A 107,799-nucleotide genomic window follows, 5' to 3' on the forward strand; every position below is an offset into this window, starting at 1 on the left:
GCGGAATGCCGATAAAAACTAAATTTGAACCCAGTTTGCACGTACGCTAATGAAAGAGTACACCTCCATATCCGAGAATGACTGGGCCAGATACGTTCAAATCTGGCACACCCCAAGATAGCCGTAAGTAGGGTGCCGCACACAAGTCAGTCAGTTGGAGGATACAGCCCATCGCTAAAGTAATGTGTGGTTTTACCAACCCCAAAGGATGGCTTTAACCGACGATTTTTAAATGCGGACTGATTGAAAAGAAGACGTCAATAGATAAAGTTGTAGCTGCAAGGGTGAAGATACATGTAAGCTACATTTAGTCTCGTTGCAGTCTGGCTAATCGTTCCTAGGCTTCAGAAACAGAACATACCCATGACTGAAACCACACAGTACTTCTGCTGTGGACTGTACCCACTCACACTAGCACCCTTGCATGGGTCACACTCGCGCTCGCCTTTATCGCCCCAAAAGGCGTCTTGCTGTTCTTACAAACTTCCTGACTTGGCAAAGGTATCATCAACATCACTTCCAAAAACGTCATATACCACGGTAAGTTTATTTTTGAAACCAGCATGTAAGGTCACAAGTAGCTATTGATTTACCCTTTTCAAAGCCACTGACGATGACCGTACATTATTCCCAATCCCGTGCTGAGAACATTCTGAACAGTGTCACTCGACTTAGTCTTGCACAAACGACGCACCATAAGCATGGACTATGGCGTACAAACAGAACTGATTCGCTGCCTAAATATACGTTCGAAGCATTTTAATATCAAGCAGCGTCACTAGACGGCGGTGCGTGCCCCCTTTTCAGCCAACCACCAATGGATACATACACAGAAACTCGATCTAGCAAGCTATTCGAAAATCAAGCCCCTATGGTCATACGAGAAATGCCAATGCTTTCGCAGCTATGATTTGACGTCCGCTACCGCGGTCCGCGCCGCCTTACGGCACAGGCCGTAAGCATACAGTACGGGCCGTATGTTCCGCTTGGGCCGTCAGAGCTGTGCTACGGGCCGTAGACGACGTGCAGAGATCGATGTGAGTTTTCTAAGCAGCGGGAGTCAGCTCGTACTCCTGAAAACATGGGAGACATGTCAACTCTGAGTTTTGGGCAAGTAAAGGTAACACTGACACTGGTATGATAGCACAGATGTATGATTTATTACATTTGTTGTGATACCTACTGTTAATGTGTTAACATACTCATGTTTGCTTTGTAGCATTTAACCTCATATAAAATCGTCAATTCTTTTACGCATATCTTTTGACGTGTTTCTAGAGAGGGTACTTTATAACACAATGTAGGTTAGATATATAAAAAACTATTTCATCTCATATTATCATCGTATCTACAGCTATATCTACAGCTTACACCAACTAAACAGGCTACCAGGGTCACGCTACCCAATCTGGTAGAAAAGCTCTGTAACTCCCAGCGTGCTCACCTGAATGTTCCTCTCCTCGGGACGGTAGAAGTCGTGCACCTTCACAATGGACGGTTTCAGTTGCTCAACTTCGTTCTCCTGAATAATGCGGAACTCCAGACAGGTCTTATCTTCGGCCACTCCTTGCAGTGTGAAGATCACTTTACCTTCCTTGATCTCATAGCTGCGAACAGCTGTAAAAGACAGGCAACAGGAAATTCAAAAGGTTTCGTAATAATGCCAACCCACTGATCGTTTCGATTCAGTACAATTACATTACAATTACATGATATACATCCCACAAATTTTTAGATGTTTATTTTACCAAACGAAGACACCTAAAACTATAAGGAAAGCAATATAGACACAAGCCAATGAAATTCAGAAACTTCAACAGATATGTGTAACCTATGTCGGCATGTCCTGTTCTGACATCGCTTGAAATGCATTCCGACTTTTTCGTACTGTCTCCTACAGAGTGACCATTTCTTGAACCCCCGTGTCTATTAAGTGTCCTATGAAAGCCCACCTGAGCCTCTGCGCAGGTCCCTCAGGGTGCTGTCCACAGCAACATAGCCGGAGGGCAGTTCCGTTTCCAGAATGGCGCGGTCCACGGCGCCAGAGTTTCGGAGGAAGCTGGTGCATACTTCCAGCTCGTAGCCAGTACGGCCTCGCTTCTTGGCAGCCACACCGAGAGAGAAGGCAGGGTCGGGCACCTGGGAAACCATGAGAGTGGTGTCGTGAAACAGTACATCAGCGCCATACCATCATCAACATCATCATCATCATCATCACCAAGTTTATTAAACAAAAAATACGGGCTGAACTTGTACAAAATATAAGACAGACGCAAAAGCAAAAGCTTAACTCAAAGCGCCTAGTCTGAATGTCATACATAAACAAATGTAAACACGGCTGCGGCCGCCGCCACGGCACAGCTCATCAGCAGTTGAAGTCGCCGCTTGCCCGCCGTTCCTCAACGGCGGGCAAGCATCAACAAACACAGGCAGTGGTACCAGCAGGAATGGCTCTGAGAGAAGAACAAACTCTGTACCTCGAGAGTGCTGCTGAACCGGAAAATACTCTGGTAGACCACGCAGCCAGGCGGACTGACATCGAAGTTCATGGTGCCAGGCAGCTGGAACACAAAGGCACACACGACTTAGCAGCCGGTCGAACACACAGGTCGGTCACATTTTTAGAAGAAGAAGAAGGTCACACTTTTGACTGACTTTGCGACGTTAAGACAGTCAAACAACGTTTGAGAGAAGCCGAAAAATGATCGAATTTCCCTAAGCAATACCTAGTTTCCCTTTCGCAAAGAGTCGAATTTCATATCTTTTGAAATGCCAAGTTGATCCTTATCCTATATCAGACAATTTATAACGGGGCTGCCTCACGGAAAATTCTGGAATGGTGGAGAGGCAAATAACCTGAGATACGCGCCATTATCATGGCGCGTCTTGTATTCCCTTCAAGATATTGTGAGAGTAGACATGACACCTTGGACTGCTGCAACAGCAGTCAGTTCCGTCCGCGCAGTTTGCACTCACCGTCAGGTCTGGCACCTTGGACTCCTGATACAGCAGTCTGTTGTCTCCATCCACCATCCGCTGAACAGTCTCTCCTCCAGCAGTTACAGACACACTCGTGGCCAGATCAGAGGCGAACGTGCGAGACGCGAACTCTGACAGGGCTTCCACAGCAACAATGGTGTCCTGCAAGCGCAGAAAGAGGCGGGACGTGAACGATGGCACTGGCAGGTAGGCCAGGATTGTAAAGCAGTGGGAGAATGCAATTTTTTCTAGGGCGCATTCTCCCGCTGCCTGAGGCATGCCGTCAGAGGTGGCAGCTCAGCAGGAAAATGTCAACATTGGTAGTTTCATGTCGGAATCCCTGCGATCCAGTCAGATATACAGGTCCTCGTGTTTGAGGAAAAGATCCTGACATCTCAAGTCGTGATATAACCAGATAACATACTCAAAGAAAGTTATGCATTCGAAGACGTTCCATTTCACCGAGTTTTATTTGGCATTTGCAGTTGGATCATTTTACATTTGCGAAGTACTACTCGAAAGAAATAATCCACAAACACCTGAAAATGGCACCAAATGTGAATAATGCACATATCCTGAGCCTGAGCCATCACTAACCTGAGTGGATTTGAAACCCCCGTTGCTGTTCCTCTGGGTGTTGATCCAGCGAATGGCGCGCGCTGCCTCCTCCATATTACCCTTTCCGGAGATGTGCATCAGCGAGAGAGCCATGTAGGCAGTCATCTCGACGTCCACGGCTCGGCTTCCACCAACTACAGACGTAAAACGGTGTCAGTGTTGACTGTTGGTTGAGCATCAGTCTCGAGGTCGGGTAGCGCGAAACACAAAGCCAAAGACAAACGATGGGTGTGTCTGCTTATCGTGGAAACCAAAAAGGACGTAAGAAACTGACTTTGCTAAAGAAATGACTTTGCTGGACTAGATTAGCTAAGTTTACGTAGTTATTTGGCATGAACGTGTACAAACGCGTGGCGCTTCCACAGTTTCACATGGTGCTGTTGTGTATGCTCGATAAGCAAGTTGTAGCTGATTCTCAACACCGTTCGTAGCATTCATCACTGCGTGTCATTATACTTTCCACATAATGAGACAAACGGCCGAAATGCTTCAGAAGCAACCAGACAGGACTCTCGCCATCCATGATTTTACTGATTCCAGATTAACTCACAGAGAGAATCGCGGTCGCCCTCCCAGTAGAGGATGTCATCTCCTTCGCGTTTGGCCTTCGACATCAGCTTGTTCACCAGCCTCTCTCCCTTGACATCTTGGCCCATATTCAGGTATGTGTAAGCCAAAAGAATCTGAAAAAGCAGCGGAGATATTGCGTAAGGGTTCCTTTGGATTATCATGCTGGAAAGATATATCGAGTTATGAGAAAAAGAAATAAACAAAAGGTGTTTGTGTTTCAATCACATGTAGTCCCTAAATTTAAGGCTTCGCTCCCCAAGCGTCGCCGTAATGCAACCATTTTCAACAGTTCTCTATTTATCTGTATGATAATGCCCACTATAAGAATCAATAAAATCTTTGTGCCACTTTATTCAATTGGATCCCACAAAGTGCGCTGCTCGCTGACGGCGTTGAACACTCACCTCCGAGTACAGGGTCTTGTTGGGGAGCAGAAGGCCGTCCTCTAGGCAGGCGAAGCCGTTGGCCAGCTCAGTAGTGGTTGCGATGTCCTTCAGAGCCAGCATGACGAAGGCCGTGAGGGCCGCTTCACCACCTCGCTCGGTGCCACCCTAAGTGCGACAACTTGATGATCAACTCTGACACATTCAAAGGAACATTCTTATTACAACTTTCGAACTTAAATTTCATAGACATGATGTAAGAAAGTGAAAATCAATTTCCAAGCAAAACGTAATGATGAACTCAAACGGTAACTAAGAAGAGAAAAGAACTTTACCTTCAGCTCCTTGTGAATAAGCTCGCCGAACCTCGGGAAACAGCCAGTAGTGTTCTGTTTCTTCAGAATCCAGTCCTTAGCCTTGTTAATAATAGTCTCATCTAGAAACAAGATAGAAAAATAGTGTTTGAAAAAAAAAATTGATTCTACTGCAAATATCTAATAATGAATTTTAACACTAGTTAGCTGGTCCAACAAGCTTTGTTACCGCAACATAACAGTTCGACGCTACCGCAAGGTACTACCTTACCTTGATCTTATTTCAGTCTTAGTAAGCATCCATTACGAAAAAAGTGCCATCCCAAATCATTGCGTGCAAGCACCGCAAACTTCATGACATTTTCTTGCACACATTTCAAGAACTGACCGATTTCGATGTACTCGGACGCCTCTCGGAAGGCCTTGACAACAAAGGCGGTGAGCCACATGGAGCCCTGAGGGTCCTCATTTCCGTACGACGAGAACGAGCCATCGTACCGCCTGAAGCGCAACTGGCGCTGGTAGCCTGTAACAGAGGAGTGATGGGACTGTAAATGGACCGCTAAACCAGCAATGACCATCGCAGCATTGCGGGCACTCGCTAACAACAATACGGACCTGTCGGTGCGACGAATTAGATCACGTCGCTCCAAAATTTCCCGAACAGGCTTTCATTATCCGACTCACTGCAGTTATTATTATTATTATCCGACTCACATTTATTAAAGCATGGATCGTCCTAGCCGATTCAAGAGTTTAATCCTTCTTCCAACACGTCATTAGGAGAGTATCCCATCCAGTGCCTTTACTTCTTTAAACCCTCGCCCGCACATGGGGGGGTGGGGTGGTTGCCACCCCCCCCCCCCAGGTACTCTTTCTGTTCTGCACTCAACATTTTTAAAGCTAGAAGGCTGATTTTTCGTATAGCTGCTCCTCTATCCTTTCTTGATGTCCACTGAAAATTTCAAGTTTCTGTGATTTTTGGTTTCGGAGATATGACCTTGTTTTTCAGGTCATGTCATGACCCGAATGGCCAATTCTCAACATCTTGGGCTTGCCATGGGCCTTGTGAGCTTTTGACACCCTTATTTCAGATTTTTTGCCAGTCTTACCTCCCACCTATCATGGAACATGTTGTTCGACGATGTACAGGGGTCAAGGTCAGGGTCAAGGTCAACCTAGGTCATCTAAGATAATTGCGTTTTAGGCAAGCTGAATTTACTTTTTTGTGAAGTTTTTTGACTGCATTTTTGGTAAAAGCTTCTCAGATCATGATTTCATGTAATATGGACCCAAAAACAATCGGTGCACACATCAGTATACACACAGACACACACAGACATACAAACACATATAATTGACCTTGACCTAACTTGACCTGAAATGACCTCAGCAGCAAAATTCTGGTCGGGTAGTGTGACAAAGAGGTTCTAGTTGGCTTGGCACCAGAAATCAGCATCGTCATCGGTATTTGATAAGCAGCGCACTTGATATCCAACGGTGACCCAAAACAGCAACATTTTTTAGTTTGACCTGACCTGGAAGGTCAATGACTGACCTGAGAAGGTAAAACTGGGTATCATTGGATTTGTCTCTTCCCAAAGAATCTTTTTGGTCTTTACTGCTAAGCTCTATCTCCAACAGGAACGAAATGGCGCGGGGGGTGGCAACCTCCCCCCCCCCCATGTGCGTTCTAGGATGGGAAAATGGCATGTGCGGGCGAGGGTTTAAGATTCCTTTAACGTGCTCACTCCTCCCCCATCTCCCGAACCCGGTGTCCTCACATCCTCCAATTAAGACCTCCTTCCTCGCTCTTATGTCCCTTCACTTCACAGATATAAGATCTCATCTTCCTTTCTCACCGCTCTTCATGTTGTGCTCTAGCTGTCGTCTCTGACGCTCGTTGAGCTGACCAGTTGTCTCCAGGTAGCGACGGATGTAGATATTGGGCACCAGAGTGATCATGTTGGGCTCACCGGCGCCGGTAGGCGACTTAATGAGACCTCCCTCCAGACCCTGGGGGTAGTTAAAGACAGAGGTTAATGCAACAGTCCGAGGAAGAGGTATACGATGACGCAGCTTCATGGAATGCTATGGTACGGAGGGTGATCATTTGGGTCCCTGCGTTCCTATTTCTTTGAAAGAAATGGCGATGAAGTTACTTTGTTGGAGTGATTTGTCATGCAAATAAACTGCGCCGATTGACAATTCTCACGGACAGGTTCAGAAAATGCAAAAAGGTGGAAGGAAAAACCTATGTCCGTGAGGCAAAAGGACAGCGGCTGCAGGAAATTGAACTTAGTCAAAGTGAAAGGACCCTGGTAATCCTAGACATCCATGATGGTAATCCCCACACTCCACAGCCTTGTTTACGAACTACCACAGCCCTGTTAACGGATTACTACAACATTGTAAACAACTTAACTACCCAGCCAACATAGCTCGTGTACCTCGTGTGCCGCCCTACCTGGAAGGTCTGTCCCAAAAGATCTCCGATGACGGAGAAGTAGGCGCGCTGAGAGTCGGGCACCAGGCCTTCCGGCACCGGCAGGTTCACCGTCTCCGTGTGGTGGTCGTCATCTGCGTACAAAAACATGACTGAATCAGCAAGTGGCAACAGAGAGAGAGAGAGTGCGAGATTATGTGGGAGCTGTATGTATATGGTAAGCGGCAATGGACTTGATTCCGTGTTTAGTGCGTAAAGTGCATGTTGACGACTTGAGGTCCATAACTGGTGCTTGGCCCTGCGACACCAGCAAGGCATGACCACACTACCGCATCTGCCAGATTCAGTCAGATAAGCCCAACTTGTTCCGAATATCCGGGCATTACTAACTTCTACACTCTACGCTTTCACCTTTACTCTTCGTCAACAATATTTCCCAACATATTAAGCTCCCTAAAATAATACACGAGTGATTGTAAGAATAAAGAGAGTATGAGAGTATAAAGAGAGCAAAAAGAGAGTATAGAGTAAGTGCACTCAGAAGCCTTACCCTTGTCGAGACAGATGAAGCGAGAGTGGGTCACTTCTTGAGGGAATCCCTCTGGTTTGACGACGATTGGTCGGATGACGGTGTCACTGCGGTACAGAAAATGCGTCAGAAGCGAGCGTGATGACAGATAATCTTTTCATTCTTCGCTGTTAGACCATAAATAATTTTCATTGTTATTCCTTTAATTCTCATGTAATTCCAAAAGATGTAAGAATCTTGTCCAGTAAAAGAGGCAATAGGGAACCGAGTAACCCAGTGGTCAGTATCAACAGGCTACGTATTTCACGCCACATGACTAAGTACTGACAATAACGGCTGCGGGCTGACTGCCAACCGGCCCTTCCTAACGCCTATGAACTACATCCGTTGATGGCCCGCCCAACATAGAGCCACCAGGAGCTAAAGTAGCTGTAGCCAATAGCTGACCTGCCCGGCGCGATGGTGTTGCCTTCGTCGCAGTATCCGTCCTGTGCCCTGGCCGTGACTGTGATGTTGACCTCGCCCAGACCCAGGAAGTTGACCGGGAACGACCTGACCTCAGTGCGACCGGCGGCAATGCAGAGACCCATGGCGACCTCTCCGCTAATCTCATACTGGTCAGAGGCACCAACTTCGAGGTAAACCTGGAAAGAGCGGACATGAAGTGAGCGGAACTCTTCATCTGCAGATACGAAAGTACCGAACGAACACCCGGATAATGAAGCACTGTCACAGAGATGGACCGCAAGCTAAGAGGTGAAAGAATATCTTCAGGTAAGGGACAAACAAATGTGCATTGAATGCCATAACCGCTCAGAACGTACATCGCGAGATACGAGACTTAGAGCCACAGGTAGTAGATTATACAGCATACACATGCATCTTCCGAGGGGGTACAAAGCAACAGTCGAAGGTTAGAGACTTTCATCGCTAAGTTTATATGTGAGAAGGGACATAAAGCTTAGACCCAGCTGATTGCCCCACTTAATCAGTTTCCCAAGTGAGATCTAGCCCGTCGCACATTTGCATATCAATCAGGAGGGCCAAATTGACGCAAGCTTACCGAGAGACTGGAGTCGAGGAAGTTGAAGACGCTGACAGACATGCTCAGGATCTCACCACGCTTCATCGAGTACGGCAGAGACACTTCGGTGAAGAACGGCTTGAAGGTGGTGATGCTGGTCTTGTTAGAGATGCCGAATCCGTCCTGCGAGTCATCCAAGGTGAAGTCAAAACTTCCCATCATTGGCAAAAAGAAGTTATTCATAACTTGGTGCACTAGTGTACTGGGCGCAGCGCTACCCCTCAACGTAAGCGTCTTATCAGTTAAGATCCCGAGAATGAGTAAAATAAAACAAGCACACTCGTGTTTAGCTTTGTTGTAATGAACCCTATTAATTATTTGGCAAACCAGGATGACTCATAGAATCGATCTTTATTCTGTGCTTCCTGAGCCACCACTTGGAGGTTGAGCCGGACTAACAGTTCACGTTAACAAGCCTTCACGTAACTATGCCATCCACCTGTCACTGACCTTGCTGTTGGTGCAGATGGCTGATCCATCCACCTGTCACTGACCTTGCTGTTGGTGCAGATGGCTGATCCGACCACCTGTCACTGACCTTGCTGTTGGTGCAGATGGCTGATCCGACCACCTGTCACTGACCTTGCTGTTGGTGCAGATGGCTGATCCGACCACCTGTCACTGACCTTGCTGTTGGTGCAGATGGCTGATCCGACCCAGGAGGTGATGGTGTCTGGCATCTCGGACGTGACAGTCTTCACACCCTCCGCACTGGCAGCGTAGACACGGGGGAGGGCTACTCATACCGCGACGTTACAGGGTAGGTGAAGGACGCCCATATCAGGGCAAGGCACAAGAGAGGATCACACATATATTGACAAGGAGGGCAGACACTGGAGGCAAATTTGTAGAACACATGGTGGAAACATCCACACTAGGAAAAAAGAAGAGCAACACTCATGCCAAAAGAAGATGAGGAAAAATCATAAGAAATCAAGTTAACAATCACTCATACGGACAAAGGTGAGGAACGCTGGTTTGAGACATAGATATGGGAGACATGGAACGGCATTTGAGAACACTAGAAGAAAAGGGTGATGGGCACACATATTACAAACAACACAAACTCAGGTGTAAAGGCACACTGTTACTACGTTGCTGAACATGAACGCGTTCATAGACTGATGCCCATTCGGCATGATAACCCGCGCCCGGCTGGGGGTCCTGGATTTCCACGCCCTGCTGGGGGGGGGGGGGGGTGTTTGAACACCCCCCCTTCTAACTCGGCTCCTGGGCCACGTAGCGATACGCGGAAGGCGGCGTTCGAAAGAGCGTAAAAAATAATGAGGAAATCACTTCGGTCAATTTTTTGGTCAGGTCAAAGGTCAGGTCACCAGAGGTCATTGAAGGCAAAATTTCGCCGATTTCCAGGTCGAATGTCGACAATTTCCAAGAAGCCAACGCATAACTCGGGAACCAATAGAGCTACAGCGCCGCGGAAAAGCGCATTCGATAGCCCTATTAACGCCCTTTCTGAGTAATTTTCTCAGATTTGACCTAACGTCAACGGTTTTGCCTGCAGGGGGCAAAAACTGCAAAAATAGCCGATTTTTTCGGAAACAGTTTTTCTGCAATAACTTTTGACCCAAGCCTTGTACGAGCTTACTTTTACCGGCATCGTGTTCCCCTCGTCAAGACGCATCGAATGAACTATAACTTGACCTTGAAAGGTCAACTTGAAAATTTGACCTCAGGTCAAGGTCATGACCTGACCGGAAAGGGTCATGTTGCATATCAGTCGATCCGTATCGTCGAGCTGAACACATCTAAGGCGTTTTCATCGCTCTAGCATGCCTCTATCAAAAGTTATTTGCGAAAAACTGTTAGATACCATTCGTGACCTAAGATGACCTCAGGGCATAAACAGGGGTCACGGACACCATTTTCATGTTCAGTGTGTCTAAACCACTTGTAATTCAGTGTTTGGGAGTGTTTATAATGTCGTTCGTCCAAAACAGGCGCATTTCAATTTTCTCCCATTGACTTATAATGGGGAGGTCGCAAAATTGACCTGACCTTAGGTCATCGATATCAAAATTCTGAGATATACATTTTGTACATGTTATTGCTCTTAGCAATCGCTGAAAGTTTCAAAGCGATCGGTCACTCGGTGTAGCTATGACAGACATTGAAACTTTTTATGAGGTGAGGTCACTTCAAGTGACCTGGTGACCTGACCTTGAATGACCTTGGTCTGAAATTTTCACAACATGTGTAGAATTGATGTATGATAAGGTGTACCAAAAACGGCGGCGCTCCGCGCCGCCGTTTTTGAGATATTCGCGAAAAACCACAAGGGGGGGTGTTCAAACACCCCCCCCCAGCAGGGCGCGGGATAAGAAACACAAAATTCATCGGAACAAAGTCAGCACTGAGACAAAACAAATAGCAGCGGCTGTCCTAAAGAGGAACAGAGCCTATGGGAAGGCTAGGTGACGACTCTTGGGAGACAACTCTTAGTCGCCCAGAGGTTGGCGCAGCGTTGGTCTTACATCCAGTACACCATGTCGTAACACCTAAGCTGATAAACTCTGTCCCTACATAGTGCATACAGGGTGTTTCACTAAAAGTGTCAAAAAGTAAAAGGTCATAATGCTCATAAGAACAATGTTTTCTAAGGAAATTTGCATATCATTTCATCCGCAATTGTTGGACATTTGAATATATAACAGCGATATCACCGTCACTCAAACCTATTCCACATATCCGCCCCTTCTTTTGATGCACCGTTTCGGCACGTGTCCGGAGGTGCCTCACAGCCCGTTTTCATATTCAGCGTCCAGACTGTCGGCAAAGCCTTGAATTGTGCTCTTCAGCTCCCGAAGTGATGCGACTTGAGTCTTCCTCAGCTCTGCGAGAGCTACTGAGTCAATGACCAAAACCAGAAGTCTAGCGGTGACAGATCGGGGCTTCGCGCTGGCCATGGGGGCGGGCGGTGAGGCAGCTGATTATCTGACCCAGGAACTTCTGGTCCAGCCAGTTCCTGGTGGCTACAGCTGTCACAGTGGTTGTTTTTGATAACTTGTAAGGCCTTGGCTATTTCTGATGTTGAAATTAGCTTCAAAGGCCCTCAAAAAGACCCTGACCTTTTTAACGGTTTCCGCCGAGAGGTGGGGGCGACCCCGCCTTTTTTGGACTGGAACTGGCATCGAAGGAGGCCTTTTAAACCTCTTAAGAAGCCCTTTTAAACTTTTATAATCTGGAACGTAGCGAGGTGAGAGAGTAAAACGTTTCCTGAAAAGTCGGCATACGGTTTCAATGTTTCTGATGGCACCAAATTTAAGTGTAATTCACCCCTCCTGTGGAGATGTAAATAACCTGTTCTTGATCTGTATAGGGAAAAAACGACTAGTACCTAACTTTGGCCTCCTGCCCTCGCTCCGTATGGGTGTAAAATACATCTTAAATGGACAAAGCATAAATGTCCCAAAATTTGGAACAAAGCCACGTGCGCAACCACGTGATTTGCATATTTTATATATCTTTAATAAGCATTTACTTTTTGACACTTTTAGTGAAACACCCTGTAGATCGTACATTTATGAGCTTATGTTCCTGACGATTCTCGGAATATAATTTCTTCCGTGCATCCCTGCCTGCCCTCCATTATGAAACATCGTTTTTAGTGTCGTCATCGTCTTCGACAGGTCCACCACTCACTCTAGCGTCTCGATGCTGAACAGGAAGGCCTCTGGGAAGAAGTCGCGCACCTGATCCTCTTGAGGCGGCGCTCCGCCCCCAGCGGCAGACGCCACATCGGCCGGACTAGCGGCCAAGAACGCCTGCTCTGGTGCGGGCGGAGCAGCGGCAAACGCCACAGATTGCTGCCAAACGTGTGCGCGCGCAACATCAGCGAGGACCGGAGAACACGAACGACTCAACGCCGCGGCTCGGTGGACGACCACGAGGCGATGCGTCAACGAGAGGTCCGGCTAAGCCGGTCGCGCGGAGCCGACAGCCAGAATTGGAATCCTCTCGTATGGCCACAGAGATGACAGCAAGGCCAATGAAGGCAGTGCGAAAGGAGCAACAATTAGGCGCAGTTGCCATTCCGAATTATTTACAAATGTGCAACACTGCTGAATGGAGACTATCTATTTTACATTGAAGAAGAAGACTCATATAAAAGATCCCAGGAATGACAGAGACTTGGCACTTTGCACATTATCAACAAACAATTGCTCTTAAGAAATTTAACAACAAAATTAAACACTACACAACGCCGCAATTTGGACAACAAAGCAGCTCCCACTGGCCCAGAATGGAAGACGACGTGGCTGCGATTGTGGTAAGGTTCGGATGGCGTACAGGAAACTGAACTGGACGTGAAGGTCATCATCAGACGCCGGCGAAAAGAGGGCCGCCAGAGCGGGCAATGAGTAAGTGACAGCGTGCACCCACCACCTTCGGTAGCACGAAGACGAAAAGGGACAAGCTCACGGTATAGTCGGTCAGCGAACGTTGAGCAAGATATTGGAATATGAACTCGCCAGTCTTGCTGTCACGGTTAAAGTTAGAGTTAAGACGGGGTTTAGTATGCAATCATCTATTTACAAAGCAGTATTTCCATACAACCTATAAGCTTGTACTCGGAGAGCTGGACAGACGAGCAACGCCTACACATTGCGAATGTTTACTGAACAGCCGTTCATGAAAATGTCCTGGACAGTTCCTCCGGCGAAACCATGATCCACTGGTGCTGCAAAGTTGCCGACTCCATCATAAAGCTCGGTCTGAGCACGCTGAAGGTAAGGCCTTGTCAGCAATATCAACTCCACGTGGATTGACGTTGATGTGCGCGTAAAACGCCGAATCGCTCGGCGAAACAGGGCAAGCGCGAACGCCCCGTTTCTGTTATAAAGCATCAAGGAGAAGATTGATGTTTATTTTGGTATCAAATTCTGGATGCTCTCAAGTTTCCTGTTCCAAGCCTCAAATCGGTATGATGAAGAGCTATAACTGGCTAGGACCAACGCAAGGGAAATCCTGTAAGACTGGGTGGGCAATAGCAGGTGCATATAATTAGAGCGGTACTGCCGTCACTATTTCAGTCTTTATCGTCAGTCTTCACTTACTCGGAATCTTGAACCAAAAAGAAACTTTTCACGGTATGTCATACATACCTCCGTAACCAACCGACAAAATGTTCAGAGGACATTCTAAGAGCACACACAGCATTCATAAATCAGCGGTACCAAGAAAGTCTTCTGAACCGAACCTTGCCAGACCTAGTGAAATGCATTGCCTGAAGCAATCGACATCTTCTTGAAACCGTATTCGGAACTGTACTTACTAAGGGCCCTTCTGCGCGTATTTTTATTGTCTGTGCTTGTGCTGTGATCTCCTGTCACCTTACCAATTGTTTTTCGTCGGAAATTCTGTATTCAGCTATTTACCTAAAGGTTGCTCTGGCTTTGTGCAGAGGCTGGCGTGTCTCTACACGTTATATTGTTACGGGATCCCATAGACTAGACTATCCTAAAAATTGTGGGTGCTAACGCATTCGAAACACTCTCACTCTCGTCCCAATGTCCCATACAAATTTGCGATTGGATAACCAGAGGACGACCCTTCAATACTTGCGCGGGAGCTTTTTTAGGTTAAGTCCCACTGTGCAAGTCTATGTAATTACATTGCTTGTTGAACTCTTCACTGTGCTACACCATGTTTCGGGATTCACACGAATCGTTCACCATGTCCACCACTCACTCTAGTGTCTCGATGCTGAAGAGGAAGGCCTCTGGGAAGAAGTCGCGCACCTGATCCTCTTGAGGCGGCGCTGCTCCACCCCCACCTGAGACACCACCCTCTGCGGCGAACCGTGACGCGTCCGCTGACTCTTTGGAGAAAGCCAACGCCGGTACCGGCGAATCCAGGTCGTCGAGAAGCTCTTCTTCGCCGTCCCTAGACGCCTGGACGTGGATAGATTTTTCAGCAAAGGGCGTCAAGCCTTCTTGAGCAGTGGAGGGACGGATGGTCTCTCTGAGCTCACGACAGTCGAGCGGTGCAGACAAAGTGCACGGTGTTGCAAGCCGAGGCCGGTGTGAAGGTGCCAAGCAGGTGTGCCAAATGCGAAAGCAAACGAAAAGATGTGGAAAAAGACGGAAACTGACTAAACAGCAACTGCAGTACGATACTTGAGCAGCAACGGCAATGAAAAAGCTACAGCTATATTTTGATTTTGAACGATGGCCATGCCAAAGTTGACAAAAAAAGCATCTTCATCCCAACATGTAACTTCATGGATGGCTGTTAACAAAAAGAACTGAATCGCTTTCACGGCAATAATTAAGCGCCTTTAAACTATTCACAACTATCTGACTGGCAATCTCTTCGGAGTAGCTAATCAACACGGAGTCTGGCCTATCGGATACAAACAGATTCTTACAGGTATGTGTAGGGACTGAAACCAAAAGTAACCGAACCGAAACATGCAGATGAGAAAGCGAAGCAGCTGGTATGTGGAAGGATATCTGCTCTTAGAACCAAAGAACCAAACCATTCATAGAAGAATCGAGAGGCATAGGTGGCGAAGAAGACCCACATAAGCCGCTTTGGTAAGAGGCGAAGAAAACTAGCTACTTAAGTCAGATGAAACTAAGCGAAGCTTAGACCCTGCGTCAGGGCTGGTAAAAAAGCAAATTGCGTCCCCGACCAAAAAATGAGAGCGAAAAATGACCCCGACCTTTTTACGAATCATGTATGCAGGCTGCATGCAACTACGATGCGCGTTTCATTAGGTTTCATTTCTATATTATTTTTTTTACGAGCAGTCATATGTACTAAATTGCTTATCAGACTCGCGCTTCGAAATCTCCAGTTTGTTAATTAAATGTCACGGCATCACTCGGTCACCGGGTAGCGAACAGACGAAGAACCCGGAAAGGGTAGGGGGCGCTACGATCGTCGAATAGATGCAATAGGTGTCGCTATTGTATCGGTAGCTCACAACGACGACGGCTAGAAACTATCGACCCCGCATGTTATACCCCAGTTCCGAATCTAGTCGTTTGTCTAGTCGTATAGCTGGCTACAACTGGTCGTCAATCAACCCCGCTTGAAATAGCACAGCCGACAGCGGGGTCGGTGTCTAAGCGTCTGTTAGTATGTGTTTGATCATCTAGTTTGATCTAGTTTTCGTTAGCAACTGTCGACGGTAGTTTTGCTGTTAAGGAAGTGAGTTGTGGCTACTATAATTGTTCATAACCACGTTGTAGGTATGTATTAGGTATAGGGGCTTTTTATGTCCTTGTTAAAGGGGATATACGTTGTGGATTCAATGATATCTTTTACTTGCGTTTAGTTTCTGCTTTATTTGAAAGTTATTTATTACTGTAAAAGTTTACTAAATGTGGTAATTTTGACCCCGGGTACTTGAACTTTTACTGGTACTGTGTCCCCGACGACGTCAATAGGACATAACACTTTACCAGCCCTGCCCTGCGTATCCTTCCTTCCACCAACTGAGTTGGAATAAAAAATCACAAAATCAGTCGACATATTAGACATCGCAAAAACGGAAGCCTTCCCAGAGGCCCCTCCGTTACAGCTTCTTGCAAAGCAAATAAAATACAGTTTATGCGAAATATCAGTTAAAATCATGTTTAGTCAGCGTAAAATCTGTTTCCCCATTAAACTTGACGCTTTTAGATAGGTACCCAAGGTGTGCTGAACCCAGCGATGGGTAAATGGAAAACGTTGTTGGTACCTAGCCGCAGACAAAAATTTCAATTCTTTACTAAATAAACAGTTAATGGTGACGGGCTAACAATAAGTCCTAAAACACAGACAGATTCTTCTATTTTATCCGTGCTTAAAGTATATAAGTAGCTTTATTGACATACAACCGGCTACTAGTTGACTTTTTCAATAGAAATACAGGGTGGAAAGAAAAATATGTTCTGATTTTAACAGCCCGTCACATCAAATCGAGTAGTAATATCTCAAAATGAATTAGTGCATTTGAATCACCTTTTCTGGAAGTTTTATACCTGGTGTCATTCACACTCTTTCTCGCTCCTGGGCGTCCCCCACAGCACGTGTTCTGAGTAACCTCTTTTTCGCAGAATTTAGAGATATGTGTACCGCGCAACCTCCGAGATGAATTCAGCGCACAAATCGGGTGGATTCTACGTGCGACCTTCCAAATCGTCTTCATCACGTTCGGGAGACTGGGCTCATGGCTGGCACCTGTGATTTCATTAAACCCCACAGATAAAAACCAGGGGCGTCGGGCCTGAGAAGAGGGCTGGCCATGAAATTTCGGCTTTTTTGACTGGTCACGTGCCCTCTAAAGTGTTCCTCCGGCCAGGAGAGGCCCGCTCTTTACGTGCTGGGTGGAGCCCCGTCTTTTTTGGAAACAATTTACTCAGTTAAAACCTTCAGGGCTGCCACTATTTAACGCTAGAGCCTCTCCAGCACCCGAGCGTAGCGTTCCTTATTGACGGTGGCCGTGGTGCCTTTCGATGTTTCGAGGGAAACGGTCCGAATGAGCGGTAAAATCAATCCAGAACTGTCAAGTTTGGGCTTCATTCCCTCTGGGCACAACGTTATAGAGCCTTCTGCACAGTCTCACATTGACGTAATGATGTGTTATGTCCACCGCCTGTCTCATCGGACCGTTTTCCCTCGAAACATCGAAAGGCACCACGGTCACCGTCAACAAGGAACGCTACGCTCGGGTGCTGAGAAGGCTCGGGCGTTAGATAGTGACAGCTCTGGAGGGTGTAACTGAGTACACTGTTTCCCAAAAAGACGGGGCTCCATCTAGCACATAAAGAGCGAGCCTCTCCTGGCCGGAGGAACACTTTAGAGGGCACGTGACCAGTCAAAAAAGCCGAAATTTCATGGCCAGCCCTCTTCTCAGGCCCGACGCCCCTGGTTTTTATCTGTGGGGTTTAATGAAATCACAGGTGCCAGCCATGAGCCCAGAGAGTCTCCCGAACGTGATGAAGACGATTTGGAAGGTCGCACGTAGAATCCACCCGATTTGTGCGCTGAATTCATCTCGGAGGTTGCGCGGTACACATATCTCTAAATTCTGCGAAAAAGGGGTTACTCAGAACACGTGCTGTGGGGGACGCCCAGGAGCGAGAAAGAGTGTGAATGACACCAGGTATAAAACTTCCAGAAAAGGTGATTCAAATGCACTAATTCATTTTGAGCTATTACTACTCGCTTTGATGTCACGGGCTGTTAAAATCAAAACATATTTTTCTTTCCACCCTGTATTCATTCCGAATGCGCATAGAAAGGCCCGCGGTCACATACAGCGGGTACAAAAAAAAAATCATTTGATAGATTTGCAATTAATTCGATGAATCAATCGCCCTATATTTATAACTTGCAACGTGTAGAACCAAATGGATGATTAACTTTGAATATTGGGCTGAAACAGATCCTTCCCGCAGTCAGGAAATAGCATGCGAGAGCCTATTCAAATACACCTACTTCTGCCCGCATCAATCGCATGCGAGAGGTGCTTACGATCAACGCGAGCGTGACATAATGTATTTGAATAGGCTCTTGTATGCGTTTCCCTGACTGCGAAAAGAGTCTGTTTCAGCCTTTAGACCACTGCGCAGCTGCCAGTCTAATCAACAACTTCAGCCTGACCAACAGCATGAATTCAACTTTTTATTCCTGATTACTCACTCAAGAGTTTCAATGCTGAAGAGGAACGCCTCCGGAAAGAAGTCGCGGACCTGATCTTTTTCAGTTTCTCCGGCAAAAACACCGTCATCATCTTCATCATAAGCCATCTCACTGTCCATTTCCACGCCGGCGACGGCCATCACAGGAGCTGGCAGTCTGGCAGCGCCACCGCGGTAATTGTGCTTCTTGCTGAAACTCTGAACCATTGGGATCGATTGGATTTCGTTATACATAAAATCTCTGATTAGCAGGTTGAGTCAAAGGGAGGAGTTACGCGACTTCGCGCAGGGAAAATTTGTGTAGGATGCAAAAGTAGTTCAGAAAAACTTGGACAGTATTTTGAGTTGAGTTGCTGGCAAATATGCGGGCCAGTGGATTTTTGGTGGGGTAAGTGTGACATGACCTCTGATGGTCTAAACTTTTTAGTATTTTCATGCTTCGCCCCCGTTGATGCCGATTGACGATTTTAATCTTGGGGCAAATCATAGCTTATTTGATGACTGAACTTTATGTGAATCATTGATTTCTTCTTCCAAGCACAATGCAGCTTATGGTGAACAAAGTAGATTAATGGTATGCATATTGCATACCTAGTACGGAGTACCTACGACACATTCAGAGCTCAGGGCTAGGCACTAGCAAAGTGTAGACCTCCACCTAGGCTAGAACTAGACAGTAGATACCAAACCAACGTAGTGCACCATGTTTGATAGCGTCAGACGTATGCTTCAATCCTATTTTCAACTGACCACTTACTAAAAAGGCATACCAAGTTCTCCAAGTATCTCTGGGTTTGAGTTCCGTCGGGTCTCGCGAAGCATTGGCGAGTGTCGCCCATTTCTGTTAACACCGACCGACCAAATCTTGCTTAGTTTCGGCAAGGTTGGCATATCCCGGCCCTTCCGGCATCCTCGATGCAGATACACAACTTGACAATGTGTTCTTTTACAATCTTTTGAAAAAGCTAATGCGGAATGAAGAGTGCCTTAAATTGCAGAACTAACGACTAGTTAACCATATTGGGAACAGGCCGCCGCGATTGCTCCCAAAGGTCTTCCGATCAACAGTCGAGCTGGGAGAGACTGATGACATAAACGCTGAAACGATGATATGTTGATAATCCGTTCAAGGACCATCCAAATAAGTCCTTGGGGATATCTCAGGATCAACGTGCACGCAACCAGCTGAAAACGTTAGTGTTGTAAATTTCACACTGCAATAGAAGGTGAACAAAGTTTTTGATTGCCCACAGGGGGTAATAAAATTTCAATTAGCACTTACTCCAGGGTTTCGATGCTGAAAAGGAACGCCTCTGGGAAGAAGTCTCGGACCTGCTCAGCCGCTGGGTCCGCCACTCCAGGTGACCCTGCGACCTCCACGTCTTGCGCGAATTCCAAGTCCTCTACGATGTCCTGACCACCGACTAAAAAGGCTATTCCTTCCTGATCAGCATCAATCATATGTATCTGTCCAGTGAAAACCAGCTGTCAGGGATGTGAAAAGGAAACACTTAAACATATCTGACACATAGGTTTAAACAAGTTTAGCTTTTATAAGAACTTGGCAATGATTTCTTGGAATATCATCGCAGCAATCAATAAGAAAAGACAGTCTCGTCACGTTAACTATTCGGCTGACGGTGTGAGACCGGGCTGACAGAGGACAACGCAACCTCCGCAAGAACTTTCAAAACGACTGTGGCAAGGACTCGTGCAATATGCAGACAAGAGGCACCTGCACCTTGAAGAGCTATCTATCTCGCTACGTGGCCCAAAGGGCTAGCTTGTAGAGATGGGCTGGCAAAGAGCAAAGCGACTTCGTCCGGTAGATCCTCAGGATCCCATGATAGTGCGCAAGAACTGCGAATCTCTCCGATATCCAACTTACTAAGGAACCTTCAACACAAACTATCCCCCGCTGCTATATGAATGTCTCAGTGCTGACTTGGTGTTATAAACAATGTTACATAGATATCTCTGGCGCTGCTTACGGACTTCTGTCCGTTGACTTATAAAAATCACAAAAATCAGTGGAGCACCCCTATCACAGTCCGCTCCGCATCGATCAGTTACCCTCCTAGCTGAGTTAGCATGGTGCTAGTCGAGACTGCCAGACTCACTCCAGAGTTTCCAGGCTGAACAGGAAAGCCTCCGGGAAGAAGTCGCGAAGCTGATCTTCCTGGGAAGGTGCTGCAGCTACGCTAGCAAGCGCGACCGGCGGCGGCGGCGGCGGCGGCAGCCCTGCCTGACCCGGAGGGCCGAAACCGGGGCTCGGTGGGCGGTGAAAAGCCACCGGCATGTCACGATGACTTCCTGAGTAGCTCACGCGCGTAGACTTTTGAGAAAAAAGGTATAGTAAGGAATCAGTCAACGCAGCCCCGTTTTTAGGCGACCAGCAACTGCATGCTGACAGCATTATCAGTAAAATCAAATAAGCATACAAATCGCATCGCTAGCATTCATAACGATTCTGTGAAGGAAAAAATCCTTATGCCCAAGCCTTTAACGTAGTTTTACTGTAATGCGCCAATTTACTGTGAACAGACAGAAAGTTTATTGGTATTTTCAAGTTCTTTGAGTCAAACATTTATCAACCATACAAAAAAAAAGTTTTTTCATAGTAACTTAGCAGCACCGTTAAAGATAATGCAAAAACAAAATGTTCTTTTCTTTTCAGCTTGTATTCCAAAAGCATTTTCCCTCATTTATCGCAAAAGCCCCTCAGCTATCGAGATAATTCGCAGCACTTGCGCACGCCATCATCCTCAAACCACGCTAGGTGAGTACCAAGCCCATTTCAAACTGGAGCCTCGTGACAACATTACGTCCAACGGTGGCAAAGACGCTACTCCCTAGCGCGCCTCTTAGCAGTCTCAAGCCGGGCGTGCCTGATCTCCAGTTAGTAGGTACCAGGCGCTCTGGTGGGGGCCTATGCGGCAACCCTCAGTTCGGCTCTTCGCCGGAAAGCTGCGAGAGGAGATACCCGACTCTGCTAGTCCCAGTCCAAGAGAACTGGGCAGCCAACGTTTCGCGAAATTTCAGGACTTCTCCTATTCCAACCCCAAAAGCATGTCAAGCAGCTAGGCTGAAGATACCAGCAATTTCCTCTTGCTGTTGAGGCCACGAAAATGGATTAGAAGCATACGTCTGGCGTTGCCGCGTTAAAGTCGAGCACTTAGTTGCTCGGTTGGTGTCATGCATGCTGATAGCTAGCGTTGCACCACAAACGTGCATGGTTACAACACAAACCTGCATTATCGGGAGACAGCTGACGGGCGCCAAGACGTTGACGGCGACGATGATGCTGGTGACGGGGGAGAAATACCAAGCTGGGAATATGTGGCCATGGCAGAAGCGGAATGGGCGGGGACCTCAAGGAACACTCTGGAATTTCAGGTGAGGTTTTCCCAGCGGCAGCCCCGACAGTAACCTACCGTGAAGAAAGCAGGGGTGGTCGATGTTACGCGGCTTGCCTGGATTTTATCCTCGGTGAGCTCCGGCAGTTCCTTGGCCTGAACTCTCTTGTAGCAGGGCCGAGTCTCCAGGGCCAGGTTGGAGAGAACGAGGAAACCGGCTTCCTGCGAAGGAGACAAAGCTTTGAGAGTGAAAAGTTCACCAGCATTGCCAAAACCCAAAACGAAAATACTATGTTCGAAAAAGCGTTCTAAGCAATGTTTAGCTGTTGAGAGGGGATCGATATCACAAATATGGTGCGATATCTATGCACATTGCACAGTACTGACCACTGTGCCAACTATTCAAGAACTAAAACAATCCGCAGTGATATTCTGGTCTTCCTAGCCATATTAAAATCTCTGACCACCCGGTTGTAGTTTCCAATGTCGGTTCACTTACATCGAAAGGCTTGATGGCGTCTTCGCGATCCGTGCGGAATCGCTGAGACCGTGTCGGTGGAGGGATGAAGAGCGACGAATGGGCAGCTCCGCTGGTTTCAGACTCTGGCGTGCCCTCCGGGGTGGACTGACCAGTAAGCTCGGCCACCGTGGCGCCACCGCTGTGGGGATTGGAAGGTGTTAGATACCGTCGCTCTGGTCAGTCTGGTGGTAGTAAGACGCGGATCCTCGGGGTCACGGATATCAGGATATCACGGCAAGACCCTCGTAAGGAGGTAGACATCAACTTAACAGTCAGCCAGCTGAGCTGACCGAGGACGCCATCCCTTTCTGACAAAAGGCGTTAGAAGTGCCAAAGTGCACGATTTATCCCGGTCACGGATATAGGCAATGGTTGTGAAGTTTATAGGAACACGCTCCAATAATGATTTAGGAACAAATGCTCAACGTTGGCACACTATTAGACACTTTGCTCGTGAACAAGTGTCTATCTTTATCATTTGATGACAACTTAAGTCCATTATTTTGTGTATCGTCTTCTTTTTCACTGTAGGCGTCCACCAGACATTTACGAACCATAACATGTAACAGTTCACCGATGGCCCGAACTCACCTTCGCAGAGTGTCTACCAGTGAAAGCTGCAGCTCCCTGCAGTAATCGCCATCGCTGCGGACCTGGGAAGGCCAAAATAGGAGCTGTAGATAAACGCTTGGTTTTCGTAGTTTTTAAATGCCAGAAAGGTTTCTCATAACGGTGTTCTACATTATATTTGGTGCATCGGTGGGGATGTTATCAAAATAGTCTTATCGACAGCCATATATATATATATATATATATATATATATATATATGTCTATTGTCTGGTGTGTAGACATCCAAGAACATCTTAGGGCTAATAAAATGCACTTCTTTAAGATGAAAGCAACCGCTTACTAGTGAGAAGTCGTCCACCAAACATTCAGGCGACCCATCGTTCATCTTTATCACGCGAATCAACTGGCATAGAGCTCTGTTGGTCAGGACAACTTCCTCATAAAACTCCATATCGTTTGACTTCTTACCTGGTTGGGGCTCTCGAAGCTATTAATGATGAACTGCTGCAGCTTGCTGAACACGGTATCCAGTGTGATCTGGTTGGACGTGCCCAGAAGTTCGGTGCTCTTGTCCACAGCGCCTGCGAACAATCACAGACGTTACGTAAAAGATATCGAAGACACCAAGAATTGACGGTGTATATGAATTCAGCACCGTCGTGCTGACGGTGAATTGACGGTGAATTGCTGAATTGACGGTGCGTATGAATTCAGCACCGTCGTGCTCGTCTGGTGCATGGTGAAAGGTCCAAGGGCTAATGAAATAACGAAAAGGAATATCTGCGCTATACTTTGTCGATCAAAAGACATGGAAATAGTTAGTTAATAGTTTGATTTAAAATGATTTTTATCTCGATAACTGTTGTAATGGCAATAAAAATAAATATATTTGTTTGGCAAAAAATCGAACAACAGTTCATTATCAAGCCACTTTAGATAAGCTACTTTCTTCGCCAAATCACATTCATCACTGTTCCCCACCGCAGACTAATATTTACTTAAAATGCCCCATAACTGGTATTTTTAACGTATCATTTACAAGATGCATTGGAATCCGCATCAGACTATAAATGGCCCTAAAGCATGGCTTTTGCAACCTTTACGAGTTCCCCGCATTTATTTATGAGTTTCAACATTATACTCACTGATTCCACAGACGGAGTTGGGAGAGGCACGAACGGTGAACGAAGCAGAGTCTCCCGGCTTGACCGTCTTCTGATCCCAGCTGACCTGAACCTGAAGTCAGCAAAACAAAAGAATGTCAACTGTCACATCGCAGTTCAGAAAATGGATGTGATTCACAGCTACGTACCTGCTAAAGTTGATTCTATAAAACATTAAAACCTTAGGCCTGGGTAACAAGCAGGGGTAAAGAAAAACATGAACGTTTACGACGGATGCTCAACATGTTTGCTAGCAATTTTTACCCAATCAAATTTGGGGAACTTGGTTGAAATCGTGAAATGGTTGGATCATCGCGATCATCCTGCATGATGTGTTTAAATTCGTCCTATCATTAGAGCTCAATGATATACATACACCAATATTGAATTATGGAAAGTTTGGGATTTGCAGTGGAAATCAAGAAAAAAAGACAACCCAAAAAATAACAGAACTGCGAGTTTTACCCAAAACAAACGAACTAAGCTACACATGTCACCGAACTTTCTACTCCTACATCACTGTGACATAACTTACAGTGTTGGGGAAGCACTTGTCGACCTTGAAGACCCTGGAGTCGCTGACCACTTCGCCACTCTCCTTGATGTAGTAGACAAGCAGCTTGAACTCGGGGCCCATCTTGGGCAGCACCGGGAACGTCAGCGTGTTAGTGTTCATGTTGCCCGCCTTGATGATCTTGCCTCGGGACAGAATCTGTTGAAAGGAAGACATTACCATGGTGAGCTAGAGGATAAAACGACGAACACCATCACAGCTACTGCGTAGCGTAATTCAAACTAAATCTGATAGAGCAAGTAAAGGACGCGTATAAGCATAAAATGGATCAAGCATAACACAGTTTGAGTGAGGATCGTGGCTAAGGCAAACCTTTGCCAGTCTGTAAATTACTTTAAGATTGCGATTGTTCACGACTCACGAGTGAACTTATTTGCATATGCACTCCATCAACCACTGAATACGTGTTACCTATTGTGCTGCGGAATTGAATTCCCTCCCCGATTACTAGAAGCCTTTGCATTATAAAATATGGGTGCATGATGCTGTTCTTGTAGACCATAGAGAGGAGGTATCCTGGGTGTTGAGGACAGCAGACCATGTTGCCTACTTTGAAAACATAGCGCGGACGATTCAGGTCTAAAAAGCAGCTTCCTTCAGCTAACTAACAGAAGTCTGCCAGTAGTTACTTTGGCAGCCAACTTAGCTGTCAGTTGTCTGCAGTGTGGCCTCCTGCTACCTACCTTGTAAACCATGGCTGGCACCGGTCCCTCCTCAGTTGAGAGCAGTTTCACAGTGACATCTCCGGAGCAGGGCAGCTGTTCGGGAAGTTCGTGCGCGTCGATGCTCAGGTACGAGTGGGAAGGCGAGAAGAACGCCGTCAACGTGGAGTGCGAGCTGTCAGAATCGCCACCGACGCTGGTAGAAGTCTGTGGGCACAAGAACACGACGAGACGATGTTAGATCAACGTCCGGTGACGTTTACTTTATGCAATTACTGGTTCATGTATGGGATTTGGATATTTTGGTGGAAGGAAGGCCTAGTAAACATCGACAGCATACAAACCTTCGGTTATCCACACACCTGTCCAGCCTCGAAGCTATGACCGCGAAAATTCGGAACACGACAGGCGAAAGCAAAACACATTTTGTGGTGAAACGAAATAAGTCAAAGTAAAACATTAACATAAAGCAATTGACAGTCCAAAACACATCCCCCCGAGGTCAATCATCCGTTTCGAATCCATACTTCCCGCCATGGGCCATGGGCCTGGGCCCATCCCACTCTCTCTCTCTCTCTCTCTCTCTCTCTCTCTCTCTCTCTCTCTCTCTCTCTCTCTCTCTCTCTCTCTCTCTCTCTCTCTCTCTCTCTCTCTCTCTCTCTCTCTCTCTCTCTCTCTCTCTCTCTCTCTCTCTCTCTCTCTCTCTCTCTCTCTCTCTCTCTCCTCTCTCTCTCTCTCTCTCTCTCTCTCTCTCTCTCTCTCTCTCTCTCTCTCTCTCTCTCTCTCTCTCTCTCTCTCTCTCTCTCTCTCTCTCTCTCTCTCTCTCTCTCTCTCTCTCTCTCTCTCTCTCTCTCTCTCTCTCTCTCTCTCTCTCTCTCTCTCTCTCTCTCTCTCTCTCTCTCTCTCTCTCTCTCTCTCTCTCTCTCTCTCTCTCTCTCTCTCTCTCTCTCTCTCTCTCTCTCTTTCCCTGTTGATTTTTCCTCACGTCACCCCTTATTCCCCACATCCTTCCTCTCTTCACACTCGTCCTTCCCTCGCATGCATCATCAGTGAGTAGTCCCCTCACTTACCCCTCTTACCCCAGCCCACTTACCGAGATGTCAATGGAGTCGATGTCCTCAGCCTGTGGTGGGATATAGTAGACGATGCGACCGTTTTCGTCTGTTTTATACTCGCGACATTCGCCACCGGTGGTGCGACGATTGGGCTCCGAAGTCTCCCAGAAGAACGGCGTGTAGCCGAACTCGATCTGCACGTGCGACTCGTACTGCGGAAGGTATACAAAATAAGATAGAATTTGTGATAAAAAAGCAAAACCAAACGTTTGCGCCTTGGCTTATGCTATGTATCCACAATATTACACGAAGACCAGCATGAGCGAAATAAGACAATTTATGGTTGTTGAAAACAGGTTCTAAAGCTGACTAACAAACGTGTAGCTGATCAAAAAAATAAATAAATAAATAAATAAATAAATAAATAAATAAAAGAGCACGGTCATTAGACCCGAGTAGTTACGGAGCAAACGAAAACCTTGTCTTACCTTCTTGTGTGTGCTATAAACGGGGTCATCGGGAGTTGGCTTCTTCTCGTCACTGCAAACAGATTGATGAAAAAAAATGTTAGTCCCAGACAAAGATACGATAGCGTTGATCCACTGGACGAGGTTCATGGGAGTTGAACCGGACATTGAACAATCATGCAGAATTCTAGCCCTCTGACCTATGAAAAAGTCTTGATAGACTTTAGTTTCTTTTAATTAATTGAAATAAAAATAGAAAAAAACACATAAGACGGTGTGATTTGATCAACTATAGCATATCGAGCAAGGCCATATATAGAAGGTACAGTCACTCCCCCGCCGACCAATCAGAGACAGATCCTGAGTGACGTCATCCCTGATGCTCGCAAGGGGTACTCCATTCCTTAACAACGTAAAAATGACAAACTTCATTTGAAGATTATTGATGGTACTTTTCACATATTGCTCAACCGTTGATGTCACTGGAAAGCCCAACTAATTTTCTAGCGACAAAAAAAGGAGCAATATGCTAAGAAATGCCGGTTTTGAAGATAAACGCGATTTAAAACCCCTCTGCAGTAGCAGAAAAGCAAAGTAAAAACGCATCGAGCTTATATTTTTACTATAAGTAAATCATTTTTCAGTATGTTTCTAGATAACATATTGATGTGAATAATCATTTTATTACAATATTTTTATTATTTGTAACTTTATTTCAAAATAATATTTTCAAAAATGGCAACTGTTGGCAAGAAGCTTGGAAGCGATTGTGGCGCACCACGCCATTATTGTCTTGAGGTCCCCTTATGATGTCATCAAAAGTGGAGTGACATGGGCCTGATATCGAGACACCGGAACATTCCAAGGCAAAAAGAGCAAGCATGGCAGATGGCTTCAATCTTAACCCGCGAGTTGCTGGGGGGGGGGCGTTAAACGCCCCCACTTTTTTCGCTGGGCCATAGCATAAACACGGCGCGCCGCAGGCGCGCCAAATTTTGGGTACCTGTAGGGAATTGATTGAAGTTTATTGTGACAAAGTTTCAAAAAAATCGGTCGGAAAATTTTTGAGATATCGAGGTTTTAGTGACGTCATGATTTCTGAGTTTTCGACCAAAAACGGCATATGTTCAAAAAACCATATAAAATCACAGAATAAACATACAGACATGCCGTAAACGCCATTAGACTGCCAATACCATGATCAATCAAATGGCTATCTTCGATTATTGATTATCGTTCCGCATTTTCCATAATCTTGAACTGAATCTTGGCAATTTTTCGTGACTACTTCACGACCATGATACATGAATTTCTTAAATTGAACTTTTTGAGCCAAACACGTACACATATGATAAAATGAATGTCACCATCGTGTTCTACGCCCCAAATTACCTATAAAACATGTGTCACAGGCTGCGAATATCAGTTTTGATTTTCGGGGATATGTGCCTACTCGGTTGACCTGACCTTGACCCTGACCTATGCTTGACTGACCCCTACATGGAGCTGACACTCTTGTAGGCCTTATAAGATGGATTGTGCACCGTTGTGACAGAGTTTATGGCGAGAGGCGCCCATTGCGAAGTCCTGAAGTCCATGCTACTGAAAGCCCGATTTCAGGTGTTTGACCTGACCTTGACCCGACCTGTGACCTCAAAATTCAACTTTAAAGTACTCATCTGAAGCGTCTCGTCGCGCTCTTTCGTTTGCCGCCTCGTGCGTTTCGCTGCGCCTATTGGTTCTCGAGTTATCGGCTGGGGGCGTTTAACGCCCCCCCCCCCCCCCCCCAGCAAACGGTGGGTGGCGAAATACCCCAGCAACTGCCGGGTTAATACGCTTGTTCGCGGTCCCGACACACAAAGCTTCAAAATAACGTACCTGATGACCCTCTCCTTGTACTTGGCTGTGTAGCAGACCTTGACGATTTCATTCTTCGCAGCTTTACCATCTCTCATACTCAGCGTATACTGAAAAGAAAGAAGAAAAAACGGATGTGGTCATAATGTTAATTTCTCTTAGACATCCATGGATGTTTTATATTGATCAGCTCAATAATATGTTTTTTTTTGTGACTGTTTTATGATCATTTTATTTTACTGATATTGAAATGAACACTAAGTGTGCAGGCCTTGGTTACCATTTAACCCGCGACCTGGTGGGGGGGGGGGGGGCTATTTTTTGCCCCCCCCTCCAGACTTTTCGATATATCTCCAGAACCGCTGCGCCGATCGTCACCAAACTTTCAGTACCCTTCCGGACATCGATTTTACACATTGCATGGTGTGTCAAAAGTGGAAATAGCCGCCCGGCTTTAGTTCGCCAGCCTTGTCAATAGATGGCAGTACCACAATATGGGCAGCGGATCGTGCAATTGACGTCAAATTTACGTTATCTGCTAAGAATTGAATGGCGGATCTTTTCATACAAGAATCAAGTAAAACGGTCCACAACTTTTCTAGCAACAGAGATGTGAAGTCAAACACCCTGCCAGAGCGGCGGCGCGGCGGCCGTCACGCGCCGCCTGGGAGACTGGCGGCGCTGAACGGTTCCGACTTGGCACTGCACTAAAACCTGTTAACTGCTTGGAATAGTTATTATAGCAAAATTTTCATTCAAATGAGGAATAACCAAGGGCAGGAAGTATGTACTATGTATGCTTGTGAACGTACAGTGTAAGCCAAGAAACTGCATGAGCAGATACTCGCTAATATTAGATCCAGCCAAGTCCAAACGCATTCCAGGGGATGTGTTCCTGATGGGTCAACAATATTTATCGTTCGAGGGCGGATACAGTTTTACCAATACAAAAATATTTTTGCACAGCTCTATTCCTTGAATAATTCTCTTCAACGCCTCATTCCTAGTTAAGCGAATTAGCCCACCCTGGTTGAATAAATAAGGCGATTTCGCCACAAGGTCGCGGAAAACCGACCGAAAACGGCCGCGCTCAACGTTAATTTGGGCATGCAGACTCTTAAAAACTCTCATTGGGCGGGTAGGGTTTCCAAGGTATTGGCTCCAAAACACAGTACTGGGCTCCCGAATACGTCCAAGTGACCCGCCTCGTTCCTAGTTAAGCTCTAATTAGATCAAGTGACTCATAAGGAGCGAAAAAAGCGACAAAAAGCATGAATTTCCCTATGGCGGCGGGCTGCCGGGTTGCCAGACGGCGCACCGGCTATTTCCACTTTTGACACACCATGTGACCAAATTTTTTTTTTCCAAATGCTATGATAGGTTGGCCGGAAATGACGTCAGAGTGACGTCATGTTCTGCCGTTTTCGACCCAAAAAAGGGTTTCGCGGGAAGAGCTGTCAGGCCTATAGCTTTGCGAATACAGAAAAATGATAAAGACATAAAAGCTGTAGATTGGACAGGGCTACAAAACTTTTATCTCGGATTTTTGAAACTTTTGGATTTTGACCCCCAAAAATCAAAAAATAGATTTTTTGAATATAATAATCGAAAAATCCAAAAAGTTTTTTTGAATTTCGCAAAAACCGAAATATATGTGATAGTCCTTACCGCCTTCAATCCACATACCAAATTTGAGATTGATACCTCATTTTTTGGCGAAGTTATAGCGAAAAAACTGTTAAAAATTGATGACGTCAAATTTTCAAACTCAATTTTTAGAAGTTCTAGACCCCGTAGCGCAAAACAAAGACCACCATTCGACTCCCCGTGACGAGCTGCATCGAATCAATACCCATTTTATGCAAAACTATCAACTTTAAAATTTGACCTTTTTGGCCTGACCTTGACCTGAACTTCACCAGAAAGTGACCTAAGCCGTACCTGATAGTCTTGTAACCAACACCATTGAGTTGGAAATGAAAAATTGGCCATAAAACATGTATCACACAACCTTAGTAGGGCTCATGTGACCTGACCTGTGACCCTTGGTGACCTGACCTGCGACCTGACCTGGTATTGCCAGTGACCTCTAATAGCAACATATCTACTAGGCAACTGACGCCCTACCGCTGATTCTCGACAAAATGCGTTTTCCTCGGTGTTATAGCGCATTCCCTAGAAGACCCGTGAACGGTGAAACATTTCATCTTTGACCTGACCTCTGACGTCATCGGTGACCCCGAGGTAAATGAAATTTGGTTTCCCTTGACAAATTTGACAGGCCTTTCGAACGCCGTTTGAATTTTGCGGATCCGTCCAGTAGTTTCGGAGATACGAGGGGGGGGGCAAAAAATAGCCCCCCCCCCACCAGGTCGCGTTACAAACAGACCCCACCAGGGCGCGGGTTAACGAAAAATAGAGTGATGAAACGGATGGTGAATCCACAATATTTATTCACAACCGAACGAAAAAGTCGCTAAAATAGTCCCGATATCATATTGTTTAGCCTGTATTACAGTTGGGTTACTGGGTTTCATCAGCGTGCACATTGCACAAGGCACAAGTCGAACCCTTGAGGTCAATCAGCGTCAAGCACCTTACTTCTGACCAAACGCTCACATGTCATTTATGCTCTCGCCCCTCCCTCAACCCTAAGGTCAGGTTTGCGCAAGCTCACCTCTCCGTAGAAGGGCAGCTTCGGCTTCAGGAACTTCTGCGCGTTGTCGCTCTGCCTGAGGTTGATGAAGGAATACGCTTGACTGACCTCCTTGACCTCAACCTGCCGGAGTCCTGTACCCTGCTCTTCCACATCGATGGTGATGATGACCTGAAGAAATCAGCGAGGAGATATTGGCCAACGTCAGCAAAAATCAGCGCACGTCAGCAATCTGAGGCCTCTTGCACCAAAATCCTTTTGCACCAATGCTCGGATTATTTTGCATCGTATACCCAGTCCAAGTCTCAAATGTAACAATTTGCGTGCAAAATTTAGCAAGCACATGTAGGATTATGTATTGGGCTATTGCAAACAAATTTACCACCGTTAGATTAGCTTATTCTGAAACCGGTTTTTCGATTTTACCTAGCTAGGTAGTTTGGTGCAAGAGGCCTCAGCGCAGTAAAAGCAATGTTCGTCAGTCACATGCTACACGACGGGTGTCAGCGCAGAAGCAGACATCAGCAGTCAGCACAAGGCAGCACTAGCAACATATTTACACAATCGAGATCTATGGATGGAACACATCAGTCATCACCTATAATGAAAGTATTGCACATAGACCAAGCATCATGCAAACTTTGACCATAACCATTTTTGACAAGCCAGGACGTATTCAAATCTCAGTAGGAAATTATGGATATATTTACTAACTATCCATAGCAGGTAATGTTTCGGACCTCCGGGAAACCGCCATGGCCAGGTCACCGTCACAGTCCAACACTTCGTTACCTAGCGATCATCCACCCACCGTATTTCCGCCTCCAATATTACGATGACCGATGCCGATCTTGCTGACCACCAGGTCAAAGATGGCACATCCCTGCTCGTCGCTGAACTGATAGTCGGAAATATTCCTCAGCAGATCCTTATTATTGTTGTATTGCCAGCTTCCAATGCCTCTGGCTGTGGCATTGATGCTTACGTTGGCAGCAATAAGCGGCTTTCCGAAAGTGTACCTGTGAAGAGCGGATAAGACTGTAGTTAGATTCATGAGTCGGTGGTTACTGGTTGGTACTTGGTAACCGTCCTCATAGCAACAAAAGCTGAATGGAACACATTAGGGATTGATTATCCGGGGACTGAGATAGGGAAATTGGACAGATCGGTGGCCCGCAAGAAAGGGACCATTAGGGATAAGCGACTGTAAAAAAAAATGTGCAGCAATCTTATAATGTCATCCTCCTATAAACAAATTACCAACATCGTCGCATACTGCTTATGCACGTATCTTTTGTGATATGACCCCAAGTATGTACAGCCATGAGGGCGTATTTTATCCTATAAATGATCAGTTGTAGCATCAGGGCTGCTAAGAATACCTATCTTGAACACCAGTATAGCGCCTTTTGGGGCGACTAACGGAGCGAGCGAGGGGGTGAGTCTTGCACGTGCAAAATTTCGAGGGGGTACCTCCAACTGACTTGTGCACGGCACCCTACTGACCGGTTTCTAGCGATGTGCCAAATTTGAGCACAATCGGCCCAGCCGTTCTCGAGATCTGGGAGCGGCACCCTGCACGTGCGCACGTGCAAAATGGGTCCCAACTGACTTGTGCACGGCACCCTACTAACTGGTCCCTAACCGTGTACCAAATTTGAGCGCCATCGGTCCAGCCGTTCTCGAGATCTGGAAACGACCCCTGCACGTGCGCACGTGCAGCAGCACCCCAACTCTGGCACATGGATATGCAGTGCCTAGTGGGTGCCTACCTACATGCCAACTTTCAGCGCAATCGGCCAAGTAGTTACCGAGATATTGCAACAATTACAAAACTGACACCTCTCCGTTTTGCACGTGGCACGTGCATAAGGGGTCACCCACATGCATCGGGAATAGTACAATACTTGGTAGAAGAAATGAAGCTACCCTACAAAAATTACCGCGTGTAAATCGGTCAAGTGGTTGCTGAGATATAAGCCTCGCAAAAGCGTCCGCACGGCCGGCCGGCCGGCCGGCCGGCCGCTCATACTCAGAAATTTCCGTTAATCTAAGGAAAGACTACGCTCGCTTCGCTCGCTCCGTAATAAAAAATAGTTCATTCGTTGGAAGCACGTCCGTCGAATCGACAAATGGCTGAACACTTTATCGCTGGTCTATATCGACTCTCGTTATACGGACTTCCAGGCCCATGTTTCATCATCAGATGGGGCTGGAGGGGCAGGTACTTACAGCGGTCGAGCTCAAGGTTAACTGGGGGGGGGGGGGGGCAATAACAACGTCAACGCTTAGGGTTGTTGTCTGCCTAATTGGTCTCTCATACATTGTCACTCGGGACATTGATCGCTTGGCTCTGCGCATTGTCGCTCGCGAATTCCGATGACAATCTTTGAGCTGCATGCTAGGAAGGGTTCAACATCGGGTATTGCAAGTTCAAAACCGGGGCCTCAACCGGTCAGAAAGCGTGGAACTGAATCAACGACAGAGATTACGTGCGCAGTAGTCCGATCCACCGATGACGTCACCTGTGACAAATGGTCGCCGCACTGGTGGCAAATATAAAATTTGCAATTATTAACTATGAAATGCCCTCGCGATCTCATAGTGAGCCCTAAGTATTGAGCGTTTTATAACTCATCTTCATATAAATTCTAACCTTGCAATTCACGATCTTATGTCGGCTTCTCATGAATTCAGCAATGGCATGACAGTTTATTCGTTACAGCAAACGTCTCTCGCAAATATTCAATCACCTGAACAAACTCGCATTTCATTGGCATCGTCCTTGAGCGAATCGTTGCTGCGCCATTAACCGATGGCTGCTCAATCCCTTGTGTGCCTCTCTAAAACTGGTTAAATATTCAAACCATATGAGTGAACTGACCATGGGTAGCGTTACGTGCCGGGCCTGACAATGCTCCTCTGACATTCTCAGGAATTTCACTGAATTCGCAATTAATCTGTGTAGCCCCTAATACGGCGAATCGCTTGTTGAAACAATGGGATTCGTTTTTACAGCAAACATTTATCGTTTGATCCCACGCAGGCAGCTGAATGTTAAAAATCATTGCTATTAATGGTGCTGCTATCATGGTCTGACGTTGCAAATGTACTTGCTTTCGTGCAGGCTTTCAAAAGCGCAATAAGCGTGGGCTTTTTTAGAGAGAAATAAGTGTCAGGTGCATGGTTGATATGTGTTTTTTTAGGCAATTTTAGGCTTTTAGGCAATATGAAGATTCATGAATTCTGTAATATGGCTATACCTACGTGATCAAAAAGCTGAGGCGAAGGCACTATACACTGTTGTGTCGGAAACGATTTTGTATAAAATACCGCTAATTAGGCTTCCTTTTGTAAGTATTGCATTTGAATTTATTTCATTTTATCGCAGAAAGAAATAAAACCAAACCCCTCTTAAAGACTGAAATGCTAAATGAAGATCGGTGTTCGATGATACACAAAAATAGTAGCTAAAAACAAGTTTTTACGTCAGGCGTCACGGGACTTTCCCCGCCAGTCCCGTCCCATTCCGTGACTCTTGTGTGACGCTCCGAGCGAACCGTAACGTCCCGTGACACATCGTTACTCAGCAAGGACAGTGGAGTGCGCACTGGTGCCCGGGTCGCACTGTCAGCGTCCGCTGTCACCACCCCTGATCCCAGTGTGCCAGCCACCCGGTACCGGATATACTGCACCGGAACAATAGCGCACCCCTGGGGCAGCCCAGCTACATTTAGATTTTCCAGCGACACTGAACGCACCCGCCTCGGGTACACAGAGTGTGGGCATAGTCATTAGTTTGGGATGAACAGATGATGCCTACAATCAGCAATTTGTGCATGGAGGAAAACGAGAAATTAGGAATTTCGCATTATAAGCAGCACAGCAGATATAAATATCCATTGGCATATGTTTTTACTTTTTGTTTATCGGTGACATTAAATTATGTTCCAATATTATCAACCTCCGGTCGCAATGCATCTAAAATAAACATAAGCATTAAATCCAAAGTTGTCTTGGCGATGTCCTCAGTAAAGCATGATCACATAAATCTGGGTGTGCTTGCTGATAAACATTGAGAAACATCTCACTAGGTATAAAGCTTAAAAAATTAACGATGAATAATTATCCATAGAAGTTTCCATTGTATGGTTGTTTATATATATATATATATATATATATATATATATATATATATATATATATATATATATATATATATATATATATATATATATATTGTGTGTGTGTATAAGATTTTCATTCCAAATATTGGCTCAGCTGTTTGATTCGTTGACACACAAGGCTGTTCCCTTGCACCTCCGACATTTTGACAACACGTGACTTGTTTTATACTCACTTTGCGCAAACTTTAACGGTGACAGTCTTCTCGTTGCTCTCAAGAGACTCGGGTGCCTCGATCTCCAGCTCAAATGTTGGCAGAACATACTCCTCCACCGTAAATCGCTTGGTGTAGGTGTCCTGGGTAGTCCGCACGTGAATTGTCCACGAGCCCTGTGAAAGGCAAACATGAGCTGAACATGAGCACCACTGGTCACCACGGGCCAGTCCAAACATTGATCGCCACACAGACTAAACAACCTCACCAGCAAGCACACCATCGGTTGCTGGCTTCTGCTTTGAAAACCCTGCCTGCCCTATGGATGACATTTAGAGTGTTAACCTCGGTAGGTATGTGTTTAAATAAGGACATGATGTATACATGTTCGGTCCCATCCCCCGCCCCCAGCAAACTATCGGTTGCTGGCTTTTGTTCTAAGAAATAAAAGGGCAAACGCAAGCCCCATGGATGACATTTAGAGTGTTTATAATGTCGGTATATGTTTGAACATAGACACCATGTGCATGTTCTGGGTTCCATTGTTTTTCTAAATGCAACATTTCATCTAGAGCCGATAAATGCACACGCAAGAGCACAGAGAACCGTCACGCAAAACCAAGTGGGGGTCGCAAATTTTCACAAATGTATGCATTTGCTGACTGCGCAGTAACGCCGGGAAGCGTATTGACGCTAATGGATTGCCAGCAGGCCCACCATTAGACTCTGCAAGCGTTTCGCGCTTTCTGTAGCTGCGCAGCACTTTTCCAGTAGCCTTGTCTTGTTTTGTTGCCGCGCAGCGCGCTTCTATTGTGACCTGTGCAGAGCTGAGGGCGCAGCAGACAACACGAACCGACGCTAACCGGTTCAAAGACCAAGGTCAGCACAGCCCGCCAAACGAGTCACCTTCGGATGAGAGCCGCTGGTGAATAGGCGAGGTCGTTGGCCCCGATGCACGCACATCGAGAACCGAGGTTATTCCCGGGATTCCAAATCATTAGATGGAAAACCCACACAATCTCAGATCTCAAACGATCTTTTAGTCTTATTCGGGAATTCCCTTCTGCCCATCAAGTTAGTAAAAGCAGACTAAACTCTAAATTTGCGAATCGCACACCCTTTATCACCGTCAGGTAGGAAGGAGAGATCGCCTGTTCTGATAGTCCGCAAACAAACATGTGATAATACCGCCGGCTTCTTGCAATGTGCGGATGGAAGGGAGATACGGTCGCCGCATTCCGAGTCGCCAATCGGCTCCGTCGGGGCCTCAGGTTCAAGGTTGTACCCTTCAGGGCCTGGACCGATCGGCATAACAGAGCTGGACGTTGGCATGGCAACAGTCCACGCCGGCTGGAGTGGGGGCCGGGACTATAAACAGCGGGAGGCCAGCGCCGGACGAAACCAATCGCTGGAGAAACCGTCCACTCGATATCGGGACACTACATTCATGAAGTTATTGGCATCGTGGTACTTTTGCGCGGTAAAAAAAGTGAGAGTCAATGAGCAGTGTCAAAAACCAAACCTGACCTGACATCTAAAGGTTATTTGAACGTTTCGGGGGCCCGCCACTATAGCAATGCATCAAAATAAGTGAGACGATGAATCATAAAGTAGCAAAATGCAACTGAATGATATTTTTCGGCACAAGCCCAAGAAAATATGAAGATCAAACTAAGAGCTGCTGGCTCCAGTTATCTAGCTGAATAAATATTTGTGTAGTGGTTGGTGATCTGATTGAACAGTGACAACTGAAGAATGTTCAGATGACGTTCAGCTGTTTATGTAGCATTCATTTTTCTAGTACATCTGTTTTACATCCAATGTAATATGTTGTCCAACTTATTGTTCAGTTGGTATAGAGCACTGGACTCCCGTTGGCCTAGCGTGAGCCGTTAACTCGTTCATTCAAACATTCGAGCCAAATCTACATATGCATATATGTATGGTATATCTTTGCGCTCCCTTACTAACCAGAGGTGGCTCCTCGGTCAGCTGCAGTTCCAGCTGCACCATGCCAGTGTTGGTTTTCACGTTCTTCCACTGGGCCACGCGGATGTTGTCCGGAGTGGTCACCCACACCTCATTCAGCTGAAAGACACAGCGACCGAGCGTCAGGTCACAGGTGAAACGCGATCGAAAACGGACACATCGCTATAATCGCGCATAGTTATTTGTTCGCGTATTGTTTGCCCATCGTTTCCATTACGGACCGTTTTAGCACAATTCTTCTGCAGCATGCCGATTGAACTTGAGAGGGCAGGTCTATGGAAGTGAACACTTTCAGTGTAAAACAAATCTTCTTACTCAAAACTGACAATAAAAATGAAAAAGTAAGTGAGATGGTAAATAGCTCGTCATGCAGCTCTATTTGTACATGATTGAATACACCAATTTTTTTTTAAATCAGGGCATCGTTGTGAAGCATCAAACCCCATCTCCATAGGATATGCTCTCGCTGCGGGACACTCACGTCATTGTTGAGAGCGGTCAGGTCGTGGCTGAGTGTAACCACTCGGAAGAGCACCTTCTGACCAGGCTGGTACTTGGACTTGTCTGTCTGAACCAGCGTCAGAAACGTCTCCGATTTCAGAGTCACCTGCAGGACAGTCGGCACGAGCAGAAGGTTAAAGTTACAGAGCTTGCAAGCGGAAGCCACACGGAAGCAAGTCCCTAACGCAAGAACGATGATAAAAATATAAAAAACTAACTGAGTTGGCCAATCCTGCCCAGACAAATAAAGAATATATCAATGAATATCACACTACTGACCAAGTCTCTTCCTAAACTGAGGCACGCCCGCCGTGGCGAAGTAGCACCGTCATCGGACTAAGCCGGGGAGGAGGCGGGGGTGGGGAGGTGGTCTGGTCGCGGCGGGTCGATGCGCCGTGGATTCAAGGTCGGTCAAACTCTACACTCTCCCAGCCATTTATGGACTGAGCGAGGTCAGTTGGAATCGGTCAGCGACCGTGACGTCTGGCCACGACTCTCGTCTCTCACGCCGGTAGATGGGCATGATGGGCAGAGAATGAGCAGGAGCAGGATAAACAGCCGGAGGCGACAGATGACTAGAGGTAAATAAAGTGGCCCGGAGCCCGCAGAGGGAGAGAATTGATACGGGGAATCTACCTCGCTTCGTAATTGCAGAAGTGGAGAATATTTTACGGATAATTATTGAACCAAGAAACTGAAAAAAGAATTAAATGAAAATGTAATCCTGCCAGCTTGGTGGCATATTATGACCAAGTAAGACCTCAAAATGTGATAAACTATGCAACGTTTGTTTGTGCGTCACCCGGATCTGGTTTGGGCCACCTTGTTTCACCATGGGTCCTAGCACCGACCCTAGGTGAACACCCGCGAGAGTTCACTCACCACAGACTCCTCCTTCCAGACGCCTTCGCCAGCGGTCAGCTCCATGTGCATGTCAGCACTGCGGGCCACCACCTTGGATGGAATGGTGATATCGAAGCAGTACTCTCCATTCTCTGACGAAACAACGACGTACTCGTATGACGTATCAGCCGTGAGGCGGGCTTAGGAGGAGGACGAGAAATAGCCAAAGAATTGATGCATTTGAAGACAAAAATTAGTGGGTAGTTAGAAAATTAATTATAGTAAACTAGTTATTGGTGCCTAGAAAGCGGCAAAAGCAAAAGATCCCTTCCCTATAGGCTGCCTTATATGAAATTCTGCAAGTACCTAGTGTGCATAAGTGAAATAACTTGATGGCTTTCTATTTATATGTAGCTAAGGGAATTCGCATCTCAAGTCGAGTAGGTATAAATCAAACACGCTGCCAGCCAGACCCGTACATTTACCTACCTTCAGTAAATATAATTCAAGGTAACTATATACTCAGCCCAGATTGAGAGATAAATAGAAAGCCTATTGTAAACAGTCTATTAATCCAAACAGCCCTTGACAAACAGCCAATTATATATTCACCCCAAGGAAAAAAAATCCGTTAAAACCAACCTGCTACGCTGTCCGGCACTGCAGTGTTTGTCTCAAACAACAGGAAATCGCTCTTATCTAGCGTGGTCGACAGACTGCTTGGAACGTCGCGCTCGTAGAACTTCAGGTTGAGAGCGCGATTCGGCCCGGGTAGGTTGAACAGACTGAGGCAGGCGCGTTCATCTGTGCCAGCCTGAAGTACTTTGGGTGCCGTGAACAGGTACCCGCTGAAAGAGAGAATGACGAATGTTAGAACACAGCATATGTAGCGCATGTATCTGCCGAAACAGGGAACGGTGAACGCTAGGAGACATCACATGCGGTACAGCCCACCGCTAAAGTAATGTAGGGTTTTACCAATCTCAACGGTTGGCTTTGACTGGCGATTGTTTAATGCGGAGTGATCGAAAAGAAGATGTCAATAGCTAAATAGCTAAAGTTGCAGCTGCAAGGGTGATGATACATATAAGCTACATTCAAAGTTTCATTGTAGTCTGGTTAATCGTTCCTAAGCTTCATAAGCAGAACATACCCATGACTGAAACCCCACATTACTTCTGCTGTGGACTGTACCTGCTGGAATAGAGAAGAGTCCCCGCTCTTTTAGAGTACGCCGTCTAAAGCAGGAAGTGTACGTTGAAACGCGATGACTGCCAGAGTTCGGTAATTTTTAATGTATCGGCAGTATAAACGGTACCTTTGTTTTGCCGTCCAAAGGAGTTTTTTTCTTTTCTTTTTTTTTTGGAAGAGTAATTTGTCATTTATAAAACTCATTTACATCACGCCGTTAAGTGTAACCATCTTTGAAATCAACAGTAATTGGAAAGGAAGTGTGTTCCTTGCCGTTCCCAATATCAAAGCTGGTGACTTTTAAAGATAATTTAGACCGGTCACAGTGTGTAATTTCTACAGCAAGCAAAAACCACTCGCAAAAACCAAAAACGCTTCATCCTATGTGATACATACGCAATTCAGATTGAGTATCATAACTATACAACCAAACGGTCATCATATCTGTATAATGTATATGTTACAGAGAGTTTGAGAAATCCGTGAGTTAGTTGCAAACTCCCTAGGAAGTTTGCAAACTCCCTTCCCCGTCAGTGAGTTTGCAAACCCACTAGGGGGTTTACAAAATCACTAGGAAGTTTGCAAACCACTGACCGGTCAGGGAGTTTGCAAACTTCCTAGGGATTTTACAAAAACGAATTTTTCAAACTCCCTGTAACATATATAAAGTTCACTTTCTAACGAAGAGGGCCTCTTTACCAGGAGCCACCCGCTTTCATCGCCAACCACCCTTGTGGAGGCCCCTCTGGTCTGTGATTAGCCAATGCAGACCACCGATATATTTGTAAACACTTCAAACAGTCTGCCTGCTCGGTGACAGTATCCAGACAGTTACTGCCCAACATCACATCTTTACGGGGCGAGAGCTAGAGATGTAAATCGGACGCCAAGTTTTTGTTATGAAGACCTACAACTGCTCGCTTTTAGAGTAAAGTATAATTGTAAGACAATCCCAAATAAATTACAAATTCAGATAATCACAACTGCTAACGAAACTATCGCCATCATTCGACGAACAGACACTGACAACGAGTCTGTCATTGCCAGCTTGTGGCCGAGCGTTGCATTGTGTTGTTTGCAAACGCTGCTTTTCGCTATCAACCCCAGGCGACCCTTGGAAAGCTCCGACCGCACCAGCCTAGCAATCGATTCGTGAACCGCCTGCGGCATGATGGGTCCATTTAATATTCATCATGTCACGAACCACCACCTTTCTGCACCCAGCTAACGTCAAGGTCGTTCGGGCAAAACACTTTAATAGATGAACTGAAGCAATGAGGAACATTCATTTCGCCGTAACAACATGACAATTAGGGAGGTTCTGTTGCATGCGAGTTGAGGCTTGTAATATTATTGTCGGGAAGACGGCAGGCTTAGGTGGAGTTCACACGTTGTTTTGAATGTCAAACACCTGGTGTACTCGACATCGACTAACAACATGAATGCCCTTAGCAATGTCAAAGGGGCACCGGTATGTTTTTGTTTTGCATTGCAGTCTCCAGGAATCATTGTTGTAAGAAGTCTGAGACCGCCACTTTACGTATATATTTTGTTTCCCTGACATTGACACTTGAGAGCATGTCGTTATCGAAGGCTTTGTTATCTTGTCAGTACATAACTAAAAGTTGAGTATATAACACATTCAAAAATCAGCACCGACCGGCGTCGACCGCTATTTTTGGTATCTATACTTCTAAAGCATTACGTTACGTCTTTTTTGCAAGGCATCCGCTGAAAAAACTCAAACCTTTTGGCCTCATCATTATCCAATAAAAGACACAAATAACTGGTCATGCTACCTCTGCTGCGTCCGATCATTTATGCTGATCATGCAGCTAATAAATAAACTTCTTTGGCCCGCTGAGGGCACTCCGTACAATATCATGCGCAAATCACGCAGCTATCACGCCAGCGCACGCCACGATTGTAAGGGAGGTCGGTTCTGCCCCCCCGCACCCCTCGCCACCCTACCCCCCCCCCCTCCCTCCCAACCCCGCAAAAGTGCCAGCCCGACTGTGACATGTTCAATCACTAAACATATACGAGTATAACCTTTCATTACGTGTAAACACTCCGTTGGCAGCACGTATCGGTGGGGTAAACCTTGTTTAACTTGAGACCAGATTTATCACGGGCGGGTGGTATGTGTATATGTCGAATATTTTTTCGCGCCTTGCACAAGTTCATTTATAGATGATTGTTGCCAAGTCAAGGATGACATTTATGTCTGGGCTGCCAAAGATGGCGCTCCGTGAAGTGGATCTTGGTTGAATCCTGTACAAATATTTAGGAGCCCGAAGGTAAATAATTCATTGATTCGTTTTAATATTTAGATAAATAGATAGTTTCACATGAACTTTACCAACTTTAAAATATCATTTTTAGATTGTGTTTTCAAGAAGACCCTTCACAGGAATACAGCATTGGAAATTCCTGTTACTGAAACTCTTATTCAACAAAAAGCCGGCGTAAGAAGATCGTTTACAATAAAATAAATGACAAATTACTGAATAATGTGCAGCTGCAATGGGTTACAAAATAAAACTTCTCACGCTCCGACTACGTTAATGTGTTCGGAGGGTGTTGATATGAGCCCCTGACCCCTATGCTCCCTGACCGGTTGCTTTAGCCAGTGAGTGACCAGCGGGTGTTGTTTGGTACACCCAGATAAAGGCACGACCACCTTGACCAACCGCTCTTTGTCTAGTGGCACCTTTTTAATCGGTGTTGTCCACTTGCCGTTCGTGTCTCCTGTCACCAGCGTGTTGTTTCACTAAGAGCGAAAGCAGGATTGGCTGTTTTTGCGCCATTTCACTCTGTTCATTCGTTTTTGTATGCAGTGGATTACTGTCGGATTAATGTTACACAGAAGACGGCAGCAAGGACAAGTGTCTCTTCGAGAAGAGCAAAACCACTGGTGGTTCGAAAACATAGCTCTTTGCCTGCTCAGCCGTTCTGTTTTCCCTTTCCAGACGTCAGTCATTGCCCTGTCCTTGTCTACGAATGCTTTACTCTCGCTTCCCAACTCTTCCCAAAGACGTCCCTTCAAACTATCGGTCTATGTTAGCCGCTAAGCTACCTCCACCCCAACCCGCCCTCAGAAGTCAAAGCTAGTCTCAAGTCTACACCGGCTGCTACCCCTCCCCTTTGGCCACCCCCTCCCCCGCCTCCCCCATCCCTCCCTTGAGCCGTCTCGCGCCGCACTGGCTTCTGCAGCCAAGCGCCCGAGGGCAGGATGGATGGTTCCACCGCCAGCTCCCCAAGGTCAACTGGTCAGCTGACTGAGAGTTCGGGGCCCTCCAGCAGCCCGCAAGCCTGCTGAATACTAAATCAGACGCGGGCGGAGGGGGTGGGGGGGGGGAGGGGGAGGGGAGGGTCTACGGTGCGCGCTTGGCAAACACCACTCGCGTCGCTCCATACCAGGAAACCAGCATGGAATAGCCAACCTGGGCAGGTGGAATTGCCCGACTTTGTAAACACGGTGGCATGTCGTGCGGTTTATGACAGGCGCTGTCGCGAGGCCTCTGGTTCAAGTCGCCAAACAGGTGGTATTTGCCGGCATTGGGGCGCCACTTCGCGGAATTTCAGTTGATTATATGTTATGTCTTGCATTGCTGAATGAATAGCACATGCAAGGGGGATATGTGATGACAATGCATGGAAAAATGAGCTGTTGAGGTACAATGGAATGAATATAGAATGCGTAGTATGATAACCAGTCTTATCAGTTACTACAAATTATCACCACCAGGGCTGCGGAGTCGGAGTCGGAGTTGGAGTCGGTCGGAGTCGATAGAGTTCTGCCAGGAGTCGGAGTCGGAGTTAACGCTGCATGGCTCAACGCAATGCACTACACCTGTTTGATTGACGATACTGCGCTCGCCATTAGATTTTGTCAAAAAAGGTCATTTTGCTGTTTTGGACGAAAGTTTTCAGCGAAAGAAGCAGACGACGGTGAATGCCCCAGAACCTGGTTTTTAATTTTGCATGTTATTTTTAATGCATATTTGCAACGCAAAGTTTTGGAAGGTGCATAAGCTCATTTCAGGCAAGATAAAAACAACTCCATTATGAACTTTAATATCATGATATGCATTGGATCATGGTGGATAGATCAATATCATAATAGAACCGTGCGGAATCGGAGTCGGAGTCGATTTTTGAAGCCGGAGTTGGAGTCAGAGTCGAAATCACCCTAAAATACACCACTCTGATCACCACTAAGTGCGGCTAGGCACCTAACTATTGTCTTGCTTATTTTTGCAAGCAAAGTCATGTGATCATTGACTTCAAAAACAATATCGTATATCTAAATCACCGCAGAAAGCCAAGTAGGTATGTCATATGTATGAAGCCTAGTAGTGTAACGAATATCTACTACCGAAGCTACCACGGGCGTAGGAACGTCATGAAAAGTGGGTGGGCCACCCTGTCAAGGGGCCTCCTTTTCCAGGGGGCCTCCTATTTTCAGGGGCCTCCAACTTTTGCCTCGTCCTGCTGGCTGCTTTCAAGTAGGTATGACCTCCAAATCTAGCTTCTGAGATCGGGCAGATGAACCCAGGGGCGTAACCGCTTAAGCGAACAGAGCGGAAAGTCCGCACCATTTTTAAAACTTATTCCCCCTCCGATTTTTTTTTTAGAAACTATATGCCGCAAACGGCGCATGACCCCTGAAAACCCTTACACAAATGTCTTCCTCGTTTCCCAGGTGCCCCCATTAGCTTCATAGGCGCCCTCTTTGGCATATAAGCGCCCTATGTATAGTCATCAGAGACATCCCTATATGTCCCACAGTCGCATACAATGTGCGCTTATCATAGGCGTCTCTCTTTTATGGACACTTGAAGCCTGAAGGCGCCTCTCTTTGCCATGCCGGCGCCCCTGTTTGTTATGAATGCACCCCCATGGCATTGATCAATTGCATTGCAGACCCCTATTGCATGTGGACGCCCATATATGTAGGCCTCACAGGCGCCCCTCTTTCGCATTTAGGCGCCCCTATGGGCATCATAGGCGCCCCTCTATTGCACGTAGGTGCCCTACTGTCTCAGAACCGCTCCCTTTTGGCATGCGGACGCCCATCTTTCGTACGGAGGAGCCGCTGTGATTCTTAGAGACGGCATGGTGCTCCCAGACGCAGATGGGGCTCTCGGAGTCTACAGTGTGGGACCTTCAGTCGCTGATGGGTGCCCGCCAGATGTGGACCCTCGGAGACGCCGGTATGGGGCCCTCAGAGATGCCGGTATGTAGCCCTTAGAGACACCGGTGTGGAACCCTCAGATGCTTCAGTGTGAAGCCCTTACAATTGCTGGTGTGGAGCTATGAATGCGCTGGCTTAAATCCCTCAGAGGCCGGTACATGGACATCAGCGCTAAGTGAGAGCTTGTGTGGTGCCTTCAGTGGCCTTGTGGGGAGCCGTAAAACATCAACATGGTGCTCTCAGGAGCCGATGAGTCCTCAGAGTCACCGGTGTGGGGCCTTCAGAGCTCGGAGATACTGGTGTGGGGCCCTCAGAGGTGTCGGTGTAGGTCCCTCAGATGTAAGTACCTATAGAGCCTTGAGATGCACAGGTGTGGTGGCCCACAGAGGCGCCGGTGTGGGGCCCCCAGAGCCACCGATATATGGCCCTAAGAGACACTAGTATGACCCTCAAAGGCGCCGCTGTGTGGCACTCATAAACACTGGTGTGGAGCCATCACAGGCGGGTGGAGCCGTTGGAGGCCGGAAAGGGCCCTTAGATGCCTACAAGGAGCCTTCAGAAGCCGGCGTGGCACCCTTATGGGGATAAGCGTGTCTACTTAGGAGCCTTTGAGGTGCTCTCATGAGCTCTGTGGGGCCCTACCGATCCGAAATATGGCCACGGCCAGTTGCCGCCGCATGGCTCTTCGGACTATCATTCTCAGGGGCCTCATCTGCCTAGTTTGAATAGAAGGGCCTCTCAGACCATCAGTCTCATGGGCCTCCTCTGGCTAGTATAAATAGAAGGGCCTGTTAGACCATCAATCCTAGGGGCCTCCTCTGGTTAGTATAAATAGAAGAGCCTCTCAGACCATTAATCTCAGGGGGCTCCTGTGGACAGTATAAATAAAAGGGCCTCTCAGACCATCAGTCTCGGGGGCCTCCCTAGAAAAGTGCAAATGTGGATAGAGGGCCCCCTCAGATTCATTAGGAGTGGACCTCTCTGACTATCAGTCTCAGGGGCCTCTTGTGGCCAGTATGAATATAAGAGCCTCTCAGACCAGCGGTCTCAGGGGCCTCTTCTGACTAGTGTGGATAGAGGGCCCTCCCAGACCACCGGTTTCAGGGGCCTCCAGTGGCCAGTTATATGCACAGAAGGGCCTCACAGCCATCAGCCTCGGGGCCTCTTCTGACTGGTGTGAATATGAGGGCCTCTCATACCATCAGTCTCAGGGGCCTCCTCTGCCTAGTGTGAATATAAAGGCTTCCCAGGCCATCAGTCTCAGGGGACTCTTCTGACTGGTGCCGGATTGAGGGACCTCCCAGACCGAAAGTTTTGGGGGTCTCCTGTGGCCAGTATGAATAGAAGGGCCTTTCAGTCTATCAGTCTCATGGGCCTCTTCTGTCTGGTGTGATTGTAAAGGTCATCAGTCTGAGGGGCCTCTGACTACAGCGTAGATGGATAGGCCTCCCAGACCATCAGTCACAGGGGCCTCTTCTGACTATTGAGGATAGAGGGGGCCTCCTCTGACTAGTGAGGGTAGGGGGCCTCCCAGACCACCAGTCTCAGACCTCTGACTAGTGTGGATACAGGGGCCTCCCAGACCGCCAGTGTCAGGGGCCTCCCCAGACCAGTGTGGATATTGGGGCCTCCTCAGATCCACTAGGGCCTCTCAGGCCATCAGTCTCAGGGGCTTCGACTGACAAGTATGAACAGAGGGCCTCCTTGGATCCATCACGGCCCCTTGGAGTCCGTGCATGGGGATTCGTGGAACTTATTTTTACCGAGTTTGTTTATTCTGGAAGGTGACGACGTCCTCTCAAATCGAGACGAGGGGCCTCGAGTAAAAAGTGGGTGGGCCAAAACACATGGTTGGCCCCCCCACCTCGAAAAGTGGGTGGGCACTTGCCCACCTGGCCCCCCCTGTTCCTACGCCTATGGAAGCTACTGATTTTAGCGCCCGGCGGTAGCCTTATCAAATTCTTACCAAAGCTCAATCTTTTAGCTCCGAAGCTGCGTCAATGTCAACCTTGAACAACTCGTTGTTACGCCAGACTTCTAAGCACATATGACCAATGACCATTGAACGAAACGTCACTACTGAGACGAACTACGCTTCTTCGGTGTGCAGAATGACGACATAACACCCGTGAAAAGTGAAAGTTAGCATTGACTTGTCTACTGCTCGGGGTCTGTGTGCCTCTGCGGCAGTAATGTATGCATTACGTAGGGTCAGGGTAGGAGAACACAAACAAATGGTCGCGTCGGGGGGACGGGAGTCAAACGTCCGCCAATCGTCACTTTGAATACAAAACAATATGCGAGATGTTGGCACTTGGCTTTTGCCAGTGATAGATGCCCTTTTTCCGCTTAAATAATATGGGTGCAATGTGCATTCGAGCAGCATCACAAGTCTGTTGCAACTGCGGCAATAGGCACTAGGCAGGTTAAAACGAGACTAAAAATGTTATGGTTTCAATGACATCATCTGTTGCCGTAACAAACTTCAACTAACTTAGTTTCTTTGGTAGCGGCCCAGTCACACTGGAAAAGTCTTGCAACAGCGTTTGCATCTCTATTACTGGAATCAAAATCGTCTACCTCTTTTCAGTCTGCGCGATCGACAGATTTTCCATATTAGCAACCGCCTAGTGCTTAACGTCGACACGGCTGTGTTGGTAAATAATGAAATGAAATGTCGCAATACCACTGAGGCTTATCATATACCACTACATTTCTAATCTTAGCAATGCGAGTTTTAGGAATCGTGGGATAGTCTCTCAAATCTTGCAGCTAGTATGCCGTAAATTGGCCGTTCGCTGACGATAATGAGCTACAGTTGACGACAGCTTCAAGGCCATCATTAATCTTAACATGCCATTCCAAAATTAAATTATTGCAACATCGAACAGGACAGCTGAAAGAAACAGCAGACAGGTTTGAAGACGACGCTTCAGGAAGATATTTTATGCATCAGCATCAATCAAACTCGGCGTCTTGCGATCAGCGACGTCAGTATCTGTCCTTGGTTCAAAACCTGTACGCAAATTTGGAAATGTGGCACTATCTGAATTAAATATTTAAATCCTTCATATGCTGCGAGCATTTGAAAACCATGGAGATATTATCAATTACCATTTATGCAATGAAACCTAAAAATGTAGGATTTTTCTGCGTTTTTTTATATGAATTTTATGCCGTTTTTTATCGAAGTTACCAAAAAACGAACCCGTGCCTTGGTCCTCTTGACCTGACCTCAGAGGTCAACGATTGACCTGAAACCTTAAAATCGGGTACCAATCTCTGAGTCTCGTAACGGCGCATACGCTCGTTTTTTCTGAGAAGCTCTAGCTCCATCAGGGCCGAAACGGTGAGGGGGTCAAAGCAACCCCTCGTCTGGCGCATTATGTAGAAAACCAATAGGACTGCGGCGAGGGTTAAACCATGCGTCTTCAGTTATTGCTAGGAAGCATATAACTTTAAGAACACTTTTATGCGTTGACGAAAGCCCGATATCAGCCACCGTCCATGAATGCATAAATCGAATTGTTGTAAAATCTCCTTAGGGAAGGTGACTAAAATAAATAGAAAAATGAATATTACTGGGATATTGCAAAAAAGGAACATCAAATTAGAAACGAGATAGAGTTAAAACAATTCTAGCTACTGAAACAAGTTCCGCTGATATCCAGTTATTTCCGCTGGCCGCAATTCACACCGGTGACCTGCACGAGCCAGACTGATCAAGTGACTTCAGCTGATGATCCAAATCGGCCAAAACAAGTTGGGGCCAAAATCATTTTTTATCCAAGGTACGAACGTCTACAACCTGCACAACTAGCGACGACTGATTTTTTATAATTCACTGAAAAATAGTTTTTGACGGCTCAGACCAAGGCCCTAAAACAGCTGACTTATTAACCCGGCAGTTGCTGGGGTATTTCGCCACCCACCGTTTGCTGGGGGGGGGGGGGGGGCGTTAAACGCCCCCAGCCGATAACTCGAGAACCAATAGGCGCAGCGAAACGCACGAGGCGGCAAACGAAAGAACGCGACAAGACGCTTCAGATGAGTACTTTAAAGTTGAATTTTGAGGTCACAGGTCGGGTCAAGGTCAGGTCAAACACCTGAAATCGGGCTTTCAGTAGCATGGACTTCAGGACTTCGCAATGGGCGCCTCTCGCCATAAACTCTGTCAAAACGGTGCACAATCCATCTTATAAGGCCTACAAGAGTGTCAGCTCCATGTAGGGGTCAGTCAAGCATAGGTCAAGGTCAAGGTCAGGTCAACCGGGTAGGCACATATCCCCGAAAATCAAAACTGATATTCGCAGCCTGTGACACATGTTTTATAGGTAATTTGGGGCGTAGAACACGATGGTGACATTCATTTTATCATATGTGTACGTGTTTGGCTCAAAAAGTTCAATTTAAGAAATTCATGTATCATGGTCGTGAAGTAGTCACGAAAAATTGCCAAGATTCAGTTCAAGATTATGGAAAATGCGGAACGATAATCAATAATCGAAGATACCCATTTGATTGACCATGGTATTGGCAGTCTAATGGCGTTTACGGCATGTCTGTATGCCTATTCTGTGATTTTATATGATTTTTTGAACATATGCCGTTTTTGGTCGAAAACTCAGAAATCATGACGTCACTAAAACCTCGATATCTCAAAAATTTTCCGACCGATTTTTTTGAAACTTTGTCACAATAAACTTCAATCAATTCTCTACAGGTACCCAAAATTTGGCGCGCCTGCGGCGCGCCGTTTTTATGCTATGGCCCGGCGAAAAAAGTGGGGGCGTTTAACGCCCCCCCCCCAGCAACTCGCGGGCTAATATTTCCGAGATTAGCTCAGGTCAAACAATGTGACCATCACTAGGCAGGCTGATAAAAAGTTGTCGCCATCAACCAAGAACAACCAAGCGACATACCAACTGATCAACTGATCATAATAGGTACATACAATTGCCAAAATTGACTAGTTTTCATAACTAGACATGAGCGTAACGACCAACTCTGACCAAAATAGCAACCAACCACAACAATTACCCAAAATTACTACCCTTAACCCAGACTGACCTTTCGGGGACCTTGACGGCGCTTGCCGTCGCCAAAGCAACCAGTAGAACGACGACGGGCCGATCCATGTCCTCTTCCAGTGCCCCGTGTAGAGCAACTGCGAGCCGCCGCCCGGCAAACAGCACATTTGTAGCTGCAGCGCCGACCCCCGGCGGCCAGTGCTGCCATATGATATGGCAGCACGCCGGCCCGCGAGGGGTTCCAGGTAGTTCGGGAAATCCTGGTCAGGTGAGCCATCACACTACGCATGAGCTGCGCAGCGGCACCGAATGATCATGGGGAGGGGTGGGGTGTCTTCCTGTAGGTAGATGGTTGCAGCGAACGAAACCGGCTACGCACCGGGTCGCCCGATTGAACATCATGAGACACTGCTTTGTATGGGTGTGGGAAGGTCAAATGTGATATGCTGTTAACCGCAGGTCTCTCTCTCTCTCTCTCTCTCTCTCTCTCTCTCTCTCTCTCTCTCTCTCTCTCTCTCTCTCTCTCTCTCTCTCTCTCTCCCTCTCTCTCTCTCTCTCTCTCTCTCTCTCTCTCTCTCTCTCTCTCTCTCTCTCTCTCGTCCTATCTTTCTCTTCATTTATCTCTCTATGCTTTACCTCTCATTTACGAGTATACCGTCCTCTTGCCCAATTGTCGTGCATTTGGGTACTTTACCTGCTAAAGTCTATACTACGTCATAATCCAAAAACCAAACACCTAAATCTAGCATGGAACCTAGCAATCCTCCTAGATTATCTTCCTAAGCAACACCAATGAACTTTCATCTCTTTGCTGTATGTATTTATTTATTGGCATGCTTGTCTGCTTGTTTTATACGTACATAAAACACGAGCAAATCACTCACAAAAAAGGTTATTGATATTTGCAGTATACGCCCTTTGGTTTAACCCGCGCCCAGATGGGGTCTGCCGAGCAACGCCGTCTGATGGGGGGGGGGGCATTTTGCCCCCCCCTCAGATCTCGAGAACCACGCAACATAGCGACAAGCGGTAAACGGTGTTGGATAGCCCCAACGGGGAAATACCTTGTGACCCAATTTCATTGACCTCGGTCAAACCGATGACGTAACAGGTCAGGTCAAAGGTCGAATTTTCACCGTTTACAGGCATTTCAAGAAATGCGTTGTAAAATCGAGTAAAATGCATTTCATTGAAAATCATCGATGGGGAAATGTTCTTCAAACACATATTTTGCTATTTGAGGTCACTGATACCAGGTCAGGTCACAGAGGTCAGGTCACTGGGGGGGGGTCACAATATGAAAGTGTCGTGTGATACATGTTTTAGGGTCCATTTTACATGACAAATGCGATTATGTGGGTCAGACAGACTTAAGGGCCAGCTTAGGTCACGTTTTGGTCAAGGTCAGGTCAAGGTCAGGTCAAGGTCAGGTCAAATTAGGTCAAATTTCAAAGTTGATATTTTTGCATAAAATGGGTATCGATTCGATGCAGCTTGTCACGGGGAGTTTAATGGTGGTCTCCGTTTTGCGCTACGAGGTCTATAATTGCTAAAAATTGAGTTCAAAAATTTGACGTCATCAATTTTTAACAGTTTTTTCGCTATAACTTGGCCAAAAAAAGAGGTATCGATCTAAAATTTGGTATGTATATCGAAGAGCGCAGGGACTATCACATATGTTCCGGCTTTTCGAAATTCGAATTTTTTTGGGAAATTTTTTGAGTTTTTTTTAAATCAATTTTTTTAATTTTTGGGGGTCAAAATCCCAAAATATCGAAAATCCGAGATAGCAGTTTTGTAGCGGCGTCTTTTCTCTACACAACCACCTAAAGAACTTTAAAATTGCTTGTTAACTGTAGAATTGGTGAGCGTTTCAAGATGTCATGTTTTTTGCTCATTTTTACTCGAACATGACCTCAGTTTGAACTCAATAACTCCTGACCTGAGGTGACCTGTGACTTGAAATTTTTTGTGAAGGTGTCAAATTGATGCCCGGTAAGGTGCCCAAAATTTGGCGGCGCTGCGCGCCGCCGTTTTCTCGCTATTTAAGAAAAACCACAGGGGGGGCCAAAATGGCCCCCCCAATCAGGGCGCGGGGTAAACCTTTTCAGATTCCAACGCACTGGCATTGAACTGTAGCTGGCCAGCGATTACTGCACGCTGAAGGTTGAAGCCCTTTCAGATTCCAGAAATATACGTCCCAGGACCAGCGCTGCCAGACATTATAGCGGCTACCCTGGTGAATGCTCGGGAGTTCCCCCAGTTCGTAAAGAGCATAGCCGCCACTCAGTACCCGGGAAGTATGGAGCAAAAGGGAGGGCGATTCATGGAAGGACGGGAGGATTCAGAGGAATGAAACTGGATTTTCCAGGCTGCGAACAAGCGGTGCGCACTTAGCACTCAATAACCCGTAATGGCGGGGACGAAGTGTCAGCAGCTGTCTTCCTCACATCGGTATCTCCGAACGTAAAAATGCATCGTTACCATATAAACTCAGCGCCTGTTACTCAAATTTGATGTCTCAGGTTAACTAGTGACCTCTGAGGTCAGGTCAAGTGCCTCAAGGAAGGGGTTCGGTTTTTGGTGAATGACCTTGCCAGAAATAGTTGCACAGCCACGATTTTAGCACCATCATGTTTGCCACGATCAGGCGCGTCGAATGATGAAACTTTGTTTAGGACATCAACTATTAACTAAGGTGTTGACCTAAGGTCAAGATATTAGATAAGGCCACATTATTCCAGGTCACGGAGCTGGTCCCATGAGGTCATATTGCATATCATTCGAGTTGGCATGTCTTCCTGAGTCCATTGCAGGCTTTCCCGACCCTCCCTATCTCAAGGTGATTGAGAGTTAACAATACAAACTTTGATGACCATATTGACGACATATATGACGTTACAGAGGTCAACAATGCAAAATTAGGCATCGGACCTTCCAAGAGAAGGAGTTTGTGTAATAGGGATTCTATGTAGGTACTTTATGATGGTCTAGGTCTTCAATCATTTTTATTTTTTGACGTCAAATAACAGATTCTATAGTCACCCATTGACTTCTGTTTTTCAACTAACAGACAAAACAAAAACGTAAGGTATATTTCTGCCTCATAAAATTCACATCTTGTGTCAAAAAGGAAAGTTGCATATCTTTCGTAGGTTTATTAACTCGCGCCCCACTGGGGGGGGGGCTATTCATAGCCCCCCCTCCTGTTTTCGGCCATAACTTCCAAACCGCTTGACGTATCGACGCCAAACTTTCAGTACCTTCGGCTGCATCAATTTGACACCTTGTGTCAAAATATGAGCTTCGTAGCTACCATAGGTCGGCCGGAAATGACGTCAGAGTGACGTCATGTTCGGCCGATTTCGACGCAAAACATTGAACCACGTCAATCGCTCCCAAGAGCTCAGTTTTTAAGCTAGATCCAATTTCTTTGCATGAGAGGACTCAGAATAGACTGAGTTATTAAAATGCTATCTCGGATTTTCAAAATGTTGAAAATTTCGAAAACTTTATATAAAAAAATTCAAAATTTATATTTTTACATTTTTTTCAAAACGTTTTTTACTTTTAGAACAAAACGGAATATATGTGATAGAACGCATTATTATGACCAACTCTAGCAAGTTTTATCTAAATATCCTCAAAAATAACCAAGTTATACGCATTATTGCAAAAAAATTCACAATTATTAATTTTTCAAATCAATTTTTTAGCACGTATTTGACATCGTACGCCAATATAAATGGCACCATCGTGTTCCTGAGCTCAAACTGCATCAAATAGACACATTTTTTGTTGAAAAATTTTAACTTTAAAATTCGACCTTTTTTGACCTGAAAGTGACCTGACCTAAGCTAAATTCGACTCAAAATGACCTCGAATGACACAGACGACATCAAATTTGAAATCTTTGGCCTAAATGGACCATAAAAGATGTGTCACGTGACCGACACATGATATAATATTTTCGTGACCTGTGATGACCTGACCTTGACCTGAAAATCAAAATACAAGTTTGGTACCCTCAGGGTATCTAGAGCATCTGTTCACGAGTGTGTGAACCAAAAATGAGCCTGATCTGACTTGTAAGACGGCTGCCAGAGCCCAAAACGTGAACAAGCCAAAATGCTAATAATTTTAACTTTGACCTGACCTGTGACGTCATCGGTGACCTTGAGGTCAATGAAATTAGGTTTCGCTCGACAGTTTCTCCGGGGCTATCAGACGCCGTTTGAATTTTGACGATCAGCCGAGTAGGTTCGGAGTTAGGACTGGAGGGGGGCTATGGAGGCCCCCCCCAGTAGGGCGTGTTATACGCAGACCCCAGTGGGGCGCGGGTTAATAGAAACTAAGATACTTACGGTGACAGGACGCTCGATCATTTTGATGCTAAAAGACGTTCTACAGCAAACGAGCTCAATTATGAAGCTAATACTGATTTATTGATGGACAAGCCACCCAAGTTCACAAACGGTCATCAAATCCTGCAAAAGCATGCTCCGATGGGACTTACTCGAGTCGTTTCAAGGGTCTCGCGCAGCCGTAACAGGAGTTCTGAGGTTTTTTGAGAAGGATTTGCGTGTCTAGGATTGGTCAGAGGGATTGGAGCTTCCCATCAATGCGCGCTTTTGTTTTCTTTGGTTCGGTTAGGATCTTTTGGTCATTTGTAACCATTGTAGAGCCGGAAGGATGATAGCAATTAGGGGGAGACTTTGGTCTGGGTGGGCACCCTAGTGAGTCACCTGGCCTGAGCCCATCCGATTGTACAGCCCACCCAGCGCCCTGAGAGTCACCGACTCACCGCACCCGGCTACGGGCGCCATGCTCCTATGGGAGCTTGCCGCATGGGATAAATTTGCCCATCCAGCCCGGAGCAGGGGGTTGAGGTGTGGAGGGGAAGGATTTGTCTGTCCTGAGGATGGAAACGACGGAACGGATGATCAATACACGTTTCGCATGGAAACGTTATAGGTATGCCATATTCCAACAAACGTTCGGGAGTAAGAGTCGTGGAGCCTTGACTTGATTGACTCTGACTCCGATCTCTGTGTCGTTGCCACCACTCCATGCAATTCCAACTCTGACTCCGAACTCCATGTTCCCCCCCAAAAAAAACACACACACACACACAAGCCGGCTAATCGGTATTTATAATCGGTAGTGACTAGGATAACCGTGTCTCATCGGCCGTCGGCCGTCGTTTGATCACTAGCGTCATCTGTCAGTCGGCTTGTAGCGCCACCTGCAGCAGGATTCGCTCAGAGCGGTGACCGGTCGATGGATAGCGAAAGTGCATACCGTAAGGTGAGGCTATTTGAAACAGTGGGGCTATTTGAGACAGTATTTAAAATTGCTCTAAAATAAAAACCGTTTGAAATTTATGCTTAATTTTTGCTCAGGCGATTTACTGCTCGATTCCACACCTTCCTGAGCAAAAAATATCACATAAAAACAAACGCTCTTCATTTTATAGCGATTTTAAATACTGTCTCAATTCAAATAGCCCTACTGTCTCAAATATCCCCACTTTACGGTACCTACTGCAGGCTCTGTTGTTATTCGTGGGCATTTTGTTACTTCTCTCTTTAATAGACAACAAAATAATGGCTTTGAACAACTTATATGAATCAATAGGGCTTTTGCCTAGGTCAATTAGTGGAGCAATAGTTTTGAGCAAAAGTTTCGGTGTGCGACTAGGCAACTGCGCTTGCATAATGCATTCATCTGAAATAAGCCCGGATGTTCCACTATCATTGTATTTCCGGCCCCGACCGTGGCCAACGGTCATTGCACTCTTATCTGCATTGTCAGGCCTGGTCAGCGGTCAACACTCAACAGCGGTCAAAAGTGTTTAACTATTGACAACAAACCTTCGGTTACAAACACGACGGTATGTTTAACCCGCGCATGACTGGGGTATTTTCCATAACGCGAGTGACTGGGGGGGGGGGGCTCTCCAGAGCCCCCCCCCCTCCTATCTCCGAAACTACTGGGCCGATCGTAAAAATTCAAACGGCGTCTGATAGCCCTGGAACAACTGTCGAGCGAAACCTATTTTCATTGACCTCGAGGTCACCGATGACGTCACAGGTCTGGTCAAAGTAAAAATTATCAACATTTTTGCTAGTTCACAATTTAGGCTCTGACCGCCGGACCGCCGGTCCGATCCGGCTCATTGTTGGTTTACGCACTCCTTGACGGATGCCTTAGATACCCTGAGGGTACCGAACTTTTACTTCGAATTTTTAACCCGCGCACCGACGGGGGTCTGCGCCAACTTCGCACCGACGGGGGGGGGGGCGGATTGTAGGGATCATCTATGCGATTTGTCATTTCATGTTGTCATTTTCATTTATATTGTCACCGCTTTATTAATCAATCTGTTACCTGTTGCCAATTGCGCGTCAAGTTTGTTTGTTATTTGTAAACCGGCCTGCCGCTGGCCTCAACCTTTCTAGTAACCGCTGTGCCATACGCTATAGAACGTGTCGCGCAAAGGTCACGGCGGCACCCCTGAGGCGGCCGCTGCCCGTACGTTTACGAACCCATTGTCGTGACGTCATGACTGTGAACAAAGGTCGCGGTAGGGGCTCTCCCGGCAGCCAGACGGTGACTCATACGTTAAGCTTGTCTCTCGCCGCGCCTGCGGGCATATTGGTAGTACTAGGGACGGCCAGCATGTGACCGCGGTTTTCGGCGACATTGTCAATTCGTTTCTCGACTCTGCTGTTCGCTACAAGACAAATACACATAGAAAACGGCTCGGGCATTTGGAGAAGAGCGGCTACTCTGAGGCGAGGGAAGAACACGGAGATTCACACAAACGACCTGACTAGGTTGCACCGGCCACAGTCGACCGAGGTGGGCTTCTGCGCCCTTAAAGACGCCTCTGACTGGCCATTGCGCTGACACCCTGGTCGGACCACGGTCATTGATCGGACCCTGCCACTGGTTCGTGCTCAGGCTGCCTTAGCGGGTAGACCTGCTCGACCAGACGCCCACTGGTGGGCGAGTGCTCGGTTCCGACTTTCACCGCCGGTCCAACAGCGTTCTGCTGGTTCCCGCCGATCCGGTTACGACACCGCAAGTGCCGTACCGACTCGGGCGTCCCCAGGTGGGCGTAACGGTTACCACACCAGTTCGTGACCCCCAGGCTCTGTCAGCCGTCGTACGGCTCTCGGACGGACACTCTAATAGATCAGCCACAGATCAATAGATTGTCACAGACCGTCCGTCCAGCCACGCGCTACCCACAGCGCAGTACGACAAGTACTGTAGGGATCATCTATGCGATTTGTCATTTCATGTTGTCATTTTCATTTATATTGTCACTGCTTTATTAATCAATCTGTTACCTGTTGCCAATTGCGCGTCAAGTTTGTTTGTTATTTGTAAACCGGCCTGCCGCTGGCCTCAACCTTTCTAGTAACCGCTGTGCCATACGCTATAGAACGTGTCGCGCAAAGGTCACGGCGGCACCCCTGAGGCGGCCGCTGCCCGTACGTTTACGAACCCATTGTCGTGACGTCATGACTGTGAACAAAGGTCGCGGTAGGGGCTCTCCCGGCAGCCAGACGGTGACTCATACGTTAAGCTTGTCTCTCGCCGCGCCTGCGGGCATATTGGTAGTACTAGGGACGGCCAGCATGTGACCGCGGTTTTCGGCGACATTGTCAATTCGTTTCTCGACTCTGCTGTTCGCTACAAGACAATACACATAGAAAACGGCTCGGGCATTTGGAGAAGAGCGGCTACTCTGAGGCGAGGGAAGAACACGGAAATTCACACAAACGACCTGACTAGGTTGCACCGGCCACAGTCGACCGAGGTGGGCTTCTGCGCCCTTAAAGACGCCTCTGACTGGCCATTGCGCTGACACCCTGGTCGGACCACGGTCATTGATCGGACCCTGCCACTGGTTCGTGCTCAGGCTGCCTTAGCGGGTAGACCTGCTCGACCAGACGCCCACTTGTGGGCGAGTGCTCGGTTCCGACTTTCACCTCCGGTCCAAAAGCGTTCTGCTGGTTCCCGCCGATCCGGTTACGACACCGCAAGTGCCGTACCGACTCGGGCGCCCCAGGTGGGCGTAACGGTTACCACACCAGTTCGCGGCCCCAGGCTCTGTCAGCCGTCGTACGGCTCTCGGACGGACACTCTAATAGATCAGCCACAGATCAATAGATTGTCACAGACCGTCCGTCCAGCCACGCGCTACCCACGGCGCAGTACGACAGGATGACCGCCCCCCCCCCTGAGATCTCGAGAACGAAGCAAGATAGCGACAAGCGGTAAACGGCATCAGATACGCACGGTCAAGATCTACAATTTTTACTAAGGTCATTTTCAGGTCAGGTCAAAGATGACGTCACAGGGGTCGAAAAAGTCAAAATGGCGGCGCTAGATATTGAGAGTTTTCTCGAATAACTTTCGAACTAGTCAAGATAGGAACAAACTAAGGGCATCATCGTGATCCTCTCGTCAATCCGCATCGAATGATATATATGTTGACCTCGAAAGGTCAAGGTCAAAGGTTGACCTCAGGTCACGTGACCTCGAGGTCATCATGTATATCATTCGATGCGTCTTGACGAGCTGAACACAATGAGACCATCCACGCGGCTGTATCTTGTTCCTGTACGGAGTTATTGGCCAAAACCCTTTGGTGACCTTTGATGACGTCAAAGGTAAAAAAAAAACATGCGTCACGTGACCGATACATGATGTACAATTTTCGTGACCTAGGATGACCTGGCCTTGACCTTAACCCGCGCACCGACGGGGGGGGCGGATATCCCCCCCCCCTGAGGTTTTTCGCGAATAGCGGGAAAACCGCGGCGCGTAGCGCCGCGAAATTTGGTGTGACTATTCCCTCATCAATTTTACACATGGTGTGCAAGTTTGAACCTCCTACCTTTTAAGGTCAGGTCACCAGGTCACTTTGAATGACCCAACCTCAAGTCACTTTTTTGCAACTTTGTCACCGTGCCAGAGCTACAGTAGATGTCGGAGACCTTTGAAAGTCGCAGGATGTTATTAGGTCATTAGTAGCTACAATTTGTATATCTCGGAATTTTGATATCGGTGACCTGAGGTCAGGTCAATTTCGCGACCTCCCCATTATAAGTCAATGGGGGAAAAATCAACTCCCTATTTTTACCACTAAAACGGGTCGGAATGGCCCCATATACCATACATGACTTTATATACGATCAACCTTCACTACCTTGAGGTCTGTTTTGCTGTTTTGAGGTTTGTACGACGTCAAAAACGTACTGAAAAATGGATTTGAAAAAACATAAAATTGTAAAATTTTTGACAATAATGCGAATAACTTGGCTATTTTTGAAGATATTGGGCTAAAACTTGCAAAGGTAATTCATCAGTATGTGTTCTATCACATATATTCTGGTTTTTGCGAAAAGTCAAAAACTTTTTGAAAAAAATCAAAAAATATATTTTTTGTAATTGTTAATACATATTTTTCAAAATTTTCAGAATTTCGAAAATTCGAGATAGCAGTTTGATAGCTACGTGTATTTGCAGTCCACTCATGCAAAGAAAATGGATCTAGCTTTAAAACTGAGCTCTTGAGAGCGTTTGCCGTAATTCAGTATTTTGCATGAAAATCGGCCGACATGACGTCACTCTGACGTCATTTCCGACCAAACTATGGTAGATAGAAAGTTGAAATTTTAACACAAGGTGTCAAATTGATGCCTCTGAAAGTACCGCAAGTTTCGTGTCAATCCGTGCAACGGTTTAGAAAATATTGCTGAAAAACGGGAGGGGGAGGGCTCTGTAGAGCCTCCCCCAGTCATGCGCGGGTTAAAACCATAAACGTCGACTGTCGAGGTTAGGTTACATGGATTGACTAATAACACGTTCTGAAACATAAATTCATGTGATAGGCTGATGACAACATTTTAGTGAAAAATTAGCTTCTTCATATTTAATTCCTGCGCTGTCTGTAGCACACAGCACTCATAGCACTATCAACACCAATCTGTTAAAGAGCCACTCTCTCCATGGAGCGACAGGTGCACCCGTCAAATTCAGCTCCGATATGACCCGACCCGTGACTAGGTGTGGCACGGGTTATACCTACATTTATCTCGAGTGTCTGTCGATTGGGACACTCGAGTTGAGTCGCACCTGATGAGCGGTATCGCCTGATGTGTCTGAGCCCGTCCGACTTCACTTGCTGGCGTCATCATAAGACGGGATAGGGCTTAGGATAAGGTATCAGTGCGAGTCGGGCGAGCATTAAAGTCGCAAGTGCCTCAGGAAATGCCAATGATCAAGACATTTACCAGGCCAGCATATGGCTAGTGAATAAAAAAATATGATAAAGGAAGGTTTTCAGTGGGAAGGTTTTCTTTGCACAATGTATCTCTCAAGTCTCAGTTGTTCTTAAAATCATATTGTTGGTTATGCGAGGAATCTTCACGTCCTTATTCCACCCCTGTCGTCATCCTAAAGACATCCTTGCCTATTTCGCTTTGAGGGTTTCCACGTCCCTTCAAAAACCCACACTCATGCCTCTCCCCTTCGGCTTTCCTTGCATTTCTCCTGACTCCTGCTGTCTCTACCGTTTTCATGAAGCCCTCAGTGTGCAATGTGCATACTCCATATCAGCTCGTAATCGTCCGCTATCCACCTTGCGCCTCTTGCTTCTCTACTTTTCTGCAGTCCTCGGTCCGTCTCTGTGCATTTTGCTCCCCGCTGCAGCTCTCCTAGATCCGCCTCTGTGTATCCCTCTCCCCTCTGCAGCTCCCCTGGATCCGCCCCTGTGCCTTCTGATCCCCTCTGTAGTCCTAGATCCGCCCCTGCGCCTCTTGATCCCCTGTTCCGTCGCTAGATTGCGGTACGATCATCTCACAAAATCAAATTAGGCAGGCGAGCGTTGATTATGAAAGCGACGGCCCTCCAGAGAGTTACCCCCGCTCTGTGTTCATCCCCTGCTCTCTCCCCTCTCTCCCCTCCCCCTCTGCTCTCTCCAGCTCGTCACAGTCCCGGATGGCGCGGTCGGCGCCGCTCGGCGCGACACACTTCATATCACTGTCTGAGAGTGGCTTCTGCTTCCGCGAATTAACACTTCCTGAACAAAGGAAGGAACGGGGAAAACGGGTGTGTGTGGGGAAAGTACTGGGATAGGAGAGAAGAAGGGAATTGAGCGGGAATTTACAGCTGGGATGAATAATAATCAGGGGTATTATATGAGACATAGGGCGAAGAATATTAACTTTTTTATCATTAACTTTTTATCATGTGTAGTGCGTACAGAGGCCCACCCCATGCCCCCTGCCTTTACCAGTTAAATGCATGGATATTCGCAGTTTTCAACTTACAGCAAACGTTGCTAAGAAACTTGAAAAGGTATAAGTACATTTGTCACAAATTCACTGATTACGGAGCGAGCGAAGCGAGCGTAGTCTTTCCTTAGATTAACGGAAATTTCTGAGTATGAGCGGCCGGCCGGCCGTGGTCACGCTTTTGCGAGGCTTATATCTCAGCAACCACTTGACCGATTTACACGCGGTAATTTTTGTAGGGTAGCTTCATTCCTTCTACCAAGTATTGGACTATTCCTGATGCATGTGGGTGACCCCTTATGCACGTGCCACGTGCAAAACGAAGAGGTGTCCGTTTTGTAATTGTTGCAATATCTCGATAACTACTTGGCCGATTGCGCTGAAAGTTGGCATGTAGGTAGGCACCCACTAGGCACTGCATATCCATGTGCCAGAGTTGGGGTGCTGCTGCACGTGCGCACGTGCAGGGGTCGTTTCCAGATCTCGAGAACGGCTGGGCCGATGGCGCTCAAATTTGGTACACGGTTAGGGACCAGTTAGTAGGGTGCCGTGCACAAGTCAGTTGGAACCAATTTTGCACGTGCGCACGTGCAGGGTGCCGCTTCCAGATCTCGAGAACGGCTGGGCCGATTGTGCCCAAATGTGGCACATCGCTAGAGACCGGTTAGTAGGGTGCCATGCACAAGTCAGTTGGAGGTACCCCTCGCAATTTCGCACGTGCAAGGCCCACCCTCTCGCTCGCTCCGTTAGTCGCCCCAAAAGGCGTTATACTGGTTGAACAACTCTGAAAAAAAAACTGAAAAAATGGAAGTACCGAACACGTATATAAATGAATGCGTCCGATAAGAAATGAAAATATGTACGTCTACGGTATTTAAACGTGATTTGAACGATCATCGTTTGGCTTGCCAGTGCTTAAAGCATCAATTTTTGTTCGGCTTTCTCGTTCCGAATACCGAAACCAAGCAGTTCTCGCGGGCGCGGCCTTATACACCGTTTGTACAACAATAACCTGCATCATTCATGTAGCGGAAGCCCAGTGGAAAGTCTGCCACTTCAACGCCTCCTGCCTGGCCTTTTGCCAGTTCTTCACTCTGCTTCCTGCCGTTTTTCATCTCATATTTTTCAGATCCAATCAAAACTCGGCCCGCAAAGTACCCGGGCATCACTTGGGCACACCAGACAGCTTTATCACAGACTGGTTGCCACGGCAACCGACACGCCGCTGCGGTTTCAATTTCGCTACGTCGCCAAGGCGTTAATTTGATTCTATTCTATTACAGACGACGTCCGTCGAGAGCCCGATGGCCGGAGTGTCAAATTAAAGTTAGCTCCGTGAAATGAGCTTTCAGCTCCCGCCGGACGAGCTGCGATGAGCTGCTCGGCTCTCTGGACGGAGTGCCCGCCGGGTCGAGCGCTGCCGGGTCCCGGACGCCATAGCTGTGCTACAGCTGTGCTGGTCCATCCCTGCAGACCTACACGCTGGAACGCCACATGTTTTTCTTTAAAATTTAGTCCTAATCTTTCGAATGGAAGGAATCTCAAGGACCGCTAAGCGAAGCTTGTTGCGTTGACCCTGCCCTATACCCTTCGATTGCTTAATTCCGGTTCTAACTTCTAACTATGGCAGAAAGTCCAAAGTTTAACGTGCGCACATAGCCGCGCACGGTCGGTCCCTCGCTGACTTTGCCTGGCTGCAGCCTGCCACCAACCGCACCAGTCGGAGCTTCATAGACGTCATGAGCGCCTGTCGCGCTTCGAACCCGGACTGTTATAACCGGGAACGCGTGCTCTCACCACGCGGAGTCCAACGCTCTACCGACTGAGCTCCGGGACCGAATTCCAGAGGTGATGAGAAAAAGAAAACGATGCAAGGCACCGCATTGATACACGTGCAGGTTATATTGCTTGCCAGGCTGCTTAACTTTACTTTACGGAACTTCTTCGTCGCAATTTTTCTTATCACTAGGCCTCTCCGCTGACTGAGTTCGAGATGTCCGCAGTGATCATGCTGATCATATGATGAACAGATGATGATTACGCGATCGTCTGATCTTGTGTTCGTTAAGAGAGCTCCACTGAAAACGCTGACAGGGTTAAATCAGTGTGACCTTAAGTGTTCCATCCCCTATACCACCGTTGGCAGCTCTGGGTCTAGAACAATCTTCTCATGTACCTTATTACACTTCGAGGTTCGAGTCTTAGCAATATCACCGATAACTGTTACTCATAAACTCATCCGTTATTCTGTCGTTCTCTTTACCACTGCACCATCTCTCCGGCTCCCTCCGTTGTCCGCAGATTAGTCGAGCCACCACTGCTAAAGCCGCCCACCAGTCTCTAATGTCGCCATCTCTCCCCTTCCCGGAGCGTGAAATTCGTATTTGCAGACGGTGCGGTCCATGTAATTGGTGATTTATTAGTGCTTCTGGTGATTGATCACGGTCTCATCTCGTGGTCGCAGATGATGAGATGGATTTATTCAAGAATTAACCCCGGGCTGAACCGGTAGTTGGTATCGTTGCTGGATAGATTGTGTTATCCGAGGTCATCAGGGGACTAACTGAAGCTATGGTATCCAAACATAGTGACCAAGGGTTGATGAAATGGAAGAGGTTAAAATGAACTTCTTTACGTTTTTTACTCAGCATTAAATGTTGCCAGAATATGCAGGAAGCATCTCTGCGAAAACCACACAAAATTGATTGGTTGATACTGTCGAAAATTGATTGGCTGTATAGGCAAAGGAGGTGCTAATTATTATTTAGACATCGTGCAGCTCTACGTTGACACTCAATTCCATGTGTTGTACTTACATATGAAAACGCCGAACACCACTTTGCATTTATTTGCATTTTGCCATACAAAGCACTGTCATTGATACCTAATAGATGCGTATGCAGATGTCGGTTTCAAGCATATACAATAAACTCACCTAAAAAATAATTATATTATCACTGACCCATGAGTAATGAGTATGCGACGCCGAATCATCTTCCATCCAGGAATGAATCCTCGGAAAAAAAATTATCGCAAATATTTATGAGTTTGTCATGCTTCACACAATCATTCGTTTCTCCACACACAACTTCTCTTCTCTTCCCTATGTTTACAGCGCCGACAGCACATTACACACCAAAGATTTATAAGATATCATTAGACGACATGAAATAACATTGGATAACATAAGGTAACACTATGTAGAACACACAGGATGCCTCTCCGTAATACAGGCCCGCAATTAATCCTACCGAATCAAAAACGATGGATTTTGGAATCTAAATTAGTGCTAAAACAATCTGAAGCAATCGCCCGTTTTCAAACAAAGTCAACAAGTCTTTCAGCTGATATTACTTGTAACCTCTAGTGGAAAATCATTGAGTTAAAATAGTTTGCAACAGCGACGATATCATGTAACCCAGGAATATGCTCAGCGTAATCCTGACCTTCAGCAGCTCGCTACTCTACAGCAGCTCGCTCAAGCCCTCCTGATCATACCTACCAGGGCACCGAGTTTGCATCGACCACATGTATGTTGTGCGGATAACACTGCGGTTCCGAGACCGAAGAGTTGGCGGCCCCGTTGTTTTGTCCGCTACATAGCACGAGGATCCGTTGACTGGATATTTGCCGCTTCAGCGTTCCTGCGATGGAATTGAGAACATCCGCTGATACATCCAGCCACAGCACTTCGAGGGACTTGCACTCGAGTGCCAGCTTCCTGATTCCCTTCTGAGAAGGGCTCACATCCCCTTCTCCAGTGCTGCCAAGCCTCAGCTTGGTAAGATGGCAGTTCTTCAGCTTGGCGAGAACCGCTTCAGTGACATCACTGACTCCGCTCAGGTCCAGCGCATCAAGGTGCCGAAGCTTCGGTAGGTAGCTCAGAAGACCATCCTCTTTCACCGAGCGGCATCCTTGCATACTCAGTGAGCGAAGCTTTGGAAACAGGCGGGGTAGACGTCGCAGTGAGTTGTTGGTCAGCCCGCTTTGGTTCACATTCAGAGAGACGAGGTTCGGAAGCCCGGTCGGTGGCACCAGCTGTTCCACCGGCGGCTCCAGCTCGGCCACGAAGAGTTGTTCCAGCAGTGGACAGCCGCTCAGCCCCAGCGCAAGCTCAGAGGCACTGATGTTGGTGACTCTGGACAGGTCCAGATGTCGCAACGTCGTACACCGGGCCAACTGACGCAGACTGGCTGATTCTGTGAAGTGGCATCCAGCGAGATGAAGCTTCTCCAGCTTCCGGCAGCCCGAAACGAGAGCAGACAGGTAAATCGGGTGAATCTGGCGGCTCAGATACACACTGAGCTGATTCATTGCTTTCTCGTCCTCTTGAGAGTTGGCGGGCGGCTGACTGCCACCGAACATAAAGATACCAGTGGGACAGCTTTCGAAAGCAGAATCACCAAATGACGCTGCTCCAGCTGTAGGCATGAACACTCTTTGCGTTTGGATGCCTGGTTTCGTTGAGCTATCGTTTGCACATCCTTCCGCTGGCTTCACATCTGCTACTTGCTGAGCTTGTTTAAGCTCCGATTGCTTTTTTAGAGTTGTTCCCCCAGGCTGCACCTTCCTCATTGCGCTTCCCAAGGAAGACACAGGCGATGCAGTCTTTGTGTTCGGCGTTTCCCCGGGTCTTCCACTCTGCATGCCTGCTTGGGTCGCTTCATTGCGCCGGCTATGTTCGTCGCGGTCATGACTGGATCCGGTTTGCTGCAACGATCCTGATCTCGAAACATCGAGTTCCCGGAGCTCTGTACATTTGCTCAGCTGGGTAAAGGCGACAGTCAGGTCCATTTTGTCCAGTCGGGCTGCGAGAAACCGTTCCAGGCTCGGGGTTCGAGCCAGAATCGCGGATAAATGCACTGAACTCAGTCCGCGAACATCTGTGACGTCCAGCTCCCGCAGATGCAGGGGACTCAGACTCGGAAACGGCATGAATGCCGAACCCTGAATGTCGCACCCCGCCAAAGAAAGCCGCTCCAGTCGTGGGATGGTCATGACGGCCACTAGGTCAGAGACCTGTAGAACTCCCAGATGTGAGACATCTAGATCGCGAAGGGATCCGCACAGCGCCAGTTGCAGGAGGCAGGCCGACTGAAGACCCTCACATCGGGACAGAGAGAGGCACTCCAGGCGAGGGAACAGCCGAAGAATCTCGATGAGGTCAGCACCAGTAACGCTTGTGAGCGAAAGGTCCAGTTCACGAACATCCCAGCAGTTGGGCTGCTTCGAGCAGTCGTCATGTGAGCAGTGAGCTTGGCGAAGGTCTTTGATTCTTAGCTGGTTACAGCTTGCCAGGGAAATCTTCCTCAAAGACTGATGGAACTGCTTGAGGAACTGCCCTGTCACCTGGGTTGAGGCCAAGTCAAGTGATCGCAGATGAGGCAGCTTTTGCAGAAGGACGTTCACATGTGAATCGTCACACTTCCTAGGTAGCTTGACTACCTCCAGCTCTGGGCAAGCGATACACAGCTGCTCAAGGGACCAGGTATCAAGGCGGAACCTGGTCAAATCAATCTCCGTCAGGTTCCTACAGTGCTGACTGACGATGTCGACGTCAAGTTTTCTGCCGTCAGGACGCCATTCGATGCGGAGACGTTGCAGGGCAGGCATTACTTTCAACAGCCTCTCCAGTGTGTCATCCTCGAGAACAGCCGGAAAGTCAAACTTACCGATGACAAGCTCGGTATGTTGAGCCAACGAGGCACTCACAGAATCTTTCCAAGATTTCGACACTCGTTGCGTGCCCAGCATTTCTTCCCATGTCAGGAACGATAGGACGCGTTGAATGACGCTCTGATCAACGTCCTGGCCAGCACCCGACTCAGATGACTCACCTGACTCCGAGATCGCACCTGACACAGCTGGTTGCGTCCCTCCATCATTCGGCATGGCCCCGGCGGCAGAAGTTTCCTGGTCAACAACACTTGCACACGCTGAGCCCATAGCCTGACTACCGCCGTTTGAAGTATGCTGCTGCTGTTGTTGTCCACTAGCTGGTTCTTGTTTGTCTGTGTTTTGCGTAGGTACAGGATCATCAAATTGGCCATGCTCTGGTGTAGCTAGCTGCTGCGTACTACGCTCTTTCCGCTGTGATGTCTCGGGCCTGCCTGATAGGCGACCCAATCGACCTCGAGCGCGATTGCCAACGTCTCCCGGGTAGCTGCCTTGAGAGTCTTGCGAAAGATCTGCAGACCTCGATTTGTCATGCGTTTTAGGCTGTGAAGTGATATGAGCACGTTGCTCGTGCTTGTCACTCACCTTCACCTGAGTTGCTTTGTCAGATGTTCTTTCTTTGACCGCTGTTGAGCCTGCGTCAGTCCTTTCATCAGAGGCGGCAGCAGGCTTACCGCAGTTATGGTTTCTGTCTTTTTCGTCCGAAGCGCTACCTTGTTTGGATTTTCCTGTTGAGCTGGAGCCCATGTCTTCGGGCGTGGACGAGGGATCTGCCTCTCCCTTAGTGTTAGCAGAATCATGCCGTTTAGCGTCTTCATTGCATGGTGTGCTTGTCACCAACTGTTTGGGTGGCGGAGCTGGTCTTGCGAAAATCTGAGAGCTTTGTAGATGTCGTCCGCGGCCACGTCCACGATAGCTCCTAGTTTCAGTGCTTTGGGAGTACAAATCCTTTGCTTCTGTGGCTGCATGGCTCATCTCAGCGGCCACGGATGCGCCTTGGATGACATGACTTTTATCCACTTCTCCTGGGTGATGTCCCTTGCTTCGATTGGCGGAAGCCATCCGCTGGCCCTCGCTGTCGTGGGACTTCCAGGTGGATCACTGGTTACCTTCACTGGCAGAGCGGTGTTGACGATCAAAGACTGCTTGCTCGTCTTCTGAAGCGGAGTTGAAGAGTGACGAGCGCTTCTCTGCTCAGCACACACTCGACTGCTCGACAAGTTTCAAGTGTGCAGCTTGTCGGCACCCTCTCACAAGGCCCTGCTATCTTCAACAACGAAACTCTCCGGCGGGGGGCGATGTAGCTTGGTGTCGGCATTTCCTGTCTGGCAAGATAAGCGAACATGCACGTGGTCCGAGCCTGGTGAAGTACCGCTCTGCAGCGGGTGTAGCGGCTGACTCTGATTCATCTTTATGATCGCGTCATGTTTTATCTACATGGGGTCAGCCTCAAGGCATGAAATCTGCACGCTTCCTATATATTCCATCCATCAATCAACTACCAACATACTTTTCGAATATATTGTATCGGCTATTTGTGCACTTTCATTTATCAAAATACTAGTACACAGAATGCAGTACGGCACATAGCAATGTTAGAATGAAGGACGATAGTGCACGATCAATATATTCACAGCTGATAAAACAGTTTGTTGTAACGGACCGGAATGCAATCCTCATCAATAAATAGGTAATCGTTTTCTAAATCGAAGTGTAAATGTAGCTGACTTACACACTCTCCGATGCAATAATAAATGCTTCAGGAAAAGTCGTTTCCCTTTTTGTCTTTACAGGTCGAGGGTGGCTGACCCCCCCCCCCCCCGTGTGAGGTCACGAATAAGTGAAACGAACTAGGTATGTAGGTACAGGTCTCGCGAGATTAAAGGGAGATAATGAGCTTTCTTTTTTCTTAAATAAAAATTACTCGACATCTATACTATTTCTACTGTAGTTTCTATAAAATATGAAAATTTCCTAGCACATTTTCGTATGTGAAAAAGGTTTTTATTTTTGCAAAAAAGAAGCAGTACTTGCAGTACTTGTAACACCCACCGAAATGCGTTGTCCTTCTCTATAAAAAGTCGCAGTATATGGCGTTTTTGTTTCAAACAGCGACGCTTGGGTTTTTGTTTATGTTATCGCCTTGTCGTTGCTTGGTTGTAAGGATTCTAATTTGAATTAGAGTTAATTCGGTTTAGAATTAATTAGATTCTAATTCGGGGGTACATAGTGCCTACTCTTCTTTGTTTCGGCATGCGGCATGCGGCACAAATGAACGGCATGCGCCAGAAACGCAGCCAAATCTTGCGATTGCGACTACGAAATTCATTATTTTGGCGTCAGAGCCTGAAGCGAAAAATACAAGCATATTTATTTCAAAAAGACTTCAGGTTTGTCGAACGGTGTTATGAGAATTTTGATAACAGTACTGCATAAGTTTTTCAGTGATGCCGCAAAAGTGTTGTATCTATCTTCTTTTATTGTGCAGTCGGCGGGACCGATTCAAAATTGAGTCGTTGCTACTAAAATAGCAGCATATGGCGTCAGATGATGAACAGGAAAAATAGTTGCGTAAATTTAGACATAAACCACCCCCAAACCATGAATATCTTTTGAAGGCACTATAGACGACCATTAACTATAACTAGATGTGATGAAGATCAAATGTAAGGAATACGCTCATTTTACAAAATTACATGCAAGTACCAAAAAGTGATGTAAGTACTTATTCAACGGTCATTTTCAGCGCTCCCCGCTAACGTGACTTCAAGTTGAGATATTTGCGGCAAGGTACCGAATTGAGCAAAATGGTTTTAATTTACATTATAACTTGTTGTGTTTTGTCAGAAAATGGTCCTAACTCAGATTTTGTGGAAAAAGGTCATTATCTCCCTTTAAGCGGTAGGTTTTGCACTTTTACATTTCCGGTTATAGCTCAGAAACTAATCGATCTACGATGAAGCCATTTTACACGATCATGGCCGGCTTGTTACCCAACAAGTCGATCGCATCTTCAACACTTAAAAGCTTAAGACGACGAAGATATAGCCTGAAGTACACTAAATATTCTAGGTGCAAACCTACCTACCGCTAAAACCCGCGAGACCTGTACTACAAATCTATAGGTAGGGGAGAGCGGGGAGAGTTGTATCATGTCCAAGTTGTATCAGGGCGAATTGTGCCTAACTTATCCAATAGATGGCGCTCGTGACACGACCAGCCGACGAGGTTTTCCGAGCGCCATCTTTCCCTGTTCTGTCGTGTGACTGGGTGGACGCGTCTCGAGGTGAGAGCCGATTTTATGTTTTTTAATGTCATTCTAAAAAAATAAGTTGCAAGAAAATGTGTGTTTTGGGCATTTAGATGTGCACGAATTTGAAAGATCTCCGTAGCGGTGGTGAGGGTAGGTTCTAAGGCTGCGTGAGTGAAAATGGATTTCTCCAGCTGTCCGCTGTTTTTGAGCACGAGGATGTTTTTTTCCAAGATGGCGGCGAGGTACATGTTGTATCAGAGCCGGGTGGGGTATGTTGTAACATGTATGTATGTATGCATGTATGTATGGGTATGTTGCTTTTGATCGCGAAAGCTAAGCTCTGGCTCGCGTTTGTAGGTAGCTAGTCAATACTCGTTCCATTTCGGCACAATGTGTTGGCTTCTTTGCTCTTAACGGGCCACTTTTGCGTCTATAGTCACTGGCGGATCCAGGCTTGCGTTTTGGGGGGGGGGGCAACTCATGCAGGAGCCAAACCTAGGGTACCCCCAAATCCTGTTTTCTCATCGGATTTAGGCCACTTATTTTTCGTCACAGCCCTGACACTATGAATTTTTTTTTAACTAAAAAGAAAAATATATAAATGGTAGCCCACCCGACCCATGCCTTTATATTACTTTGTAAACACTTACCATTGTTTTTATCGACCAGTTAAAGGGACCCTCCCACCTTAACATTAGATTTGAGCTGAGATAGCCAAAATGGGGTCCCTGGCTCACAATTACCTACCGGTTTCGGCACGCACTCACAACATCGAGAAATGCCTTAAATCGGAAATATTGAATTTCAAAATTGCAGCATTTTGATTCAGAGGGGCTAATGCTTTTGGATACCCCTCTGAATGTGTGACGTCAGCGGAGATCTAATGATTTTTTAATATTTTACAAAAACGTTTGGTAGCATGCGGTGGTATAGGCTGCTTTGCGCGCAACAAATGCCGCACTTTCAAATAAAGTCGCTAGGAACAGCAGCGGATATCCCAAAAAGTAAACAAAAATAAAAGTCTAATCTCTTGAAAACCGGTGAATATTTTTCGATAAAATTTGGTAGATATTCGTTTTCGCCCTTTCTGAACCTAGCGACATCACTTTCATGCCAATTCATTAACTTTTTTGAAGGTGGGAGGGTCTCTTTAACCCGCTTCGAGTCAGTGCTTGGGTCCCTTTGCGGGCCGGGAGGTGGTAAAACAGCCCTGTCTAACTCGGCTCCTGGGCCACGCCCTGATTGAACTATGTTTCATTATCGTTTGGGGGAGGGGGAAAACGGGCCACTTTAGGCCTCTGGGAAGGGGGCATGGCCCTAAATGCCCCCTCCCTGGATCCGCCAGTGTAAGAAGAGACCATTGGAGCTGCAGTTGGGTACCTCAGACATCAGGGTACGCCCTCAGATGTATGTATAGGACTCGCATGGAGACCTCTTATGCTATAGTGTACTGAAAGGACCCAAAGGAGCCTGTCTATATGGGCTCCCGGAGATAGACGTGGGCCCTCAGGAGCCCGCCAGAGCCCCAATGAGGGATAAGTGAGGGATACCAAGTGCCTGCAATTGCATATTGCATAAGCCATAACGCCTTTACAAATCAATATATTATGCATCAGTGGCAGATCCAAGGGGGGCCACATGGGTCATGACCCCCTTGGTGCCCGGGGGCACCACAGGCCTGTCAGGGGCACCACCGGCCTAGTAGGGGCACCACCAGCCCGCCAGGGGCACCACAGGCCTAGCAAGGGCACCACGGGCCTGTGAGGGGCCCCACAGGCTTGTCAGGAGCACCTCAGGTCTGTCAGGGACACCAGAGACCTGCCAGGGGCGCCGCCGGCCTCGCAGGGGCACCATGGGCCTGTCAGGGACACCAGAGGCCTAGCAGGGGTACCACAGGCCTTACAGGGGCACCACCGGCCTTGCAGGGGCACCTTGGGCCTGTCAGGGGCACCACAGTCCTGTCAGGGCCCAGGGGCACCAGCGGCCTAGCAGGGGCACCACAGGCCTGCCAGGGGCACCACCGGTCTAGCAGGGGCACCATGGGCCTGTCAGGGGCCCCACCGGCCTCGCAGGGGGCACCACCGGCCTCGCAGGCATCACGGCATCACGCAGGGGCACCTTGGGCCTGTCGGGGGCATCACGGGCCTGTTGGGGGCACTTTAGGCTTGTCAAGGGCACCACAGTCCTGTCAGGTCCCAGGGGCATCAGCAGCCTAGCAGGGGCACCCTAGGCCCGCCAGAGGTACAGCCCACCGCTAAAGTAATGTAGGGTTTTACCAAACTCAACAGTCAACGGTTGGCTTTGACTGGCGATTGTTTAATGCGAAGTGATTGAAAAGAAGATGTCAATAGCTAAAGTTGCAGCTGCAAGGGTGACGATACATATAAGCTACATTCAAAGTTTCATTGTAGTCTGGCTAATCGTTCCTAAGCTTCAGAAGCAGAACATACCCATGACTGAAACCCCACATTACTTCTGCTGTGGACTGTACCACAGGCCTGCCAGGGTCCAGGGGCACCACAGGCCTAGCAAGGGCACCACGGGCCTGTCAGGGGCACCTCAGGCTCCCGTGCCCCCCCCCCCCCCTCCCCCCCAGATCCGCCAGTGATGCCACACCACGCGAAACACCGCCAACTACCAGCTGCCGCGCCATAAACACGTGCCAACAACAGTCTTTTTTTTAGGTCGACTCCGCTCGCGCAACTTTTGACTGACCCTCACTGCTACTATTGTTGCTTCCATATTATGCTGTGGAAAGATTTACTTCACCAAGTGGCTAAAAACCTCGATCAAGGTATATTTTCTTAGCAATTTTTCTGGCGTTTTGGGGGGGGGGCAAACAGGCCACTTTAGGCCTTTGGGGGGGGCCATGGCCCCCGTGCCCCCCCCCCCCCGGGATCCGCCAGTGTCTATAGTCTGTTGATGTTTCGTTCGTTTCGATGTTTCGTTCGGATTGCATTGACCTAAGTTTGGTCTAATAAAAGTGAAGCCTTTGAGCATATACATTGTATTAACCCCATTTAATGTTGTTCTTTATATGTTCAAAACCAGTAGCAAGCACACTCCCTGAAACGTGAAATACCTAGTGATACAAATTACCCCACCATGTGATACAACTCACCCAAGCCATGGGGCAAGTTGTATCAAAAACATTGTTCTATTCGGCAGACCGCAGAAGAAAAACTGGTAGAGGTAGCGGAAAAGTTACTTTGCACAAAAAAAGCAGAAGAATCAAGGAAGGAGATAGTATGGAAATAATGAGTTTATCACGGATAGTTACGAGGTTATGGGTCTCGGAGTAAAAACTGATACAACCCACCCCACTCTCCCCTACCTATAAGGCAAATGCTCACTTTAGAAGCGTTCCAAATTTGTGGTGGAATATAACTAGTAATCCCACATATGCAACGATATCTAGAGAGAGAAAAAAAAACGTAAGCTCGTGTCTGGTTATCGTCGGGAATCAAAAACTATCATCGCCGTTTGCATCGATGGCAAAAGAGAATCACTCGTTGACTACAGATAGTGTTACCTAGTGGATAGCTGTTTAAGCTCTAGTATAGCCTAGCTGCCGCCAGCTGTCGCTGTTATCGCCACCGGCTCTCCATCATGTATCACTAAAGCGGAACGGTAGGCAGGCGCACTAAAATCCGATGAGACCCGAATCACAGTTCATTTGTCCTTTATATTCACAGGACTAACACTCTTCACTCTCGATCAAACTTCCCTGTGAGGACTAGACGGCCCAACCCGCTGAGAAAGGTGGCTGGTAGCTCCTTCGGGAGCACACTTCTCTCAATATAATATAGACTGTATTTAGAGCCTTGGCAAAGACGAAGAGGCAATGGATCCTTGCAATAGAAAGTGAGGAAACATGTATCCATTTACAAAGACGAGGGTGACACGCGTTACTTTACCGAGACGACTGCAGCACGCATGCAATGCATGAGGCCGATGACTGACTGCACTCAGACCGCCAACAGATGGTGTTCGGTGCCACAGACCCGTTCAGTTATCTCGGCTCCGTCTCTTCACGGCTCATCTCCCCGGTCCCCCCGACCCCCCCCCCCCCCGTCAGCACCCTCTGTCGCAGATGGGCCTCGGCGCGTCACCGCCAAACAACGCGCACGCGGCCACCACAAAAGCGCGCCAGGCAGGCAACAAAAGCGCGCCAGCGGGCGACAAAAGCGCGCCACCCGGCTACAAAGAATCACTTGCTCATTTGCCGCTCTGCTGATGCTGCACGTTCACGGCTCATATGCCTTCAACTAAGCTTTGTTTAAATGCAAACTTCGCTTATTACCTAGTGATAAGGGAGCCACCGATCTGGAAAATGTCTTGTTATCAAGCCGTTTTAGTGTGTGGACGAGTGTTAGTCCACCAGACCAGGGCTCTCTGAAAACAATCTAGCTATCACGATGCCTGATCTAGCTGAGCTGCTTGAGAGTGGTTATCTGTAAAGTTTGTCGGTTTCTTTTCATTTGTCCGTATTCCAATATTTATTGAACCGCATTGCAAAAAGGACAGCGCTTCCTCGCAAGCCAACGCTGAGTGTTTTGTGTCTTACGACGCGGTTTTCGCTTTCTTTCCGTTTCTGCGATCTTTTGGGATGTTCGAATAAATGAATGTTCGATGTTTAGAAATTGACAAGGGTTACATGTTTGACCAATTGGCTATGGGTACCATGCCAGTATTGACCATCAATTTGTCTGAAAAATCCTTACGCAAAACGTTCCATTCAAAAGATATCCCGATGGAATAAATATATATAAGCCAGCAACACTACGAGGATCATTTCATTCCCTATTCTCCCCCTCTCCCACCCCCCTATTTCATCGCAAATGAAGTCAGCTAGAGAAGAATACCGTCCATTTTCAATAAAGCCAGGTAATTGGTGTCTCAGGCGACTCCGGCAAGTTCCACTTCTACCCACCCTCAGAGGTGTCACAAACGGAATATACGGCGCAGAGTTAGGCGACGGTGAGACTGCCGGCCGCTTGCTACAAGTTGTTCTCATTAGTGGGCGCACGGAGCGAAAGTTGGCCTGAAAACGGTGTCAGATTGGACGGGACTTAATCGGAACTGAGGCAGGCAAACTTCTAGCCAGTTAAATTAGTGCAAGTGCGCAATAAATTGCAACATTCACAATCTACATGTTTGTCTTGTGAAGTCAAGAGGCACCGTCCGCTTGCATGCATAATTGCAAATGCATAATCCTCTTACATGTCTTCTTTTGATAAAAGTTTTAAAAGGTTTTATAGTAAATAATATAATCCATGGATACTTATTTCATCTGGTCAGAATTGGCCAAATATATCCATTTTAGTAATACGTACTTTACGTAGTCAACAGAATTAGAAAACGTAGCAACATCCTAACTATTCCGTGTCGTCAAAAGAAAACGTCCCAACGCTCTAAATATTCTATCCGTCGATTCTTCTGCAGCCAGACAGAAGAGCGAAGTGCTCCGGCGCGGAGCAGCCCCAGTCGACTGGCGACTCTCCCAAAACTCATCCCGCTCGCCGCCACAGCTCAGCCGGCAACCAAGATTAATAGAAAATCTTGCCGCAAAATTGAAAGCTATTTTCGACTGCGGCCGCCGGCGCCCGCTTACGTATGCATGAATCCCCACCAGTTATCATCGGAGGGACGGATTTCTGCGCTGGCCGACTCTCAAAGGGGCCGTGATTTCGATGGTTGGAATGGAAATCATTGAAATAGAAACACTGTGCCGTGATGGAGTGGTCGACCCGGATGGATTTTGCCGGTCTCGTGAAATGAACGGCCCCCGTGGGATTCGAACCCGCGGCCGTCGGATGACGAGACGCCTCGCGGGTTTCATTTATGTCGTATTTGACGCGGTGGGATGAGACATGGCCGTTGTGGGATAGACTGGGCGGCAGCAGGGGATCTCACGGAGTCTAGGGTAGGTGAATTTAACTACCAAGCAAGTGCATCTCCGTGTAAAATGGCTGCATTTTTCAGACACTGACACGTTTTGTGTATGGAATCTACATTTTCAAATCAAATCACATGTAAGGGCCAGATTTGGCTGCTTGAAAACCAATGAGTTTAATTATTTGCTCATACAAAGATTCGAACCAATATAAATAGGTCGTTGAACGGACAGTTTTTGGCGCCCAAAAGCGATAGCTTGTTATAGGGCTGACACAAACATCTCTAATGGCGGCGGATACCCAAACGAGTGTGAACAGCTAAATTCGCAACGAACCTGTCAACGCTTTGCAGTTTTGTTATACCTACACGGGGTGAATGAAATCGAAGAGCAATGAGAAATGCATGAAACGCCAACACCGTAACTATGTGGCAACTCGCAGTGGCGGCGGAACACCTTCAATTAAGGGAGGGCACTGCCGACTTTTGGTTCCACTCTTTCCATGCAACGCCCATAGGGCTAATGTTAAAATGTCAAAATCAAAGGGGGCACGGTGCCCTGATGCTCCCCTCGTTCCGCCGCCTATGGCAACTCGGCAGGAATCTATAGCGTGTTTCATTTTTCGTTAGACCATAGATAAAAGTGACGTTGAAACGTGTCATTTTTGGCAATGCTAGCAAAAAGCACCTCTCAAGATTACTTGGTAAATCGATGTGTCAGTTTTGTTTGACAGAATATTATCTTAAATGCAACGATCGTTCTGACCCTGCTATTATGAAGTTATGACACCGAAGGCGCAAGGCCTGGATAAGGATAATTTCTTAGGAAACCGGAACTGCTCCACGCAAAATGTTAGTCATGGGTCTAATGGAAGCTATAAATCAAACGATCTGCAATGTAACTGTAAAAACAAGGGACATATAAGATAAGGATAAAAGATAAAAAAACTATGAAATAAAACGATAAAACTGCCAAAAGGCTATCTGTATCAAATTTGGACGAATTTTATTTTAACCCACTTGACTGCACTTTTGCATTGGTATTCCTTTGAAATAGAAACTGGACAAGATATATGACCTCTGCGATGATCGCATTTGACTGATCGCTCGGCTAAATTGACAGTTCAGTTGATGTGGAAGAAATAGTTTTAGTTGAAACCTTTTTCTTGCAGCAAAAGAATGAACCATGGTAAAAACCCAGTGCCATGGCAGGATGGCTAATCTCAATATCCAATCAACATTTTTATATAATGTTAAGAAAGACTTTCGAAGGTTCGAAATTTCGGTGATCGATATTCGCTGAAGGAATTCCGGTGATAGCCAAGGTTTACCTATGTGTTTGAAATGTATTGTATATTTATTCAGCCTAATTTAAAGCACTAATTCAATCTAATATCCAATATTTTCAAATGCCTAGAAAGAAAAGTAAATCGGTTGAAGGTATTTGGGGTTCTCCCGTCGCTTTTTTACTAACCCGCAGTCTTTCTCAACCGCAGGGTGTCAATGGGTGTAATAAAACCACCGCCTGGGGCTGAGCGGCGGCGTCGCTGCAATAGTCGAGGTAATCCACCGCCGCTCGACTCTCTTTTTCCCTTCGTCAGGTCTATCCAGCTTTACAGCCGTCCATTTACGATCTCACGCCGCTCAAACCAGCTCGTCGTCTCGTCATAGATTGGCGACAAACATCCCTCACCGCCGCCGCTGCGGCGCGTCAGCGGGCGCTGCGCCACAATCGTCCCTCGGTGACCATATTTGTCGCAATAAGCTGGTAATGCGCCGGCCTCGCCGCCGCCGCTAGACTGACCAATGAAACTCTCCCCCGGGCGATTTGGAAAATTGTGCTCGGGCGATGGTCGCCGTCTGGTGACGCGGCGGATTGAGATCCACGGCTGATATGAATTTTGTTAACGCCGCCAGATCGAAACTGAATCGCCAATGACGCTATTTGCCGGACGTCGGGGGATCTGCAGAGCGTTGTCATATTTCAACCAGATGGGATCCTCCGATGTGAAGATACAGCGACAAAGCCGCCACAAATGAAACGCTCTATGGGAAATGGTGGCGTGTTACTTTCCGCGGCGCGGCACGGCCGGCAGAGCTATCCCTCAGGTTATTTCAGATGGCATAACGGCCTGGATTTGTTTAATGTGCCACAATACAGTTAAACTGACACTTGGAGGCATTGAGATTCCGAAAGAGACGCCATTTGGCACATAAGGCCATTTGGCCAATAGTCACTATTCAAGACGAATACTTCTGCTGTGATGGAGCACTAGCGGAAAGCACCACTGAATCACTCAGTTAAAGAGGCTGCTGTTTTATGCTGCAAAAATATTTTGACAATTTCCTCAGCCGAAATGAAGTTGGCACGGAAACTTGGTTTCTCACATTTGCTGTTTTTTCCTGTTTGAATTAATCATCCACTGATGAGGGCATTTTGGTGTAAACAACTGACAGTAATTAACACATGAAAATATAATTTTCTCTGATGGTCAACATCATACCGTTTCCCCAGATATCAGCTATTGAACTACACGGGTACTACGAGTACCTACTTCTATCCAGTATCCATCTGGATCAAAATCCCTTATAAAATTAACTCGTGCTTATTTTGTTTTAACTGGTTTGCCGAAACATAAATTACTTTTTCAGTGGTGGATCCAGGGGGGGGCTGCGGGGGCTGGCAGCCCCCACCCAAGGAAAACTGGCGCCACTGCGCCGAAGGCGCAGTGGCGCCAATTTTCAATTCGCAACTCATCGGAGTGCCGCATACTAGGACTAGGATGCAAAAATCAGTCGAATAACGTCGTTTCAGTACGCTCCGCACCGATATTTCCAATCGTGTGGTGTCACTGTACATACTGATCCTGGGCGCCTCTTGTCAGGGCCACTGGGCGCCAATATTTCAGCGCCAATACGATGCGACTATGGCGCCCATCCGGGGCGTGGCGCCCAATTATGACCTGCAGCCCCTCCCCAGTGAAAATCCTGGATCCGCCACTGTACTTTTTGCATGTGAAAACACGGATTTGAGCAGCATGACGTTCATTGATACAAAGAAACCTTTCCATAAGAAATAATTATGGAAAGAATTGCACCACAAGAACGAATTTAAGGTGGAATTTCGTGTAGTGCTTTTGCAAGGAGCATTGATAATACTATAAATTAACTTTGAAGCGACCTTCTCCTTGATATTATGTCAAAAATGAAAGAATTATTTACATGTGCATTCGGGCACAGCCCATCATCAGATGTATATTTGAAAAGACAGCATATACATCGTCACAAAAACAAGAATCGACATTTCAAATTCAGCTCGTGAAAATGACACATCAGTATCCTTCGCGCCGTATGGTACCTATCTATCTATATAAAACACACCTATAAACACACACACAAGCACAATTTTGGGGCACATACATACGATAAACTTGTTCTCACATGATACGCCACGAGGACAGATTTTCGTTCAGCCCAGGTTTTCTTTCCCTTATGTACAGTGATTCAGTAATTTTCCTATCCGGATGGTCCTTAGTTTTCTTCAAAATCCTAACCTCCAGTGGCGGGTCAGCCAGCTTTTCTGCCTTCGACATCCCCGCGTGACACTCTGAAAAATGGTCACCGATCGGGGTAAGCTGTGTCTCGTTGGCAGCACACCTCAAATGCTCATTGTATCTAAGGCGCAAAGGCCGTTTCGACTCGCCGATATACTTAGCTCCACATAGCGTACAGGAGAGCTCATAAACCACGTTTTTGTCCGTGCACCTACCATTCTGCAACCTCCTGCAAGTGTTGCAGATCCTGTTGCCCGAAGGGCACGGTGGATCGCCAAACGATGAATGCACTAGCTTTTGTTTCAATGTCTCTGGCGTGTATGATGCCACCGTAACATCCAGCCCAGAAGCACGAGCCGCCTTCTTCACCTTGCATAGCACAGTTTCATTGACATAAGGCAAAAGAAGGATCCCGCCAGACTTGTGACCTCTTCCTGCTCTTGCGCCCTGCCCCTCCCTACCATCAGCGCCGGGGGCAGCGTCGGGGACATCCCTAGTCGTATGTCTCCCTCGCCCTCCACGAGCTCCTCTACCGTCTCTACTGACCCTACGCAGCCGCTCTTTTCTTTCCACTTGTCGCCGAGTGCTCCTTAGCACGTGCGCAGGGTAACCATTTCTCGAGAACAGGTCACAGATTTTATCTAGGCTCCTTTGCTTAGACTCCTCATCAGAGGACAGTGCGATCGCGCGCGTCAATTGGGACCGCAGAGTGCAGAGCTTTGTCTGCTTGGGATGCGCTGAGCGGTAGTGGAGAATGATCCCCGCATTGTTAGGCTTGACATATAGCTCCGACTGGAATCGACACCTATCACCCTCCCGGTGCAATGTGATCAAGGTGTCCAGCATCGGGACGGCGCCCTCCCCTTCCCCAGACATCTCGTAGGTGAACTGTATCCTGGGGTTAATGCTGTTCAGATAGGTGACAAAGTCAAGTAGGGCATCTTTACCATGCAGCCAGACACCAGCAAAATCGTCAATGTACCTGACAAGGAAATCAGGCCTCAAATCGGCCCCATCCAGTGCCAGTCTCTCAAAACGGTCCATGTACAGGATGGCGACAGCTGGTGCAACCGGATTACCCATGGCGATTCCCTCCAATTGCAGGTAGAATTGTTCCCCGAATCTGAAAATGTTGTTTTTCAAGCAGTGCTGTAGGAGCTCACACACGTCATCCACACTTAGTCCTGCAGTGTCTATATCTGTGTGGTGTCTCTCCAATGCCTCCCGCACTGCCCTCACTGCCTCGTCCACAGGTATGCTGCCATATAAGTTAGTCACGTCAATGCTAAAGAAAATAGCATCGGCAGGAACACTGTGCTCACCCCAGAATACACGCAGTCTCTCTAGGAAGTCGTCCGTGCTGACGAGATGCAGCGGCACATGCTGAAGGAGCTGCTGCAGTATTTTGTCCAACATCCAGGATGTCTTCTCGGTCGGGCCGCCGCAAGCAGATATCACTGGCCTCAGCGGAACACTCGGTTTATGGTCTTTGGGTAGTCCATAAAAGACCGGGGTCCGACTGTGATTGGGTGTCAGATCCTCGATACACTTATCCGGCAGTTTGTCACGCACTGTCTGTTTGAACACACGCTTGGTGGAAGCTTCCACTTTAGCAGTCGTGTCACGGTCGAGTTGCCTGTAGTTGGTGTCATCACCGAGCACGTCGTTGGCCTTGTTAACATAATCTGTTTTGTCCAATATCACCAAGCCTTTGCATTTATCACTAGGTTTGACGACTATGTCCTCGTTCTTCTGTAGCCGTTCTAGTCCCGCGAGCTGCTCCTGGGAAACATTTCTATCTGACTTCCCGTGATGTTTGTAAATATTCAAAACCGAGCTTTTCAGCTTGCTCAGTTGTTCTTCTGTGTTCCTGTTGGTTACAGGCGGCTGCGGTTTGGTGGCGTCTGGAAAGCGAGCATCACGAAGCAGATGTGAAGTCGGTGGCGCAGTGGACTGTTGAGACGTGGTGCTCACCGCTCCAGTGCCGTTCTCGATAGATGGTCCCAGGATACCACGATGGTCAGCGTTTTGATTTTGAACATTCTTGGCTCGTTCAATTTCATCCGCCCATCTCTTCCCGTAGGCAAATCGTTCTATACCTTTCTCAACATCAGTCATCAATCGACCATCCAGCTTCGGTGTGATGCCGAATTTCGGTCCATTGGCCAGCAGCTGTTCTGTTGCAGGATCCAGAACCAAAGACGACAGGTTCTTGACCCTTGCCTGTTCTCTCTCTGCAGTGTCAGCCGGCCGTGCTTCATTGAACTGCGGGCCATGGTCGGTACCACTCGCGGCTGGCTGATCTGGGGCTGACTTGCTCAGAAGTGAATAGAACTTCTTCTCATGTGTTGGGCGAATGTCATCAATTGTTGAACAAAACACGCGACACGCGTTTGCAGTTGACTTTGACCCAATTGAAGATAGGTAAGTCAAGATTGAGGTCTCGCAATTCCTGATATAGTCGTCTCTGTTTACGTTCAAGATAAGCCTTCTCTTTAAAGGCATCTGAAATCGATCCGTTCAGCAGATATTTAGCAAAATCGATGTACTTACTGTCGAAATTCGTAAGTTTCGAGAAGCTCCTCCGAACCGTTTTCAAAGAGTCATCGATAAAGCGTGGCGTCAGATTCGATCTTCGACAAGCTGTTAAAAATTCGATTCTTAAACTCGTTTTCGCAACTTTTTCGGCTATCTTCAAGTTTTGGGCAAGCACTATTTTATGGTCGTTATTAGACACAGGTATATCGTGTAGTGCTTTTGCAAGGAGCATTGATAATACTATAAATTAACTTTGAAGCGACCTTCTCCTTGATATTATGTCAAAAATGAAAGAATTATTTACATGTGCATTCGGGCACAGCCCATCATCAGATGTATATTTGAAAAGACAGCATATACATCGTCACAAAAACAAGAATCGACATTTCAAATTCAGCTCGTGAAAATGACACATCAGTATCCTTCGCGCCGTATGGTACCTATCTATATAAAACACACCTATAAACACACACACGAGCACAGTGTTCCTGCCGATGCTATTTTCTTTAGCATTGACGTGACTAACTTATATGGCAGCATACCTGTGGACGAGGCAGTGAGGGCAGTGCGGGAGGCATTGGAGAGACACCACACAGATATAGACACTGCAGGACTAAGTGTGGATGACGTGTGTGAGCTCCTACAGCACTGCTTGAAAAACAACATTTTCAGATTCGGGGAACAATTCTACCTGCAATTGGAGGGAATCGCCATGGGTAATCCGGTTGCACCAGCTGTCCCCATCCTGTACATGGACCGTTTTGAGAGACTGGCACTGGATGGGGCCGATTTGAGGCCTGATTTCCTTGTCAGGTACATTGACGATTTTGCTGGTGTCTGGCTGCATGGTAAAGATGCCCTACTTGACTTTGTCACCTATCTGAACAGCATTAACCCCAGGATACAGTTCACCTACGAGATGTCTGGGGAAGGGGAGGGCGCCGTCCCGATGCTGGACACCTTGATCACATTGCACCGGGAGGGTGATAGGTGTCGATTCCAGTCGGAGCTATATGTCAAGCCTAACAATGCGGGGATCATTCTCCACTACCGCTCAGCGCATCCCAAGCAGACAAAGCTCTGCACTCTGCGGTCCCAATTGACGCGCGCGATCGCACTGTCCTCTGATGAGGAGTCTAAGCAAAGGAGCCTAGATAAAATCTGTGACCTGTTCTCGAGAAATGGTTACCCTGCGCACATGCTAAGGAGCACTCGGCGACAAGTGGAAAGAAAAGAGCGGCTGCGTAGGGTCAGTAGAGACGGTAGAGGAGCTCGTGGAGGGCGAGGGAGACATACGACTAGGGATGTCCCCGACGCTGCCCCCGGCGCTGATGGTAGGGAGGGGCAGGGCGCAAGAGCAGGAAGAGGTCACAAGTCTGGCGGGATCCTTCTTTTGCCTTATGTCAATGAAACTGTGCTATGCAAGGTGAAGAAGGCGGCTCGTGCTTCTGGGCTGGATGTTACGGTGGCATCATACACGCCAGAGACATTGAAACAAAAGCTAGTGCATTCATCGTTTGGCGATCCACCGTGCCCTTCGGGCAACAGGATCTGCAACACTTGCAGGAGGTTGCAGAATGGTAGGTGCACGGACAAAAACGTGGTTTATGAGCTCTCCTGTACGCTATGTGGAGCTAAGTATATCGGCGAGTCGAAACGGCCTTTGCGCCTTAGATACAATGAGCATTTGAGGTGTGCTGCCAACGAGACACAGCTTACCCCGATCGGTGACCATTTTTCAGAGTGTCACGCGGGGATGTCGAAGGCAGAAAAGCTGGCTGACCCGCCACTGGAGGTTAGGATTTTGAAGAAAACTAAGGACCATCCGGATAGGAAAATTACTGAATCACTGTACATAAGGGAAAGAAAACCTGGGCTGAACGAAAATCTGTCCTCGTGGCGTATCATGTGAGAACAAGTTTATCGTATGTATGTGCCCCAAAATTGTGCTTGTGTGTGTGTTTATAGGTGTGTTTTATATAGATAGGTACCATACGGCGCGAAGGATACTGATGTGTCATTTTCACGAGCTGAATTTGAAATGTCGATTCTTGTTTTTGTGACGATGTATATGCTGTCTTTTCAAATATACATCTGATGATGGGCTGTGCCCGAATGCACATGTAAATAATTCTTTCATTTTTGACATAATATCAAGGAGAAGGTCGCTTCAAAGTTAATTTATAGTATTAAGGTGGAATTCTTTCAACTTGACGCCGCAGTCTTACCTCTACATGATGTAAGCATAGACATTAAAAAATGTCTTTAATTTTATTTTGTGCATAAGGATTTGTAAAAATAGTGAGGACAGACCTAGCTGTGCATTTTTGCTGGGGAAGGTAGAAGGGGCAACTTATCTATAGGTAAGTTGTTGATTAGCATGGGAATGGCAAATGTGTTTTTCCAGGCAACAAAAAAGCAGAGTGTGATCTTAGATTACCCAATGCTAAGTCATTTTATCATAATGAAAATTATTGGTTGGCTCTTAGAGATCCGACACATAACTTTGCTATTTACCGCCAAATACCAATTAAGGCGCGTTTTCCGCCGCGGGGGCGTGGCGTTCAAATGTAGTTGATATGGCAGCCGCGTAGTCAGCTGATTTCCCGCCACCAGCTTATTGACCTACAGCCGACCGCGGGAAAACAACAACTCAATTACACCGACTAATGATGTTTTCCTATTTAGGCGCGGGCCGCCGCTCGCGCCAGAATTGATTAAACCTGACTCGGGGGATATTGGAGGCGGCGCGCCGGCCGGCGAGGATGGCGGGAAATTAGCGCGCGCCAGGCGTGGCGTGGCGCGCCGCTGACAGCGTGGCGCACCACGGCGATTCATCACGCACGGTGTGCCTTCCGACCGGACCCGGGAAGTCAGCCGACCTGAAATGGAGCCCACCGCGGCCCGGGTGGGGGACAGGGCAGTCTCAGCGGCGGCGGCGGCGTTATGTTCTGTAATTGGTGGTGGGCGGTGGTGAAGGCAGGGAGAGGCCGATTCTTTAATTGATTTTCATCACGTCTTCTCATACATGCCGATTGATTATTCGATAGCACTGCACACTAAATAACTAAAATACAAGCATCACTCTTTTCATAACTAACATAACCGCTTTATCACACTTCTCGATGCCCCAGAGGTTTAACCCGCGACCGCCTGGGGGGGGGGGGTCGGATCCGACCCCCCCCCTCCGTTTTTCTTGAATAACTCATGAACCGCTTGCGCTATCGACTTGAAACTTGGCATACCTTCTCCCCCATCAATTTGACGTCTCCTGTGCAATTTTTAAGAAATAATTTTGAAAAATTTTTGAGATATATCGATTTTAGTGATGTAACTACATAGCGTTTTCAGTCAAAAAATGGTAAATGTTAAAAAAAATCGCCAAAAATCGATGTTTTAAGCAAATTGCAAATTAAGGACATGAAAAGACGCAGCTCAACGAGTTCTTTAAAATGGCTATCTCGGATTTTCCATAAAATGCGTTTTTCACCCCTAAAAATTCAAAAAACTATATTTTTTGGAAAACAGCTAATAAAATCCAAAATTTTGAGAATTTCCAAAAAACCGGAATATATGCTATAGAGCTCTATTAGAACATTAGATGTCCCAAATTTCAACTTTCTATCTTGATTTTTGACCCCCAAATTGTAAAAAAATAGCTCCAACATGCATAGGGCATGGTGACGTCATAAGCATTTTCGCGAATTAGAGGCACTTCTGAACATCGCATGTGAAAACAAATGGCACCACTAGATTCCTGGGACAAAGCTCGTCTAGAAAAGTGCATTTTTATGTCAAAAATAAAAAGTTGAAAAATTGACTTTTTTTCTTAGCCCTCGTTTAGTTATGTATGGTATAAACGATTTTTTATGCTTTCAATGCACACTTATCACCAGCACCGTGACTTGGGGTCACATATAACCATTACCATCGGATTTGGCGTGAAAAATAAGCCATAAAACATGTGTCGCACGCCCATGTAGCAGAAAGTGAAAACCGTGACCTTTCGTGACCTGACCTGACCTTGACCCGTACTTAGTATGACCCCTATACGCACATGGTACCTTCACTAGGTCTTTGAGGTCATTTGTGGTGAGTTTCGAGCAGCAGCTATCGATTCCGCTGTCCGTAAGCCTAATCATGCAAAATCCCTGAATTTGACCTTTGACCTGACCTTGACCCGAAAGTTGACCTCAATCTTAAAATCTTAAGAGTGTTTTGGGAAGGTCTCGTAGAGACCTTTCGAACACCGCCTCGCGGGGCTCGATACGACCATTGGTTCTCGAGATAACAGGGGGGGGGGGGTCGGATCCGACCCCCCCCCAGGCTGTCGTGGGTACGGAAATAGCCCAGGCGGTGCCGGGTTAAGACAGGTTTTTCATTAGCAATCCTCTCACATAAAAAGAAACACCAATCATAAACGGATGTCAAATACACATTATCCAAAACGGATTTTGAAACAAAAGTGTTTCGAAAACGATGTTAATTTCCATTTTTCTTTTCTTTCATATTCTTTTTTCTTTCTAATTTCTTTTCTATCATATTTTGGCGAAAAGCTCTCTAAGCCCTACCTATGTAGTAAAGTCTCTCTTGAAAGTATCGCGTCATGGGCTGCGGCAGCTCGGCGAACTATTCCATTCAGTTTGAGGACCCCAGCAGTGAGGTCATGGCCTGTATCATAAAAAGTACGCTGTTACACGATTCTACGCCAGCGGTAGGAGGAAAATTGCTATATGACGCATGCACCAGCGGCTGACAACTGGGTCAAAACAGGTGGAGGCCGGCCAAAGGTCATACTGGTATCGCTCTTCTTTGACCCCGTCCACCGCCCCAGGCGGATACCAGCGCCGCCCGGGCTCACCAGCCGGGCGTTCGTTGGTCTGCCTTAGTGGGCGCCAATCACTCAGTGAGCGAGACGCGTAAAATCACAACGAAGCGAAGTTCCGCCATAGCCCCACTGTGAAGAGGCCTTCTGAACGACGTAAACAGGTCATGGGAGGGGGAGGGGCAACCTGGCATCAAATAGGGCTTTTAAAAAGAAGACGGCTGAACGGTAAATATTCTTCCTTTTGCGCCGTTCAGTAAGCGGCTCATTAAAAAGCGAGAACTTCAAATATATGACCAATTGGCTAGAGAACGAATTGACAATTGGCTAGAGAGATAATTTTTGTGATTTGAATCCACTCGCGGATGCATCTGCAGCCACGGATGCATTCTATTAGCGGGTGCGACTGATGATTTTTCTTTGTATTCGGGCACGGATTTCCGGATTTTACCAAAAACCTGTGGCAGTCGTGCCGATGACGGGTCAGATTGTTAACTTTGCAATGAAACAAATCTCACAAATCCTATGCGAGTACACGGAGAAAAATAATTACTCCCCCCGGGAATCACGATCCCCTATTTGGGAATCAACTGACACCCATGGTGTAATCCGATTCTGAAAAACAGTGTCCATTCACCGTTTTTTAGTGTAAATTGATCTCGGTCAGAATCACATACCCAAGGGTCATTTGACTCCCAAAATTTTGACTCCCACTTTAGGTGTCGTGTCAAAAGATCCTGCACGGTGTCAGTGTAAAATGACACATCTAAGCGTTTTTGACGCTATAATGAGGAGTTTTTATATCCTATAGGTGTCATTTCACACAGTTGAGTGTTTTCGCAATCCGTGACTCCCTTATTAGGTGTAATTTGATCCTCAGTGGTGTCATAATATTCCCTTCAAATGACTTATTGAGTGTAATTTGACCCTCGGTAGTGTCATAATCAGGGATGCGGAGCCGTGGAAATTTCAGACGGCTCCGGCTCCGGCTCCGGCTCCGGAGAAAAAAATCGGCTCCGGCTCCGGCTCCGGCTCCGGGTGAAATGTCAAGGCGGCTCCGGCTCCGGCTCCGGCTCCGAGTAAAATGATCCGGCTCCGGCGGCTCCGGCTGCGGTGGCTCCGGCTCCGGCTTCTACTCAGTCACCCCTACGCGATCAAAAAAATACGGGTGGAAGAAAAAAGGCGATGGGATTGGTACACGCTGCTTCTGTATTTGTATAACAAGGCTATTTTGAATACCACATTGTTTTACGCCTTGTACTGTCAAACCGAATTAGGTAAATAATTGTTTCCTGTTCTACTGTTATATATGTTTCCTCTTGAGAAAAGGAGCCGGAGTCGCCCCCTTTTTTGACGGCTCCGGCTCCGGCTCCGGCTCCGGGCTATATTGTTTCACGGCTCCGGCTCCGGCTCCGGCTCCGGGCAAAATATGCCGGCTCCGGCGGCTCCGGCTCCGGCTCCGGCTCCGGCTCCGCATCCCTGGTCATAATATTCCGGTGTCATTTGAGCCCCATTGGGTTCAAATGACACCGGAATATTATGGCACCACTGAGGGTCAAATTACACCTAATAAGCGAGTCACGGATTACGAAAAACGCTCAACTGAGTGAAATGACACCCATAGGGCAGAGCCGCGGAGTCGAAGTCGGAGTCGGAGTCGGAGTCGGTCGGAGTCGACAGTTGTGACCGGAGTCGGAGTCGGAATCGGAGTCTATTTTAGAAACCCGAGCCGGAGTCGGAGTCGGAGTCGCCGAAAATCTGTCGACTCCGCAGCCCTGCTAGGTCTGCGGAGTCGGAGTCGGGAGTTGGAGTCGGTCGGAGTCGACAATTCTGCCCGGAGTCGGAGTCGGAGTCGAAGCTGGTTTTTGAAAGCCGGAATCGGAGTCGGAGTCAGAGTCGCCGAAAATCCATCGACTCCGCAGCCCTGCCATAGGGCTAAAAAACTCCACATGATATTATCAAAAAACACTACATTATTACAGAAGTTGTTTTGACGTCACTGGTGGTAGGAACCAACACTGCAGAATCAAGAGATTTTCGGTGAATCAGACTCCGAATCCAGCTCTGGCTTCCAATATCGACTCCGACTCCGACTACGGCCAGAACTGTCGTTTCCAACCGACTCCGACTACGGCCAGAACTGTCGACTCCAACGGACTCCGACTCTGACTCCGTAACCCTGGTGTAGGTTCAGTGATTTGAGTCAATGCCCCGAGTGACGTCATGTGTGTGCTGCTGGTCTGCCACGAAGATGAAATAGGCCAATCAGCAGGCTGCATTGTCTTGTGACGTCATTTGTGTTAGTCGGTCCACCACGAAGACGAAATAGTGCGACCTTGAGGAAAACCGTTAGAAAGCCGTTGGACTTCAGTTGCGCGCGCGGTGTGCCACGTGGTGTGTGCGGTGTGAGTGAGGGCAGGAATTATTTGAATTTACGTGCTTGTAATGTCGCAAAACGTTGTTTGAAGTGTAGTTTTGTTTCAAGTGATAGTGCCTTAACGATAAAGTTCAGTTTTTATTTGTAACTTGCTCTGTACGTATTCAAATAAGGAGGCGCCCTGCACTCGGTGAAATTATGAAGTGAGGACAGTAAGATTGCAACGCACTATGGAAACGGAGGTAAGTTTTTATGTCATTAAGCTGCAGAATACCTAACTCTACCTAAGTAAGTAGCAATAATCACCGGTTGATGGAACATTGTTGAAATGTGAGTAATTCCTTACGGTGAATGGAGTCACGGACCCATGCGCCTTACGATAAGTTTTCATTAGATTTCGCCATACATTTCGTGCCCAAATGTTTTGGAATTTATTGTTGCATATAAAATAAAGAATGACATGCATGTATTGTTAATTTGCGTCACGTGGTTAACAACTGCAATTATGACTCTGTTGGAGAGTGTATTTTGATCCCATAAGGTGTATGATTCCGAGAATCATTTGACAATATCTGGTATAAAGACTGATTGAAAAGAAGACGTCATCGTCAATAGATAAAATTGTAGCTGCAAGGATGAAGACACATGTAAGCTACATTTAAAGTCTCGTTGCAGTCTGGCTAATCGTTCCTATAATTTCAGAAGCAGAACATACCCATGAGTATGTTGGTTAGTTGTACCATACTATTGGTCTCAAGATAAGGGCCCAGGCGACCTGTTTTTCTGATGCGATGAATACATATACCCTTTATACCCTCGCCGCAGCTCGGTTCGAGTGCATCCCTCACCCCTGCACACAACCCAATCCCTGCACTCGAATATTACCGGTATTTCTCATATTAGGAGACCAATAGTACCGGTAATATTTATATTACACTGAAAAAAATATTTATTCCCCTGAAGACATCTATCTCCTCTTAAATTATATTGTAATAATAACGATACACCTATTTGATGACTTACGACATGATTCGTATGTCATGGAGTGTAATAATACACCAAAATAACGCTTAGTGCTTCGTAAGGCAGTGATTTCTTAGTAACCAATGCTTGCATAATTACCATGTGATGTCTTCTTCATCTTTGCAATAGTACTTCGTAAATGACATGGGATTTTGCAATCTGACCATGAACAGCCAATATTCCTTTAAAGTTATTTGTTTATATCTAAGGATCCAGATGAATACTTCACTGAAAAAAATATTTATTCCCCTGAAGACATCTATCTCCTCTTAAATTATATTGTAATAATAACGATACACCTATTTGATGACTTACGACATGATTCGTATGTCATGGAGTGTAATAATACACCAAAATAACGCTTAGTGCTTCGTAAGGCAGTGATTTCTTAGTAACCAATGCTTGCATAATTACCATGTGATGTCTTCTTCATCTTTGCAATAGTACTTCGTAAATGACATGGGATTTTGCAATCTGACCATGAACAGCCAATATTCCTTTAAAGTTATTTGTTTATATCTAAGGATCCAGATGAATACTTGCGTAGTGATTCCTGGATGCTATTTCAATTACTGAAAATACAGCTATATGCCTTTGAAGATAATTTTTGGAGGACCGTCTGCCAGCAGGAGTACGTGAATACTTACGAGGGTGTTCGCGTCATTACGACAGGATAATAAATAGACACCTGAAGATTGCTGTATTTTATCAAAGGCATTTAAGTAGAATTTGTCGATCCTTGATCAGGTGTTCCGTACCGCCATTTTCGATTTTGCATCGTTTGCGTGGGCTGGTGGTCCGGAAGGTAAGTAGAAATGTCAAAATATGCAGGGGCGCCGCCACCACTACGTACAGTACGTACACTGTACGTAGTGCAATTTTTGACTTGGAAATCCACTACGTACAGTACGTACTGCTCAAAATGTGAAAAAATAGTTTTTTTTTTAAGTTTTTAATTACGTTTTTTTGAAAAGTTTTTTTAATTGAAAAACAAATCACCAAACTTCAGTTTGTTTTGACCAGTTTTGACATACCAAAATTACATTTGTCATTTTGAACTGTTAAAAAAAAATAAGGTACGCTCTTGTTGCCATAACAACTAGGAAGCTTGGCGGCTTGGCTCAACCCAGGGGGCGTCGAAGTCTAGTAGGAAAATCTGGAAATCCCCGGCGTGACGTCACGTCGGGGATGACCGACGGCACCTTGCACTGAAAGATACGGCAGAACGGCTATTTTTGAAAAATGATTAAAAATACTTTTGTGCTGTTATGACACATAAAACGCTTATCAGCATGTTCCTCATCATGTGATGAAGGCATATCCGTGGTCGAAAATAGCCGAGACCCTCCCAATTTCCAACCATCGACCTGATAAGCAAAGGATGTAAGCGTAATCCTTAAGGGCGACTTTCCGTTACATATCTGTACATATGCAGCCTTATGGAAATCGGTAGTTTGGCGATTGGCGACGCGCGCGACATCTGTGCTGCGACTGTAGCGACGCCTGGTGGCTGCTTTTCTGCTGTATGTAGGCATTGGGGTTTTGCCAGATGTGGTTCCTACTGCTACACCACTATGTTGACCCAATACTAGAAAAGTTATTTTGCTAGTAAAAGGCAAGCAAATTGAAAGTTGATTTATAAAATTGCTTATAAATGATTACGAGATAATAATAAAGAAATTTTGATTGAATAATTATTTAAATAATCAACCGTGAAACTATATTCTGGTAGGTTTAGTAGAAACAAGTCCGTGCAACCTTGTATTTAGGGCCTTGGCTCAACCTTGGCTCAACCATGGGAATGCACCGCGCCGAGCAAGCGCCGAGCGTGGTGTAGAGTTTTAGGGCCTTGGTGTAGAGGCCTTTTGTGAGTGATTGGTTGCTCATAATGATATAGGGCTTAGGTGGTAGCAAGATCAGCAAGGTGGTAGTGATCTCAGATCTGCAGAGTAGAAGAGTGGAGTGCTATAGTCTGTTCCATATCAAGCTTGCAGTCGGAGTTTCTTCGGCAGATCGCTCCTCCGCTCAATAATTTGCGTCTTAAAATGTAATAGCTGTATATACAGAAATCACGCACTGCTTTCAGCAGGGCACTTCGGCTGCAAGCTTGGAACGGAACAGAGTATAGAAGTTGTTTATTTCGACGCGTCCGTTGACTGCTGTAAGGAGAATGAAGAAACGGAAGCTGCAGGGTCCAATGGACCACTTTCTCAGACTGGCAGCTAAGAAAAGGTAAGGAGTAAGGACTGCTTACCGGGCTCAGAGGTACGTACGGTCCTTCTCCAATCCAAAGGCTAGGCTAGCCCGTGCCGGGCCGAGGGGTGTTTGAACATCCCCCCCCCTGCGGTTTTTCGCAGATATCTCAAAAACGGCGGCGCGGAGCGCCGCCGTTCTTGGCACACCTGTTCGTGCATCTTTTCCGCACATGTTGTGAAAATTTCAGACCTAGGTCGCATTAGGTTAGGTCACCAGGTCACGCCAAGTGACCTCACCTCAGAAAAAATAAGAATGCTCGTCGTAGCTACACCGATTGATCGATTGCCTTAAAACTTTCAGCGATTGGTTAGAGCAACATTATCTATAAAATGTATATCTCGGAATTTTGATATCGGTGACCTAAGTTCAGGTCAATTTTGCGGCCTCTCCATTATAAGTCAATGGGAGAAAATTGAAAAGCGTCTGTTTTGCACGAACGCTATTCTAGACACTCTCAAACATCGAGATGTAGGTAAAATTGACACACTGAACCGGAAAATGGCAACCGTGACCCCTCGTTATGTCCCAGAGGTCATCTCAGGTCACGAACAGAATCTAACCGTTTTTCGTTAATAACTTCTGATAGAGGCGTGCTAGAGCGCTGAAAACGCCTTAGATGTGTTCGGCTCGACGTTGCGGATCGACTGATATGCAACATGACCTTTTCCGGTCAGGTCATGACCTTGACCTGAGGTCAAATTTTGAAGTGGACCTTTCAAGGTCAAATTATAGTTCATTCGACGTGTCTCGACGAGAGGAACACGATGCTGGCAAAAGAAATGTCATGGCTCTTTCGAGTCAAAAGTTATTGCAGGAAAAACGCTTTTCGTAAAACGGCTATTTTTGGAGTTTTTGCCCTCTGGAGGCTAAACCGTTGACCTGAGGTCAAATCTGAGGGCATTATCCAGAAAGGTCTGTAAAAGGGCTATCGAATGCGCTTTTCCGCGGCGCTGTAGCTCTATCGGTTCCTGAGATAGCCGTTGGCAGTTTACAAAATGTTGAAATAGTCAACATTTAACCTTTGATGACCTCTGGTGACCTGACCTTTGACCTGACCCAAAAAATGACCGAAGTGTTTTCTTCCTTATTTTGGACGTTCTTTCGATTGCCGCTTACCGCGTGTCGCTACGTGGCCCAGGAGCCGAGTTAGAAGGGGGTGTTCAGACCCCCCCCCCCCCCCGGCCCGGCGCGGAATCTCAGAGCACCGGCCCGGCGCGGGCTAGGCTAGGTGTAGAAGAAAAAAGTAGGTACCGGGAAATTCTTATTCACCCTGACTAACCACGTTTTTTTCTACCGTTTTTTGGCCGTTTTTGCCAATTTTATCGTAGCTATGCAGGATGAATAAGAATTTTCCGGTACTTTTTTCTTCTGCACCTAGCCTTTGCTGCTCCAGGAAACGGAGAGCCAAAACTGCACCGTGACCTGTAGTCTGCGAGACTCCGTATCACTCATGTATGATTTTATGCAATATTTCCGACCTTCCTCCCATTCCGACCTTCCTCCTTTCCATAGTAAACGTTCTGAAACTTTCGTCACCCTGCGCGACCTGAAGATATGCACTTAGAGGTCTAAAATTTTGGCCTGGTTACTTTTTAGTGCATTGAAATCGATTGTGGGGTTGCGCATCGTAATCCGGAAAATTTCGAGTTTATTGAAACACCCTAGTCTCCATAAGAAGAACGTGAGTTTATCGCGTGCGATACTTTTTTTCTACTCCGAGTCACTGGTGGTGGACGGTGGTCATTTGACCGTTTGAGACACGGTTAAGTCGGGGGGGGGGGTAATGCCTGGACTCCAATGACTTAGGTAAATGAGATAGTTGGCTTAACTAAATTTGTTCCCCACCTAAATGTGATCCGCGCTCAACACAATTCTTCTCATCTCACTCTACCGTATGCACTTCTTGATCATGTAAAATATATCCTTCGCCCCAGTGGGGGGGGGGGGGCATATGTTACCACCCTGTCGCGTTTTTCGCGTGTAAATAAAAAAGCGCGGCGCGTAGCGCCGCGCCGCTTGGGGTAGCTTTTTGTACATCAATTTTGGACAATGTGTGTAATTTTTGACCCCAGGTCATGTCAGGTCAGGTCACCAGGTCAAGTTAACTGACCAAGCCTAAAAAAAAGTTTGCAATCATGTCCAGCCTGCAGTGTTTGTCAGAAAGGTTTCAAACTTGGTGGATTGCATGATGTTATGGGCGCCTACAATTTGTATATCTCGGATTTTTTATATCCGTGACCTAAGGTCAGGTCAGTGGCGTGACCTTACCATTATAAGGCAATGGAGAAAAATGAAAATGCCTCTAGATCCGTGTGTACGCATAGGAACAGTCCAAATATTTCAGAATCACAATGATTTAGTCCACTCGTGATGACCAAGGTGTCATTTTTGCTGATAGCCTCTAGACAGGTCATCTGAGGTCACTTGAGGCTACAAACAGTTTTTTGCCAATAACTCGCGATTGGAAAGAGATAGAACGCTGGGGATGGTCTCATTGTGTTTGTCTTGTTGAGACGCATCGACTGATATGCAACATGACCTTTTCCGGTCAGGTCATGACCTTGACCTGAGGTCAAATTTTCAAGTTGACCTTTCAAGGTCAAATTATAGTTCATTCGACGCGTCTCGGCGAGGGGAACATGATTCTGGCAATAGAAATGCCGTGGCTTTTTGTAGTCAAAAGTTATTGTCGAAAAACACTTTTCGTAAAAACAGCTATTTTTGGAGTTTTTGCCCTCTGGAGGCTAAACCGTTGACCTGAGGTCAATATTGATAATGACCTTTTCAAAAGAAGAGCTCAAAAGCTATCGTTTGCTGTTCCATGCGTTTTCTAGCTACCATAGTTCCTGAGATAACGGCATGTTTTCTGAAAAATATCATGACAATTGGCAAATTTTGACCTTTGATGACCTCTGGTGACCCCAATATTGCTCTAAGGTGAAAAATGACTGAAATACTTTCAAACGTACACATTGAGAGCTATCGACTGCTTTTTACCGCGTCTTTCTATCCCTCTTAGTTTTTGAGTTAGAGGTGGGTGGTAACATATGCCCCCCCCCCCCCCACTAGGGCGAAGTTGGCTGAGACCGCCACTGGGGCGCGGGATATACTTGTACATATGGATCATTTTGTTCGCATTTTAACGCGAATCCCATTGCTCCTTTAACCGGTTCCCGGTCTCCTCCGGATCCCATCGATCCTGTCCCTCAGGCACTCTGATGCAGTCGAGCCGACGAATTCTGCTGGTCCGACACAATCCTCTGCCGAGCCGACACGCTCTGGGCAGCACGCCGAGCCGATACGGTCCGGGCAGCACGCCGAGCCGATACGGTCCGGGCAGCCCGCCGAGCCGATACGGTCCGGGCAGCCCGCCGAGCCGACACTGTCCGGGCAGCCCGCCGAGCCGACACGGTCCGGGCAGCTCGCCGAACCACGCTCTGGGCAGCTCGCCGAGCCGACACTGTCTGGGCAGCCCGCCGAGCCGACACTGTCCGGGCAGCCCGCCGAGCCGACACGGTCCGGGCAGCCCGCCGAGCCGACACGGTCCGGGCAGCTCGCCGAACCACGCTCTGGGCAGCCCGCCGAGCCGACACTGTCCGGGCAGCCCGCCGAGCCGACACTGTCCGGGCAGCCCGCCGAGCCGACACGGTCCGGGCAGCCCGCCGAACCGACACTGTACGGGCAGCCCGCCGAGCCGACACGCTCTGGGCAGCCCGCCGAGCCGACACTGTACGGGCAGACCGTCAAGCCGACACGGTCCGGGCAGCCCGCCGAGCCGACACGGTCCGGGCAGCCCGCCGAGCCGATACGGTACGGGCAGCCCGCCGAGCCGACACGCTCTGGACAGCACGCCGAGCCGACACTGTCTGGGCAGCACGCCGAGCCGGCACGGTCCGGGCAGCCCGCCGAGCCGACACGGCCAGGGCAGCTCGCCGAGCCGACACGTCCCGCTCCAGTCCACGGGCATCTCTCCGCTGAGCTGAGAGAACCAGCCACCGCACAAGGTGAGCGGGCAAGTAGCTCCGGGGCCGGTGCGATGCCGTTTCCATGTAATCATCCAGCCACATCCTCAATTCCGAAGAAGACCATGTGCGGGAGAAGCTACGGCTTTGTGAGCGCGTGGTACGAAAAGTACCCGTGGATAGACGTCAGCAAAGAGAATCAGACAGTGTTCTGCGTGATATGCAGAACTTTCGAGCAACAGCACCCGGATGCACCATGCCTGCAACGGGCGTTCACGCGTGATGGTTTTGGCAATTGGAAAGACGGAGCCAAGCTGCTGAAGGGACACCAGCTCTCCAGGTATCACAGGGACGCTTTCACCGCTCTTGTCAAGCAAAAGCCGATCCTTACCGCCATGAACTCAGCCACTCGCAAGTCCCAGGCAGAAGCTGCGGAGGCACTCCAGAAGATCATCACCAGCATAATGCTGCTAGCTCGACAGGGGCTAGCGCTGCGCGGCCACGAGTCTCATGAAGGTAACTTGCGGGAGCTACTGGAGCTGCGCGCAGATGACTCTGATATTATCAGAGAATGGCTGAAGCGAAGCAGGAACTACCTTCACTCGGACATTCAGAATGAGCTACTGGGGCTGATGAGCCACCATGTGCTGCGTGACATCATCAAGGAGATGACAGCGGGTGGACCCACGCCGTTCGCCTTGATCGTGGATGGAAGTCAGGACGTTTCTGGCGTCGAGCAGCAGGCCATCTGCGCCCGATATGTGACCCCAAACCTGGATGTGCTCGAAGAGTTCATAGGGTTCTACGAACCACCATCGACGACTGGCGAGGCCCTGGCAAAAATGATGAAAGATGCGATGCTGCGCTTGGGTCTCTCCATTGACCACCTCCGTGGACTGGCCTTTGATGGAGCAGCAAATATGAAGGGCCAGTTCAGGGGCGCCCAGGCACTCCTGCGGGCCGAACAGCCTCTGGCACTATATGTACATTGCGGGGCCCACTGCCTCAATCTCGTTGTAAAAGACAGTGCCGAGGCATCAGCTGTGATCCGAAATGCACTGCTTGCGGTAAATGAGCTCGGTGTTCTCTTCACCGAGTCCATAAAACTGCGTTCCAAATTTGAGGACATATGCAGTCAGTCAGGCGGCGTCTCACCGACCAAGCTGCGCCCACTCTGCCCGACCCGCTGGACCGTCCGCCTACAGGCTGTGTCTGCCGTCCTTGACCAGTACCCAGAAGTGTTGAGTGCGCTGCAAGAAACAAGTGAGTCACAGGGGCATGTCGCTGCCCGAGCGCACGGACTTCTACAAATCTTCTCGAAGAGCAACACCTACGTGGCGCTGGGGTTGTCACGCTCCGTGCTGGAGCCCCTGCAGAAGGCGACAGTGAAGGCGCAGCGGACAACCTGCACGGTGACCGAGCTGGTCGAGATGGTGGACGCAACCATCTCCGTTTTTCAGACGCTCCGTGACAATGCGGATGAGCGGATCGAGACCCTGCTAAAGAAAGCAAGTTCAGTGTCTCTGGAAGCTCCTGAAACCCCTCGGATGAAGAAGCCACCGAAGCGCTTCACCGGACCGGCCAGTGCATACCAGGCACAGTCTCCCGAAGAGTGGCTGCGAACCGAGTACTTGGCGTTCCTGGACACCACATCTGCCGGTCTCCGGGAGAGATTCAAGGGTGATGGTATCGCCAAGTACAAGGTGTTGGAGAGTCTGGTGCTCCAGGAGACACCGCAGTCAAGATGCGTCGAAGACGCGCGCCGCTGCATGGATCAGTGGCCGCCGGAGCTGGACGAAGGTTTGGCTTCGGAGCTTCAGGTGTTCCTGCGTGACCGTAGGTTCCAGTCCCTACCAGAGGTGGTCAGCGCCTTCCGCGAGCTGAATGGCGGAGCCCGGTCGCTTCTTCCTAACGTGGAACGTCTCCTGCGTCTCCTGCTGGTCCTGCCTGCGAGCTCGGCCACAGCTGAGCGATCATTCAGCTCCCTCCGACGCCTGAAGACATGGATGCGATCAAGCATGACGCAGCGGCGGCTTAATGATGTGGCAGTCCTCCACGTCCACAAGGATCGGGCTGCCAATGTCAACCCACGTGCCGTTGCCGCAGAGTTCGTGGCGTTGAATCCGACTCGTGCCAGCACCTTCGGAAAGATGTAGGACTTAGCAGGGACCAGTGCTACCTGATTGGGACGTTGGTCGAGTAGGCTGTAGTGAGTGTAGTGGCCTTCATGTTATGCGCGGGCGGTGACACCGAAATATTTTTTTTTTTCATAAGCAGAGCCAGAGGCAAGGTATATCCCGGTATGTACCTACTGAGGGTATATTCATACCAATTCATACCTAGATGTAACTCGACGTTGCATAGGTAACATGAAAATACACAGTCTGAATCTGAGTTGCTTTGTTTTGTTTATTGTATTCAAGCCATTTCGACTAAACAGACAAAAGGATTAAGTAGGACTTCGGATTAATCTGACTACAGAATAGTTGTACAAATGTTTTCAAATAACAGTCGAAATTGCTATTTATGAAGGTGGTCCCGAAGAAAATTTTCACTATCACAAACTCTCCGGCTGGAAAAGCATGCTTCTGCCCCAGGCCCCCATAGTGTAAGTGCAACTGTAACTACATACATCATTCTGCAGACTGCAATCGGTTCGAAGCCAAGGGAGGGACGGAAGGGACAGCCGTCTTTCCCTTGGTCAGCTGGGTGTTTATTAGATCATTCGTTTTACTCATTTTGTATTATTTTTAATGAAAATGTTGACTTCTCGGCAATCAGTGGGACGAATCCGGAGAGTTTTCAGGTTTTGGTGATGTTATAAATAGGCACCTTGGAACTTGGGAAAATTTTCATCCCACCCTGGGTGTCGTGCCTGAGCCTACCACTAACCTGCATGCGGGTGTACGTAGTGCTCATAAAAGCGTGGCGGCGCCCCTGAAAATATGTTAGCTAACCATGCTTAAGTGTTGTTGATGTGTCTGAAGTTGTATGAGGTGTTGATATGGAATGTCAAATTATGTTAGCCAAGTATTGTTGATGTGTATGAAGGTGTATTAGGTGTTGATTGTGCATTTTTGCTGAAAGGTTCTACTGTGGCCATGTAGAAGGTAAACAATGAATTGCCAGGTGTTTGACATAGCTCAGGCCTTTCATTTCATTTCCATTTAGGTATTGGAAACTTCGGTCCTCCCATTTCCCATTTAGGAGAGAACGGGGTCAATTGTTTGGCGCAAATCACGCATAAATTTCGGCGCAAAATCGCTTGCGCCGAATTTCGGCGCAAGCGATTACTTCTACATGGCCACAGTAGAACCTTTCAGCAAAAATGCACAATCAACACCTAATACACCTTCATACACATGAGACCATCTTGCGCCGAATTTCGGCGCAAGATGGTCTCACGGGCGTCCGGCGTAGCATATGGATGTTTTCCAGTCTGGATTGAGGCCCTGATCTCAATAGTATTCAGGGCAATCTTTATGTACTTTACTCTGGGATCGTGCCTGAATTCACTAAAATTTAACATCGCTGGACTAGATAATATTTCTTGCATGTAACCATGTCTCTTATCTTGTGACTTGTGGTTCTCTGCTATTATTTGATTGTGCTTGTTTGCTATTAACCATTTGTTTTACTTTTATCACCACGTGTTTTGTGTTTCGCTTCTTATATTGACCTTGGTACCTGTCTTAGTTTGATTATCATAACCCTAATAGGAAGGAATTTCAAGTATGTGCTGGTTGGAATTAATAAAAATATAAAAGATAAATAAGATAAACTGAGAAATGAGTAATGCTTCGGGCTTCCTTCTCAGTCATATGATAACGAAATTTCCCAGAGCACATCAGTTTGCTGCAGTTCGAGTCTAGTTTTCATATCATTTTTTTTTTTAATAATGACAGCAACTTCGTTTTCATGTTTTATAACCAAATCTAATCACATTTCATCTTCATAGGTCTGGGATTTTATTTCAAGACAGCCATGTTCAGTTGCAAGTTTTGTGCCTTCCGTCACCATGATAGCAAGCTTTTCTTGGACCATAACAGGTTTCATGAAACATTGCCAAACTTTACCATCAAATGTTGGTCATGTCCTGCACGTTTCACGCAAGTACGTTACATGAAACGTCACGTTAAGATTCATGGTCACATCCCTCAGTTTGTGCCTCACCAACAACCTCAGGAAGAAGAAGTCAGTCAGCTCGCTTGTACGACCCAGAGTATCGCTAGTAGCAGCCAGGCTAGTGAGCCTGAACGCCGTGACCCAGCTCCTGCCCCTTTGGGGAATACATCGCGGTCAGAAGTTGCTGACTTCTTGTTGCAACTCAAGTCAAATCACGCCGTTTCTGACGGTACTTGTACGTTTATAGCCAAACAGATGAAGTCATTTCTAGAGAAAGCAGAGAAGGAGGTGCAAGGAGAATCAATCACTGTTGATGGAGAAGGTGGAATGGGCATAAAGACTACACCAACATATGCAGCATTCTCAGAATTTTCGACGGTTTTCAAATTGAAAACGTTCGTCCAAGCCGAGATGGGTTGTACACTACCGACCAGCGTCATGTTGGAGACGGGTGAACGTGACAAGCCTGCCTATATTCAGCATGTCTCCATTGCAGATCAGTTGCAGACCCTGGCGTATAGAGGCGTTCTTTCTCCTGACATGCTGACACCAACACGGCCTCAAAACAAAACTTCGGTGGATGCGTGGTACGTCGCCGTCCTTTGTGCCGCGGCACATGCAATGTTTAACGTTACCTTCCACGGGCAATGTAAAAACACGCTGCTAAGTTTGTATGTCAAAGTGCTCGGATTCAAAGTCCCCCTGCCGGCTGTATGTGCCGGAGTGTGGAGCCGGGTGCAGCCAGTGCCGCAGGTGGAGTAGACTGAAGGCCAGTGAGTCCCGTGCAGGCCGGTGTCATGTTCCCTTTTGGCCATGTTCTTCGCACAGGCATGCTCTTGTGCAGATGTTTTTTTTTTAATAAAATATAGTTCCTATATTCGATTTTCCTTTTTGTCATACTGTCTCAGATTTATGGTCTTGGTGACCTAAAGATTGTCGCGATAGGTAGCAATGTATCATGGGTCTTAGGTGACGAGCTGAAAATAGCGGCAAGCTGGATACGATCCGTTTGTGCATCGTCTTGAAAAACATGGTGATCCAGTTCATGTTGCTGTGTTAGGGAAACTGACTGCGGGCTGCATAAGCGTGCACCTGCGAACGGCGACCGCCCGCAGCTTTAATTATATAACACCAAGGAATCCGAAGAACCGGCATATAATTACGAGGTGTTTACAGACACCCGCCCTGAAATATTTGGACCATTATTATTTGCATTGCCGGTGTTAATGAATTACAGCAGTTGTCTATATTCCTCCATAACCCGCCGCTACACTTGGGAAGGGAATAACCTTATCCCTGCACGTGCTCTTCGATTACCCCGATAAGGCTGAGATCTTCCCCGAAAGGAATCGTCTGACACCGGGGTGTCTAGTTATCACCACATAATCCCCCATTTTGTCAGAAATCCCTGTACTTCAGCGAGTATTCTAGGGTATATCAAATTTGCCTTGACGTCACGTTTGGATAAAGGTGTAAATATTTCTCTCAGTGTAGCTGATGTATGACGCTAACAGGAACAGGCTCTGAACCGGTATAAAAAACCATCCCAAGAGTCATTTGACACCGTTGAGGTGACACCTACGAGGGGTGTTTTTTGAAGCGTACCAAAAACGCGCAGTTTCCATGGGAGACCGATTACACCCGGAATCAGACACCCCCCGAGGTAATCTGATTCTGGTTGGGAGTGTATTTTATACCACATGTCGTCAAATGATTCCCGGAATCATACACCGTGTGGGATCAAAATACACCCTAAAAATCCGATTACTCCCTGAAGTGACACCTAAAAGGGGTGTTTTTTGAAGCGTACCAAAAACGCGCAGTTTCCAGGAGTCAGATTACACCCGGAATCAGACACTTCAGACACTTCCTAGAGTATTATGACTCTGATTTGGGGTGTATTTTTATTCCATAAGGCGTATGATTCCGGGAATCATTTGACGACGTACGGTGTAAAAATACACCCTCAACCAGTGTCATAATACCCTAGAAAGTGTCTGATTCCGGGTGTAATCTGACTCCAGAAAACTGCGCGTTTTTGGTACGCTTCAAAAAACACCCCTTTTAGGTGTCATTATTTTTTTCAGTGTAGGGTGGCTTCCGTTGACCACATGCTTACTGAAATCACAAGTTACTCCCCTCGCCCCGCCGCGCTGGCTGCCTCCGCGTGTCAGGCTTCGGTCAGTGCTACCAGCAACTCTCAAACTTTTCCGCTCGACTGCGGCAGGGACAGGTGGCGCCTTCGCTCAGAGTCGCGATACTTTCAAGAGAGACTATACACTCTGTTGTATGTATGGAGTAGCCCCGGAGTGAGACCAGGTGAACTCAGTGCCGCACTGGTGGCGGTCACCGTCATGGCCAGAGCTGCGGAGTCGATGGATTTGCGATGACTCCGACTCCGACCCCGACTCCAGCTTTCAAAGACCAGCTCCGATTCCGACTCCGGGCAGAACTGACGACTCCGACCGATTCCAACTCCGACTCCGCAATCCTGCCAGGTCTGCGGAATCGATGGATTTTCGATGACTATGACTCCGACTCCGGATCCGGCTTTCAAAACCGACTCCAGCTCCGACCCCGACTCTGGTCAGTGGTCAGAACTGTCGACTCCTACTCCGCAGCCCTGATCATGACAGCCTTATGTTGCATGATTGAAGAAATCAAGATAAGCATCGTCGTTTGACACCAAAAACATTTTTTAGCAGAGTTCTACAGATTTAGTGTACAAGTACACTACAAATATGATGAATATTCCCTAGTATCTACAACTAATCAGCCACCTACTGCTAAAGTAGTAAGTCGCATTTGAAACTGCTAAACCATCCGAGGCAATTGTAGAATCGGCTTACGTCTGAAACATAAAACAACACGATTGGTGTAAAAGTTGAACGCTCCTCCACTCCAGCCACTCCTCGTAATCCGTGACTTCCTTCTGCTCACCAAGAAGAGCTTTCCGTGTGTTTAACAATAACATTAATCGCCACAATGGGAAGATACGTTTCCAGAATTGTTCACTTTTCAATTTTTTCCGTTGCTTCTCCACTAACCGTGTAGTTTAAATCAAAGCGCAACTGTTAAACTTTTTGATTTGTTAACAGTAAGGTACGTACATAGATAGGTACTAGGGTGACCCGCGTGCTCCGCAACGCGAAAGGGGTATTTTCGATCGGTGGGTGTTTGGTTGTTCTTGTGTCGGTTGGGTTATCTATCCATTTCGGTCGATTGTTTTTTGATGGCTAAATAATTTGGTTTGGAAAGAATATCCATCGCATCGAGGTGCCCGTGTCTGATAAGCATGCTTTCTACTTCAAAAACCTGTCAAATGTGTTTTATAATTTAGGTGCGTAGTTCTATGACAAATGAAAGGCGTAGATAATTTTCGCTAAAAATGGTTTTGCAGAGGTTTGAAACATTTATATTTTTAAGAGTACTGTTGCTTGTCATGCAAACGTGATGATTGGATCTTGAAGAGAATTGAATGCTCTTTCTAATGATAGCATTTTCAATTGCCAAACGTATCAGGTTAAGCAGCAAACCCCGTGTAATTATTAAGTGGCACATTATGGACAAATACCATTTTCTTCAGCGATCTGTTCCACCTTGTTTTCGATCAATTAGCTTTTCACAATTTTTCTATGAGAGACGGTAAGTACATTTCTCTTGTCAGTAGGCGTTGTTTCAACTCTCTCAGTCTGACGGTCACGTGAAAATAAAATAAAATCCAAAATCCGTTTAAAACGGCACATTTAAATGAAATTGCCCTCACGGGTGCACGTGGTGCGTGTCACCCCCTGCACCGCACATCATTCGATTGTCCGTTCGATGCTGTTTTCCCCGTGCCGATCGGGCGCACGGTTACCGAGATATTGCACGGGGACCGGACCCGTGTCGGGCAAATTTACCCATTTTCTCCCGTTTTTGCAAGCCGATTTATACAATGTAAAGTCTATGACGCGAATTTGCACTTTTTGGGCCCGCGCCACGCGCTCGATATCGACCCGATCGAGATGAGACCCCCCAAAGGCACGTTGTCCATCCTTGATCTATAAGTAGCGCGAATTTCAGCGCGCTGGGTGCAACGGTGTGACCTGTAACCCGCGCTACGTAGCACCATGTCGCGACCTCGGTTACAGACAGAAACTACGTCACCACAAATAGTAAGATAGATAGCAGCTAAAAAACAAAACAAAAAACATGAGTTGCGGCACACATACACACACCGATTATGAATGCATATGGGTGCAAAGTTTGGAGAATAGCAGCATTGTCTGTTTTTAAGTGTCATCATGGTTGCTCTGGTCGCAACCATGGCGGATACTTCGGGCGCCGATTGTTCATGAAACAAAATTGCATTGTTCATAACCATGCCTTGCTATGGTGTTCTTGATTGAAAAGTTAGTGTCTAAATGACGCCTTCTCATTCATAAGTGCAGTAAGCCCGTATAAAAATATTTCCTGGTGGTTCGTGCGCCATGTTTTTGAAGGACTCGGCTACGTGATATTGGGTCATCCTAAGAAATCTTAGGTCACTCTAAGTCGATCGTGAAAAAATAGGGAAGTATGGAATGAGACATAGCCGGTGGAACGGAGGTGGGGGGGGGAGGGGGCACCGGGGCACCGTGCCTCTTTGATTTTGCCATTTTAACATTAGCCCTATGGGCTTTGCATGGAAAGAATGGGACCAAAAATCGGCAGTGCCCCTCCCCCCCTTAATTGAATGTGTTCCGCCGCTAATGGAATGAGAAGCATATGAATTTACCTTCAAGTCATAGAACCTAAACTGCTTATCTGGTCCAAAACAGCACGTATGGACACACGATACACCGGATTTGGTGATATGCCGTTTCGAGGACGTATCCCTTAGCTGTTTAAATCACTGTTACCTGACCGGACCTAATTATTTTACCGGTGTTAAACGTAAGGCTCGGAAGATAAATTCGCGGCATTATTTTAATGCCACCCTCGGCTCAGTGTCAATCACAAAAAAACTCGCAAAGGCTCAAGCTGTTATGTTGTTTAGTGCGTATATACGATAGTTTGAGACCATTCTCTGCTGTCATCCATTCCTTATAAGAGTTAGAGCATAGGGTAGTGTGGGGTAATTTGAACATATTTTTACGTCTTCTCCATTGTACCAAATTCCAGTTCAACCCTGGATAAATAAAAACTGCTTCAGTAGCGCAAGTGTCACTTGCTTTCACCATGCAAGCCTCATTTTTGGACGAGCCGAGCATACCTTGAATAGCATAGCCTCACTTCTCCACCAAGTCACGGTGTGTTCAAATTGCCCCACCGTGGGGTAATTTGAACATACTGCCTTTACCTGTCATAAAAACGATAGTCTCGCCAGCACCGATGTTGTTTGACCCATAAACAAATAGGCAGAACAATTTTAAACATACCTTCACTTGAAAAATCAACACAACAGCAAAAATAACAGTTGCAGAGTATCAATATCTGCACGCTGCACACCGGTCAGTTGACAGAATTCGCCCCTCTTCAATTAACAGAACGTCTATCATTTTTGTTCGATAAAAACTCTCCCAACCGTACTACATCTGTTAAAGTGGTGCCAATCGAAACCTGGACATTTGGAGTTCTGATTTTGTCCAATGTCCAATTCGGAATTGGTTGGACAAAGGTAGCAGACTGGACAACATTGGACGATGGCTTGCTACACTTCAGCGCTTTTTATAAAGTAATCGTGCATAGCATTGATTGGCGAATGGAAAGCTTGTTAAGGTCTCAATATAATGAAAACTTTTCGGCTGGTTAAATTACATGATAAGCAATATAAATGACGGTTTTGAGTGTTGATAGCTGCATAAATTTTCGGACATATTTGGACAAATAGTTGACTTTAACATTTTTGGACGGAAAATCAACAAAAATGCCGAACATTAGACGGATATTAGACGTAAATTTTCTAAAACTGGCATCACTTATCTGCTACTGCCTTGGGTCGAAAATATTGGCAAAAAAAAACTGGGAGCGTTGTTTTTTTCGGAGCTATCCCTGTCTTCATTCAAATTCTCACACTATGTTCAAATTACCCCACGCTAAAAGTTATTTTGCCATTTTAAAAAACAGGGTTCAAAAGCAAATTTCTTGGATTGAAGGCACTGATTAGGTCATTATACAACAAAAGCCGTTGCGTATTAGGCGCTAGCAATGCAAGATTTTGCGCTGCAATGAAGTTGCAATGACGTGTTGTTAGGCGTTTTTCCTTGCGAAATTAATTTTTTACACTGTGCGTCAACATCTTCATTCCCTGAAACTTTACACCCCGTTCATATGATAGCCCTTTTAGTTACGATAATTTCTCTCATTGGTCTTATTGTCATGCCACTTATGGATTTTCCGTAATTTTGTGTTATTCACACTATGTTCAAATTGCCCCACATGTTCAAATTACCCCACCCTACCCTACTATTGTAATTCATTGTTAT

General features: G+C 47.1%; 1 protein-coding gene and 1 long non-coding RNA gene across 7 annotated transcripts; one reads left to right on the forward strand and one right to left on the reverse strand.

Moving 5' to 3' along the window:
- Positions 1 to 531: 531 nt before the first annotated feature.
- On the reverse strand, positions 532 to 50,709 carry LOC122365839 (alpha-2-macroglobulin-P-like). 6 transcript variants are annotated; one of them, XM_043337423.1, is made up of 35 exons: positions 50,592 to 50,709; positions 39,773 to 39,978; positions 39,170 to 39,282; positions 38,268 to 38,393; positions 37,769 to 37,885; positions 35,819 to 35,973; positions 32,270 to 32,477; positions 31,480 to 31,629; positions 28,824 to 28,912; positions 26,967 to 27,018; positions 26,517 to 26,690; positions 25,445 to 25,630; positions 24,723 to 24,899; positions 24,170 to 24,260; positions 23,493 to 23,605; positions 23,044 to 23,105; positions 22,432 to 22,591; positions 22,050 to 22,154; positions 12,584 to 12,747; positions 9,550 to 9,634; positions 8,903 to 9,046; positions 8,287 to 8,483; positions 7,861 to 7,946; positions 7,332 to 7,444; positions 6,727 to 6,880; positions 5,253 to 5,390; positions 4,886 to 4,986; positions 4,572 to 4,718; positions 4,148 to 4,280; positions 3,577 to 3,731; positions 2,977 to 3,141; positions 2,478 to 2,561; positions 1,953 to 2,139; positions 1,445 to 1,617; positions 532 to 1,073 (listed from the first exon to the last, which is right to left on the reverse strand). In XM_043337423.1, the coding sequence occupies exons 1-35, from the start codon at positions 50,657 to 50,659 to the stop codon at positions 1,047 to 1,049; spliced, it is 4,605 nt and encodes a 1,534-aa protein (XP_043193358.1). In that variant the 5' UTR covers positions 50,660 to 50,709; the 3' UTR covers positions 532 to 1,046. The 6 variants fall into 6 exon arrangements, with proteins under 6 accessions (XP_043193358.1, XP_043193355.1, XP_043193356.1 ...); XM_043337420.1 differs by lacking the exon at positions 12,584 to 12,747 and adding an exon at positions 14,633 to 14,835; XM_043337421.1 differs by lacking the exon at positions 12,584 to 12,747 and adding an exon at positions 18,578 to 18,774.
- A 42,125-nt stretch (positions 50,710 to 92,834) lies between these two features.
- On the forward strand, positions 92,835 to 96,569 carry LOC122365841. Its single transcript, XR_006253801.1, has 3 exons — positions 92,835 to 92,874; positions 93,174 to 93,239; positions 96,474 to 96,569. It is a non-coding gene; the product is annotated as an uncharacterized LOC122365841 (long non-coding RNA).
- The last annotated feature ends 11,230 nt before the right edge of the window (positions 96,570 to 107,799 follow it).

This window comes from Amphibalanus amphitrite, unplaced genomic scaffold (genome assembly GCF_019059575.1).
Source record: "Amphibalanus amphitrite isolate SeventyFive unplaced genomic scaffold, NRLGWU_Aamphi_draft 000766F_arrow, whole genome shotgun sequence".
Lineage (NCBI taxonomy): Eukaryota > Metazoa > Arthropoda > Thecostraca > Balanomorpha > Balanidae > Amphibalanus > Amphibalanus amphitrite.

Excerpts from the sequence above, each read along its gene's own strand:
- LOC122365839 (XM_043337418.1), bottom strand. The coding sequence starts at position 50,659 with ATGGATCGGCCCGTCGTCGTTCTACTGGTTGCTTTGGCGACGGCAAGC. Across the intron at positions 35,974-37,768 it reads TGACCGAGGAGCCACCTCTG|GGCTCGTGGACAATTCACGT; the intron begins GTTAGTAAGGGA and ends TGCCTTTCACAG. Across the intron at positions 6,881-7,331 it reads TTTTGGGACAGACCTTCCAG|GGTCTGGAGGGAGGTCTCAT; the intron begins GTAGGGCGGCAC and ends AACTACCCCCAG.